Here is a 144179-nt window from a genome sequence, read left to right as displayed (position 1 = left end):
CAGCTGGCAACCAGGAGGCGGAGCGAACAGAAAGCCAGGGTTTGGCTACCGGGTTTTGGTCTGGGCCCAGCACAGGCTTACTTCTATAAAGAGTGAGGCCCGTGGTTGGCTGGCTGAGGGAAGTCAAAGGAAATTTGTTAAGGCTGGTGAAATGAGAGGACAGGACTGTGAAGGCACTCTGGGCTGGGCTGTTACTGACTGCTATACCTGGGAGTTATTTCCAGCCTTTGTCTTTGGACCACACCCACCCACTCAATGGCAGTTGACACCAATCACCCATTGTTTCTTGATTCCAAACAAAGATGGTGTTTCCAAGAGGACCCCTGTCTTAATTTACATTGACTGGTCGCTGGCCTTTTGGGTGTCTTTGGTCTGAGCAGAAGGAAAGGCTTCTGAACTGCATATACCCTGCCTTTTTTGTGTGTGTGTACCTCTTTTATTGTAGCTGGTTCCCGTTACTTTTGTCTCCCACTGTGATGGTTTGACACTGGCCAAATGCCAGGCACCCAAAAGAGTAATTCATTCACCCTCTCTTGCTACAGTTGGGCAGAGGGGAGGGGAAAAGATTAACAAAGGGCTCATGAATTGAGATAAGGATTGGGAGAAAAAAACACTCCAAGGGCAAAACAGGTTCAAATTTAAAACAGGTTCAAATTTACTAATAAAGTAAATTTATTATTAGCAGAGTCAGAGAAGGATAACGAGAAGTGAAAATAAGGCTTAAAAAACACCTTTTGGCCCCTCCCCGCCCTTCCCTCCTTCCCACTCACAGTGCAGGAAGACAGGGCATGGGGGTTTGGTCAGTTCATTACTCAAGATCTTTTTCCATTCCTTCAGGGAAAGAAGTCTTTTTTTCTGCCATGCCATGGGATCCCTCCCACAGCCAAACAGTCCTCCCAAAACTGTTGTGGTATGGGTCACTCATCCATAGGGTGCAGTCTTTTAAGGATAGGCTGCTCTAGTTTGGAAGCAAGGGCTCTCTCTATCTCTGGAAGCAGGGGCTCTCTCGCTATTCGAGTCTCCCACTAGACCAACAGCTTTCTCTGTCATCCACCTGCTCCAGCGTGAGCACTTTTCCCACGGGCTGTGAGTGGATCTCTGCTCCCCCTGCAGACTTCGTGTGTTACAGGGTGACAGTTTGTTTTCTCACAGTCCTCACCACGGCCTCCAGAGGAATCTCAGCTCCAACATTTGAAGCACCTCCTCCCCCTCTTCCTTTCTCACTGACCTTGGTGTCGCCATGTTGTTTTCCTTCACATGTCCTCCCTTCCTCCTCTTTTCTGACTAGGAGAAAAACTGCTGTTTGTAGGTACCATTGCCAACAAGTTCCACTAATTCAAAGATTCTTGCAGGATCCCATGGTACTGAGAGGTTGATCTCATCTGGGTTCCATGTCAGGGAGTTGCTCACCATGTTTGCACTGCTGGACAGGGGGCCCTGCCGCCATCACGTGGGCAGTGGTGGCTGCTGCGGCACTGCTGATATTTAACACCTCTCTTCATGGAGGGCACCGGGAACGGGGAGCCCCTGCCCTTGCCCTCTTCACCCGCGGCGCAGTTGGTTGGGGTGGCCAGGCAGGCAAGGCCTGCTGCGGGCCATGCCGAGATGGTGGCGGCCATGGCAGCACATCACCTAGTGGCACTTTGCTACCTCTGAAAAAAAACTGTGCATGCCCTGTTTTGATTTTCTTCTCAAATATGTCATCAGCGAAGTGTTACTAACCTCTCTAATTGAGCCAGCAGCATGTCCATCTTCAGTGTCATCAGAGATTGGCTCTGTCAGACATGGTAGAAGTTTCTAGCAGCTTCTCACAGAAGCCACCTCTGTGGCACCACCCACTACTAAAAACCGGGCTGTGCAGCAAATGTCAGCTGGCTCCAAGATGGACCTGCCACTGGCCAACACCAAGCCCTTCAGTGACATGGCATCACCTCTATGATAGCATATTTAAGAAGGAAAAAAAAAGATGATTGCACAGGAACAACTGTAGCCAAAGAAGAGTAGAGTGAGAATATGTAAGAGGAACAACTCTGCAGACACCAAGGTCAGTGCCAAAGGAGGGGCAGGAGGTACTCTAGGCACTAGAGCTGAGGTTCCCCTGGAGCCTGTGGTGCAGACTGTGGTGAGGCAGGATGTTCCCCTGCAGCCCAAGGAGGACTGCCGTGGAGCAGCGATCCATTTGCAGCCAGTGGAGGACCCCATGCTGGAAAAGGTGGATGCTGAAAATACACCATTCACAGGCCCGTGGTGCAAAACCTGCACTGAAGGAGGTTCCTGTCAGGGACCTGCAGACCCGTGGAGAGAGGAGCCAATGCTGGAGCAGATTCGCTGGCAGGACTTGTGAATATGTGAGGGAACCACTGGTGGAGCAGTTTATGAAGAACTGCAGCCCGTGGGAAGGTCTCACACCGGAGGAGCTAATGGAGGACTGTTTCCCATGGGAGGGATGCCACTGTGCAGCAGGGGAAGGGATCCTCTCTCTGAGGAGGAAGCAGTGGCATTGAACTGACCATTCCCAGTCTCCCTGCACCAATATGTGGTAGGAGGTAGAGATTCAGGAATAAAGTTAAGTCTGGGAAGGAGGGAGGAGTGTGGGCAAGCTGTTTTTAAGATTTTTTTTTTTTACTTCTGATTCTCCTACTCTGATTTTTATTAGAAATATATTCAACTGATTTCCCTAAGTCAAATTTGTTTTGCCCATGGTAGTAACTGATGAGTAATCTCTTGCTGTCTTTTTCTTGACTGATGAAGCTTTCTGTCCTGTTCATTTGAGGAGGGGAGTAATGGAGTGGCTTTGGTGGGCACCTGGTGTCCAGCCAGGGTCAACCCACCACACTCTGAGTGGGATGCCTCTTGAAGCTTACCACTCTCACATGTGGGACTCTGGGAACTGTTGCCAAAGTTGCCCATGGGACTGGGCTGATACCCCTGGCTCCTTTAGGGTCAGTCCTTTGCCCATTGAGAAATACAAAGGCATTTGACATATTTCACTGAACTTGAGGTTTTTTTTTTAACAGGCAGATATAAATTTGTACATACTTCTATGTGTCTTTGTGTGTGCAGATGTGAATGCAGCCTATAGGAGGTGTACATTGAATGTTGCCATCTCAATTTTTCTGCTAAGCTTACAGTACACCCTGTGGAATAATTTTGTAAGTATTAAATTAGTCAATGACTAAGGGATATTAAATTCTTTAGCTTTAAACTGTTTTGAGACTAAATTTGGGCATGGCCACATCTAGGCTTCATCAAGAGTTTAAAAAGAGGGTCTTCACCAAACCTTGTTACTCAATGGGAGGGTCTCCCTCTTACCGTTTTGTGTCCCCAGCCTCTGTATAATTAATTCTAAAGTGATTCTAACACAATTTTCCTTTGTGCTTCATCTAGGTAGTAAGTGCTAGAGTGGAGCCTGCCATTGAACTTTGTTGTGCTTTTATAAATTTATATTAAACCTGCTTTTGCTGATGGTGATTTGTTAAATGACCTAAACCATTCACTCATGACAGTGTAAACTTTTGAGTTTCTAGTTCCCATTTCACTCAAAATGCACCTGTCCTTTGTCACCATGGCCTGTCTGTGCTGGGGCCTCAGGACTGAAATAGAAGCAAAAGGGCAGTGTTTGAGTTGCATGCAGTTTTCTCCCAAGAGAGCCAGGTCCAGGTGTGGAGAAGTTCAGGCTCCAGTTATTTATTAACACAGATAGAAAGAAGTGGCCATTAAATACAGAGACCAGGAAACATTGCTCTGAAGCATATTTTTGAGAAAACACATCGTCTTCCTGCAGTTCAAGATGCATTTGCATTTTGTCCTACAGAGTCTGCTTCTCCCCTCTCAGGAGCAGATTTGCTTTTTCCTGATTTCTTTTTCCTCATTTTTTTTCTTAAGTATTTGTCACAATTAAGAGATTTGCTCATGATGAGAAACAGCCACCTCTCCAAACTCTGTACCAAGGTGACAATTTGAACAGTGATAAAACGTCAGGGTTTTGAAATAACAAATGTCCAGCTAATCCTTCTTTATCTTCCTGGCAGATGGCCAGAAACCCTCTCCTATTTTCAGCAATAAAACATGATGTTTTATTTGTCTGTATTTGATTTGGATTTGCTCATCCCTCTTTATCAGCTGGCATGGATCTGGTAGCTTGAGTAGAACAGGATTGTTTCCAGAAACTAAGAATCCTTACCAGAAAACCAAATGAAAAGGTGTGTTTGTATATTTGGTATATTAATATTACCTGTTTAATTGCTGTGTACTCGGTTAGCACTAAACAAAATGGACAAAGATTGGCAAAAATATTAGAAATATACATTGGAACTCCCTTTCTTATGCATATCTCTACTGGGGAAGATCTCTACTGAGTAGGACCTAACCTGAAGTGACTTCCATTATGTAAAACTGCATTAGATGCCCAGTATATATTTCCAACAATCCCGAATAAGTGGGTATTTTTGGGTGTTTAGTGCTGGACTCATATTCCAATGTACCTGAGGCTTTGGTTGTGCATGAATCAAATCCAGGAGCCATTTGATTCCTTTCTGATTTTATAGCAAAGCTTAGTTGCTGGAGTACGCACAAGAGACTTTAGGAAGGGGAAGTGCCTGTTTTTTCATGCCTTACATATCCTTTGTACCCAAGCTGTCAAATATTACATGCAAATATTAGTTTACTTACTGGTCGGACCCTTGAAAAGGCAGCCTCTTGCTGTCAACAGGACTGCTTTACTTGTATGAGTTGGTGGTGTTTTAAATTCTTGCAGTCTGGGGAGGGGGTCTTCGTAGTTTGGATTTTGTGGTCAAGACATAATGTTGACAACTGGTCTTTATAAACAGAGGTGACTCAGTCTTTGTTTTACAGCCCTTAACCAATATCAGACTGACTTCAAAATTAGAAAACATCATGTTGCTCATTCTTTTTGGAGTAGGTAGAATAAATGAACTAGACACCATGACAAGTAACAAGTCCAGCACTTTTCAGCACTCTGCAGCACAGAAGCTGTGCTGTTTTACCTGAGCATGCTGTCTTCAGTACATAAAATCATGTACTGAAGAAGAGAAGAACATAGAACATAGAACAGTACATAGAATCATGTACTGAGAAGAGCTGCAGAATGTGCTTGAATGTGGATACATTTGGACAGGCTACTCTTCTGCAATTAAACCACAGCATTTACAAACCACAGCACTTACAAACTTACAGTCACTCCTTTGAAGTGCGTTTTCTTGATTCCTTCGAAGTTGAAAGATGAACCTTATTTCCTCCTCAGAAGAGATATGATTGCAGCAGTTTATTGCTAAAGCAAGCTACTGAGGCAGACTCAGGAAGCGTCTTCAGATTTCCACTGTGTTTGCTAAAGACAGAGGATCCTTGCAGGTCTATGGCACTGCCAGTAAGGGTTTTTTTTATGAACATTACACCTGAATCTATACAAATGCTTCACCTGCCTTTGGGTGGGGGAGGGATAACTGGTGAAGAAGAGAAGGAAGCCAGGGAAAGTATCTTCCCAAGCTGTGGGGAACTTCAGAATTTGCTCATAAATCCAGAGGCCACATTTCACCCTGCAATTCTTTTTATCTGGTCTTGCAGCTCCAGAGATGGCATGGCTCAAGCTGAGTTCTCAGGGTTTAGGGTTTGTTTCAGGATCAGAGTAGCTGCCTGTGTGTGGGACCCACAGGGTACTGAGGGCTGACATGCACTGGGGAGGCTTGCTCAGCTGTTACCATGAAAATAACCCTAGTCACCTCTGCCAGAAGCAAGGACACTACTTCAGGGTACTTCTGCTACTGGGATTAACATTGCAGCACAGTGTTGCTCCTTCCACCTGATCCCAACTTTCATGTGTTGCTTACTGTGCATTAGCATGTCTCTGCCTGATTCTGAAGCAGCACCAGGACACAGTGCAGCACAGCACCCTAGCACCACAAGGTGCTCCCAGAGGTATGGCCCCAAACCTCCCTTAGCTATGGGCATGCTTGAAGGGCAGCCTTCTTCTTCATAGGGATGTTGCACAGCACAACAATTTTCAGAGACAGAGAGACAAGGATGAAGCAGTTTTGTCTGTTTCCAGCCAATTTTAGGTAAGGTCACCTCTCTGGCATGCCATAGTACTGTATTTCCTGAGTTGTCCCTCTTAAGAAGAGTCAGAGGTTATTTTTTGCAAATGTGCATCATCCTCCTTCCCCAAATTTTTGAACCCTCTTCACATCCTTTGAACCTTAAGCATGAGGAAAATTTGCAGCCAAAGCACCCCAGAAGGACTTGGTTCATATGAGATATTTCCACTCTAGGCATTTTCGAATCATTCTGCTGAAAGCCCATCATTGTGCTTTGAAGCAGGGCTGGAAAAATATCCATTAGTGACATTCTCAGCATAACTGATGGTTGTTATACTATTTTGTAGTATTAGTTGTCTTTATTATAGGTGGTCATTAAGTCTCAAGAGCTGGGATTCTGCTTCACTTTCATCCTAAGCAGCAAGAGCGGTGTCTGGCTAATGCCATAAGAACAAAGGGCCAAGGGTCTCTGCTCTCTCAGAGCCCAAGGAGGTACTCTGCTGGATGCCTCCCGACTGCAGGTAAGATGCCTGATCCTAAGGCACAAGCTAGCAGGTCATTCTGACGCAGAAACCTTCTTGTTCACTGGGTAATGAGCACTCCCTGTGGAACAAAAAAAGGATGCTAAAAGCCAGTGTAGCTTTTCAGCTAAAAATGACTGTCAAATTCACACTAGATGAACAAAAGAGTAGTCTGTGACAAAGTGAATAGAACACAGTGACACAGACATCCTCCCTCATCCCTCTCCCTTTCTATACTCAGATCCACAAATCCTGCCGGAGCAGATGCAGTTACCACAGGCAGTGCTTTGCTAATGGCTGCTATTGAGGTGACAATGTCACCTATGTACCTTTGAGGGGCAAAGGAGTCTTTTGTGCATGAGAGCATGCAGGATGGCTCTCCCCAGCCTCTGCCTGCTCTCCCCTCCACTAACCCAAGAGTTTTTCTAGCCTATACCTTGGCTCTTAGGGAACTTGCTGTATTTGTAGGCTGAGTTTGCTCATTCAAGAAGTAGCAGATTCCTAGGGCAATGCCTCAGATCTGAGAAAGGTGCCTCGGTAGAAAATCTTTTCTCCTGTCTGGTCTTTGCAAAATCTGAGGCATCTGGCTTTGTTCATACTCATTTTTATACTAGCTCAGCTTTATTCTCAGTGATGTGGCACTCCTCCTTTGTCAGCGAGTGAAATCAGAAGGAGAGTTTGTGTAAATCCACAGAAACAGAGTGCAGCACACACCCACCCACTAGGCAGTCTGTGTATTCCTGAGAGCTTTCTTGAATTTGGCAATCTGCAAATTCCTGAGTATTTGCCATATAAGTCATTCATATCAGCAGTGCTAAGAGATAGTCAAAGGATGTGATTTTATCAGATGACTCAGAAGTGGGAGCATTTATTCCTCTCAAGCACGTTTACATCATCCTGACTCAGCAAAACAGGTCCAGTTCAACATTTTTTTTCTTATTTAGCAAACTTCCTAGGGATGTTTTCTTTAATGTGAGCTCCATTCTGCACATCCTGATGGTCATGCTCAGGAAAGCTCCTGCTGCAGGCAAGGCACTTTGTTCGGTGTTGACATAAGAAATGGAGTCCCAGTTTGACAAGACCTGGCACAGGGTTTTTGTGAAGCATGGAGCCGCCTTGGCTCAGCAGCACATGCCCTCTGCATAGGTGTACCTCCATACATGTCTGTCTGCACACATGGGTTTTCCAGTGTGTGGTGGTGTGTGCCACAAATACCGATGTACCAGCACTGTAGGAAAACCCCAGAACTGGGACATTGGACTGAACAAGGTTTTTGTCAGTGGTCACAGCTGGCTGTCATTTATCAGCAGAAAGAATTTCTAATCTGCAGTAAAACATTTTTTTCCCTTTACTTCAAAAACTTCTTGATAACAATTTATTCATTATTTGCTTCTTTCCCTGTTAGGTCAATAATAAATTATTCAGATCCTTTTTACATTGTGCCCCACCTGACATGGAAGTCATCATCAATGAAATAAAATGTGATGAGGTACTAGAGAATTCTTCATCAACCACAGGAAAGCATAGAGCTGAAGGGAAGTAAGGTTGATCTTCTTCCCCTTACTCTCATTTTGATTGCTTTAACGACATTGAAATATATTGTGACTGACAGTCTGAGAAGTCAGCTCAGGTATTAAAGAAGCCCTTTTCTGAGGGCTTTAGGGTAAAGTGTTTGTAGTGCTGACACACATGTCCACCAGGGTATGCTTCAATCACTCTGATTTTGGGGATAGGTCTCTCAGACTGGGGAGCAGCCTGTTCTATCTGCTGGGAGCTGGCTGCACCTGGGGTTTGGCAGACAAAACTCTGGGTCTGTTGCATGGACATTTTTCTGTAGAGTCCTTGGAACCACAAGAGGGACATACCCAGACAGCCTCTGGGGTTTTGGTACCAGACTTTCTGGGTCATGTGTTCTCATTTGCACCACAGTAAGATGTACTCTCAAAAAACCCCCCACCAGGTTCTTTTGATAACCCCCAACAGACCTGGGACATGGGGCTGTGATGGCTCCAGGTCTTCCTGCCAAGGTCCAGGCTTAGGAGAACTGAAGGTCCTCAGCTGGGGATCTGTCCCCTTCCTCATATGATCATGCCTACACGATGTGTGCATATACACATATATGTATGTGTGGGTGCATATGTGTAATCAACTTTACATGAGGGGAAATGCAAAACTAAGCATGGTGCTGGCTCAAAGAGGCCATAAAGGGCTTTTTGGACTTACCTCCTTTAGCACTGCATCACAGCAAGGGGCTTCCTCACCTGGAAATCAAATTTGATTGTAAAACAGAAGGAAAATGGCATTCACAAACTGAATCTAGTACAAGTCAAATGGAAAGCTGGGTTCATTAGCAAGCAGTGCAGAGCTCAAGTTAGGCTCAAGTTGCTCTTTGATTAAGGCTCTTGAATGTGCGATCATAATCTCTGGCAAGCAGAATATAATAATAAGAAAAGCTCCTTAAATGCAGAATCACATGGTGTGAGTGGAAAAGAGCTCAAGGATGGAAAATATCTAACTCTGACTTCAGAAGACAGAGGTGATCAGTTAATATTTTTGGTTTTACTTAGGTCTTTGATGTGTTCTTCAGCAGGAAACAGGTATTTTCATGCTGTCATGCACTAAGGGTATTAAACAGGGGAATACTAAATGCAAATAGGGAACAGGCATATTATTTTTACTAGAAAACTGTGTGTAGCTTCTTAACCCCAGGAGTTCTGGGGAGGTTTCAAAGGGAGCCATAGGGAGTCTGCAGCAAAGGGAGACTGCAGCAATCCTTTACATGAGATAGCAGCATAGAATGGGCTGTGGTGAGCCAGACCAGAGGTCCAGCTACCTCAAGGTTTTATTGTTGCCAGTGGTGCCCAGGGGTGGTTGCAGACAGGGCACATGCAGTGATGCCTCAGCAGGTCAGAGCAGGACTGCACTGGTGCTGGAGCCAGGAGTAGGGGGCAGGTGTACCTTTGCAATTACACATATTTCTATGGGTTTCTGTAGAACCTTGGGGCTGCTGTTGCAATGGAGAGGCATCTATGGAAATAATTTTTTCATTACTAGCCAGGTTAGCCCTTGATACTTCAGCTGTTACCCAGGAAAAGGCTGGGTTCCTGGTACTGCCTAGCCAGCTGCAGTGTGGATCACACCCAGGAACCTCTCTCTGCCACTGAGGTGCAGAGGCAGATGAAAAATCAGTCTAAGTTAAGTCTTTCAAGTGCAGCATGAGATGAGTTTCCTGCAGCAGCCATGCACCTGTCCAGCTTTACCCTCACCACATGGCTGCAACACCAAAGATTTTAGGTGAAAGCTAATTTATAACTTCAAGCCCTCATGATACAGCAGATGTGGGTCTGCCTGGGTCTGCAGGAGGAAAACCTGCTGTTGACCACCCAGCTGAAATTCACTTCACTCTGGAGATCTGAAAACTATATAGGAGAGAGGTAAAAATCATAACAAACAAAAGCCCTCAAGAAAACAGGATAAATTAACAACAACAGAGAAGGAATCCATCTGACTAATGGAGAAGCTGAGCCCCTCTGACTTTGGTTGTGAAAGTGAAGGCCCTAATCCTTGTGCTGCTGGAGGTGGCTGCATACCATTCTTATGCTCTGAAAGTTTTAAAAGAAACAAAGCTGCTCCCATTAGTTCTCCCACTGCCTGGGTTGGGGCAAAATAAGTCAACCCAAAGGTGCAGCTCAGACCATGACTTCCTTTTAGGAAAGAAATAGCTGCCCTGCCATGTGGAAAGGAGCTCTGTCTTCTGTAGGAGCTTTTGTGCAAGAGGTTTCAATAGGTGAGTACCCCCTTACTTGGAAGTGGCATCTCAGCAGCTGATGACACCTGAGGGCAACTTCTTTCTCTTTTTTTAAACTATGCTTGACATTTTTGCACCTGCCAAAGCAGATTAAGCCAGTAAAGGACAATTCTTTTCATTGCTTTCAGGCCAGATGCTGAGTCTTAATGGCATTATGCATCAGGGAAGGAGAACAGTGCCAGGCTTGGTCCTTGCAGATGATCCCATCTACTTGTGTCAGTGGAGCAGTGGTCCACCAGGGATGAGTGCTGGAGTGATGCTGGCGTTCCCTGTAGTGCTGGGCCTATTGGTGGGGTCTGGAGGTACCCAGCATCTTTGCCTTTAGTAGAAATTAAATATCCTTCTTAGCATTTTATGTTTAAGGGGGCAGCTGCATTCTTTGTCTTGAATGAGAAGAACATGAGGAGAGGTGCTGGTGCCACCCATGATGAAAATTGGCAATCAAAAAAAGCTTTTTCATGATAGAGCCACAAAACCTGTGCAGTGTACAGAATTTGACATTGGGTAAACAAGGGTAAACTGAAAAGAATTGGTGAAACGCACTGTTTAGGATGCTTTTCATCATCATCCTCTTTTACTCGGTAGAAACTCCTCAAGTTAAAGTCAAGGTGGTGGATATTTCTCATCTCCCTTCTGTGATCCATATTTACCTATATTTGTATTATTTGTATTATTGTATTATTGGTATTATTTGTATTATTGGTATTATTTGTATTATTTTTGTTACAAAAAAAAATTAAAGAAGGCAAATCCCTTTCTCTTCTCTTTTACAAGCCCCATTTCATGTCAATGGTGCAAGAGATGGTTGCCATCCCCCCTGGTTATACCATCCCTATGTTTTCATGTAGTTGTCTGAATATGTCTGCCCAATGTAGCAACAGATCTTTATCCTTCAATGGCGAATTCCTTGTAAACCTTCTTATCCTACTTGTACAGTTGTGAGGTAACAAAGCAGTGCCTTGTATAAGTAAAACCAAGAGAATCTCTGATTGTCTCTATTATTTTACAGCTGAAAGGGTTTTGGACATGTGTTTCTGCTGTGCATGCTTCTAGCAAACCATTTTTCTGGAAGAGTTGTTTACAGAATTGTAAGTCCCAGGGAGAACTTTTCAGGAAAATGGTCAGCTAAGACCACATCCACCTGCATTGAGTAGGTTAAATCCTTGGGTTAAATCCTTGTTGCTGGAGTTAAACAATGCTGTGTAGTTGATCTGGATGGTAGGGAGTGATTGCTGGTTGGCATCTCATAAGAATGTGAGGTGCGCACTGATGAGGGGGTTGGGAGAGAGTCCTGCCTTCCCAGAAGCCACGCAGTACTACAACAGGAGGCAAGTGGCTGGACAGTCTGGAGACAATGCTCTGAATGTTTTAAAATAAACAAAGCTGCTGCTTTCTCAGGTGATGGTCTTGATTGTGCAGCATCTCTCCAAATGCAGGGAGTGTTTTTAGGTAGACTTCAGCAGAGCCCAAGGGTCACAATCAGCCCAAACATCTGGCTTAGAGTGGGGCCCCAGACAGTGCAGAAGGTGAATTTACCTTGTGTTTTAAAACCACTTCCTTTGAAAGATGAGTGGCTCAAAAAAATGAAGTTTCATTGGATAAAGACTTTGTAAATGAGGCATAGAGTTAATTTTTTAAATGCATCACCTCCACTGCTTTGTTACTAGCAGCAGCTCTGGAAGACCAGTTAACAGCTTCAGGAAGAGTTTTTCCAGACAAAACATGGAGCTGTTTTAAAGCCCAAAGCTTTTCTGTTGCTTTAACATACCACTCCTTTTTCAAAGAAGCACTGACAAACTACAAAAATGTGAGGAAGTGCACCAAAGCCCCTTGAAATGTGCAGGTGCCAGGTTCACCCAGATGCATCCCAGCCCTCACCCGCAGACTGAACTTTGAGGATGGGTCTTGCTGCCTGTGGTGGTGGGAAGGCTGGAGGAAAAGCATCCTCTGAAGGGCTTTTGCATGATGGGCATTTATGGTCCCACAACCTTTCCATGCTAGTTCTGCTCTTTGTTAGGGAAAGTAGAAACCAGCTTCCCTCAGGGTCACAGCCTCCTTTTGCCAACCACCTGCTCTGGCATGGGGTCCTCCACAGGCTGCAGGTGGATATGTGCTCCACTGTGGACTTCCATGGACTGCCGGGAACATCCTGCCTTACCATAATCTTCACCATGGGCTGCAGGGGGAATCTCTGCTGTGGTTTCTGGAGCATCTCCTTCCTCTTCTTCTACACTGACCTTGGTTTCTGCAGAATATCCTTTTCATGTATTCTCACTCCTCTCTTCAGCTGCTGTTGTGCAGCAATTTATCCCCTTTCTACAATTTGTTATCCCAGAGGCACTACCACCCTTGCTAATGTGCTCGGGCTTGGCCTGTGGCAGCTCTGTCTTGGAACTGGCTGGCATTGGCTCCATTGGACATAGGGGAAACTTCTGGCATCTCCTCACAGAAGTCACACCTTGCTATGAAAGTCTTGCCATGCAAACCCAATACAACTGGTCAGAAGAGAGAGGGGCATACAAACTTTTCTGTCCACTGGCTAAAGAGAAATCTGCTGAGTGTGATGGTGATGATGACCTGCCAAAAAAAGTGTCCATCCCACTTGAGTGCTTTAGTGGTATGATGCATTTGACGTGCTTCTGCCTGTCTGGCAAATCCCAAAGATATCCATTGAGCCTGGCATTCACATCCTGACCTGCTCCATTAAATGCACATTGCACACAGTGCTTTCCCTGCCAGAAGTGCAGCAGTGTGCTGATTATGCTCTTGCCCTGATTGTGTTGTCAGCTTTTACGAGCACCAGTGCGGGAAAGCTAATGAATGAAGCTCATGCTTCAGTTTGTCTAAAGGAAAATGTAGCAGCAGGACATTCATGCATTAAGTGAGCATTGATAGTTAATGCCTCTTCCCAAACACACCTTTTTGGAAAAGACCAAAATTTGTGTTTCACAGCACCCTGTCCTTGCTGTATTGCCAGTGTAAGTGTAAGGTCCAGCACCCTCATTCTCATAAGCAAAGCCACACAGCTGAACTTCCTGCAAAGTTACCTCATTTGCAGTGGGTTGTTTGAATCAATCAGGAGCCAGCCAGATGAATGGAAATGGGGAGGTAATGACAGCTGAAGCATACCTGGCATTTACAACCTGCACCTTCATGCAAGCAGAGTTTGCAAGTGAAGTGTATGTTCAGAGAAGATGATCAGGTGGGTAGCACTTCTCCTTTGAGGCTGTTCCATTGTGGGCCTTAGGTAGATCCAAAACTTAAATTTGTGCTTTCTGTGCTACTTGGGGGTTCATGGGCATGCCAAGAAAAAAACAGTTTGTTGTTCATCATTAGAAGTATATTTTCAGTAGAGACAGTGAATTTTTAAGAACAGAGTAGAAGCTCTTTCTGTTTATTTTTTGCCCTTTTTCCCCCAGTTTTTACTCCATGCAAGGTTTCAGTGAGACAGCACAAGCAGATACACTGCTAGTCCCAGTAAATACATATAGAGGTAGCTGCCTGTGAGACTCAAAGTGGAAGACCAGGCAGCAACTTTTGGCACTGGAAGGATTAAAATGTTTAATTCTGTATTTGCGTAAGTCTCAGTTTTGAGGTGCAGGCTGCATTTTGTGCTAGTTGTTAAACTGTAATAGCAACCAATAAGATTTTAGCCAAGGGGAGGACAAGAAGAACCCACAGCTCTGAGGCACTGACAGGTTGTCATGACCTGACAAAATTAATCTTCAAACAATGCAAGAGTTGGCTCAGTCAATCCCAGAACTATTTGTAATTACCAGTGAAAATTTGATGAAGACAGGAAATGTAACAGAAGACTCCAAAAGTGCATAATGACACCTGCACAGCAGATAGTACTATAAAAACCTGTTTTCCCCTGAAGGGAGGAAAGAGGTGATGCTGACATGCAGGAGCAGGACACCTGGCACATCTCTTGGCACTGCTGAGGCTTTTTATACCTTCTCCTGTGAGGCTTTCTGGAGCATAGTTTAAATGAGATTACTAGAAGGTGAGTACAGATTTTGCTGGATGAATGCATCTGGTGACAATGACTTTTGGCCACACTGATGAGATACTTTAAGCAAACTTCAGAAGTTCTTGATTTATTGTGATTATTTTTTTTTCCTCAGTCTGGTCCCAATTAGTGTTTTTTATTGTTGACCTGAATGCTGGATTGTGGCATGTGCTTCTGACATCTATAGATGATTATAAAGTGGGATACACTGTCCTGAAGCACTGCAATAATGATAATGATCCTGGCAAACTGGAAAAGTGGTTTGGTCAATAAAAGGAAGTACTCTGAAAAAGGACAGGCGCAAACACTTGTTTGTGCAAACAACTCGTTTGCATCCCTGAAGTATGTGTGGGAAACTTATTCCTCTTCTGATCGCTGGCAAGCTGCTCCTGAATGCACAGAATATAAAAGGAGAAATATAAACCCCTACATCATCAGCACAAGACATGAAAGATGTTATCTCATATGGCTTGTGTGTGCTGATCAGAGATGTCTGGGAAGTGGCTGAGGCAGGGGGTGCCACATGAGGGTGCCTGTTGGGAGTCCTCATCCATGAAGAAGGTAAACACAAGAACACCTTTGGATGCTGAGTCTTTGGGTGCTAGGTGGCCCTGAGGCCATCTGTCCCTGGAGAGATGGTCTTGGGTATGCCTGGACTTGGAAGCAAGCATTGCGGAGGGTAACAGCAGAGATTATTCTCTTCTCCCTGTCTCCTTACTTGTACTTTGTCTCTGTACAAATAAAATTAGGACAAACAGGAACCAAAACACCCTGGGCGACCATGAACAGCTTTTATAAAGGAAGTAGCAAATATAGATTATTTTGGAGGCCATGGGTTTCTGCCATCCTCCTTTCCACAAAGACCAGTACACTGGAGAGGAACATGGGATCAGGGATACCCCCATGTACAGTACTTCCCACTGTACTCTGCAGGGGCTTGAGGCTTTTAAATACCAGCCTCCTGGGTACTGCAGGAAAAAAAAAAAATAAGCAAAAGCAGCAGAAAGTGGAAAAGTATGTTTACAGACACCTTTAAGAACAGGATTTTTGTGCAAACCAGGGTTGGTGGGCTCTGGGCACGTCATCTATGGAGACACACAGCATTGCAGTCAACTCACTGAGTTGATGGGAGGGATGGAGTTGCAGGCTGGGATTGTGAGTTAGACTTCAGCCTGTACCTGGGGCTGGAAAAGGCTTTTCCCTCAGGAAAGTCCCTGTTCCAACTCACACTTGGATGTGGGCTTGTCTATGCCTGCCCAGCAAAGGCAGCTCGTGTCCAAGGTCTGCAAGGCAACTGATGGGGGATGAGTGGTTTGTTCAGGAGCACACCATGACCTTGCAGCAGGGCTGGCAGGAGCCCTGGTCTGGCTTGCTGGGATGCACTGCTGCCTTGATCAGAGATTGCTGAAGCACTTAGTGGGAATGCACAACTGCTGATACCACATGTATGAAGGCAAAAGGCTCTGGCTGGACATGGTTGCTGCATTTCCAAGGGAAAGAAAAACACAAACAGGATAAAGATAGGGAAAAAAAAAAGACAAAAAAGCTGTATGAGATGTTACAGAAATGGAAGAAAGATACAGCTGCAGTTACACAGAGCACAGAGAAGGTAAAACTGTGTCTTGGGCAATCCCTCTATGTCTGCTAGTTCAACTCTGGCAAGGAGAGACTGATGTGGGAAGGTGTGGGGGCAAAAGGGTTTCTGCAGAAAGTGGCAGGACACAGGCAGCTGTTTTGGACTTGCAGGAGAATCACTATCCTATTGTGAGGTTTAAGCTAGAGTTCAGGAATGTGGCCAGCTCATATGAGAATTTTATTTGGACATATCAATCAGACTGCATCAAATCCTGGCTGAAACATCATAAGGCTGGCAGGGAAACAGTCATCTTCATCTGACCTTTTTTTTTTTTTTTTTTTGCCAAACTGGAGCAGTATGTACTTGCTTTGCTCATATGGTAAAAGCAGTACTTCCTCCTAAATATAGTTTGGAGGAAGACCAATGGAAACAGCCTGTTTTAGAACAAAGACAGCAGCTAAATGTTGGTTTTCAGCAACAGCAGAGCAAAATTCCTTCAGAAAAGGACCCACAAGGACTGTTTTACTCATGGTAGTAAAGATTTTCAGGTACCTGGATGCAAGCATAATTTTCAGGGAGAAGGTAGAGGAGCTTCTCATTGTGGTGCAATGTAGACCTCTTCTACACTGGTGTGGGAGCTGTGCATTGTTCAGATGAAGGATCTAATGCCCCAGCAAAAATCCCAGTGTGGGGATTGTCAGGCTGGTTTGAGTCAGGAGCTGTGTCTGCCATCAAAATACAGGCTACTGGGACCCCAGGTAGACAGATTTGCGGTTGTGTGTCTGTGGGAAGTATCAGCAGGGCTAAGAGCCTGTTCTCAGGCCTTCCACTGTTTCTGTCCTGGGTGGGCAGTTGGGGGTCAGGGTGACTGCCTTCTCCCAGAAGCAGGAATACTACAAGTCTGACCTGGATCTTTCCAGATAAGACTGAACACCATGAAACAACATGTCTGGCTTTCTTTGAGTTGCTCTCTTTTTTTGTTCCTCTATTCTAACAGGCACCTTCAGCAGAGAATATGCAGTTGCAGTACTTCACACACATCTGGTTGAGTCAGTCTTGCAAACTGATCTGGTAGGCAGTGCTGCTGATGCAGTGGCTAGAGCCTGAGGGAAACTAAAATCCTGCCATTTTCTAGAGAAACTTTGTGAGGACTAAGCAGCCCAGAGCCCTGCAGAGCTACAGCAGGCAGGGCTCTGCACACTCTTGCAAAAAGGTAATGGTAAGCCTGAAGGCCCAAACCCATTGCATCCTGACTCAGCTTTTTGCCCACTCGGATCTTTTTTTATTTCTCAGTGCTTCCAGTTATTTGCTGGTTTTATGGTCCTGATGATCTACTGTGTGATTGGACATGTGGCTCTCCCAAGGTTTCTTGAATACTCCTCTGTCTGCCTTTGAGGCAGAGGGTATCCTGGCAGTGGTGACATGCGGCACTTTTCCTCCTGCATCCTCAGACACCCCACCACATCTCTGAGAGCCCCAGCAGCCACTGACTACAAGCTCTACTTTGGAGACATGGGCTGGCAGCAGTACAACCTAAGGGAGGAACTGAGAAGTCCCAGCTCCAGTTCAGAATGTATCTCTCCATCTCCAGTGCATGGCTGCCTGTGCTTTAGTTTCTCCATCTTCGTAGATGACATCAATACCTGCAAGTCTTGCTATGGTAATTAATTACATGTGGCTGTGGTCTGAAAACTGGCCAAGCCCACGCCCCTCTGTAGAGGATCTGCCCTGTGACACTCAGAACACCAGCCTGGCATCACACCAAGTGACATCCACACCTCATCTTATCAGAAGAAGAGTGGCAAACCAACCCAGCTGCAGCAACGCATGGGTGCAGGCAGAAACTAAGGGTGGCAGCCACCACCCATCCCATCCCATCCCATCCCATCCCATCCCATCCCATCCCATCCCATCCCATCCCATCCCATCCCATCCCATCCCATCCCATCCCATCCCATCCCATCCCATCCCTTCACCATATCTAGGCAGGGATGGCAGAGGAGCCTGAGCTTCTGGCACCCTTATGTAAAAGCCTGGTCTGCTGCCCTGGAAGCCAGCTCTGCCTTTGAGTGCAGGGGACCAAGGAGTTCTGTAGCCCTGTTACAGTACAGCAGGATGCCCCACAGGACGTAACATTCCTCTTGGAGGCCAAGCCTGGATTTTGACATAACAGCTGCATAGTTTGAGATATAGGGGCCATTGCAGCTTCCTGCCAGAGGGACAACAGCTTTGTTGCCCCGGAGACTGACTTTCCCTCACAAGACCCCCGCAGATGTTGTCTGCTCAGGGTCCCATTTGGCCTGCTCCCCGCTGGATGAAAGCAACCTTGCTTCCTGCAGGAGGTGTGGCACTCACTTTTGACCTTAAAACACCCTGCTGTGGGGCTGATTGCACCCAAGCACTGCAGAGATATACACCCTGTATAAAGTTCCTCCAAGGCAGCTGAGACAATGCACTGGGCATTGCTTCTCCATGTGGCTGCTGTGTGGAGCAGTGCTGCCCATGATAGAGGTCTGACTGTGCCAGGCTGCAGGACACTGGCTGCAGTGCATCTGGCTCACTGTTTTGTAGTCCTGAAGATGCTTGCCTGCCTCACTGTGCCTGCATAGGCAGGGCACAACTAAATCTCCCACCAAAAGGCTTTTGATGTTTTCAAATTGGGGGAAGTCACTTTAACCATGGGTAGCTGATCTGGTTTGTCCTTTGCAGCTCACTCTCCATCCATGCCTAGGGAGATGTGGAGCTGGCACAAGAGTCTGCACTACTTCCCACAAGTGGCAGACAGTGCCTCCCCTGTGCACATGTGTGTGCATGAGGGAGGTGTAGACATAGGTCATCCTTTGGGGAATATTGGCAATGAAGGTTTTCTATAGCAGAGATTGTCTGGATTGAGTGATGTCACTTTATTTCCCAATGGAATTTTTTGGTGTGTTGAACTAAGAGGAAGATCCAATTGTGGTCTTGTCCTTTTGCAGGTAGTTGTCCTAGCTGTTATTTCCTGCGTTAGCCCACTGATGCCTTATACAGATCCTGATCCTTGACTTTATCTGAATTTCATTAAACTACAAGGGCTGTTGCCCAGCTATGAATACTGATTGCTTGGGATATTTACAGCTGCTTTTGGGTCCAAAGGCACCCAGTGGTGATGAGGACAAGACTGAGAGACACAGTGTACCCTATATGTCAAATGTGACAGGGTCCTGAGCCTTTTTGGGTCTGACAGAGAACTTGGCACCAGTGAGAGGCAAGTTCTTGTGCAAGCCTATTTCAAGTGTTCTTTGCTTCAGTCTTTAATACTAAGATTTGTTGTCCTCAGGGTAGTTGAGCTGAAAGGCAGGGATATGGAGTAGAATAAAGCCCCTATAATTCACAGAGAAATGGTCCCTACTGGTACACCCCAGGGTTCAGTGTTGGTGTCAATTCTGTTTAAAATCTTTGTCGATGATCTGGATGAAGGGACTGACTGCAGTTGCAGTCAGTTTGCAAATGACACCAAGCTGGGTGGGAGTGTTGATCTGCTGGAAGGCTTTGCAGAGGGATCTGGACAGTCTGGAATGGTGGGCTGAGGCCATTTGTATGAGATCCATACAAAGGATAAGTGCCAGATGCTGCACTTGGGTCACAAGAACCTCACATGATGAAGGGAGGAGTGGCTGGAAAACTACCCAGCAGAAAAGGACTGTGGGGTGCTGGTCAACATCTGACTAAACATGAGCCATCAGGGAGCTCAGGTGGCCAAGAAGGACAGTTGAATCCTAGCCTGTATCAGCAATAGTTTTGGGCCACGACCATGGGACATGACTGTCCCCTTTGTACTGGACACTGGTGAGGCCTCACCTGGAATGCTGTGCCCAGATTTGTACACCCAACATTGCACACCTGATGTAAGAAAGACATTGATGTGCTGGAGCATGTCCAGAAAAGGGCAATGGAGCTGGGGAAAGTTCTGGAGCATAAGTGTCATAAGGAGTGACTGAGGGAGCTGGGATGTTTAGCCTGGAGAAAAGGAAACTACCTGAAAGGAGGTTGTAGCCAGGTGAAGGTCATTCTCTGATCCCTGATAACAAGTGACAGGACAAGTGGAAACAAGTTGCACCAGGGAGGTTTAGATTGGATATTAGTAAATTTTTTTTTTCACTGAAAGGGTTGACAAGCATTGAAAATGGCTGCCCAGAAGTCACCATCCTTGTAGGCATTTAAAAGGCATGTAAACGTGGCACTTGGTTTAGTGGTGGTCTTGGTAGCGTGAAGTTAATGGCTGGACTCAATGTTATTAAAGCTATTTTCCAACCTTAACAATGCTATGATTCTGTGGTTCACTTTTGCTGTATAGCTTTTGCCTCTATTGCCCTAAGGCTCAATTACAGATCTTCTGGGAAATGTAAGTGGATAGACAGGGCTCCCTTTTCTAATTCTTGGTCCTTAAGTGCTTGATGGTTTTCAGAGTGCTGGTGTCTGTGTACCAAGTCATTTATCCCCAGCCAGACTGCATTCTATACTACTTTTGCATATTTTCATTAATAACCTGAAAGTCTCAAAAAAACCCCAGTAGCTTCCTGAAAGCAAAAACATAAAAAACCTTCTGGATTGAGCTCTCTGACTGTACAGTGTGTTTATAATGCTTTATTATGCCTTGATTTACACAAACTCAACTCATTATGTCCAGTGTTTCCTTAGAGGGAGCCCAGCCCACAGGTAACCCAGAGAACTCATATGCTTTTTGGTGCAATTGGTTATCTGCTCCACTTACATTCAATCCTTTGTTGTATTGAACCCCATAGTGACTCTCCCTGAAGTGTCCTCAAAAGTGATATTTATACATGGCAGCCACTCATGTCTGGTTTATGTAATCTTACTAGGGATGAAATCAGAAGAACCCCATGCTTCTGGAACATTTGGGCTGCAAAATCACACTCTGGACAGGTGCTGTGCAGTGTGATCCTTGGTGGCATGAACAGGGTCTGCTTGCCCCCCTACCCCCAGCTGGCTGTGTTTATCTTTCCTTATTTATCTGCCATTTTAGAGTGTCCTGACTCAAGATTTCATGACACTCCTCCTCCTTCCTCCTGTGTGGATACCAGCTGCCAGCACATATAGGAATGGCAGGAACATTATCTCACTGGTGCTGGCCAGAGAGAAGTCATACTACCAAAACTAAGATGAAATAAAATTCTTACAAGCTCTGTTGCTGCATCTCCTCAGTGCTGTGGGCTGGTATTGGTTTTGCTCTCCTCCCATCTGCCTAGGACTCTGCCAGTGTTGCTTGTTCCCAAGCATGAAATTCAAAGCAAGTTGGGGTGGGAATAGCCAGGTCACCAGCCTGCCTTCACACTTCCCTCCCCAGGGGCACATTATTTTTTAATTTTTTTTTCCTCCTCTCAGGAAGCACTGACTTGTCATTTCTGACTTCAATTTCACATAATTTCCCTTTAATATGATTATCCTTCCTTCATATAATTTATTCTCACAGGTGCTTATAGCACTTCCCTGCAATCAACAAGATTAATTAATGAGTGGTTTATCCCTTACCCTACATTGTTAACCAAGCTATTTAATAAAGTCATACCAGACATCTGGCCTAGCAATATCTGACTGGGCAGCCACCTCTTTTATCAACTTTCTACATTCAGCTGATGGCAGATATTCAGTGCCAGGCACTTAGCAGCCATGTCACCAGTGTCTGCAGGGCTGACACAGTTTTTCATATTTATTATAATCTTGTACTGACTAAGGCTCCAGCCCAGAAGAATGCTTAAACTTGTTTTTAGCTGCATAGGTGCAATTAAGTACCCTTAATGGTTTTATGACATGACCATATACTTAAGTGCTTTCTAAACTGCAGACTTCTTGAGGTTTCCATTCTTGTCGTACCACACAGCCTCCCATTTTGCCACCCCTTCTTTTCCAGCATGGATAAACCTCCCCTCACCTTTGGGAATTCCCCAAATGCCCCATGCTAGGTGAGATGGGTCTGGAGATGTGTCCAGGTTCTCCCTGGGGAGAGCTGTAAGCCAGTCCCTGTTCAGCACGACCACTAACTACTGCAGGCATTTCTGCTCCCATCCTACTTGCCAGGGATGGACTATGGTCCCTCCTGGGCTCCCATGTCTGTTTCCTGGTGTTACTGCCTGGCTCCACCCTCTCCCTGTCCTGAGCCGGGACAAGGTCCAACTCCAAGGCTTTGGTTTTTGCAGAGGGTGTTGTGAACCTACTTTTTCCTTGAAGAATTGTCTGCCTCCCCAGCTGAATCAGGAATGGGCATGCAGCCTGGCTTTGGTGCTGTTGTGGTGCTTGGAGGCTGTCAGTTGATATTGCACTCTCCACAAGCAGCCAAGAGCAGTAATTCCTTAATAACTCTATTGGCACTGAACAATGTTTGGGACCTGCTTACAGTATCTCATGAGGTATGTACACATGAGGTAGATGAGGTCTCTGCATATTTCTGGACTCCTGTGTTCTGTGCACCAGCCTAGGACCCTGCTCACAACCTCGCCTATGAAACTGCAGCTTCCTGGACAGAGCTGCAGAAATCAGTTGTGAGCCACAACAGTGGAGCAGATGTCAGGGAAAAGGGCAACCTTAGGCTGCTGCAGTGCAGTTGGAGAAGGCAACAGCATCTTCTCCCCAACAATTGCAAGGTGCTCTGGATGCGCCTCTGCTCTGTGCCTTTGGTGTCTGCCTGGAAAATACAGACATTCCCCCACAGCTGCAAGCATAACCTGTATTTATAAAATGAAAAGCATGGACAAGGAGTGCAAGAGGAAGGGATAGCAAGGCAAGGTGAGGCAGCAGCAGCTGAAGGAGTGCTCAGCTCTGCAGGGCTGCCACTGTGTATTGCAGAGCTTCATCACCCTTCACACTGTGCCTCCCTCCCAGCCAATGAGGCTGTTGGCTTCACATCCAATGAATCCTGGTGACTTCTGAGTTAGCTGCAAAAAATCACGCCACTCCCACCTGAGAAGGAAGTACTACAGCCAGACTATTGAAAACAAAGTGAAATGAATGGACTGTACTGAGGAAACAGCTAGGAGGAGATAGGAAGGGAAAGCATGACTAAGAGGCAGCCAGGAAAGTCCTGGATTTGTTTGCAGGGTATAGGTGAGTTGGGATTGGTGACTGCTGTGATTGTTCTTTGCCACCTGGTTGCATAATGACAGACTGATGCAGTTGCATAATGACTGATTTCCTGAGGCTGCTGGGATAGAGCATGGCAAAATTGTCATCCAGGAGAGAGAAGCCTTCAGCAGAGATCCAGTGTCAGTCCTCACCCTGCTCTTGGCTTGCTATGTGGTGCAGGCCAGCAGTACCACAGTGACAACCTGTCCCTGCCCAGCAGCCTCCTTTTCTGGCATTTGCCATGCATGCAGGCTCTGGGTCCAAACAGAACTTGTGCCAGTCTGGGCTCGATGACATTGTAATAGCTTCAAAGTTTCTGGAGGCAGAGAAAGAACTTGAGTTTTCAGGACAATCTGTTCAGCCGATGTTGGTTGCAAATGAAAATTTGAAGGAGGAAGATTTACATTCAGCAAGTTACTAGACTGAAAAGATTAAGGTTAGTGCTGGTCCACTGAGCTAGCAATCAGGTGTGCAGATGATATCTGCAGAAGGGCTATCATAAGTAAAGATGATAATAATAATGCTTAAATCTCATCTGTCATTTTAAAACTGCAGCACCCAGGGGGAGAAGGTAGGGCTCATCTGACCCATAAAATGGAAACTCAAGTGTCCTCTTCACCAGGCCATGCATCATACTTCTTACAGCACAAAGTGATCCACTACACACTGATCCATCTACAGGAGGGGCATCTGGCAGGATGGACAAGTCTGCGCTGAAGAACCACATCCATCAGCTTGTGAAGAGCACCAGATTTTGTAGTGCTCCAAGCTCAGCAGGGAGAGATGGCAAGCCTGCAGAGCTTGACATTGGCAGGCACTCGCAACACATCAGGCTAGAAAGCAAGAACAATAGAAGTGCAGCCCTGCTCCTAGGAAAGGAGCTCACTGTAAATGGGATAGATATGTGAAGTGCTCTGCATCATGTGCATGAATGGAAATAACCTTAGAGAAACAGATCAATAATAATACTGCATATTCCTCCTGGCTTGCCTCTGGGTACTGCAGTTCCTGTCTCATGGTGCTGGAAATGTGTGGTCAGGGTATGTTCTCCCAGAAAAGAATCTGCAGTCGGTAAAAGCAGCAGGCATCCTTTCTCCAGTGAGGATCCAAACTGCTCTAAGACATTTCAGAGGTGCACAAACTGTTCCTACTCTGAGATGCAAAAGAGATCTCTGGTCAGACTGTTGAAGTGCAAGGGTGACTCCCCATGTTAACAAGTGCTGGCACTAACCCAGTCCAGTGCATCCCCATGAGATCAGAGTCAACACTCAAACATTTCCCAGTGTACTTCCAAGCAGTGAGACATAGGTGTCAGTAGACTCCTTTCAGAGTTTTAGGTTGTTCAGTGGTCACAACAAAGAGAACAGGGCCAGGGAAGGAGCCTGTTCTTACCACCCGTCCCTTTAAATAAGGCAGTTCTCTCTGTTTCTAGAGCATGCACAAGATCTGAGCCCATCTGCACAGGCATCCCAGCCGTTCCCACTCAGGATTTTTACCCATATTTCAAGTATTGCAAATGTGAGATGCAAATTTATATCTTTTTTATAAGGTACACATTAAATTTCAGGGCTTCATTAACAACACTATCAGTAACCTCATACCACCTCTTGAGTTTCTGGCTTAGGGGAAGGCTTTCAAACATTGACCACATTTTGCACTTTGAAGTCTCCACTTATGCCTGTGTATCCAAACATTGACAGGTTTACAACATTATCTCCAAAAACTTCACATCCTAAATCTTTTGCCTGTTATGTTATACATGCTCCTTGTTTGAAGGAGTGGTGTTTGAGTTACAATTTTCTTCCTGTTACAGTGATTCTTTACCTCATTTGTCCAGGAATATGGGCATTTCCATACCTTTAAAAATTCCAATACTGGTGCAGAATAAAACAAGTTGTATCTCCTTCAGTAGTGAGTGAAGCAGGTTTTAATCTGTTTCTTCATACCAGTGGTATATTTGACCTTTACAGGTTTAAAAATGTGCTCTAGCAGAAGAAAGGTTTTGAAAAATGAGGTGCTAACTGCTTTTTTATCTGCATATCAAACCTGGACTAATCCAGCACAACATTTTAAGTTTGCTGGCAATTATTTTGTCTTTTTGCTTGAGTGGAGGTCTATTTTTGTAGTCTTTGCCAACAGATCCTAAAGATTAATAGATTAATATAATTGTCCTGAGGGTTTACAAAAAGAATACCATGTTGCCTCTATATAGGTACTAAACAGGGTGCAACTTTATTTACAGTGTAAAGTGCATCACATCGAAGTCGTTTAAAACACACAACAAGCAGTGACATAAATGACAATACAGTACTGGGTAGGGAGAGGAAAATATTCCAGCAAGTATCAATACATCATCAATAGCACTAATATGACAGCCTCTAGTTTCAGCTATTCTGTCCTAACACCACATCTCCTTACAAAATGTGTTGACTGGGTTGATCCTGGGACTCCATGTACATGTCACTAGTGTGAAGCTGGGGTGATAAAAGCTATTCTCCAGCCCTAAACTCTCCAGCAATGTCCTGCCAGATCTAAGCACTCTCCTCACTACTGCTGTTCTGCTCTGGAGATGACCAGGAGAGAGTCAGAGGACACACCAGAGAAGCACACTAGAAAAGGGACAAAAACATGAGAATGACATAAAGATCTGCTTTTCTCACCTATGCACTCTTTCCCTTGAGAATTCCTGTGTTGGTCACTGCAGCTTCCCTTCATTTGCTGTTAAGGCAGCAAGGAAGTCAAGGAACAAAGTGCCTACAAGTGGTGGTGACTGTGTTGAAATGTGGACATTACTTACTGAACGCTAAATTCAGTCAAAGCTGTAAACATCAATGGCTGTGGAGCTGGGAGACAGAAAATTTTTGCTATGTACTAGCAGAGTCCATTAGAAAAAGAAGGTTGTGGGAGTTAAAACCACAACTTTTCAGCTGGTTGCAGCTCCCACTGGGAAGGAATCTACATTCACATTAATCTGATCCCCTAATGACTCCTATTCTTTACTATCTGTTTTTATTTTAATTGGCTGAAAGCGCCTAATGGCTAACAACTTTGCTTTTTTTTCCCATTTTTTTCCCATTTCTGGTCTTGGGCTACCAGCCATCAGTGTTTAGTATTTTCTAGAGCTCTGTTACTGTAACTGTGAGCTCCTTTTGGTGTCCTATCACTTTCCTGTATCAGGGTTCATGCATAAAAGGAAGATACATCCATAAAGTGGGGTGGGGCAATTGTGCACACCTTTATCTGGAGGGTAACTAAGCAGGAATAGGAAGCTACAGAAGGTAAAATTTATTTCTGCGTTTTCTTTCCCAATGATTTGCAGTTGCAAATTACACTTTTCTGTTATTATTGGGAAAAAAATGGACCTTCTGATCAATGACTCTCAGGTTCTGACTCTAAGATCTTTTTTCATAGATCAGATTTTTTTGTAAACTGATAGTAATTACCAAACACATGACTTTGGAAAATGCATGTGATTTCTGTCTTGTAATTCCACCACCCTACTTAATCATAAATTTTAACATTTCAGTTCATAAGAGCATTATTTAATGGTGGCAATCGTGTGTGTTTTCCTCAGACACAATGGGATCACCAGTCTGAGAGTGAGAAATCTGATAACGTGTACTCTCAGTATTTCTCAGTCAGTTTAGCATTTCTGCCTGTGTGTGTACTCTCAAGAGAGGTCTTTTCCAGTTTTTTGAGGATTCTGCATAACAAACCCACAACATTTTGGCAAACAGATAGCAAACTTTTACCTGTAAACATAACTGGTGCCTTCTCTCTCCATCTCAGGGGCCAAACTTAAGATTGGGACCCAAACATAAGATACCAAAACCATTCACCTAGCAGATACCCATGAAGATATGTACTTCATTTTTATCGGAAAGGGATGGTAGTTACAGGCAGGTGGAGAGTCCCCTGGCAAATGGAAAGTGCAAGTTTCAGAGATCCATCTGCTTCCTACTGCTGAATCCTGGATTATCCATCTCAGAGCTACACCTGAATGGCCTCTAGGTCAGAAAGCTTCAAAAGCTCTTGTTGGCTAGACTTAAATAATTCTTCTCTGAATGAGATGATGTTTCCTCATCTCTTTTACTAAGAAATCTCAGGTAAAACTCATGCTGATGCCTCCCATTAAGTCACTCTCCAATGAAGTTAATGTCACATAAACTGCACTACAGAATCTTCTTCTTATACTCACCAGAAACTGTGGTTACAACATAGACCTTATCACATGCAGTTATAATTTTTATCAACTGAAGTTCGGAGAGAAGCCCAATGGAGAGTTTAATGGCTCATTCAGCCTTGTGTAACGCTCTTTACTGTTGAGTTGCTGGACAGTAGTATGCTTTGGCAGCTGCTAAGCAGAACTTCTATATTCTGTTTAATCATGGTTGGCAGTATTATTAGAGTTTAATTAGCTCACTTAATGTAAGAAATGGAAGGGACTTCACTTTAAGCAACCACTTCCTCGGTGGTTTACATTTGTATGTGTATATATGTATGACACCTGTGTAGCAGCATATATTTGATAATAGTTTTATAAATGAAAAATACAGAGGATTTCTTTAAAAATTGAAAGATGTATCACAAAATGAAATACAAAACAAGGGAGCTGGGGAGGGGTGGGAAAGGGAAACAATGGATTTGATTTACAATGCATTAGAATCCAAGCTCTGGTGCCTAGGCTGAAGAAAGATATCTGAATGTAGAATTGCTGCTCTGATGTTAAAAGGGATAGAATCCAGCCTTTCGTTTCCTACATCAAAAAACCCAAACAAAATAAAATCAGTGGTGTGCTGAACATACCAAATAATCAACAGTGAGGCACAAGAGGATGGCTTCTCAAAGTATACCAAGGATTCAAAGAGGCGGGGAGAGTGGGCATGGGGAAATAGAAATATCTGACATTTAATTTAAGTCATGGCTTATCACAGAGAAGTTTGGAACTAGTCTTACTCTGCATGCTGATAAAAGCCTTTCAGTTTCCCCTTACAAATCCACACCTTGTTAACCTGCAGCAGGGAATCTCTGCTATCATGTTATTTGCCTGTATTATTTTAGAATTCCCAGAAAGATACCATACCCCATAAAGAGCCACAAGTAACTGAGGCCAAAGCTTAACAAAATATGAAACAGATCTCAGAGCTTGTTTCTGTCTTCACTTCACCCACCCAGTTATGTTTGGGGAATGTCCTCTCAAAACGCTCTGAAACGGACAAGCTGCTAGACTCCAATCCTGCTGGGTTAATGACCCACCTTCTGTCAGACTTCCCATGCTGCACAGAGCTATGGACTTGGACAAAAAAGCCCAACAAAAGAAGCCAAGGATAGTCTGTTTTGGGAATTGCCTGAAACTTTGCTTTGCCTCTCATGAGATAAACTCCACAATTTTTGGCTATTATGTCCACTGGATTTGGGCTTCTCTGCTTCATATCCTAAATGGAAATACTACCAGACTTCAGATGTATACCTTTCAGTCTAAAGCTGAAAGATATTGTTTGTTGGCAATACATTTAAGTTGCTTCACTAAGGCACATATAATCACAGCTGACAAATGAAAACTATTAATTTTGGACAATGTGATTTCTCAGTCAAGCATCTCTTCTATAGCTTTAAGCTAAACTGTATATCAGAGAGATAGGAAGGAATGTTTGTCACTATCTGCCCAGAAAGACGAACAGAAAAAATTACAATGTCACAGGCTTCATCTGTTCCCTGTAGAAAAATATTAATATTCATGTGGTTCTTATTTAGCTTTCCAGCATAATGAGCACTGTGTTCAGCAGGAGCCTGTGTGAGTTGAGGTATATACATATTTTGCTATCATGGCCCTAGAGCTGCCAGGAGATTTGAACGTGGACTTGCCTCAGAGGCACCTTCTTGTACTCTTTAAATTATTACATCACTCAGTGCTGGGTATAAAATGACTTATTATTTATGACAAATGTTGCATGACCCCGGTCTTGAACATGGACCCAGGTGAGGTATATACAGTTCAAAATGAGCACTAGTAAAGAGTAAGCCACCAAAATTTCCTGGAAAACATTCTGTATTACATGTCAAAAACACACTTTCATTTGCATAATGAAAAATCAGTCTAAACATTGTGGGTTTGCCTGTCTGCTTACATGTAAAGATATAATTTTCTGAGTTTTCTACAAGTTTGGCAATCATTTTGCAGAGTACCCTCTAAGGTCTTTACACATTGCCCGTAAATCTTGAGGTATCTAAAGGTTACTGATTTACAGAATATAGAGATACTCAAAATGTTAAAATTATTTGCTCATTCCTCAGATTTAGAGCTCAGTAGGGTGTGATTCAGCCTAGCCCTGGGACAATGCTCAGTGACACTTACCTAGAGCAGTCAGGTCCAGTCCAGGAAGAGGGACAGTAGCACCGATTTGGTCGTATGCACCTCCCACCATTTAAGCAAGGCAACTGGCAAACAGCTGCACACAGACACACAAACTTGCATTAATGAGCACATCCACAACAAACTGTAGCAGGACACTGAAAATCCTTCCTGCCTTATTCTGTTAAGAATGGGAAGGGCAGCCTGAGCAGCATGCATCTGCTAAGTGTCGTTTGACTCCTTCTATTACTTTTGTTGTCTGACACATTGTATGAACTGTATGAAACAGTCAGTGTGTAATTTTACATTGCCTTAAAAATTCTGTTGTTCTTTGATTCCAATTAAGACAACAAAGGAATGCAAACAGAAGTAGGGGCAAGAATTAGAAGAATCATAAGATGAACAGAAGAATGGAATAAAATGTAGATTACTTTTTTTAGAAAGGAATGTGACAGCTTAACCCTAGCCAGAACAAACAGACACCAGACATGGGAAAAATGTATAGAAAGAGGCAGCATAAGCAGAGGAAGGTGAAGGTCAGAAAGCCATGTGCAGATCAATAGCAAGCAAGGAGTAAGACTTCATGGAATGGCACCTGTATGGAGACGAGGAAAGGAAGCCGAGAATGACAGTAAGACCCTGAAAGGCACTGGATAGCCCTAAGAGGTGAGACTAGGTACAATGGGGCCTTAGAGAAAAAACCCTTGTCTGCCTTACAGGTCATGCTGAGCCTGGCTGAACATGCATTAGTGTGACAGTCTAACCCAAGAATATCAAGCCAACAAATCAAACCAACCAAACAAAAGTCAAAGTTTCAAGTCTTCCTGTCAATTTTGAGATTGAAAGGTAAAGAACCACACAATTTATAGAACCAATTTAGATATACACTTAATGAGGTTCTTCAAATACAGACATTTATATTGCAGGAAAGATGTGAATACTTTAAAGCAGATAATGCCATACGTAGAGGACAGACATAAAGATACTAGTCTGGGTAATATTTTTGCAAGGAATATGCATCAGGAAGCGCTGATTATTATGGAATTACAGGAAATGGAAATGAGTAGTCGCAGGAATGCAAAAAACCTACTCCAATTCCTCTGGGCCAAACAAGAACAAACAATAGCAGAAGGCCATATTGATAGGCCATCCATATACAATTAAGTGCACCAAGTACATTATGTTGAAAATTACTTCTGATTTTGGAATGAAGCATATGACCAAAACATCTTTAGCTGTCACTGAAGTATTTCTCTATCGCAGCAAAATGTCAAAATCAGTAGCTGAAACAACAAGTGATTAAAAAACTTCGTAAGCAGTGTTTATGATGCAGATGCAGTTGTTCACTATAATTTTCCCTTTAGCTACTGAAAATCAAGTCAAGCCTGTACAGATTTAAATTGCTGGCCAAAAAGCCAAGAAGCCATCTATCCTCCTAAAGCACCTATTATAGCTGCAAAGCTTGTGAAATATGAGAGGAAATGATGCATTATGTGTTAGGCAAGAGTCCCTTCAAAAGACAATAGTTCAGAGTTAAAATGTTCTCTCTGGTATTTCAATTTTCTGCAGAAGGATTTGGTTTGCAGTGTATTGCACAGCTTGCCCCCCTCCAATTCACTATTCTTATCAGTCAAAAAAATACTATGAACATTCATTAACAGAGGCATGGATTCCTTCCCAGCTCACCCCATCAGCCACTTCAAAGCTTTGCAGGAAGGCCAAAACTGGGCTTTCATGTGAAGCCCCTATTAAAAATCAGTTAAGGTGCACCTGGACAATAAAAATACAGTGAAGAAACTGAAATATATGTTTAAAAATAGATAATATTTGTAAGTGTTTAAGATTTAACACTGATTGAAAGATGTTTCAGTAATCAGTCAGTTGCTGAGTTTTACTGTCTTTTCACAAGGAAAAGTCTTTCAAAACCCAGTATTCATTCAGTCTTCATATGAAAACCCATATTCTAAACTCAGATTCAAATATTTTCCATAACTGCAGCCAACCTCATCTCACACAAATGGACTGGTTAGGCCACAAACCTGGACACTAGAATCACTCCCGTCCTACCCCTCACTATTTTTGCGTGCTCCGTGACCTTCACCTTTGTTTAGGTGCAAGTAAGAGATCTAGTAAAAAGAAGTGCACATTGAATTTGCTCAAAGAACTTAGATGATCCTTAATGTAAGGTACCCATGTACGATGTATCTATTGAACTCAATCACCTTTAAATCCTTGCTTTGGCGTGCTCTCTGTCCTGATTCAGTACCCAGGTAATTAGTGGGCATCCACCAAACCAGACAGCTATGTGGTGAAGAACCTCTATAATACCTGAAGCTTGTTTGTGAATTTAATGGTGACCTGAATTTCCTGAAGATGAAAATGAAAATCAGGCATCTGGAATTGAGAAAAATAGTTTTATTCTTCTTCTTGGATACCCTTTCTCCTTTCCACTGCTTTTTGCAGAGAGTATTTTTGCAGTGAATACTGTCTGTCCTTTTTCAGAGCAAGCTTTTCTGGGAGTTTTAAAGACTCATCAGGGAGGGACTAGTCTGAAGGTAGTTTACAGCTGAAACAGCAAATCCTCCAGGAATATTATTGTAGGCTTGGGTTTTCCTGTGACAAGCTTCGGAGTTCTATGAGTCCCTAGAGAGCTGTGCTAGGTATTGCTAGTAGAGTCCCAAAAAGTGAGAAAAAATGCAGGTGAGAAGTTTTACCCATATGGCAGCGTGATCCAGTCCATCCAAGGGGGCAGTCACATTGGTAAGGGGCCACACAGCGACCTCCGTTGAGACATGGCAGAATGCATATTGCTAAGGAGAAGAGAACCAGAGAAAACAATTATGTCCCATGAAAGCAAAGAATAGAGTGTGCAAGAGATGAACTTATGCTTAACTAGAAACTCCACTGCCCCTTGAAGTGTTTGCATGGAGTATCAGCAGAGCTGAGCAGGATCTACCCACCAGGCATAAGCAGCACATACAGCTGGCACGGCAGACAGAGATGACAAAGTGTAGTGGCAAGTAAATGGATAGGCTGGAGCAATTGCTGGAGTCCTTCAGATGCTTGTAGGCTCTGTGCTCATGGGAAATGAGCCAGGGCTGTCTGTATCTTGCATGTAATATCCACAGATACTGGCCACTTCTGTGATGGTGCTAACAAAACCAGTTCATGCTTTAATCACAAAAAATTGGACAGTTCGTGAATTCTCTGGGCTTGGAGATGTAGCATCCAAAACAAGTTAATCTGTGCCCTCCCCACAGAAAAGCACTTTGTCTAGGCTCGTGAAAACATACTGAGACAGGTGAGACCATAAGCCTCTTGGGGAAAGGCAGCTTGGATACAAGGCATTTTGACTGAAAAAGGCTAGAGGTGAAAGCTCTGGGGAAGAAACAAAGCACATACCAAGCAGCTGATGACCTCTGGACAGAGCAACAATTGAGCTACACTGCTCCTGTGAGCAGATCTGCAAAACTCCCACATGTTCATGCTTTAAGTATCTTTACAAAACTATCAACTCCACTATGCTAAGTGAACAAAGTACTTGAGCATACATGCTCTAAGAAGAGCAAGAGTTGAGCTAGGTCTCAAACTTGGACTCAAGTCCAAATGGACTTGGAAGTGCCACTCAAGTGGCACGTCCAGTAAGAGTTTAATACTGGGAGGGTGGATGGGGGCTGCAGAAAACTGATGTAGGGGCTCTTCTGCTGCACAGCAGAGGTCAAGCTGAGCAGGTGCAATCAGCTTGGATAAGAAAATAATTGTGAACTTCCATGGACCTCACAGGACTAACCTGTATCAGCAGGAAATACTTTTCTATATCATTAAACTTGTAGTACCATGCAAGTTTTTTAGAATGGCCAGGACTCTGTAAAGAAGATGAATCCTATCTTTTTTGTGAAATGTACTGTGAACTACAGTGTGACTGAATTCTCTCAGTGGCCTTACTGTGGTCTGATACTGACAGGTCAGTGCTCAGTGCCAGCACTCAAAAATTCCTTGGGCTTCCAGAACAGGCCCATAACTTCTAAGACTAAACCTGTTCTTCTGTTCACTGGTGCACCTTGTTTGACAAGCAATGCAAAATTGGTATTGCACTGACCAATTGTGGGAATTCTTTTCCCCTTTTCTAACTATCTATACTAAAGTAAAAAAAAAAAAAAAAAAAAGTTAGTGCCTGTACCTGCAAGAAGTGTGGCCTGCCTAGTCAGTTGCCAGTCTGAACTGGATGATTGAAATGGCTGGTTCTGGAGAATGCTTCAAGTGTCATTACTGATGAACTAATAAACTCAATTGTGGGATACCAAACACAATTTTGTTAGACACAGGGTGCAATCCTCTTCTGCTGAGACTGTGAGACTTACAGGACTAAATTGTATGTATGGCTGTGGTGATATTGCTAGGCACAGGGACAGAAAAAGAGGAGCTGTATACTATCACAGCAAAGTATACCACATAGCTGGAGTTTCCATAAACACAAAAAGACAAAACTTGCTGAACCTCTTGTTCTTATTCTGTATCTACCACTAGTTTGTGCCATGGGTAACTGATACTGTCACAGAGAAGACTTGAAAGCTGCAGAGATAGATTCAGAGGACCATTTTAACAAATGATACATCTTAAATACTTGAACCATATTCTTTTCCAAGAACTAGATGAGACTGTCCAAAGTTTTTATAGGTTTCCATGTATACTCAAATTCAAGGGCAGTGACTCAGATCTGGTGACAGTGACACCACCCCTGCTGTAAATCTTGGACACACTAAAGCCTTACATCAGGACCATACTGAATACTAAATACTAAATAAAGGCACTTCCCTTTTCTATCCACATAGGCCTATGCCTTACTATGTGTACAGTAATAAGGTTCCTCATGCAGCAGCTATGCCAGCCTGAAAGGGTTAAATCTCCCAAATTCCTTGTGCTAAGACCACCATGAAGAGAAACACTGATCAAACTGGCATCCCAATGTCACCCAGGGAATCTGATTTGAGAGTCAGATTTGGCTCTTTTCAGTGAGAGCAGGTCCACTTCTCTAATAATCTGGAGATCCATGACAGGAAAGACCAGTCTAGAATTTGTGAAGCACAAGTACACAGGTTAGGAGGGACAGGGTGGGAAAGGTGACACATTACATTATTTGAACATGAACTGATGAGGTTCATAACCACACACTGAGAAAAACGGAAGCCAAGAAATTAATGCAGCCACCAGCAGAACACTCACGCCTCTTCTGTTCTAATCCCTGTTCATTCCCCAAAACTATCAGGTATTGCTATTAGAAACAGACTTTGGAGAAATGAAACAAGGTGTTCTTCAACCACAGTGAAAGAGCACCCAGAAACAAAATTACACCAATTAAAAAAGTGCTTGTTTTGCTTTGTAGATGTAAGGGAATGGTTATTTTTCTAGAAACAAGCCAAGTGTATACCTTTCTGTTCCCTTTCATTTGTCAAGCAGAATATATTAATGATTTTTATGGTTTTATCTCTTATGCCTTTTCTGGTTCACTGCAGTAAATTCATCTGTCTTATCTACAACACCCTTAAGATTACAGTTAGGGGTGGTATACATACGCTCTTCACAGAGACGGCCCATCCAGCCATCCGGACACGAGCAGGCGTTGGGTCGCTCACAGATGCCACCGTTCTGGCACGGGAACCGACAGACAGCTGGAAACACCACGATTTCTTTACAAACTCTGGACAGTGAATTAGAAGCCTAGTAACTCAGCATCTTGCACAGACCTTTGCAGTTATAAAGCTTAGAGCAGAACAAACAAATGCAGTGAAGTTTAGAAACATTGCTTGATTTTGATTTCAAGGGCTATATCATCTTCTGACTCTGTGTGTTTCATTAGGTACTGTAAGCAAGAGTGTGGCAATCATTAAGATAATCAAAAGATTGTCCACAGAAAGAATGAAAATGTAGACATATTTATAGCTGAATAAATTATTTGAATAGTGTTTCAAGACACTATTCTTTATCTGATTTTCCCACTAACTTTTGTAAAACAAAATGAAAATACCGATACAATACACCATAAAAACCTATTACCCTCCTCACCCGTTCACCCAGGCATTCTAAATTGACTCTGGAATAGAATCAAGCTTTCTTCTAACCTTGCTATGAAACACCAAGATAATGCCATCTGGCATAATATACACTGTGTCTAAAGTGAGATTAACTGTGTGATAGAACAGGTAATTTTTACTGCACTATCACCCAGCATAATGAGACTGACCAAAAAGGGTGCAGCAGGGGCACAGTAAGTGTTCATCTCAAGAACTCAAAGTGTGCCTACAAACCTCACCTAGCATTCATGCTTACTGCTGCTCCTCGGCTTCCATTCCTATTAATAAGCACCTGATCATAAAAATGAAGAATTTGGAGTGGAGTCTATCATGCTGGGCCAATATGGTGCCTGGGCTGAACAGACTTTGGACTTCTTTGTCACTTCTATGACACTGTACCATCTCTTGTCACATACATCCAGGGAAACCAGGACTACTTTAGAAAATCAGGTGAAAGCTATGCACAAACATTTTATATTTAAAGATCATTGGAGGAAGTGCAATCTTTCTCATGTTGATGTACATACATACAGAGAAAATGAAAAAATGTGGCTTCAAGACAGTACAACAGAACAAATAAGTAATCAGACTGACAGTAATCTCAGGAAACTTATTCTGAACTCCTAATTGCATCTGAACTGCTATCATTAATTAGTTATTAGGTGAGCAAAATATGCATTTAAGCTTTGAGTGATTTTTAGCAATAAATACAAACAGTGGATTGGCACACTGAAACACTGCTCAGACCTGAAATCATCATTGGAAGGAATGCAAATCTTTCCCTCAGAGAGACAAACTTGAGTCACTCCTGGAGCTAAGCCATACCAAAATGCAAGCTACAGCTTGGAGTCTGTTGAAATGAGGCCAAACTCTGCCATGTTATTTTTCAGTCTCAAGAGCCTTCCCATCAAGTGTCAGCTGATAATGAGAAGGGAAGAGACCTCTGAAAGATTAACATAATTTGCAATATTTTAGCAGTGATTTTGAAAATTTCTGTTGCAAAAACATCTGTTACTACACAGACAGCTTGTCTCTGGGTGTTGACTAAAGCAGAATAATGTGCCAAACAGGTTTTTTTTCTGCAATGGAAGAACCATTTAAAGCTTTGTGTGATCTACACCACTTAAACAATATTCCATGAATGTATAATGAGATGTGAGATAAAAGATTCATGTATAAATGATATCCCATATTAAATTCAAAGCCCATGAAATAAGGTCTCTGAAATGCATTTTTCCCCTCTGTCAATGTAGAAGATGCAGATATTTCATGAGTTACAAAAATTGCTTTGGATGACAACTCCATGCTACTCAGCAATCAGATGTCAGACAGAGATAGGCTTTTCCTGGATTTCTGCCCAGGTCCTAGTTGTGAAACTGAGTGAGAATGTATCATCCCTAGGTGTGCACTTGTTATACACCAATTTAGGAAAGCAAAGACTACTTGTCTGTAGCTATGAGGATTATTCTTATCAATGGACAAGACTAGAAAAATGCTTGGGACTGGAAGTTAAGCTGAGATCTCTCTTTTTTTTTTTTTTTTTTTTTTGTCTATTGTAGAAGCAAGCAAATGCAGTCCTGATGTGCTGGGGAGAGAATAGAAAGGATCAATTCTGACTTTAGTTAATGGTAGCAAATATCACATCCGTTGTATCAATCTTTTGACATCCCCTTGTAAATTTATCTACACAGGACACAAAAGCATCACACTGCTGCAAGTCAAATGTGTCAGAAGGGGAAAAATAAATTCTGTTATCTGTTTTCAGCTTTACAAAATGCTTTCTTGTGGTTACAAGTGAATAATTTCCTCAGGCCCAGTTTCCCTCTCATAATGTTCTTATTTGCTGATAGGGTACAAACTTTCTTGCTGACAGCTCCATATGGACCACTCACAGTCAGCAAGATGTGAAGAGGGCATACAGACAAGAGTTTTAGAGCACTTCAGAAAGAAGAAACTGGAGTCAGGTAAGCTGTGTGCATCTGTGCAGCCTAATGAGTCCTGCAGATATTTACAGTCTAATACTGCAGATCCAGGCTAATACTTCTCACTCCTGAAACTCAGATCAGAATCTGGCCAGCAGCCTCTAACCAGTTGTGATTTAGGCAAGTGCAGCTGTGGTGAGAGCTCTTCCAAAGAAGTCTGCTTTTTAATAATAATATTTACATTAACAAACCTGTTCAGCTGGGACAGAATGTTTCAAGCAGGCTTAGAAAACATTAATAATCAAGTCATACAGCCATAAGCAAGAAATGCAGCATGAGTCATTACAAAGAGTGCTTTCATGTAGTTTCTGATGTAGACCACAAAGGCTTGGGTCCTGTAGGACTTTTGTTAGGAAAATCATTCACATGAATTATAAAGCAGTTTTGAAAGATCACTTTGACATGTGTCATGAAAATGCAGGACAGTCCTTTCACAAACATCTTTAGTTCTTTTAAAGTCCCCTTTTAGAAAAGAAGAGAGAAATTGTTATTCCCCTCCCTTAATATGCAGGTTATTCTGCCTTGTTTTCCACCTTCATCATTTGTCTACCTCTTCACTGCATTTTTTTGAAATAATTTTCCCTAACACTTATTATTCTGAACAGTTCCAGTAGATACTGCAGTGTTACAAACAGAATGTTTGACATTGCTTTGCAGATCAGCCCTTCTTGGTTCCTGGTGGCCAGTGGCATGAACCTTTCTTTGCAGACAATGGCATCCCTTGGCATAAAGGAGTTCTTTGTAACTAATAAATACTAAATAACAATAAAAAGTAAAGCTGGTGATATTAAAAAAATGGTTGAACAATCCAAAGTATTACAATTGGAACAGATAATATTCAAATTCTAGCTTAGTTAAAGTAGCTATTATGCAGAGATCCCTTGAATTCTGTAGCCATCACAGTTTAGAAATACAAACATTTTAGAAACAGCCTGGTGCTTTAGGAGCACAAATTTCTAACAGGACTTTTGGATACATCATGTCAACTGAACTAACTCAGTTGCTTTCCTTCAAATCTTCTCTACTTGGCTGTGTGATGGGTATTTATGCCAGTGGCAAGCCACAGTCACAAACCCAAGACAAACCTGTTTGTCAGGAAAAGCTACTCTATTCCTGAAATATTCAGGAGGTGCAAGCCCTCTTCTTTGGTTCTGGTTCTCCTCAAAATGCTGTAGTGATCCATGATTTTTAGGCAAGACATTATAACTATCAGATACAGGAATTTAGGTGAGTGCCTGCTTTCATAGAGTACAGTAACTCAACTTGTTTAGGTGTCAGCATTCATAATATTTTGCTGTCAGAATTCATATAAAAAAACTGATGAGGGTCCATGATTTGCCAGGCTTATCACAGGACAGAATCCTCTGTCTCCAAATGGCTTCTAACCTAAATAGAATCTCTCTGAGGAAGGAAAAACTGTTGCTTGTATTTTAACATGGGGAGCTGAGACTTGCAGGAGAGGCAGACTTGATAATTCTGATGATGTTCCCAGGTGAGTGTCCTTGAACTTTTCTTCTTCTGTGTGAAGAGGAATGTGGCTGCTTGTGACTGGCCAGTGTTGTGTTGTAAGGTTTTTTGCTTTCTAAACAGAATACCTAAAGCTCAATTTGTCATGGTGGCTGTTCCACAGTCTGAAATAAGACTTCAGGGTGCAGCCAACTCCCTGCTCCACAGCTACTCAGCAGCAGAGGGCAAGCCAAGCTTCTGACATGGACATGGCAGATGGCAAGACCTTTTCTACCAAAGCCCTATGACCCTGAACTCTTTTGCTGTGCCTCATCCATGGCTTTAAGTTAGTATTTGAATATGCTTATATATGTTTTTTATTGTTGAGTTTATTTTCTCTTCAGTTTTTTGTTTCCCCCATTTTCTGTTCAAAACTTTTTATTTATTTAAATCTTCTAAATGGAAGAGTTAACTCTTGGCTTTAAAAAAGTGAATGTTTTAGCTCAACGGACCAAGAAATTACAAATACCTGCTGATATGCCAAGTGTAGAAAGCCTGGTATATTGTTAGATCTATGAATTTTCTAGAGTGCTCAGTGTGTATCATTTAGTAAGCTATATAAATCTACCTCTTATTTATTGCAAATTGAATTTCAGGAGCTGCCACACTTTAAACATAGTGAGGGACTAAGAAACCATTTGTTCTGTTTTGGTTTCTGCAGTGTTCAGTTTTTGACTGTGAACAACTGACTGGCAATGCTTATCTGAGACAGCTCAGCTTGTCAGGAAGATGACTAGTTCTGTCCCTTTCTCACAAAAGATGTCAGGAGAAAAGATCCTAGGTGTGGGATATAATACTGTAGCAAAAGAAACTGTAAGACTAGCTAGGACTATAGAAAAAAATTACAGAAGCTTCTCTTTAACTTGGAAATAAAGCAATAACCTGGAATTAAATGCCCTGAGTGAAACTATGACTGCACTAAAACTAGCAAAAATTTCACTTTCATTTTTATTGTACCTAGGATGACACCTCTGTGTTTATGGCAAGTTAAGCTATCATTCTGTTAATAAAAAATACTTACCTTTGCAGGTAGGTGGTGTTGTCCATGTTCCATTTTCCAAACAAACACTCCGCAGGGCCCCCTCCATCATGTACCCACTGTAGCATGAATAGGTGATCATGTCTCCATACTGATAGACGCTACCACGAATCAGAGCATTCTCTACATGAGCTGGGGGACCGCAAGATATCCCTAAACAAAAAAAAACATCCAGATGTTGGTGAGCTGCAGAGCCTGCATGACACAGGTTTTAATCCTAGACACAATGCTGTCTGGGGGAGGTGCCACAGACACACCTCTGGTGGTAAATCAGCAGTGGAGTCCAAGGATCTGGACAAACTTAAAAAGTGGGCTCATGAAAACGCCATGATGTTCAACAAGTCCAAGTGTGAAGTGCTGTGCTCAGGTCTGTATTCATGCCAAACATGAATACAGACTGGGAGAAGAAGTCACTGAGAACAACCTGAGAAGGGCTTGGGGTTCTTTTTGATGAGAGGCTGGACATGAGCCAACAGTTGCATTTTTGGATGCAGCCCTGAAAGCCAACTGTATCCTGGGCGGCATCAAAAGAAGTGCGACCAGCAAGGTGAGAGAGGGGATTATCTCACTGTACTCTGCCCTTGTGAGACACATCTGTAGTGCTGCATCCATCTCTGGGGCCCTCAGTACAAGAAAGTGTGGGTCCAGAGAAGGGACACAAAAATAATCAGAGGGATGGAACATCTCTCTTACCCAGACAGGTAAAGAGAGCTGGGATTATTCAGCATGGATCAAGGAGAAGGCTTCAGGGAGACCTCAGTGCAATTTTCCAGTTTCTTAAGGGGTCTAATTAAGAGGAGGTAGTATTTATATGGGAAGATAGAGACAGAACAAGAGGTGATGATTTTAAATTGAAAGAAGGCATGTTTAGTTTAGATATTAGAAAGAAATTCTTTACCCAGACAGTGATGAGGTGCTGGAACAGGTTGCCCAAGGAAGCCGTGGATGCCCCATACCTGTAAGTGCTCAAGGCCAGGTTGGATGGGACCCTGAGCAATCTGATTTAATGAATGGCATCCCTACCCATGGTGGCAGAGGGGTTGGAACTAGATGATCTTAAATGTCCTTTCCAACCCAAGCCATTCTGCAATCCCATGAGTCTAAACAGTATTGCTTGCAAGAAGTCAAAAGGTTTTCCAACATGCTTGCAAAAGGATACTGCCTTCTGTCAGTATCAATAAATAAAATACACAGTCTTTCTGCAACTCTTGTCTCATCACCCATAATCTCATGGGAATCATTCTTAGGGTATTTAGGGTATCCAACAACCAACCCAGCTCCAGGGCTTGCAAAAGGTAAATTAAAAATACATTTACAGAAGGGCCTAGTAAATAGTAGGATGAATACTGTTGAAGCACCAACCCACATAGATGTATTCTGAGTCCTTTTAAAGGAAAATCTCTGTTAGGAAGAAAGAAGACACAGCTCTTCTCTAGAGCTTCTTAGAGCCCCCTGGAAAGCACCAATCCCTGTGGAACGATGTGTCTTGTACTTACTTTCACACTTAGCTGTGGCTGGAGTCCAGGTCTCATCAGCATTGCAGGTGATCACAGACTGCCCTTTCAGCTGGTAGCCTTCCCTGCACCTGATGGATACATTCTGGCCAACATGAAAATCCACCTCTGACAGAAGGGCATTCTCTGGGATTATGAAAGGCACAGGACAAGGGTTTGCTGTTCAAAGTAAGGGTGTGAGGGAAAAGAAGAAGGGAAGAAAAAGAGATGGAAGGAAGAGAGACCACTTTAGAATAGTTTCTGCAAATTTCAAACCTAAAACACAAGAGAAGCAATAGAAATGAATGCTGTATGTGAGCCCAGTTTGTAATTTGATTTGAAATGATGCGTCATAAAATAATAATAAAAAGATTTCTAATTCACTGCTGTCACGTGGCTTGCTATCATGCTCTGCTGATGCCAGGAGAGCACATTCTAAGCATATAAGTGAGAAATATCCTACTTGTTAGTGTGAAACCATTCTCTCTTGTCCTTCCTGTTTACCATAACCTTTCTATTTAAAAGAGAACCAGACTTATCCTACTTCATGTTCGGAGGGGCTGGACCAATAAAGAGCACCAAAAATTCAGATGTTTGATTAGAGACTTACTGTGACATTCATTAAAGTTTAGAATCTCTCTAATTTCATTTATTGATAGCTGTAAGCTTGCTGGGCTATTTTTGCATGGTCTATTGATCTCATCCCCAGTGTGGAAAATATTTGCTCTATAAAGAGCAGAGATTTATGTCAGTTTCTTGATACTAAAATGAATAAATACTTTGTAATACAAAAATTAAATGTCTAAATCAACCATCCTAAGATGACGCTAGGTCTTGAAATTATTTACAGACATATACAGCAACAAGGAAGGCTATTATGGGTGTGTGGGTACAGTGCACATGTACATAACACACTATTTCACAGAATTGCAGAAGAATTTATACAGCCATTAAGTCCAACCCGCTTCTCCAAGCAGGGACAACTAGGTCAGAAGTTGCTCTGCAACCCGATCAGAAATTTGAGTTAAATTTGAGTAACTCTGTGGCTGGAGAGCTCTCTGGGTTTCTGCTCCTCTGTTTGACTCTGCTGATAGTAAAAAGTTTCTTCAAAAACTTCACTGGAGGTTCCTTTATTGCAACTAGTGTGCATTGCATTTCACTCTAACACTGTGCAACTCTGAGAAGAATCTGGCACTTTTTCCTTTACACCCTATCAATATGTCACTTGTGGACAAAAATAAAGTCTCCCTTTCGCCTTCTCCTCCAAATGATTCTCTCACCTGCTTCTACTATATATCAAGTGGTTGACTGTAATAACTCCATTTTATGTCATCTTTTCAACTAGAGGGATCTATGCAAAAGACAGCTTATTTTTTTACTGTCACAAAAATACCCTCAGAGAAATCAGTGCTTTAACTTGTATCCATAACTGCCCCTATTGTTTCTCTGCAAAAACTTTTCCATTACAAAGCAAACACACACGTTTACAGAGAGGCAAGGGATTACTCCATCTTCCATCTCTTGTGCACTCTGCTGCTGGTTCTCCTTCCAAGCTGTATCCCCTCTCACAGAGATATGTTACTGTACTGCCAACTGTATTGTTTTCATAAATTGCTTTCCCATTCAGCAAGGAAACTGGAATTTTGCATCTGGTCTCTGCAAAGGAAGGGGTCTTATTAATTCAGCTTGGTATTTAGTCCTGGACTTCAAACATTTCCTGAATTAATAACACAATATGTTTAAAGTCACCACAGACTTATAAATAATGAAGAACATTGATTCAGTAACCCTGGGAAGGAAATGTACCCAGCCTAGAAAAGGAGCTCCTCCTGGAGACAGAGAAAAGCCCCAACAAAATGGGGAAGTGAGGGCACATTTATGACTTCAGACTGGGGCCAGTAGGGCAGAAAGATGGAAATCATTCTTTCTTGCCACTGATAGATTCTCCAGAAACCCCACATTACAAAATCATTTTTCAAAACCAATTCAGTCTCTGGATTATATGATATGCATGCATAAGGGAGGAGCTATTGCTTATCCCAGATTGGAATGTTCCAGGACACAAAACCAAACAGTTACCTTCACACAATGGCAAGGGCTTACTCCAGCTCCCATTGGCAAGACATGTGATATTCTGGGGCCCAACAAGATGGTATCCAGAGCTGCACACAAAGGTTACATTACTTCTGTATGTGCTTCCAGTAGACATGGCCTCTGCTTTTTCAATGGAGGGATGAAGCCCACAAGTAATTTCTAGGAGAGAAGAAAACTTTTGGGTTTTATACACAATGAAGACTAGTCTTTCTATGAGTCACACACCATCTGATAGCTCTGTTCTTACCCTGAATTAATGGAAAGACAGCAAGAAAGAAGCTGTGAACTGTTACATGGAGAAGAGTTACACAGTTCCTTTCCTGCCCTTTCTCCTGGGGTTCACACTGCAGACACCCTGAAAGTGTGTCTAAATGTATTTGGTGGTGTTATAAAATATGATGTATGTTCAAACCAACAGAGGATCCAGAATATTTCTTCTGTGCATGCCTGATGCTGCATTTTCAGTCCCCTTTGTGCTCCTACAGTGGAAGATGATCTCAAAATGTGCTCAAGAACCATGGCAGTAGTTAAGAAGAATCTTGAGCCCTGTCCCACACTGTGGAGACCAAGTAAATTCATCAAAGGTAAGAGAGAACAATGCAAGGCATAGAACTATGACATCAGCAAGAAAAGATGGAAAATTATTTACTGGTAAAGACTATAAATATTTGCATTTTATTTATAAGTTGTATGAAATAAGTAATAAGTCCAGTAATAAGTAATAAATCTTTGTTCCTAAGATCCCTCAATTAGTTATTTTCTTGATAGAGAGCCAAGATTTGATCCTAGGGAGCACAGCTGTGGTATCCAGACATACTGAGTGGCCAGGATATACTTGCTTTGGCATGGCAGGGGTGAACATGTCCAAGGCTCTGCACACCATAATACAAGACAAGTCAGATACAACAGGCCACCCTACTGACCTCAGCACGACTCTCTCTGTGTTTATGCCATTTCAATGTGCCAAAAGGAGATTGCTTCTGATCAGAGAGGTACTGCCAATGAGAACTTCTCTGGCTTTTCCTCTGACTCCTCCTCTTACAGACCCTTTGCTGGAGGGAAAGACAGGGAGGAAGCCAGACAAAACACTCTCCTCCTGCCCTAGCTTTCCTGGACATCACATTGCTCTGCTTGCTACTTACGTGTGCATGTAGGGGCGGAAGGGCTCCACTTTTTGTCAACGTGGCAAATCCTTCTGCTTGGCCCCTGTAGCTCAAAGCCAGGGTCACAGCTGTAAAAAACTTCACTGCCAAACAGGAACTCCTCTCCCTGAACAGATCCATTTTCTATCATGTCTGGAGGTCCACATGATATTCCTGTAATGTAAGCAATACTTCCCAATCAAACAAAATGTATCTGTTCACTACTCGTCCACAGGTTTTACTCTGAGAAACAGGAAAGAACACAGCACTTTTCTGGTCATTGCCAGGAATTTGCCCCCAAATAGCAGAACAGAATCATACTTGGTGCTTCCACTAAATGCTAAAAGTAAAGAATCTGTTGTTACTGTGCTGGCAGGAAACCTCAGGAAACTGTTGCCTCTTTCAGCCAACAGGTGAAGTCAGCGTAAACATTTGTGTAGAAACTCCTATTTCAGCACTGCAAGCAATGACATCTCAGAGAAGTGAAGTGCCTTTGAGGATGATATCCACAGTTACCCTGGAGGATGCTAAATACCAGTAACTCCTGGCAACTAACGTGTTCAGAGGTTCTCAGTAACCGCAGAACCCATGACCTCAAGTGTCAGAACTATTTAAACCTGGAAGCTCTCTGCAGAGAAGCAAGGCAGAATGGTGTAGAGATTTTCTTCATACTGCTACCTGCACACACCAGCAATTCTGTCCTTTCAGGTTGTTACCAGTGGTACTTACCAAAATGTTTAGGTAAATGCAGACAGTGTGGGTTATAAAGCAAAATGAGCATTAGTGATTTCTGTTGTGTGATATCACCCTTGACCAACATTAAGTGACAGATTCAGGTAGAACATACTTCTGCACACTGGCACTGTGCCACTCCAAAGCTTGTCTTCTTGGCAAGTCCGTTTTGCATCACCCTGTGAAACAATAGAAAATGCTCAAAGAACAACTTTGCTTTAGTTAACTCTTTTCTCCCATCATCTTTAGTATCCAGCAAAGTGAGGAAGCTTTTTCTCCATGTGCCACCCATGTAAAGAGAAAATGAAGTGCTACAGCCCAAGTCTACTAGTAGAGTTTATAATAGAACTTTCTGCAAAATGATGGGTGTTTGTAAACAAAAAGTTTGTGGGGCCAGTTAGTTAGTTCTTTTGTCCTTGTATCTCCGGAGTATCATCTTTTTTGTTAGTTTTATCATTCTTGTTCCTAGGAATGTGTTGCGATGACAAATTGTCTCCTTTCAGGACTCACTTATAGGAAATTCAACTAGCAATTTTTTCAACTGTACAAGCTTGTGTTTGATAAACATTATGTGCTGATTTAACCACATCCCGAACACTCATTCTTTATATTTGCCTATAAATTACATTATTTCTTTCTTACATAAAAGTTTTATGGAGAGTCTAATAGCCCAGGATTTAATTCTTATTTTATTCTGAGACATGGAGAACAATATTTAATTATGTCCCTTGCTGTAATGTACTTTTATTACAAAGCAGACCTATCGATAAAGAGCAGCTGTTTGACATGTTGTACAGCATCACACCCAATGGACTTTGCTTCCCAAAGAAAAAAAGCAGGACTTCTACAGCTCCATGAGCCATCAGCAGGACTTCTACAGCGGGGACACAGTTTGGCACTAGGTGGCAAAACTGGATTACAAAGCCTTGGAAGGGCTTATTACTATGTAACGACGCTGGTTTATTGCTTCCTAGAATTATTTGAAACAGCAACTCTATCTTTTTGTCTAAATACCAGCACCTTAATCCCCAGTGATATTGCATATTTGACAACATAATGAAAATTAAAGTCATTGTCACCTAAGCATTCTCCAAACTCTTATTTTAACTTGACTGAGTGAATTAACTTCTGACTGGGTGATTTGACATGCATGAAGTTCTTAATTAGTTACTGGTGTTACAAAAGTACAAAGGCAGTGCAATCCTGCTGTCTGCTTGGCCCTCAGAAAACCAGCATTAAGAGCCAGCCTCTGTTCTGGAGACATCTCACCACCTCATGTCTCACTCATCACCTGGGGATAGTGGAGATCATGCTGTGCCTCAGGCAACCTACTGTCATTTCTGAATTCACTGCACCTTTTGAAAACACCCCTGAGGTAGCTCTGAACTTGCTAGCCTGAATCCTGATACTGAGAAAGCAGTGCTGTTTCAGAGCTCAGGTGGGGATAAAAGCTGTAATAAAAGCAATGGACAGGAAAGAACTTTGATTCCTCCTCCATCAGGGAATAAAGCTGCCATTGAACAAAATGGAATACCTTTGATCTATCACTTTAATACCATCTAGCAATGTCATAGAACTGAGGGCAGAGGAGTTTATGAGGAACTTTAAGTCTGGAAGGCACAACTCTTGGCACGCAGGTATAATGATTGTGACACTACAAAACAGAAAAAAAATGCAATCTAACTATGGCTAAAGAACCAGAGAAATTAACTCTTCTGTGACTTATGGTCAAAAGCATGTGTAATGCTGTATTTGCAGAGGACTTCAGTTAAGAAAACCGAAATACTACAAAATACCTGCTGGACATACACCTCTGAACAGGATTCTTATATTTGCTTCAACTATACCCTTAAGCCATTCAAAGGGTGCCCCAAACATACCATGAACTCTCTACAGACAATAACAAAACCAGCAGACATTCAGCTTCTACGGTGTCAAAATGAATGAGGCAGTTCACAGCAATCACTCAGGAACTGAAAATGAGAACTCAAAGCTTAGAGTGTTGGAGATTTGAGCTTGCTTACTTGTAATTCATAGCCAGAGTCACATTTATAAAGAGACACATCTTTGTAATTGTATTTAGTGCCAACCACAAATCCATGCTCTGGAGACTCTGGAGTTCCACAGGATACAGGACTGCAGATGTCATCAGAAAATGGTGGCACCCAAACACCATTTTCCTGAAAAATAAATGTAATTAGAAATGTAAGAGCACTGCTTTATATGTGCAATTATATATGCCATCATATCCAATTGAAAAAGAAAAATCATAGTAGGAGCATACAGTTGCTGTGGGTGTGCAGATATAATATTATCTGTTCAATCCTTTATAAAACTTGGTAATTTAAGTAACATTTTAAAGAGGTTAACACAGACTGGAGTTATCTTTGGCAGGAACACTTAGCTTGAGATTTAAAAGACAGAAGGAACAAAAAATAAAATGGGGAAAAAAGCTTAGAAAAGCAAGTTCACTAGTGCAAGGTCACCTAATTGCTCAGGGAACACATCAGAAGAATGAAAAGTACATCTGCCTGATTTCATGTTTTGTCTTTCTCTCCTGCTTGAATGTCTAACACCATGACTAAGTGCTTCAGCAGACTTCTCTGAGTCAGTAAGGGAAGTCTGATACCTGAAGAAACACTTGTCAAAGACAACTACTACTACTACTTCTACAGATATTTGAAACAGCAAAATGTGGGGGAAACATTTCATAAGAAAGACTTACTCTGCAAACCCACACATGCTCAGCTTTTCTCATACAAGCATACTTAGTGACTTTAAAAGTCTATTTACAAAGTTAAGATGAGGTTGTCCACAGCTAATGTGACAGGAGATTACCAGCAGAATTGATTAAGATGTTTGTTCTTTAACAGAGGATTCAAGTTTCTACAGGTGTTCAGTGGATTAAAATGTCTGCTGCCTGTTATTCTGGAGATAAAGCTCTGCATGCAACCCTCAAAATACATTAGAAATCTTGGACATAATTTTTAAAAATCTCCCATAATTTAATGCCTGGCATGTGATAAAATGAATGCTTTTCTAAAAGACAGCCTCAGCTTTTGATGGAAGAAGAAATAAAAAATTTCTTGTTCTGAAAGTCTATACATAGAAAACAAATAATTGTTCTTGGGAAACAACTAAACACACTATATTTTGCAGAATACGCTTTGAATTTTTTTGTTGAGTCCAGTTAAGGGCCAAAAGGTAAGGAAGATATAAGAAGCACTCCTGAATTCTAGATGACCAGCAGAATAAAACCGTGCTAATGAAACTATACCTTGCATGTAGATGTGCTTGCTCCCACCAGAGTGTAGCCTTCTACACATGACAAAGTGATGCTTGTGTTCACAGTGAAGTTGTTCCCAAGTGCGATTACATTAGTGATATTTCCTGGAAGGGGACACTTTCTGGGGCAACAGGAAATACTTTGAGGGGACCATTGTCCATCTTCCTGGCAAGTGCATACATCCGCTTCTGTCGCCATAGTGTACCCTTCCAGACATCTGCAACACAGCATGAAGACCTGACCACAGAGACACAGCTAGGAATGACCCAAAAATTAAAAAGTCAGGACAGTAATTTTTCAGCATTAGTTGTTAATAAGTACCTCTTGAGATTTTTCTATTATTTCAAGGTAAGCCTATAAGAAGTATGTCTGGACTGAATTCATTCTGTTGCAAGAGCTGGAGACTTCAGACTTAATTTCCAGTTGTTTCATGCTGCTGTAGCATCACAATGGAAAATGAGTTGGTGGCTTTAGTACTCAGAGGGTACTGGAAGTTTTAGTGCAGTCTCTACACTGCCCATCTCTTTGTTAGGAGGGCCTTTGGTGAGGTAAAGAGTGTGAGAGCACCAAGCAATGCTAAAGATGATCTCACAAGAGAACAAACCAAGCCTTAGCCTGACCACAGACCATTTGCTTAGACACTCAAGGCTCACTCAGTGGTGCTTTACCAAGAACAACTCAACTGGCTTGCACTAGTGGGTTTACTAGTGGGCAGCAAAAGTACTCCCTTCACCTTGTTAAAGATGCATAGGAATGACTGATACTGTTCAATTCACCCACCTGCTATCTCTGTCCCAGTTCTATCCCATACCATTATTTGCTTTTACCATCAAAAATAAATCTCTCCTTTGGCCAAGGCTTTCTTCATCTTGGAGAAAGAGATCTGCAGTGTATACACTTCATAAAATTAACAAAAAAACTCAGTTTCTCGTATCTGACAAAGGAGTAACTTGCTCCAGTGCTCCAGACAGCACAGTGCTGCAGTGCAGAAAATGGGATAAGAGGGATATCGAGCCTTTTGTATTACAAGAGCCGCCTGAAGCAGAAGGAAAACATAAATGCAATGCGAAGAGGAGAGAAGCTGCACACCCTGCTGACTGTTGCTGTCACCCGCTAACAAAACCCGTATGTTGAAACCAGTGCTTCAGAGGAGAAGAATAAGAAAGCAAATGGAAATGGGAAATTAAAGTCAGTGGAGGCATCAGCCCAACAGGCTGAAATGCCTTTCTGGAGTTTTCCTGAGTGGTCCAAATAATATTTTATAAAGCACATGGCAATGTGGGCTTTGTCAATCTGGCTATGTAGAAACTTGCACTAACTGAGGGTACACAAACCTTCCATCTTCATTCCTTCAGAGACTTTTAATGAAAACAGAATAGCAGCATCATACTTACCTGTACTGGACCTTACTTCCATAGGTGTAAGTGCTCCCAAAAACCTCTGCATTTGGAATAGATGGTGGTGGGCCACAGCTTAAGGGCTCACAGCTTGGGTATGGCTTCTTCCACGCACCTGTTTCCACACAAGTCAGTTCTGGACCCTCCTTCATGACAAAACCTGTCAAGCAGGTATAGATGATTGTGTTCTCATCTTCAGAGCTGCTGCCATTGATATATGTGTTGGGGATGATGGGTGGAGCACCACAGGAAATCTGTCCACAGTGAGGAAACCCAGAACTCCATTTGCCAGCTGCCTCACAGGTGACTTCAGGAGGTCCCAGCAGTTTGAAGCCCTCCAGGCATTGAAACTGGACACTTACCCCACAGCTGAAATCTGTACCAAGAACGACCCCATTTTGAATCTGGGGTGTAGGACACAGACAGGGTAGGCAAGATGGAAGACTTCCACTCCAGGAGCCATTGGACAGGCATTGCCGTAAGGGATTGCCATGCAGCTCATAACCAGGGAAGCATATATAGTGGACAAATTCCCCAAAAGTAAAGGCTGAGCCATTCAGAGAGCCATGGGAGATGTCTTCAGGGGGTCCACAAATGACTGGTTCACAGTGTGGTGCTTCTGAGTGCCAGGTACCATCACTCTGACAGGTAAGCGTAGACACTCCTTGCAGGGTATAACCGTCATTGCAGTGATAGTGCACTTCTTTATTAAAGCTGAAATCTGAGCCAGTAGCTCTCCCATTGGGAAGAGGCAGTGGCACAGGGCAGGTCACAGCTTTGCAAACTGGAGTGATTCCGCTCCAACTTCCATTTGCAAGGCAGACTCTACTCCTGTCCCCATTTAACAGAAAACCTTTGTTGCAGCTATACTCTGTATGTCTCTGGAACGTGTAGTCCTCTCCAGTTACCTGACCGTTCTCCAAAACTGGTGGTGGGCTGCAGGAAATAGGAATGCAGATTGGTTCACTGCCATCCCATTTCTGGCTCTCTTGGCATCTCCTCTCTGTGGGGCCGTTTAACTGGTAACCAGGATCGCACTCATAGTAGACAACACTCCCATAAGTGTAGTTTTCCCCTCTTATTTTCCCGTTCAAAAGATGGGTAGGTGAATTGCATGTTATTGCTTTGCAGTAAGGAGCAGTGTGACTCCACTGTCGACTTGGCAAACACAGTCGTGTGTCAGAGCCAACCAGTATGAATCCTGGCCTGCAGGTGTACCTCACTGCACTGCCGAGCCTGTTCTCCGTGATGTGCAAAAAACCGTTCTCCGGGGGGGATGGCAAGGTGCACTCTATTGAAACACAGGCAGGGGCAGTGCCGTTCCAAGCCCCATCTTCTTGGCAAGCTAGAATGGGGTTTCCCAGCAGCTCATAGCCAGAGTAACATGTGTATAAAATGATAGTTCCGAAAAGGAAAGTGGTGAGCTGCATTGCACTGTCCTCCTTCAAGGAACTTTTGAGGTCCTTCATGTTGTCAGCCAGCAACGTATGTGAAAGGGAGGGGTTCTCTGTAACACCCTCTTGGTCAGAACGTCTTTCCCCATGTCTCAACTGCACGTACTCTCCAAAGTCAATGTGAGGAGGCAGGCCACAGTCTGTTGGAAGGCAGGCTGGTGTAGAGCTAGACCACCCCAATTCTTCACAGGTCTGCATGGCAAGGCCTGACAGCTGGAAGCCTGGCACACAGCTGTAAATGACCATGGCCCCATAGCTATAATCTGCACCCTCCACAAAGCCATTCTCAATGGGTTGAGGGGGCTGACAATTTATGGCCTTGCAAGAGGGAACCTCTGTACTCCACTCTCCTGTTTCTAGGCATCTTAGTGTTTCCTCCCCTTGGAGCTGGAAACCTCTGTCACAGAAATACCTAACTGTCTGCCCGTAATGGAAATTTGTGAATGAGTATTTGCCATTGAGAATCTTCTTAGGCCTTGGGCATTGAATAGGTTTGCAAACTGGCTTTCCCCCAAGCCACTGTCCATCTTCTCCACAGAGAACAGTTGTGTTCCCTAGCAGTTCAAAACCTGATTTACATGTGTACAGGGCTGTGCTAAGGAAGGTGAGGCCCTGCACATCAACTATGCCATTCTGAATTTCTTCTGGTTGAGGACACTCCACGGGAATACATTCTGGCAAAGGCAAGCTCCATGAGCCATCAGCCTGGCATCTGATGGTGGACTCACCCTTCAGCAAAAACCCATCCACACAGACATATTTCACAGTGCTGCCAAAATAAAGGGATGAAGTCAAGGGGTCCCCAAAGGGGATATAGGGAGGTGCAGAGCACTGTACAACCTTGCAGAAGGGAAAGGAATCATTCCACTGCTGGGATGGCAAGCATTTCAGTACAGAGGAGCCATGCAAAACATAACCCTCCTTGCAGGAGAACTGTACAACACCGACTTGGTAAGACACTTCTCTCAAGACCAGCTGATTTTCTGCCAGAGGTGGTTCTGGACATTTTGTTGGCACACATTTGGGGCTTTGCTTTTTGCTCCATTTCCCAGACTTTTGACAGGTCCATGAAACATCTCCCATCAGCTCATAGCCTTCATCACAGAAGAACTCAACTTTGGAGCCCATATCAAAAGTTTGTCCCTTGGAGTAGCCATGCTGGATGGATGGTGGTTTTCCACAGCTGAGGGGAGCACAGTAAGGAGGCGATTCACTGTACCATTGTCGATTTGCTTGGCAGATAAACAGTGGACTCCCAACCATCTGGTAACCAGAGTCACACTGATAATTTGCCTGATTTTCAAAGAAGTGTCCAGTGGTGTCCTGGAAAACAGTTTAGACAGAGACATGTCTGAAATGAAGATGCATGATTTGGGCAATAGGAGACTGATTTAATTTCTTGTGTTCTCCTGGTCTAGCTTCTAGTTGAACCCCTGACAGCAGTGAAGGCTGTCTCAGAAGGAATGAAGGCAAGTAACTGGCACAAAATATCTTGCCTCAAATAATGCACTCTGTTTTCAGGAAATCTGAGGCCACTTTCAAAAGAAAACAGAAAATTCAAGGCTTAAAACGTAAAAGCTAGAAAATTATTCCTCTGCTTTTTCCCTTCCTGACCCTTGAGACCAAAATAGGTGTGGAGTGGAAAGGAAGATGGAAAAGAAACGGATCAGGGGAAGCTACCATCAAATGGCCTATTGTTGTCACGATTCTTTAGCTTCTATGTGTATCTAAGGTTGGAGCCCTCAAATCTACTGCTGCTAGGAGACATTTATAAATGCCACATATGCAGCTGCAGGGCCTTGAGCAGGCAGCTGAGGAGCACCTCAAAGTTGCAGTCTGGGCTTTATTGAGGTATTAAAATTTTTCTCTAACTGTAAGGAATATATGAAGGAGTGATCCTACCTAAAGAAGACAAACAGAGTGATATGCATAATTAGAAGATACATCTGTGTGGGAGTCTGAACAGAAATTGTTGCTAGTACTGCTGGAAACCCAGGAAGGAAACCCAGTAGGAACTGAAATGTCAGCCTCCACCCTCCAAATTCATCAAATGCAGATTCTCTGGTATCTGGTATCCCTGGTATCTGGTATCCTGGTATCTTAAATCCCTGGATTTAAGGAAGGAAGAGGGATGCTCAGAAGAAAAATGCTTCAAAAATTCAATGTTAAATTTTTATAATAGTGGTTTTGATCTTCCTTACCACAATATTATCCTTGTGCACCAAAGCAAAGCACATCGTTGCAATTTAATTTGTTAAGGAAAGGGAAGTTCTGACTTCAGTAAAGAAATGTGCTTGCATCAAAGGAAGAAAAATTATCCCAAGGTGATTTATCTATTGTATATCAGATTTTTTCTCATAGCAGTGAAAAGAGCAAGGCTTATGAACTGGCATCAATACTTCAAATATAAGAATGCACTTGAAAGCTACCCAAGAACCAAACAAATGACGAATAAGACATTAAGGAAATCAGTTTAATAATGCATCTTGAGTTTCCTAACTGATAACCCACTTTATGATAGGAAATCCCATGGAAGTATTCATTCTTTTCAGATATGATTTTGCTGCAAATCCACCCACTTTTCCCTTTCCTTTTTCTATCCAATCATGTACTTCCTCAGTTTTGACAGAAAATCAAAACAGAAGAAAGAAAACCCCAACAGCAACAGTTGTGAAGATATATTCAGTTTGCCTTGGTACCAGGCAGATGAGAAAACTAATTTTGTACCTTAATAAAGCCATTCTCAAGCTGTGGTGGTTCTCCACAGGACACTGGGTGGCATGTGGGCAAGCTGCCACTCCAGTTGCCAGTGGCTTCACAGGTCCGCTTCTTCTCTCCCTTGATGTAGAACCCCTTGTTGCAGCTGTAAGCCACCACTGCTCCAAAGCTGTAGTTGGACCCACTGGCATAGCCATTGCTAATGTGGGGAGGCTCTCCACAGCGAACAGGGATGCACTGGATGCTCAGAGGAGAAGGATTCCACTGGCCCCCTCGGAGGCATTCGATCTTGGCTGAAGTGTTCAGAACAAAGCCTTCCATGCACTTGAAGCTCACAACAGAGCCAGCTGCAAACTTGGATTTACTAATGGACTCCAGGATGCTGTATGAGACGGTGGATGGCTTTTCACAGAAATCAGCTATGCAGTGGGGCATGTCCCTGCCCTCTGGAGGCACCCATGTCCCTTCTGCATTGCAAAGCAGCTGAGAGTTATCAGCCAGGCTGTAACCATCCAAGCAGAAGTAATAAGCTATATCACCAAAGAGGCGATGGCCACTCTCTGGTGATGCATTTTCCACATGGGGTGGTTCATCACAGGATACTGCCAGGCACTGCTGGTGGCTCACATTCCACTTGCCGCTGGCTAAGCACTCTATGGTTTCAGGGCCAACTAATGTGTAACTGTGGATAAGGAAACCATATAGGAAGTCAAAAATACAAGCACTGCCAAACTCTACCTAAGGTTTCCTGAAGCCCTTTCAGTATGAGCTTGTTTGCTAGAACCCCAGAAGAATAGGATCCTTTAGAAAAGCTATGATCAACTTCAAAAGGAACATCCTAAAGCCTACATGTCCATGGATATATCACAAAGGTGGATATATCCTAGCACACCTTGTGCATATTGCCTCTCTCATCTGTCTATCCAATGACCATTTCTGAACTTCCATTTTGTCTCAAACTACTACAATAAACGTAGTATTGTGCAGTGATGGTCCATGCAATCCCCAAGGAAATGATCCCACTCAGAAACTATTTCTGTTTAGCAAAACTGATTGGAAAAGAATGAGATGAAAAGCCTAGAAAGGCCTTTCGGGTTTCTGTATTAGCCCTATCAATCTATTTTCACACTTGCAAGCAAAGTGAAACCTCTTAGTGAGTTACCCAGATATACTCTTACCAATAATGCATATAGCAATTTTAAAATATCTTATTCCTAAAAAGACACTGTTAAAAATACTAGAAAGCCAATAAAAAATTAATGCTGACTGGAAAAAACCCAATGAAATGATTTATAATAAAATTTTACCACATTAATACTGTTAGTGTAGCTGTAGTTCTCCAATCTGTCTCTAGGATGCAGGGACAGGCATTAATCTGTGCGGCTCATCATCCCACTTAAACCCCTACTGCTTAAATATGCAACAGGTAGTAGTGTACTCACAGTACCTTTCACTGTTTTCTTTTTTTTTTCCCAGTGGTCTCACAAAAAGCAAAGAAACAATAACTACTGCAAATTCCCCATTGACTTTCCAACTACAGGCTGTTCAGATTTTGAAGCAACATCTGCAAAACTGTTTTGTCTGGTTTGCAGGATTTGTTTTCAAGGCCTCATGATTGGACCCCAGAAAAAGAACCTATCATGTGCCAATGTTTAAAATGATCCGCTGTCACAGGCAAACAGCTGTGACAGTCTTTAAATGCTGCTATCCTACCCCATTTAAAGTGCTTGAATAGGAAAGAAAAGCAGCTTTTAAAATCATAATACAGTCTAGAAAACATAATAAAGATACTTTGCTTCAATTATGTTTCAAATAACATTGCAAAGCCAATTTATAAGAAAAATGCCGGCTTGTCAATTTACCTTTTTACACCAAGAAAAAGCAGAAAATCCTCCAGTCACTTTGGACCTAAACTGGCAAAAGCTTTGTTTATCTGCTCTGCCTTTTAGACAGAACCGTTCCAAGAAATTTTATGGAACTGCTTACAGGCTGTAAAGATTATCATGTGCAAAGGTTCTTGCAGGATCAGAGTCCAGCATTATACTTTCATGCTTAATGTCATCAGAACTGAGCCTCCTCTTTAATGAAAATTTCTCTACACAGAGTAGATAAAAATAAATTTAAAATAATGCATTCAATAAACAAAGAGTGTTTATTTTAAGTAAATAGAATTTAGAACACCACAACAGAGAGTTGTTTAATTGCATCAAAAGCATTCTTACACCCTGATAAGACATAAAGAATTTGCTATGATCAGAGTCTTGAATTTAACACAGAAGTACTGGTTCTATAGTAAATCCAAGGAAAAAGGTTTCCTATTGAATTGTGCTACCATTCCCCCTGATTCCTCTCTGTTCTTTTCTTCCTGAGTGTATTCAGTTTGCTTGAAACTAATTTAAGAAATGTCTGTGTCTCATACTATCCTGACCGCCCACAAAAAAATCTCCATTCCATTAAACTTCCAAAAAGTTAAGACAGAAGTAGTAAAAATGAATTAGTGTGCAGTAATAAAGGACTTGTGAAACAGTGCACCAGTTTTATTCAACCTGAATATTAATCCAGTAGTGCTAATCTACATACCCTTCCTTACACGTGTAAGAGACCGTGTTTCCAAAAGTAAAGTTATCTCCTTTGATGACTGCATCTTTGATGGCAGGAGGGGGTCCACAAGACACAATTTTGCATGCTGGTGGTGTGCTGTTCCAGTTCCCTGAAGATGCACAGACAAGTACAGAAGATCCCTGAAGGCTGAGACACAAAGATCATTATTAAGGCTGCCATTTCATTCCGGGTGAGGGACAGAGAATGGAAGAGCTGCTTTGCTTTCTGTCCCCAGTGAAACTAAGGAGTCTTTCTCACTGACTTCAGTAGGGGCCAGAATCTCATGCTTTGTTCATGGAAAAACACTCTGATGCTATTAAAAAAAGCTGGTCTTCACATCACTTCGAAGAGCAAGCTGGTGGATTTCTTGTGGAGCTTCAATGCTCTGTGCAGATACACACAATTTTGCTGTAGCTTTGCCCATCTTTGAGCACAAAAGAAATAAATACTTGTTTAACCTTAAAAATTTATTTGTATGTCATCAACAACAAGCCAGTCTTGAGATTTGCAACTAAGCCTCTGCCTGAAACCTGATTCACTTAAGGACTTAAAACACTATCTTCACCCAGGACACTGAAGGAAATGCTCCAGTTCAAATTTGTTCACAAAAAGGTATTCATTTCTTTCAGGAAGTAAAGGATATTGTTTGAGTGAATTTGAAATTGACGGTATTTTTTTGATTTCCTTATCTGAGGAAACAGGATTGGTTCAGATGGTGTGACTCAGATGTCTGAACAGAGTGTGAAAGACCTCCCTGAGATGTCTTGGTGAAACCCCTTGTCCCCAGCTGCTATGTCAGCTGTCTGTGGGTTCCCTGTGGGGCCCACATCATATCTGAGAGCCCTCCATGGGAGTGTCTGATTCCCTACAATTTGGTGTCAAATGGTATTAGAACCCCATGTTTAGCTGACTAAAATAAGTTAACGGAAAAGAACACTGACCTGTAATGCCTTTAAAAATTTGGCACAGGCCCTTGTCAGAGAAGTAGAACTTTGCTGACCTGTGGCAATATGTTTAAAAACACCTAAAAGGTGCTTGAAGGAAGAGATTGGGTCCAGAAATAATGCATAAGATGGACACTGTTTGAGAGGGCTTCCTCTGGAGTGGTAACCACAGGAGAGAGGATCTCTCTCACCAAGCTATGGTAGACAGGTAAAGACAAAGAATCAAAATTGACGTGGTATTTGCTGCCTATATGTCCAAAGTCCACTGTCAAAAAACTCATTGTACTGCCTGGTTTAGTGGGGTGCAGATAAATTCACAATGTGAATCTATGACTTAACACTACACTGAACTGCAGCTGAGTTATCTATTTGTACTAATGTAATTAAAACTTTCACCAAATGATCACACCTCACCTACCTGCCTGCATCTGGACAAGGAAATGATTGCAGCAGGAAAATATAGAAAATAATCATCCCTAAACAGGCCCATATGGGACCACTTATGTCTGAGTATCAGGGGAGGCAGAAACCTGCATGTAAAGCCACATCCTTGGATATAGCATTAATGGGTTAATTTTTAATTGCAGCATGTTAAAGATGCATTTGCAGTATAATTGCTTACAAATTAAAAACAGAACAAAACCTTAGAATTAATTACTAGTACAAAGAGTTCAAGGAGTAAATTAGTAACTTCCAGAAAGTTCCTTCACAAAAGGTGTTGTAAATTAATAGCAAAAATAATATGAACTACAGTTGTAGAGGTATGAGACATTTAGAAATAATGAAAACTGTTTCTCTGAATATTCAAAATATTTTTATGAGTTTGATGGTAAAATGAAAGCATTACATAATGCATATAGCAAATCTTGAGTGACTATTCTGAACTGCTCTAGTTCAGGATAAAATACAGAAAGTACCCTCAAGGTATAAAGAAGTTTTTTTTTGCAATTCTGTTTTAGTATTTTATCATTCTGAGCAATGATCTCAGCTTTTTCTCTTTCAGATGTAAGTCAGACATTCTAACAAGCATGCCACCTGCATTTGGCTTAGGAATCTTTGTGCATTTACCTGTATCCATTGTCACAGGTGTATGATACAGAGGAAAGGTAGGCTGTGCCACTGAGTGTGTATTTTCCATTGCTGATGTCCTGTGGGCTAGGGCACATCACCATTTCACAGGAGGGGGGAGCATGATTCCAAATGCCACTAGCAAGGCACAGAATTTCCTTTTCACCCACCAAGTTGTATCCATCATTGCATCTGCATTGGAAGAAGTGCTATCAAACACAGAGCCTTTCATGCACAATATAATCAGCCATCCCTTTTTTCTCATCATCCACACCTGCATAAACCATCTTTCTTTTCAGGAAATAGAGAAGTAATACTGGAATAAACATTCAGCTCTGCTAATGAACAGCCACTCTATAACCAGATGTCTTTCCATTATTTTAATCCCATCTTGCTCCTCTCCTTTATTTCAACCAATCTCTCAATTCAGCCATACTCTTATTTGCTGCCAGACTGTCAATCATACTGATAATAAGTCAATAATACAGCACTTCAAACATACTGAATTCCTACCTGTACACCACCTTATTATGGTATGTAAAATTTGAGCCAAAAATGGCACTGTTCTCTGGAATAACTGGAACACCACAGGATATAGCTTTAAAAAGACAGGAATACAAGACAGGTTGATATAACACAAACAAAAATGAACAGAAAATTAGGATTTTCTTTGTTTTCTCTGAAAAGATTTGAAGAAGTATAAAGCCCTAGGTAACAATGAGTTCTTGACTAATCTGTAAATGACATTTAAGACTATCTGAATTCACCTTACTGAGAAACTGAACTAATTGGAAGTAGGTAGTTATAACTGCTCTACAAACCACATGCTTGGCTATCAAGAGGACTCCATATCTGCCTCTCTCTATGGACAAAGTAATTGGTTTTTTGCTTAGACAGTCTTTGTCAACTATTCACTTTACCTTTTGCTTCATCTCATTTGTTCTGGTTTTCTAAAGAAGCAATTTCTGCTATTATACCATGACTATGTACATGCATCAGCCTGTCCTTTCTGGTTTAATTGCTTGAAAATGGAAGGCTGGGTGGAGAAGAATTAGAAGAACACTTCTAATGCTTGCATTAGACTGAGTCTATACCTCTGACACACTGGAGAATCTGTGTAAGAGAGAACAACTACAAACATGACAACTGTGCTTATGTCTTAAGAAAACAAAGACTTCAACACTGACATCCAGATCTGCTAGGACAGGGTTTCATAAGCTGCCATGGTCTCTAAAGGCTTTTCACTATTACTTTGGCCCTTCCATCTGTCTAATGTTAAAGTCACATTTCATCATGCATTAGCCCTAGGAACCAACCTTTACAATAGGGTGTTGGGTGGCTCCACTCTCCAGACTCCATGCAAGTAAGTTTTGTTGCTCCTGTTAGCTGGAACCCCTCTTGGCAGGAAAATGTTACTTGACTGCCAACACTGTAAGTATCACCATGTAAATGGCCATGCTCTGGATTTCCTGGATTATGGCATTTCACAGGTTCTGAGGAGGAAGAGGGAAACTATGAATAATATATTTATGTGTCAGGTTTTATGAACAAATTACAGGAGATATCCTTGGGAATTTGCTGAAAGCAGGAAGGCAAAGCACATGGAAAACACTAAAGTAATTTACATAAGTAGTTTACAGTCTTTTCTGTTTTATGTGTAAGTGACAGACACTGAAGACTCATGCAAGTAAGCTAATCTTGACATGGAAGAGCCCTCTGTAACAGAGTTTACATTCCTTGTCAGAAGCAAACACATCTTACAGTCATTTCTCCCTCTGTGAGCGAAAGCCCATTCCAGCATGTCCATCCCTGAACAGGAAAACTGCTCAGCTACCTTTTATGACAACCTATGCCACTGTCTAGTTATCTTCATCCAAAGTTACCTTGTTTAATGTTTCCACAGGCAGCTCTAGCCTTACTCAGAAGCCTGTGTTAAAATATTTCTTCGCTGCACAGCTCTGTTCTGAGAAGTGAAACACTGTAGCCTTCCCAGGTCTTGTGCTCTGTGTGCAATAAGGTTTTTGTATGTGTGTATGTCTTGGAGCAGCATCCCAATGACAGCCGTATCCATACGGAGAGGTGAGTTTTTTAGAAACAAAAGGAGACACTTTATCACAGCCCCATCCAGACTAAACTGACCTGGAGATGAAAGCATGCCTGTCCTAGATTCAGTTACTGTCTCGCAACTGGAAGGCAGGATACTGGCCTATACAGAATCTTGGAAAGGCTAGCTGGATGTTTTTCTTTCCCATACCTGCACATTTTTTACCATCTCCTGTGTAAGGAGGGATGCAAGTGCAAACATAGGATCCGTTTGTGTTGAGACAAGATGCGTGCTCATCACAGTCTGATCCAACAGCGCATTCATCAACATCTGCAAAAAACAAAACAAAACAAACCCACAAAACCCACGACTCTAGTGTGTTATTTGTAGCAAGCATTTGCTTTAAATTTCTGTCTTACTGTCAAGAGGAATTACTTGAAGTAGTATAATTAAAAATCACTTACTGCAATAACATTTTTCATCCATTGGTAAAAATGCTAAATATTTAAACAAATATTTATAACTCACTGTGAAGTTTTATTACAATTTTAATTATAATTTACTTGACAATATTGCACAATATGAGAAAATCAGAGATAAATGTTACTAACTTTCAGCCACTACTTCAACATAAAGTATCTGTTTTCCAAACTGCAAAAGAACAGATATTGTAATTATTGTTACTGCATAAATACTCTGAGGAAGGATTTTTGCATTAAACTCTTGCTTGGGAAATCATCTCTATCTCAACCTTCCTACTTATAAGACAGGAAAACTTAGTCAAGAGGGAAGATACTCTGAAAATATTAGAGCCCCATCTTCGATGAAGAGAATTAGACTAGGCCCAAAAAGAGCCTGCAGTTGCCAGAAAAGTTAAAATTAATCCAAAATATGTTAGTTATTGTAATTAACTATTTACATGACATTAGCACCTAAAAATCCCAATTGATAATTTATGATCCATGTACTTTGGTACAATGCAGCAAAATTAAAAACAAAAAATTCCTCACTCCAGAATACTTCATAAAATCTTTTAATCTTGACAGTAAGGAAATGTCCTTCATATGAAAACAATAAGTCAAAATTGCAGAGTCAATTTCAAAGTGTCTAATGGAAAAGTGCTGGCATCAGGGATTAGTCTCAGGGATTACTTTCTGTCTATAAATGTGCTTGTTTCAGAGCATTAGAGAGAGGTAAAACAATTCTTCATCTAAATGCCCTGCTACAGGACAGCTGTTGAACTAGGTATACCTTGCAGACACACAGTTTGTGTGCCTTGTCCATTTCCAGTAAAAAAAGCACTGGTTAAAAAAGCAAGAAAATCTACTGAATTGGAGGGTTTACTCTTCACTGCTGGATGAGTCTGATCAGCATGAAAAGACCACAACACATTGTAAAGAAAAGGAGTTTCTTTCTGCTATGCAGCAGGACAGCTGCACAGTAATACCAAGACAGTTGCCAACTACACAAGTACCAGGAGAATGCAAACTGCTAGCACAGCAGAACTGGAATGACTGCTTCTTCTGTAATGTCTTGTTAGGCAAGAGACTTCCAATGGGGTGGAACTACACTGTGAATCAGACCCTAACAGAACAAAAGGAATGCTTCAGGGCACAGGTGTACCAGGTTTTGTTAGCAACTCCCTGAAGCATGAGTCAGAAAGGTAAATGGTGGGTCAGAGTGCCAAATCCACTCTCATTTTCATTTTCCCATAATGCTGCTTTAAGAGAGGTGAGGCAAGCTGGAAGATGGGGCACAGGCTTTTTCCTTCTGAACATTGTGACTCCTACAGTGTGGAAGCTGAACTATTTAGAAAGCCTCAACACACCTGTGATGCTGTTTGTAGATTTTGAAGGAGTGCTGCTGGATAGGATGCTATGAAACTAGATGGATCCTACTCCAAAGTGAATTTTGGCAGAACTAAAAGACTTTGGGCATTTCTATAGCTTGTCTTAATGAAAAAAAGAAAATGTGCTATACCAATAAAGAATTAGGAGTCAAATCAAACACAAATCTTGCCAGTTTTTTACTGTGCAACTCCTATTTGAGGCATGGCTAAGGTCCAGTACAACCAGATGCAGCAATCCAAGTACAGGTAGCTAGTGGATTCCAGCAGGGGTAGGCTGGAGATGTGGCCCTGCAAGACCAGTGACACCTAGTCCATTGTACACAGTACAATGCCAGCCTGCCACATCTTTCAGTTTGTGCCGCTACACCTGGCACATCATATCTATCTGAGCGGCAAGTAAGTTACCGTGTGGCAACTGTATGAACTGTGTCCCAGCCCTCTCAATGCTACAGCTGCTTGCTGGTAGGCATGTCTGACTCACCAAAAAAAAACCCACAGTGGAAAAAAGGCTCAGAGAACACTGGCAGAGGTGATCTGCCCATTAAGTTAGGGACTAAGGAGACAGCAAGGTGGCCTTTCATTTAGGTAAACATCAATTGACAGTTGAGTTGATCAGCTGGCGGTGTAAATGCTTCTCCTTGATCTCATTAAAGAGTGTGAATGTCTTCCTGAGTTAGCCAGACCAGCATGGAGGAGGGGAAATAGGTACACTGAGGTATAAATGTCAGATAACTCCTAATGGGCTTGAGCTGACCTTAACCCACACATTCATGCCCAGCTACTGGGAATGTGCAAGGTCATGATGGTGAACATATTACAGAGCTTGATAATGGGAAACACACTGGAATTATGCCTAAACTGTGTATTACAATTGCTGTATTTTGTTAAATAACTTGAATTTGTCTCTGTTGTGCTATACAGTACATTTTGTATCACTCGGCTTGATAGGAGATCCTGTGCAGCATCTACTGTCTTCAGGTGAATAAATCTGATATTAAATAGTACAATGTCCATGTGTGAAATATCTAAAAGTACCTGGTCAGAGAGCATGGGACACTGCCTGAAAAACACTGTAGAACAACAAAATGCACAGGTCAGAAGCACAGAATGCAAGGATTTCAGGACACAGAAGGAGAAAGGCTGGGAGTGCAATGCAGGCCTATATAATTTTATATATGTTTGATAAATGCAGGATGTGGGGCATACAAGATGATGGACAGAAAAAGGTGACAGAATGTAGTTTTTGTTTCACATAAGGCTAAGCATAGTATTTCAGAAAAGTGAATATTTTGGATTATGATTCTGAGACTGTGGTTAGCCTCCACAGTTTCAGAATGAATGTCTGCTCAAACCTAAGGGCACAGGAGAAGTGTGAGATTGTCAGTGCATGCATCAAAATGTATGGCACGTCTTACCAAGGCATGATGGTGAAATACTGTTCCAGCTTCCATTGTCCAGGCAGAGCATCCTGGAGTCACCCAACAAATAGTAGCCACTGTTACAGTGATAGGTAATAGTACTGCCAGCAAAAAAGTCCTCAGCTGAATAAAATCCATTTTCTAAAGTCGGAGGCACTCCACAGCTGATTCCTGCAACATGGGTTAAAAGAGGGCACAGGCATTAGTAGAGCAAACACATATCATCTTCAGAATAATTTCACATTAGAGCCCCTATCACATGTTTTTCTCTGCAGCTGTACTATTCCATTAGCAAGAGGGTCCAGTCCTTTTCTGAAGTAGCTAATCAAGTCCAGGTCTAGTGGAGGGTCTTGTTTTCTGGGCATTTCTCAATAAGAGCCTTAGCCGGACTTTCCAGGTCCGTCTAAGAAAATTTTACTAGGTCTGGAGGAGACATCTGTGGCTGAGATCTGAGCAGATGCCCTTCAGTCACAGAACACTTCTGATAAGAAATAATCCTTGATAAACAAAAAGGAAAACTGAGATTGCCTTGTTTTTGTTGTTACTTCCCTTTGCTGAAAATCTAGTTCAGGATTGCTGTGTTTAAACACTGCAAAAGTAGCCAACAGAGACTGCTAACAGTTACAGTCCTGGCCTGAGATGAGGGAGTACATGAATGATGGAGAGATTGGAACTGACTTCACATACAACCCTGGGTATCCCTTAAATTGACTATAGTAAATAATCCCATCTGATCCCAGTTGTGCCAGCAGAAAACATCCCTGTACCTGCCTACCAGAGGCTTTTGTTAATTCTAGCAGAATTGCTTCTGTGCATCTTTATCTCAATCAAAAAGGCTTGAACTTATTCCAACAGCTACACAGCTCATCTTTGTAGCTACATGGGTTATAGCAAGTCCTAGTCCCCTAGCTGTGTGCAAGGATCACACAACAAGAATTTAAAGCCTATAGTTATGGAAGCCAAGTACTTGCTGGGAAGGAATAGACCTGGAGAGCCTGTAACAATGACAAGCTCTCAGGCATCTGTGGTTTTGGGGGTATGTAGCACTAGGAAGAGGGAAAGTATCCTGGTGGGTGAAGACAGTGATTACACTGAGCCTGATTCAGTCAGTACTTTTTCAGGCCTACACCATTAGTATAGACTAAAGTTCATTGTAGCAGGAAATAGGTATCTTCAAGTAACTTTCATTTATCACGTCCTTGTGGAGCAGGTACCTTGAAAGTAAAGGCCAAAGGTCTGTTTGTGGCAGGTCAGCCCTATTCTGTCTCAGTTCTGTGCTCAGCAGGTAAAACTGCTTGGCCCAATGCAGAGAAATCAGAAACACTAATAGGATTCTGGCAGTTGTCACATATTACACACCAAGAAAGTGTAGAGCTGTCTCTGCCAGTGAGCTTTCCTTCTGCTCATCAGGACTTGCTTTTGGGTAAATCCTTACGGGCATGCTGTTATTTACACAGAAGATGAGACTTTTGCTACAAATAACTGAATAAAGAGGAAGACATTAAAATTTAGATCAAACTATTTTAAAGGCATTTTTAACACATTTTCTCCAAACTGCATATAAATTCTAGGATTATGCAATATCTATTTCTGAAGCTAATTTACTATTCTGCTGAAATGAAAAATGTAATCAGCTCCAACACAAGCAACTGCAATCACATATGCAGTCACAACAGAGGAGGACCAAAGGAAAGGAGAAAGCAGGAGCAGGAATCATAGAATCAAAAGAAACTTGGCAGCCTGAATGCATACAGTTCAGTTTCTTTGAAGAAATCCTGTAAATCTTGGTGCACTTCCAAGTCCTAACATAAATATCTGCTGCCTTTAAAGAAATTAGGTCATAACTTACTAAAGTCAAGGCTTCTACTTCAAACCAGACATTCTCAGTGAAATCTAAAAATCACAGAGATATTCTAGCATTTCCTGTGCATCTTCCACATTCCTGATGCCGCAGAGGAGGAAAATACCAGATTGCTGATCCAAATGGACTAATTTCTCTAACAGCCCTGGATGTTAAAAACTGACTGAAAAACATATAAGAACCTGCTTATGATACAGTTTCTGCTCAGCAAAACATGAGTTTAGTTTTAAGCATATATGTCTACGCTGTAACATGGATGGATTCAAGTGTATGATAGCTGCAAAAAAAACCAGGCCATGAATAGTGATAGGATCCAAATAAATATCAGGGTTTCTTAATCCTGCCAGCTCACTGAGACAACTCACTTTCACATCGGGGAAAAGGCCGTGTCCACTGTCCCAGGTTAAGGCAGTGTTGAACAGAGTTTCCCACTATCTGGAACCCTGGGTCACAGGAAAGGCTCACTTTTGACCCTGGCTTCAAATCAGCAGAAGAGGCCCGCAGATGTGGTATGGATCCTTGCAAAGATGGACAATCTGTGAACAGAATATATGCATTCAGTAAGAGGTACAGCTACATGCTGAAATGAATAAATTGGTTATATGATTTATCTTAAGCTTTCCTAAATGTTATGCATGCTACATCCCACTTGGGTCCAAAGGGTTTTTAGAATCATCAACATATAAATTCAGAAAAGGAATCTACAGAAAAAGAAGCAAGGAGGCAGCAGGTATTTTAATACCATACAATGATTATTAGAATAAAACACAGTATTTTTTTTTCCTGATCTACTACCACCTTCAGTCTTTTCCCATCTCAATTCAGGAAGCAATAAGTTTTTGTCAGAGATTTCAATGAACTTTTTTTACAAAACCCTGGAATTTGAAGAATGAAGGACTGCATGTTCTAACTGTCAAATTATCAAAATAATTTATTCAAGGTTAGTAGAGCAAAGGCCGCAAGCTATCTTGTTGACCCCATAAAAGAGTCTTGTAGTATTGCTCATAAAAAAAATGGGTTCTAGGAAGTAAAGTTCTAACCAGCACAAAATATACTCTTGTAATCTATCTTCACTCTTCCAACAACTCCTGGCAGGAAATCTGGCCAGGCTAGTACATTTCCTTTTTGCAGTTCTTCTGGACAGGATGTAGCCAGAGATTCTACCTATGGATTTAAAACAGTTGGTTAGGTGATGTTTAAGGACAGTGTAGGAAAAGAATATTAAAAAAAAATATTCCCTTCATATGTGTATGCAACAGTAGAACATATCCTTGAGGGAGTAATGCTCATCTTTTCTAGTACAAGAGGTTCCTGGCTGAAGTACTTGTTATTCTGTTCTTATAATCTATCTAGATATGGAGAGTTAGTGTTGAGTCACTACCTGAAGGACTACTTGACATACAAACAAGGTATTGAACACAGTTCTTGAGACACAATTGCATTTGTTAGTGTAAAAGAAGAACACATCCATATCATAGGAAAAGACAGTAACGAGGCTGCAACCTGAAGAGAACACTTATCTATTTGCAAAAAATGTCAAATAGGAGCCAAAAGGAACTTAATGTTCAAGATCTGTATTCTGAAAACTGCTAGCACTGCACCACAATAAGAGACAGAAACACAAAAAGGAGAAGCTTAATAAAGTAATTAGCTGTTTCCAGAACACAAATTGTGTGAACTGTATTAACTAGACTCTCTACAACACTGTAGGTGAGGCCCAACAAAAACGGGACAGGGAGTATAGAAACAGGAACTACATAGGCCAGCTAAGTACAGGAGGAACAAAGGAACACACTATTAGACCAACAGCAGATTAGTATCTTGAGGGAAGATCTGGTCATATGTCTCTGATGGAAAAGTGTTCTCAGATGGGTGATTGCCTTCTGTCAAATTTCCAGTAGATAAATTCAACTACCAAGAATAATGTTCTACAGTGCCTATCCTTGTGAGAAGGAAAGGTACATGAACTTTGGAGTGATTTGTTCTCATATTGCCCCTACTCTGAACCCACTGAGGCAGACTGGACTTTATTCTAGAGTCAGGATAGCTGGAGAAGGAACTGATGTTCTCTGTTTATTCTGAGGCCATTTCAAAATTCTCATTTCAGCAATCTGTGCCAATGGAAACTGCTTAGGCCAAAGGCTGCAAACAAATTGCAAGGAATCTGTATGAAAAAATTAATAATGTAGGAAAAACAAGTTTGGGAATCGCCCTTTCAAGCTGTATGATGGTGAATGGAGGGCCAGAAAGGATCTCACAGTTTCCTATAAACGACTCATATTTCTGTTGCTGTCTATTCAACAACAAAGCTACCAAAGTCACAGTTAACCTATACAAAATTAATGTGCAAGTGAATAAGCAGCTAAAGCATGCAATGAAAAATCTTACAGACTAGATTCCACCATCCTTTACTCACTAAGCAACATATTCTGTCGCCTTGCTGTCCTTTATGGCTGAGAATAGAAAGTTAAGACTTAATGAATAGTTCCAGCTGGCCAGAATAAACCTAATGATAACAGATTATTTTACTGTTCCAATCTCTGAAATGAATGAGGTAAAAATTGTATAGGAAGCTTACTTAGCTTAGCTTCCTGTCTGGTGTTACATCTGTCTTTTCAGATTAGTAATATGGATAACTATAAATGAATGGCAGGATTTTCTTCCTTGTCCTAACTCTATTGCATATGAAGCAAGTTGGAATTCAATCAGACGTGTCATTAAAGAGGGGCAACTACTGAGAAAGTTTCAGAAAGTTGCACTTAAAACTCTTCACCAGTGTGCCCTGTAAAATCATATGTATGCTTATCAGCTTCAAAACTGCTAGAGGACAAAAACTTGAAGATCTGATTGGCAATGCAACAGTTGGTGACCCTAAAAGCCAAGGACCGTAGCAGATGGTTGGGTAGTTTTAAACCTGTCAGAGAGGCAAAGTAGTAAAAAACCAGAGAAATAAACAGAGGAGACATCTGGATGCTGGAAGCAAAGATTCTACTTTACTTTTTTATCTATTCATTTTATTATTTCTTATTTGGATCATGGATAACAAACAGCTATAAACCACCAATTAGTGATACAACGTTAAGAAAAATCAGAATAGCAAAACCTTGTAATCCAAAGATTCTTCCCCAGAGAAATGCCTCTAACTTTAAACATTTGTCTTTGTTGTTCAAGTGTTACTGACATTCAGGATAGAAATACTAATGAGCAGGAAGCAGTGATGGAGCACTGTCATCAGGTTTGCAGATAATATCAAGCCAGTGATATCACCAGTCAGTGTGCTCAAGGACAGAGTTGCATGCATAGGCACCTTGACAGGTTGGAGTAAAGGGCAAACCCAGACTTCAAAAATTCAACAAGGAAAAATGGGAAGGAAAAAACTTCTGAACAATATAGGCGAGGAAAGCCAAGAGCAGGAAAAAACTCTGTGGAAAAGAACTTAGGGACTCTGGCAACCAGTGAGCTGAGTACTGGCCAGCTGTGCACTGTGCAAATATTGAGGACCAACAGCATCCTTGGCTGTGTGAATAGGGTTACCATCAGAAAACCAAGGAAGTGGTTATTCTTTCTCAGTGCTTATTAGATCACATTTGAAGTACTGCATTCCATTTCATGTTATTCACAGCAAGAAAGACATTGACAAGTTGGAGCAAGCTCAGGGATGGGATTGCCTCCCATTTGCCCTGGGAGGAGAGCTTGGTTCAGCCTAGAGCAGAAACAGCTATGGGGACACCTCCCAGCTGCCCTGTGTGTAGGGGGGAGATAAACAGGTACATACAGGTCTGTACAGCAGCACATGGTGGAAGACACAACCAGTAGTCATAAATGGAAGTGGGAGGTCCCAACTAGGCATAGAGAAACAGATTCCATTTGAGGATAACTAAGCACTGAAGCTTGGCTCCCAGAAACGTTGAGGGATCACTGTCCTTGCAGGCATCTTTCAGTCTTTATTGATTTTTAACTCAGTGGAATTTGGTGCTGCCAAACTACTTTATTTTAGGTACCTGATTAGGTGTAACTCAGTAGTCAGTTATACTGCCCTTTCAGACTTTTTCTAGAACCATATAGCTCAGATTTTTCAGTGTCTAATGCATTGACTGAAATTGTGATGTCTCCCCTCTGAAATTTTAACAGCAGAATGAGGAAACTGTACATAGTCTGTAAAACAAGCACTTTTTAATTTAATTGGATTTCTCTCTCTTCTAGCAGCACTGTTAATTTTATACATGATTTCCTTCCTGTTTTGAAGCCACATACTACAGAAAGACTCAATCAAAATAGAAGGTGACTCAGTGTTGATTTTACCAGACTTAGTTCTGCTTAAAGCTATTTTACTAACTACACTAAGCTTATTACCCTAAGCCAGAACTCCATCTGGTCCCCACTGACTTCTGTGGGAGTAGAGGTCTAGCCAATATGCTAACCTAGAATGCCTTCTAAAATGTTCATCCTATGTTCAGAGCCCTCTGCTCAAACGCTGCACTAAGGACTTACTTGCTGTGGAGAAAGTACATGGTCCCAAATGTTGAGCTGGCTGATAGAGCCCACAAAAGATTCAGCTGGGTTGAATCCTTCTCCTTTTTGATCTTGCTCTTGACCCAGCACAAGCGCACCACCACCTAAACTCAGAAATTGAAAAGGGGTAGAAAACAAAGCCTTACAGCAGGGATCCCATAAGAAGATTAAAAACTAAGCAAAACAAAAATTTTGCTGCCCTGTGTTACTAGGATTTTGCAGTGAAGACCAGCCACCTTCAACAAACTCTCTCAGCAAAACCTCTGTGAAGCCTTATGTTAGACTGAGATAGGTGAACCTAGCAATTTGGAAGTGACTGTCAAATACATATGGGAGCAGAAATCACCGATGGCTGCTTCAGGAATGATATTGGCTCAAAGAGGTCACTTGTAGGTCAGTATTTGAAGCATAACACACAGCACCGTAAAATGCAGTTTTGAGCAGTTGGGGCACATTTTACAATACCAACTTACACTTCCTGCTTTAAACAAAAGCTTACTAAGTTGTACAGGTCAAATGTGATTCCGTACCCTCAGAAGCACACTGAGAGTAGTTAATGCTCTGAGACATGGCACACAAGTTAAATTTATTCTTCTTGTCCAATAACATATGAACATGCACCTTCTACATCACAGGGTATGTGGACAACGTCAAAAAGTAATGGAGACAGCACACTTCCTTAGGTCTTAGTTCTCTGGAAAGAGCTCCAATTTAAGGGGGAAAGACAGGACAAACATAAGGATCATGGATTAAAATGCTTTAATATTGTATTTTTTATTTTAATAAATAGTATTTTGAAATTTGATGTAAATTTGGATGGTGGCATTATGCAAACAGCACCAAAATAAAACCTCTTTGCAGCCAAATAATAACAGGCTTTTCATAGCTTTTCAGTGCTGAAGATACTTTTTTTTATGCCCTCTGACATTACTCTATAAATAACTGAACACAGGAAACAATGAAATAGCAAACTTCACCTTGTTAGAAAAAAATACAAACATAACTTCAAATATATGACTGAAAAGAACAGGAAAAGGCTAAGTCAATCAACCCTGAATACACATATATAACGGAAATGCCAGATAAACTTTATTTTGTTGAGTGAGACACTCTTACAAAGCCATCCCAGAACCAGCCCTGGACAGGCTCATTTGTGAAGTAAACTGTGTTGTCCATAAAACAAGTTACCTACCAGTATACCTTAGAAATGTGCATTTTGTCTTCAGTGATGCTGAATGAGGAGAACTGTCCTCACAAAAAAAAAGAACAGCAAACACGAGCTTTTCAGAAATGCTGAAAACATGAATATATACCAAAAACACCTAAACGTTTTCTTGCATATTCCGCAATAAAAACAGAATGAAGGCAACAGATGTGGTATAATATAAATAAAACATACCAGGGATTTTTGATCCGACTGAGAGCCCGCTGCCTCCATCTGACAGTTTTCCATCGATGTACACCTTCCATGCCCCATCCCTGCATGTCCATGTCACCGCAATGTGATGCCAGTTACCATCGTTCACTGAAGGACAGTCTGTTATCTTCTCTTTCCCATTCACATAAAGAACCCAGCTGCATGGAAGGAAGACACAGGTATACTCAGCTGCATGCAGCTACTTTAAAAGCATGGTCTGTCCCCCATGACTCAAAGAAATGTTATTTGACTAACAAGATAACTGGTGTGTGATAACTATCATATGAGTCTTTAAAGGTCATCATAGATGATATCTTCCTCCCAGAGGACTTGGAAGTTGGTTATCATATGCAAAGCATGGTGAAATAAGTGACATGCTTTTGTAACAAAGTATTAAGGCTCAAGTCATGGCTGCATAGTGGATTCCTAAATTTTCCTGTTGAGTTTGGAGTCACACTACAAGTCATACTCTGCTTTTGTCAAAGTACAAGTCATACTCTGCTTTTAGAATCATGCCAGAAGTACTCTGACTGCTGAGCTCCATTTGTTTCACTCATTGTTTCAATGGGCCATTAAGAAAAGGTGTGAATACAGTACAGAAAAAAAAATCATGCTGTCTAAATTCACAGCTCTCTTGCCATTACTCTTCTATAGTACAAAAAGTGATGGAAGCAAAGCAAAAAGAAAAATAAAACAAAGAGACAACTCTTTCAAGGAAGTTTGGATGCAGATTTTTCTACCCCAAAGTAGGCAAAACTTACATTCAAACTTCTGTTCTACACTTCCTTTATCAATCCAAGACATCTGTAAGCTATAGAAAAGCAAAACTGTGATTTACCCATTGTAATCAGTCAGAAGAAATGCATTATCACTTCCATTTTCTACTGCATAAGAAATAGGAGTCCCATAGTTTGTGGTGTCAGTGGATTTCATCCAGAATGTACAGGTGATGTCACCAAGAGATGGTAAAACACCATCAAGCATGACATATCCATAGATACCAGAGACTTCAAAATCAAGATTGAAAGCAGAGGACTGTTCTGCAACACAGACAAAGAGTATTCAGTACAATATTCACACAAACATGGAAAGAGAATCTAATGAAATCTAAGCAAATGCAATAAAGTGGAATGCAGTCCTGCTACCAAAATTATTCACTAACTTGAACAGAGGTAGAAAGAACTTCTGGCAGTCTAACATCAGCCAGCATACAGAGTTTTCCAAGGCTAGAATACAGTGCTTGAAGACAAATATCTGGAAAAGACACTGAATATCTAGCAATGAACAGGAGCCTTCCTTCTCTGTTCTCTATCCCTGAAATGACCTATCTGTCTACCATCTACCATCCAACAATATAAAGAGGTATAATCAACTGGTTCCATTTAATCAAGCTTTGAAGAAAAAACCCAAAACAACTCAAGATTTTTCCTGTTCTGTACTTACTGAAATACACTGCCTGGTATGGGACAGCATTTCTGTGCTATTGTTCAATGCACAGTGACATGTTTTACAAGGATGCTACAATGTTATCAATGCTTTAAAAGAAAGCTACAATGTTATCAAGTGAAGCTCTCCTGAAAGGTGGGTGTTAAACTCTAACACAGTATGGCAGGTGTAAATGTCTTCTACTGTCTTTGTGAAATCAACATTGTTTCCGTTTAAAGATTCACTGGCTACTTTATAATTTTCAGGGAGAGGGATTTGAGCCTTGTGGTCTCCAGTATTCCCCAGGAAGTCGTGCTATGGGTGTGACCCATGCCACCTGTCCATAGCAAACTTGATACTCTTCTGCCTGTTAGGATTTCTGAAGCTAATACTACTGTTTACTAATCTCCAGCCCTGTGATACAAAGCCCTAAAAAATACAAGAAACAGAAAGATCCACTTAACTCAGATACATAGAGCAAGTACAAATTGAATTCAATAGACCTACAGGATATTAAAAAGCTAGAACCATGCCTTAGAAAAGAGAAATGACTCAGACACATGCTGTTACTTGTCTGCAATTACAGTTATTAATGCTGCAGTCACACAGGTTTCACTCATCCTCTCACAGTCCCACCATTGTATCTACTTTCTGAGGAAGCTGTATTAAATCAGCCCAGCCAGTGAAAATCTTGCACAGAGACTTAGTCAAGCCACCTTTTTCTGAGACTTAGTCCTGTGTACCTGTTTCACACCTGCTGCCTGTAAAGCCAGGGGGACATTTACAAACATACGAGTTCAAGGCATCCACACAGGTGGCTTGGTTTAAGCAGGGACTGGAGGCACAGTCATTGATGTTTACTTCACAGTTCTGTCCTGTGTACCCTCTCACACACAGACACCTATGGAGGAAGAGAAGCACACTTCAAAGGTGACAGCTGTCATAACAAAGAATTCTGGCTATGAGGCCAGATCTGCCAATGAGAAACAGTATATAACAATACTAAAAAAAAATCAACAGATGATATACTACAGAATTAATGGAGTGTTATTTTGGTCATTCCTCTTAAGCATGCTTGTACTCTATTAGTTGCATAATAACACTTCTAGACAGGGACAATACAATATTTAAACAGCCTGCATTTCTTTATATGAAATTGTGAGACATAACCATTGCACTTCCATGAGTAAAGCATACCTCTTACATATACAGAATTAAAGATGAGAGGTATTCAACTTTTCAGATAGTCACCTTTATATATAAGGAAAACCAAGCCACCCAAGACACCAAAAAAACACCAAAACCTTTGATACTTGGAAAACTGAGATGCTTGAAACTTCTAGGGCTTTTGGGAGGGAAAGACTAAACTAAACATAGACATTAACAGCTGGCCCATCTACCTATACAGTGATCTAGGATATGACACTTCTGATGGCATTTGTAGCATCTGATCTGAGTTCAGATACCTAAAATCATAAAATTAAATAGCTGGAAGTTTCCACTGGGGTTTGTATTTTAACTTCTCTAGGCTCAATATGTACAGCTATCTTTTCAAGCTGTCTTTTCAAGCTACAGAAATATAGTATTGCCAGGTACATAATTGGTCATCCTGTATTATTCCAGTGGAAAGCAAGATAAATCCCTGAAGTTTAGAAAAATTGACACCTTTTCGAAGATCAATATTAAAACCATGCAGTCTTACATTTCAAACTCTGCATATTTTCTTTGCTGTTTTCCTTGGAATTTTTTAAGAGTCAAGACACTAGGATATATTTTCTTGTCTTTTAAGATCTCCTTTAGTCTTCATACAGGGACCACTTATTTTAGATCAGTCTGCCAAAATATGCTTGCTGAAATCTGAGAAGGCTGAGGCACCTCAACATGTCTGACTTTCACATTATATTACATCAATCTGTTTTTCACCTGAAGCTGTTGATACCATCTCTGCATGTAGCTCCATTCCTACACGGTCTGCTGAGACACTCATCAATGTTTCTTTCACACAAGACACCAGTAAAACCTGGGAGACATTTGCAGGAGAAACTTCCAACTCGATCTTCACAAACAGCCCTATTAAGACATGGGTTGGAAAGGCATTCATTCATCTCCCATTCACAGTGATCACCTGAGGGAAAAAAAAAAAAAAAACAAAACAAAACAAAGTAACAGCTCTAGATTGAATTTACCTAAGAAAGAAGATTATTAACCAATCTCCATTTTTTAAAGGATGTAACTGATCTTCTAAGAAAAAGCAAACATCAGGTTTGGAATTTGTTCTATTAACAGAGTTTAAGTAAACTCAGAAGAATTATGGGAACCATCTTAACAGTTACAGAAATAACATGCAGTAAACTGTTGAATTTAAATGTGACTAATTTGGGGTGAACCAGGAAATCACCTGAGAAACTATTTTGAGTAACTAATGAAAACCTACTATAAAAGACTGAAACTCTGACTCTAAGGAAAGATGTGATAGCCAGAAACACATGATTCTGTGATTTATGATGTGCAAGAGACTATGTCACAAGCACTGATACTGCATGTGATTTTATAGTAGAGCTTTTTGGCAGCATGATAATCAACAGATATGTGTATTTGTTATAGAAATCTGTGAAAGCAGACTATGAGACTGGGGAGTAGTTTTAATATAGACCATTTTATCTACTGTTAAAATATTTTTATTTTTAAATAAAATTAAAAACAACGATTTAAACCCATTAGAATGTTGTTATTCATTCTTTAACATCACACAGCAAGTTCATGGCAAAATTATTAATTGAAGATCTAGCACTTAGTAAATCCTTCTGAAGTCACGTTTACACTACGGAAAGTCTGAGAGATTAGATGGACCTACGGAACATCTGTAACTCACATTCATATTAACATGTAATATATTATATATATTGCTATATAGCAGTGAGATGGAAATACTTTGGGTAGGGTAGAAAGACACATTTTTTGGTCAGAAAGAGTAAAAGCGGACTCAAAGAGAACAAGGTGTACCTGTGAACCCTTTTGCACATGTGCAGTGGTAACCGTTCTTGCCATCAACACAGTGGGCTCCATTCAAACATGGACTGGAGCTGCATTCATTTATGTCTTCTTCGCACAAGAGACCTTTGAACACCAAGGATTACAAGGCATGATCAAGACACAGTCACAGACTGTATGCTGCAGTGACTGGATGTGAACAACAGAACAAAACCGTACCGCGAGCATGACAAAGGTTACCAAGAGTGGGTGACAAAATTATGTGATTGAGGGCACTACTGCAACAGCTACAAAGATAATCTGTGTTATCTAGATGCTGGGATCAATGTGCAAAGTCCATTGTGTATCTTTATAACGTTTAAAAACCCATCCAGCTAATGCTGACGTCAATAAATGTATAGTCATAAACAGGAACAGTGAGGGAGACTATTTCTAATGGAAAACACAAACACAAAATTACACAAAATTATCTCCTCAGTGGTTTATTTCCATATTTAGAAATCAGGTGCTGTTTTGGCCAGCTATTCAAGTGTGTTAGTTTCCCCACGAATTTCAATACTTTCAATGTGCATGCTGGTGGCAGTTAAAAACACTGAGAAAAAACATAATCAAAAGCCCACTTACTTATTCATAGGGCTGCAGTAAAGCAACCGCATAAATGCTATGTCTAGCTGAGCAGTCAGTCTCACAAGCACTTTCTCTGTTAGTATTTACTAATTCTCTAAACCTTATTCCTTTTTTCAGACCAGAAATGTCACAAAGGAGAAGGATACATGCACACACACAGATGCACACACTCCCACACCCTGTCCTTGGATGCTTGCCCTTTTATTTCAAAACCTATTCAGATACAGTAGAACCTTACTCTAACATGTAGATCATATTGTCTTCCTGTTATAACTGGATGTGGAATTACAAGCACTTGTGCTTTGTGTTATTTGCTTGGCACAGAAACCAAGCCCATCTGTAGAAAAGCTATGAAGTGAAACAAATTACCTGAATAGCCTGGTTGACAGTGGCAAACAAAGGTTCCAATGCCATCTTTGCATATTCCATTGTTTTGACAAGGAGATGATTTACACTCATCAACTTGTGTTTCGCATTTCAAGCCTAGAATGCAAAATAAAGGATTTAGAATAGGAAGACAAAATTTAAAATTCTTCAGAAAAATGGATGCCACGACTACCTAATGTAGGAACACATGACTAATTGCCTACAATAGCAGACATTCAGGTTTATTATCTTTTCATTAGGTTGTGCTTTAACACAGACCTGAGACAAATTATGTTAGAAAAGTGTGATACACATTGGGCAGCAGACTGATCAGCTTCAGAGAGGGGCAATCAAAAGTAACTTCTTGATAACAGCTGAATTATAAGACATCTCTTTGATTTGAAGCAACTGGGTAGCTAACACTAAGACAAGTACAGGCTCTGTACAGGTGGAACTAGCTGTCAAGACTGCAAATTTCTAGCTTCTGTTAATAATAAATATTGCCAAGTGATAGGATTTTCACATCCACTAATTCCATTAAAAGAAATCCCAATCAAAACCTTTTCTGCAAAAGACAACATAATTCAGCAAGGACATGAAGAAGTATCTATTTTCTTATATATTCTAAACATGTGATGAATATTCCAATTAGTTAGGCTATACTGAAATGCTTTGCTCCTTAAAACTTCCTCATTTTAAGGGCATCATGAAGTAGTAGCTACTTCACCTGCTTCCCAGTTTTTACCTGTATATCCAAGCGGGCATATGCAAATATATCCACTTCCCAATTGCTTGCATGTCCCATTATTGTGGCACGGTTCCAGAAAACACTCATGAAAGACCTGCCAAAGGCACAAATGATACACTTACAGCAAAGCTGGCACACAATACTCTAGTTTTAAACTGTATGCCCCATCAGTTACTTTGGAAAGATGGGACAAAAAAGACACCAGCTTTAGCTTCTATTTCCTCCTCTGTCTTCTCAACATGCTAACCATTTGTGCTTTTTTTTTCCTACTGAAAAATACCACAAATGTGAATATTATTTTAAAATTACATTTTAGTTAGCAAAATCTCCTCAAAACTGTCTGAGCTATGATTCACAGTTTATATTAAACTACATTTATATGCAAGTTCTCCACTTTGCATCCCTCTACATCAGCTACTGGCCATCAGGTGACCTGACAGGGAACTTCACCATGTGGCATTATTTCTCCTATTCCTGCAAACCTGAATTCATCAAAGCCCTTGAGTAAATGGTCAACTAAAACCATAGGAGATAAATTTGTCTCCTGTCCCTGTGTTATATAATGTTTCAGGCCAAATCTGTCACAAATCAACTTTGCTCCTTTTTACACAATATCCCAAATTCCAATTCAGTCAAAGCAGTTTTGTCAAGAGTTACAGACTGGGGGTGAAGGGGTAAGGAGGCATCTCCAGCAAACATTGTCACTTGACTTGTTTCACTTGCCTGTATTTCAGAGAGGGTACTCACAACAGAATGGAGCTCTGCTTGCCTCCTCTCAAGTGTATCTGTGTTACAACATGTAAACTCAAGATTTTACATCTGAGACTTAAATGTCTGGTAGCATTTTCTGGAACTCAGCATATGGAAGTCCTCAGATGACTGAACATAGACAATGTACTTCTGGTAGATTGTCTGAACCTCTTCCATGTATTTTACTTTTCTTTTACAAATGAAATAAGTATTTAATATATCAGGTGAAGACTTCAAAAACAGAATTTAAGATTGTCAACAGCTGATGCCACTTCCTCTGTTCAATGAAAGTTCCTCTATAATGACAAAGAGTTTGAGTGTTCCCCTCTTAACCATTGCTTTCATCTCTTCAGGAAATAAACTCAGCAAAAGAATTACCGTTAAAAAGGTCTTATTTGTTTACTGCTGCATGAAGTGCTTTTTCTTTCATTTGAGATAGCACTGGAAAATAACACTTGTCCTTACCTGACTGCTGACTTTGTACTGCTTGCTGATATTTTCTGGGAAGGCTGGTACCATCATTATACTTTCCTCAGCTGCTGAAAAAGTAGAGCCAAAACCTAAAGTGTAGAGATATGAAAGAACTGTTAATAACACTGTGTAACAAGGTCCCTGTTCCATGGGGGCATTATAATTACACATTAGTAATGTACCTAAATAAATGCTGAAAAAAGTGTATTTGTGGGAATAAAAAGAAACCTTACATTACCCATTACAAAAATATGTATTTGTAAGGATAAACACTTCTAAAACACATACATGTGTTTACACATAAAAATATTTCCTATGTTCTTATATACAGATACATGCATGCATACACTGTATATTTATATATATATTTCTTTCTATAGTATATATGCATAGTACACATAGGCAAGGTACACACACACTACATACGGATACTCTGTTTATTGAGCCTTGGCATGCATCAGAGTTAGTCTTAAAACCAGAGACAACACCAATAGGCAGAACCAGCTGAGAACTTCACTGCTTGAAATCGAAGTCCTACATTTGTCCAGAGAGGAAGTGGGATGTTTTCTGTTAAGACTACTTCTGGCTATCTTTTAGATGTTCCCATTATTCGCTTCATCCAGCAGAGATGATTTGGCTTACTTGAACAATCGGTGATGGATCTGGCACCAATAACGGTTGTTGTTCCGTAAAAGGGACAAGACAAGCAGTAGGACTTTCCTGGGTCTGGTTGATAGTAGTCTCTGGGACAAGGGTAGCAGGGTGTCAAACCTGTACGAGAGAACTCGCCTGCAAGACATGGTACTGCAACAGGAATAAAACCTTTTTGAGTGACCTGATCTTTTGCACATCCACCTTATTTCCCTCCACCTCTTCATTATCACTCTCTCTTCTCCTGTCATAGTGTCTTCTTAGACTTAAAAGGAACAGGATGAAATCTGCCAGGAATGCACAACTCTAGGAAACGTCGATTTAAAATCTTCTCTGAGAAGCCATCTTGTTCTCAAAGGATTATGGAAATATCTGGGAAGTATTTAATTTTACTACTTTAGTTTCTCAGGAGGTAGCTTTTAAATGGAACTTCCCTTTGTTTCTCACACCTGTTTTTTTTTTGTTATTTTTTTGTTTTTTGTTTTTTTTTTTTTTTTTAATTTGTTTTTTTTAAATTTGTTTGTTTTAATTATTGTTGTTGGAGTAAGGAGCTGAAGGAGTGAAAGAGTAAGGACAAAGACAAGACTTTTTTGCACCATGAATCCTTACAGACTATTTCCCCAGCAATTCTTCCAGCAAAGCTTGCCAAAGACAATTGAGGAGAATTTCTTCAAAAAAATTACTGAGCAAACTGTGTTAAAAATCAGAATTTTTATACAGAAAACAAGGGAGAAATAGTAGTGACAATTCACTTTCTCTTCTGTAAGGAAAAATATTCTTTTTTCATTTAGGTACCCATCACATATCTCATTTTATTCCTCCTTATGTGAGAATGAGAAGGAGGAGAATTGGTAACAGGAAATGACCTGTCATTTTATTGGGAAATGTTCCCTGGTCTACACTTAACAAGAAGAGGAATTCAGTCTCAGTCAGATGAATTGGATAACATTAGCTAATGTTTAAACAAGAATTTAGACATTTTTAATATTTAGTCTAAAAAAAATTCATTACCCTTTTTATTACAAACCTCCACAAGCTGAGATATCCACAGCACCTCTTTTTACTGTTAATGTATTTTCTGGACAAGAGATGCAATTCCTGGATCCAAATGATGGCTGATATGTTCCAAGTGGACATGTTTCACATGTCTCAAGGCCATTAGGTGAATAAGTTCCCTGCTTGCACTGAGCTATAAGGCAAAAGAGTTCAGAAAGTTTAAGCTATATCCAACAGGAAACATGACTCCTGATCTCTGAAAATAATGTTGAAATCACAATACACATCACAAGGAATTTTATTGCTGGAGTATACTCTACTCTGAAGGACTTAACAGGTACAAACAGCAAAAAAAAAAAAAAAAAAAAAAAGAAAAAGACAGTTATGGTACTGATAGTGCAATTATGAATTATTAACAAGTGAATTCTGTGCAATCAGCCTCACAGATGATGTACTGCAACTTAGTTACTCATTTTAATCAACAAAACTAATGGCAATAAAGACAATAAAAATTAAATCAAACTATCTATTTCCTTTTCAGAAGAAATCACAAACACATAGTGGTTGTGTGCTGTTCAATGCCTCAGCACTGTAGGGTACGATGGAAAGTGGCTGGCAAGGATGACAATGGAATTATATTAAGTGTATTAGTGTCTGAAAAACGCAATCACAGAACTGAAATACAGAAATGAAAGACAGAAATTAAACAAAGCATCAAAGGCCAACTCTTCTTGGAACCTCTGCCTAGGCACCTCGCATGGTAGAGCAGTGATGAAAAGTTAGATATTTCCCTATACATACGCATTAAGGTGCAATTAGGACTGCTCCTTGTTTCACACACTAGCTTCATTCCAGTACTTCGACCAAGGGGTCCAAAAGGATGTCACCAAGAATGCAGAAGTGTCTGTCCGAATAAGACAAAAGTCCCTACCTTTGCACTCAGAGATGCTTCTAGAATGTAGATACTCAGTATAGCTACCAGATGGACAACTTTTGCATTCCAGCTGCCCTTCCTCATCTTGATAGGATCCAGTCCAGCAGCTTTCACAGGTAAGATGTTCCAGGGAGTAATAGGTACCCAAAGGGCAGTTGACTGTAATGTAACATTGGAAACCTAAGTTTCCTTTTGAATGAAAAGTCATACATACCTCTCTTGCCCCTGGAGTTCTCATTTAATCAAACAATGTTTTTATGAAATGTGGCTCTGTTCCCCAGCAGATAGGGAGATCTGGAACACTGCAAAGATTTAACTATTCACAAGAAATGGAATCCAATACCCATCTTAGCTAAACATCACTGACAGGACTAATAGGGTTAAAAGACTGCATACCAAGCACTTTTTTCTCTGTATGGCTAAGCAAAGATATGTCTGATTTCCCCCTGGGAGTGGAATCCTGGGTACAAAGCATCCCTTTTCCACAGGCCTTGGTTAGGAACATAAACGTCCTCTAGAAGTCAAACTGTGCAAAGCATTTTTGCAGTTTATTATTATGGGAGACCACAAGCACTGGACTGTGTCAAATCATAACCCTCTGCAAACATCCTCTAAAACCTTGTTTTGCAAAAGGATTTTAAATACACATAAGCAACAGGTTATCTGGCTTACCACATATTCTCCCTCTCAGCACAGAACCAGGCCTGCAGAAAAGAAAGGCTTTCTCAGTCTCCAGTGAGTTGGTGTCAGCTACAATGAGTTCAGATGCAAATTGAAAAGAATACATAGGTTCCTTATTGAGAGTTCTATTCAGCCTGTTTGTGATTGTTTCCAGAGTTTTAAGGAGCCGTCTCTGGTTTTCCAATTCCACTGTATCGTTCCTTTCATCAGGCAGTGGCACGCTAGCTGGAATATAAACAGCAAACACAAAAAACACACAAATTTTGCAGTCAGCACTTCCAGCGTACTCTGGAACTTATCAAGGGTGCAACAGTAAAGCTTGTCAATGGAAAGTGAAAAGGAGGCTATGTGCACAAAGCTCTCCATGAAAATGAGGCTGTGATCTTTCCCCCAAGAAGGAAGTCTGTGATGAAATGGGGCTATGAATATGTCCAGAGAACTGCCATCTGCATCTTCACCAGGCTTCTGTGAGCTGAAGAAGTTTTACTGAATGTATTAGAGACACAATTTTTAAAAAGAAGGAAGCAGAGAAGTTCAGTATTTTGTCTTGTCTCACCTGTGATGTTAAATATTAACTTGATTTTTTGGTCAGTCATTGGAACATTCAGCTTATGCCTTTTGACCCGAGCAGGTGCTGCTTTTACAGAGGCAGAGAGATGCTTGGATAAGTCTTCTCCTTGTACTGCATCAACAAAATCACCATAGGAATAATCCAGGTGATTTGCTGTTCCCCAGCCAGCAGGTCCTGTGGGACATTAAGAAAAAAACAAAAGAAAATCAACATCATGTGGAAAAAAAGCACCCTTATTTATTTCTAAAATACAACTCCAATATCATCTGTTTGAAGCTTCGGATGACACATGTTGGCTTTGACTCTGTACAAGTGGTCACTGTACCTGCATTTTTACTAACAAAAAAATCTTACTTCTGACTGATACCCTAGAGGTCCTGAGTCTGGTGAAATTAGACTGGGTCCTGAGTCTGGTTAAATTAGTTCAAAGCTTTAAAGAAGTAGTTATAAAAGTCACATGTTGCAATTATTTTTCTTCCTCTGTCTTGCATGAACCCTTCCCTGCCACCCTCACCTGCCAGCAACTTCTTCAACAATTCCATATTGCCTTTGATTCCACTTCTTGCCTACCTACAGACAGCATAGCCTATGCCATGTCTCCATTGCATCTTCTTCTAAGAACTCTGAATAGTTCTAACATTGTCTGGACTCTCAGAAAAGGCATCACCCTGACTATGTATTACCCCCTGACAGGCATTTCTTGTTACAAACAAATTCACCCCTTTCTAATGTCCTTCATCACTCTAACATGATTTCAATCAAAATATTTTCTGTACATAATCTACTTTTTCATGATTACTAAGTCTAGAGGGATGTGGTCTATTTCATTGATCTAGATTATTTTTTAAAAGACATTTAGATGGAAAAAAAAAATCTGCCAATTACCTGTTAGCATCACCAAGATTATGTTTTGTTTACAGTGGTAACTAGGACAAGTTAACCCCACAGTTTAATATCATCTGTTACACAACTAATTTTCTAAACTGCTGTCTCTTATGCCTTGAGGAGACTTCTCCTCTCCTGCTTCCACACTGTAAAATTATGAGAAATTCCTGAAAAACAGCAACAAGGTTATTCTGGTAAGAGGCTGACATGAACCAGAAGTGAATAGGATGCTATGTTCCATGTCTGTAATTTCTGTGTTTTTTCCACATGCCTTTACAGATTAGTTCCAGCTGTCATCAGCATTCATCCTTACCCTGATGACAACTGCAGGGTGAACATCTAGACCAGCCCCATGTCTGAACACAAAGAAATGCTCTCAGAATGAAGCATTATAAAAGGTGAGTATAAGCAGGAAGTTCTACCAAGTAACTCCACTATAAACCTGTGAAAGAGACACAGTCCTATGACAGATTCTGATATGGATCTGCCAAAATGTCTCCTGCTAAGATAGGTAATGTAAGTTATCCACTTTCAGGTTTTCTGCTCTCAGCACCCCTATGGGACTCAGAAAGGACAAGAATAACAGCAGTACAACACGGACACTAAGCTGTTCAAAAACAGACTGAAAATGACAACTTACTTTGGCATAAACCAAAGTGGGAACAACCACTAGGGTGGTTATGGCTTTCACTCTGATATAGCCACAGTCATGGTGCAAAATTTGCCCTTGCACGCTGGAAGTATTTTCATAGCAAATAGGCCAACTTAAGCGCTTATAGCTTTACACAGTGAGGATTCTCTGGAGATCTGAACTGGCATCACAGATGTTCCTCATTTTCTTAACAACTTCCAAATCTATTGATTGTAGCTTTTCAGTATTTTGGTTTTAAACTGTATGTTTTTAAGAAGATCCTTTTTTCTAGGTTAACCAAGTCCAATTTCTAGGACTCTGCATGTGTGTGCTTTTTTTCCCTCCCCACCATAAGGCATCCCAGGTAATTCTACTCCACGCTACATAGGAAGCAGCATTGATTCAAGACATCAAAGAGTTCCACAATATTTTTATAAAACCTTTATGTAATTGCTTATTATCTTATGAGTACCACAGTTACTTAAAAAAAAATCATCTAACTAAAGACATTGTGGCAGGAATCATGCTGCTTTAAACCTGGATGGCTAAGAACCTATGGAGTCAATAATTACCAATGGCAAATCCATTTTCGTAATCATAATTATATTCCAAGCAGTGTTTCTGTGTCTGATCTTCCAATCTGCAGTCAATATCATCAACATCATTACAGAATGACGGGACCTTTCAACATAAAGAAGAATAACTTTAAAAACATAAACCCACATAGCCCTCTCCCCTGACTTATAAAAGCTTCTAATTACAATGCAAAGTACTGGTTCTGCCAGTGAGACTAGACTTCCCCTTTCATGTCTCTTAAAACCCTAGAGAGGTCTGCTAGAAGACTATGTTTTATTGATACAATTTGGAAATAAGAAAGCAACTTGCATGAGCACAATCTCTTCATTATAGATATTTTTTTTAAGAGAAGATGACAATTCATTACTCTTACAATTAACCACTCTTGCATGCCAAATCTAAGAATACAGAAATAAATTCAGGCATTTTTCTCCCTGCCAAAGAGGAGTAGAGAACTCATATTTATAAAGCACCTGTGTTTTTTTCAGCTATGTTACTTGTAATTTTGTCAGGTTTAAAAACAATGCTGTTACTTTTTTCTAGCTTTCAAACCTTCTTCAAATTCTTTGGAATAGGAATAAGCATATTCAAAACAGCCTTTCTGAATGTTTTTCAAGACGGTTGCATTTTGATGTAAATGCTTGGAAAGGCCACTACTCATTTTTTCTTATTATCTTTTTCTTGCCAATAGGAACAGTCCAAGCACTGGAACCTGGTGGTACCAGGGAAAGCGACAGAAATAAAACCAGTCAATATTTCTCTACTGGAAAGAACAAACCTGAATCAGGGCAAGAGAGTAGCAGACATTTATGTCCAAGTGTTAGACATGTCGCTTAAGTTTTCAGCCATTTGACAAGTGTTACTGACATATGTTCCAAAGTTGCAGGAGTTTGACCATTATTTGTATGTGCTAACAATGTTTTTTAGTTAATAGACAACCTTTTATTAGAATATGGGCTGTGTTCTGCAAAAAACACATGTAGTTGCCCAGTTTTCTCCACTGGAAAAATGATGTTGCACCAGGCTTGGACATCCACTCCTGGGATCAGAACTCAGTGTTCTGCTTGTTCTACTTTTCAGATGAGGAGAGATTTGTGGATTAACAGGGGAGATTGTGATATTGAAGTGGAGAGCAAGAGCCATGGCAGAGAAGAAAGACAGGACCTCTTCAAATTCAGTATTGTGCAGTTCTTAATGATAAGAGTGAGAACTCAGAAACTCATGAAACCTGAGCAGATCACTGCTACTGCATTTAAGTGCCTGGATGTACACACCAAATGTGGAATGAATCCATTTGTACATATGTGTGTTAATTCATACTATTTGGTTATGCATTTATTTTATGCATTTATTTTATGATCACATCTGACTTTGAAAAACAACACTGAGGGGACAATTGATTGGGGGTTTCAAAACTACACAAGTTCTCTTTGGAAGCCTACTGAAAATCTTGGATACTTGCATAAATTCTGTCCTGTTCAAGTCCACATTGAAGACCAAACTGAATTACACTAAAATGTCAGTGAATCATCTTTATTTTTAAAAATAACTTATCACCCTCTGAAAAAGCTCAGATTTAACTTACAGGCTTCTGCTGTCAATTTTCTTGTAGAAAATTAGTTATTTGGAAAAAGTAACAATATTTTTCAAGAAGTGTGCAAAGGGACGGAGTATTTACTAACCTACCATTTTACCAAGTGCACTCTGAAATGCATCAGTAAAGCTGTTTAGAAGATTGTTGTCGTCACATCGTGTTGCTTTGTAGAGCATTTCAAAGGATTTGAATCCATGATTTGCAAAACGATTTACTGAAAAATGTTGGAGAAATAAATTTTTACTTATCAGTGCAAGAGTTTCAGAACTAAAATCAAGACAATTTAGGCTAAAACTGAAATATAAGAATGTAAATACAGTCTTTGAATCAGCAATCCAAATGGATCACTTACTTCTCAGCAAATGATATGACCCTTTGGCAGGCATGAAATTTACTGGAAAAGTTAAAAGAAATTAAAACTCAGGTAACTTTTCTACTTCAGCTTTTTCTTAATGGAAGAAAACTACAAACTGTCAACCAAACTCCATGCTAACTTCTGAGAGGAAAGCAATAAATATGAAAGCCTTATGTCTAATGCTGCTAGACTAAATATAAAAATTCTCATCGAGAAATTAAGCAAAGTTCTGAAGTGTCCAAGTTATGGATTTTGAATTGGCAGCTCTGAAACATAACTCTAGTTTGTTCATAGCTGAAACATTGATCTTTTATTGCTGAAACCAAGAAATTGACTCTGATGGAAGCAGATGCAACATGGTACCAAGACTGGCTTCAAATGTAGTTCTAATACATTTATTATAAAAATGTCACTAAACATGCAAAATTCCACCACTGAAGTTTTGCATATGTCCCTCTCGAAGAGAGCACATAAGCTCTTCTAATCTGGTGGTAATTAGATATGTAAGCAAAGCACACACTGTGCATTTCAATCAGGAAGTTGCAAAGACTGTTGTATTCCTATTAAAAATACACTGATAGTGTTTCTTAGCAAACTGTTTCAATTAACCTGTTTGCTTTGCCATCTTTGCTATTTTTTCACTGCTATTTTTGTGATTTAGACAGCTTCTGAAAAAACATATTTACAGACTTCCAAACATTATTTCACCATCTTTGTAGCAATTCAGAGGCAGAGGACAGAGCATATTTGTTATAAATGAATAGAAGTCAGATATTCTAAAATATTTTCATTTGCTTTCTCATTAAATTTAGTGTTTCATGAGTTGCAGATCCATTCTAGTAACAGTAAGACTTACAAGAGCAGCTAGGCCACTGTGGAGAATAAGGTGGCTTCCAAAGACCATCATCATATGCACAATAGTAGTTTTCACTTGATCCTTCTGAAAAGCTGTAACCCTCTGCACAGCGCAATGTGCAATTAACTCCTGCTTCATCTGATGTGCAGACAAAATCACCATTCACAGGCTCAAACGAAATATCACAGGGAGAACCTGTGAAAAATACAAAGATTTATATATTGGTTAATGTGGTGAAATAAGTGATCCTGCATGAAAACAGCCCTGATAGGATTTTTAGAAGTATTTAGTACTGACTTGATCTTGCCTCTGTTGAAGTTTGTGGAAACATTACTTGCTATATCCATAAGTCAGGATCAGGCTATTGCTAAATAATTCTCAAATTCTGCTATTGCAATCAGAAAACCAGAAACATGAAGACTTAAAAAAAAAGTTATACATATGAAAACCTATTTACTAAAATAATATAAAACATCAATCTAATTCATACAAACTTTATACAATGAATTCTAGTAAACTATAAACTATAAACCATCTTGAACTCTGAAACTAAACATTATCCATTCTGGACCCTCACAACAACATATGAATTCATTTGAATCATCTTAGGATTACCTCATGACCTCAGTTATGATTAATTTTTCAGGCCAGCTGTGAAGGAAATTGTGAACGTCTGTAAATACTATGTCACAAACACCAAACCACAAAACATCTGAGATGGTATAGACATTGATACAATGCCAGTTCTAAGCACTGGCTGGTTCTTGCTGAGATTTAGAGCAAATCAGAGACTAGCATGCTCATTTGCAACTTACCTTTCCTGAAACCTATAACCAAAATATAAAGCTATAAGCAGTCTGTATGATTTTACATTCTCTCTTCACTAACAGATATTTTACATAGGTGTCCAACTGAGACATAGAAACTAGAAAGCAGATATCAAATAGATTTTCCATTCTTAATAATTGATCTGCCAAATTTTTTTTTTTTTGATTTTTAATGCGGAAATGAACTGTGGGGAAGAGATCTCTATGCAATAAACAAAATGCAGTAGTATATCTATAGGTACAAGCATATTCCAAAATCTAAAGAGTGTTTTATTATCTGCTGCAGTATTTCCATGCAATTAGAGAAAAATTCTCAGAAAATTCCTTTTAACTACAGATTTGGAGCAAGATTTGAGTAATACCTATTAATACATTTTACACAGTATTGCAAAAATTGTAAGTTTTACTGCTTAATGAATCATAATTTCGATGCTTTTGTATGTAATTTGAATTTATAATACCAAATTCACTGCTGTGCTGATTCAGTCATAAACAATTTATTTGTTGGTACTAGCAAATATTTTGACTGCCTTCAAGTTACCGCAATATAAAATGGGAATAAGTAAACAAGGAGGTGGAGCAACCTTGAATCCTTTATGATATTCAGTTAAAACAATGCCAGGTCTTGGCCAGAATCTGAAGACAACGCACCTTTGATGACAATGTGTATCTCACATGTCCTGTTGTTGCCAGAAGGATCCACAGCTGTGTACTGGATTGTTGTCTGTCCTCTGGGGAAGAGGTCTCCAGGTGCATGACTCCTAGTGACAGTCAGTGGACCACCTGGAAGAGTCAAAAGATAACCTAAAGCATCGATAAGAAAAAGTGTTACTCATACCCAACTTTGAAAAATGGAAAAGGAAATGGCAGCAAATCTTCCAAATTATTTAAAAATATCTGAGTAAAAGGAACCTCAGCAAATCTCAAACTCCAAGGGATCAAGGGTGAACAGGTGGAGTTCTCTAGCCTTCCACTGTCTCATGTATGTTTTGGAGAGTGCTATCTCACCTGAATTGTCTGAAAATTCTGGTTCTTCCCATGTTGCTGGGTAGCCATTCTCTGCTGCTTGTATGGGTGGTGGAGATCTGCATCTGTCAACTACAGGAGGTTCGGCATCTGTAGAATTTGAAAGGATGGCATGACATTAGCTTGCAGAACTACTGCCACACTCAAATAACATACCCAGAACAGCAACTTTAATTTCATATCGGAAGATACAACAAAGGTGAACACTTGGAAGCTGCTGCAATTGGAAGATGCTCAGTGAATGAATAAGAGTAATTATTCTGCTGAACTCATGGTTTCTTCAGTGTTTGTCTTCTCCAGAGCAAAGCTTGGACTACCTGCAGGACACCTGAATTACACAACTGTCTGACAGAAATACTTGAATAGTGATTTGCATCGGTGCAATGTTTATAAACTTTGGAAACTTGTTGGAGTCTTTCAAGAATTAAATAGAGATTTATGATGGAAGGCAATGACTAACAATGCAATAATGCATTTGATAAACCAGTGTGAGGAGAAATCTTAACAATTAGAAAGAACAGCAGAATAAAATACACCCTGAACTGAACATTGCAAGCAGTGACTGCACATATGCAAAGCTTTTATGGAGATGCAAAGCCTTTATGGAGATGACAATATTCCTTGGCTTATAACTGCACACAGTCTCTTTCTGCACAAATAAAAAGGCTTCAGCCATGACAGACAGCCTTCCCAGTGATTTTTACCAACACTTACCAATAACCTTGATATTGAATGTGCATCTTGCTTCATTGCCTGACTTATCAGTTGCTGTGTAAGTAATGTCAACTTTGCCAATTGGGAGAAGAAATGGTGGTATGAAAGCTGGGGCAACATGAACTGAGACCTGTTATAGGAAAACACTAATTATTTAAAAGCCAAAGTTGGTTACTAATCATAATATTCATGTTTCAAAGAGTGGACAGAATATCAATCCTTCAATGTCAAGCCTGCTCATTCTGAATTCAAATAGCCTCTCAAAGTAATGACGACAGATTTTACAACAGAGTGCTCTATGTCCCTTCTTAAGTCTGCCTTCCTTATGGCAACACAGATTCCCTAAGTCAGGATCATGACCCTGACCTGGTGCAGATTACAGCACTGTGCATTAAGAAAATTCCATACTGACCCTTGTTTGTCAAAGGGGACTGAAGGCACATTATGTCAACTTAGAACCTGTTTTGTCTGCTGACAGTTCTCCAACTGCAAGGGCAGCAGACCTGGGAGAGGAGTGGAGCAGACAGTTGTGGACCATAAGTACTCACATGCCCAGTTTTAATCTATGTATGTGTATGAGTTAATAGCCCACAGATGCTTCAGTATGGCACTTGACTTCTACACTTCAGTGAATGACCCTGTGTCAGCAGAGCTGTAATACCTGACCGTAGCTACGCCAAAGAAAATAATGTGTGAACTTAAATCTCTTTTACTGGGATAGCTCAGGTTCCTAGCACAAAAAACTCGTGCATTAAACGTACATACAGACTCACTGTTCTGCTGACTCCTGATAAAGCATTCAGTTGCTGTAACTTGATCATGCCTGAGCCTGTAGGGAATGTTGCTCTTTATGAAACAACTCTGAAGCAAGTTTTCCTGGTAACTCCTTTTCCAGACACCCTGACATGCATAGTAGCCAATGGCCACATTTCTGAACCCTGCACAAGAAAATCAGATTTCTTTTTCTCACCCAGGAAGCTGAAATTAGTTTTTACTTATCACAGTGTGTACTTGTTAGCCCTTTAGATTAATGAACTGGTTTACTTCCTTCTGAGACGAGTTTATTAAACTTCTTCACATTCTAAGTGATCATTTTTAAAGCAGCTGTCTTCATATTATAAACAAGAGCACATTCTTTCTTTTGACCACATAAATTAACCATATGAGGTTTCATGCACTGACACTCCATGCAGTGTTCTGTGATAGTATAACTCTAGGACAGAAAATGCTGAATTCTCAAGATACAAACTTTCTAGGAGATTTTTCTTCTGCTTATGAGAAGAAAGAAATTCTAGGACAATAAAATTAATTGAAATCAGACAGATTGCCTCCAGTTAAACAGATACAGATTTTGACTTGCCTCTTCACCAGAGTTATCCTTAGCTGTTGGTACCTGCCAGCTGATATTAGCAGAGTTATGATGTTCCAGAGTCACAGTCTCAATATTGTCTGGGCAGTGAATCTGAGGTGCTTCAATATCTGAACCAGAAAAAGACAATCTGGTTTTATATGTGGTACAACAGAAGTAAAACCTTATAATCACTCTTTTTTGTACTCTTTTTAATAGAAATGTAAGATTTTTGTAAACTTCCTGTCTCTACCCCTTCGGAATTCTTTCCTAGAGATTCACACATGAATAGTAAATTTTCCTGTGGAAAGGGCTGATTTTTGCTGTATTTTTGTTTATCACTGAACACAATGATATTCTGGTTTCTACACAGAACCAAATCCCAAGTAATAAATAAGAATAATTTTGTTTCTTTTATTACCCATCCCTTCCTTCTCCATCATTTCCCTGTCCAGACACAGGACACATACAGATGAAAACACTTGTTTCTGATAGTCAGTGACTAAAAAAAACCTGAAAGTAGTTGTGACATGATATAGATACTATAAACAGGACAATAGTGACTCAAATTCTCTGGAGCATGCTGTGGAACTGACTTAAAAGTAACAATGTCAAGAATTCAGGCAGCAGTTGCTTAATAAACTCCTATTACAAGGTATCATGTAGGACAAATGGAGTCTTCTTGTGACATGTGACAATGTCAGATGGTTCCAGAGGACTGGTGGTACAATATGGGTAACACCACCACCACCATCTACACCTCAAGTATCTCTGACAAACTTTAAGTACTTCTTCAGTTCCCTGGCACAGGCCCCCCCAAAACATTTGTGGTCAGGTTATTTTATTGCTGTAGTTCTTGATAAATGGACTCTAGAATCATAAGACAAGGATACATTTGGCTCTGAACTCATCTATGCTCAAGAGGCTTTAAAACAACTCAGAACTTATTTCACTTATATTTTTGTTATGAAATAGTTCCAGTAAAAACATATCTCAGGCAATTAAATTACATAATTAAGAATACAAAGCAATAAATACATGTGATTTTGCCTTCCTTTGAACTCATTCAAATGAAAATTTTATTAGAAATGCACTCTTATAAATAACTACCACTTATGGTTCACACTCCCTTGACCACAGCCTTCAGGCTGGGGCAAATTCCACTTAAAAGTGAAATTCTCTAAAAAGGCTAATAATAAATAAGTCAGAAAGAAAATGGCTCTTTTGAACTGGCCAAATATGTTGGCAGCAAAACAGAGAAAGACAATAACAAGAATGAAAGCAATTGAAATACAACTGTTTATTTTTATTCAAAAAGAATAAGCTTCATAGTTTCTCAGTGCCTCCTACATTAGGGGTTTATGCACTGGTAATTTCTAAAAGCTTGAACCAAAGCCATGCTGTTTTATCGTGATCTAAATACTTCAGCTTGTGCTGGGATCCCATCAAATATTAAAAACTGTGGTTTGGCCCAGGTTTACACAAGATATTCAGAAAAACAATGTGGAACATCACAAAATAGGAATGTTTAAAGAGAGAAACAAAATAGTATGTTTAAAGAGAGAAACAAAATCTTCCTGGGCTGTACAGAGGAAAAAAAAGCCTCAGTTTCTGTAGTGACCTGGCATGATGACTGGTGTAACTGTTTTCTGTACTGTTCCATCACCCAGTGGCTGGCAAGGGCCCCAGTCTGGGGGGAAAGAAATAATTCTCAGAGCACAATAGTTCATGAAGAGGTGAAGAGCATATTCCCAGAGATACTCCTGTTTTTATCCTACTGTAATCCAAAGCCAGACCCTTTCCAGTACAGTTATGCTTGTGTATAAGGGAATAAATAAACAAGCACTTCTAGAAGAGGTGGGTAAATATGGCAGAACTATACTGAAATGCATGTCACTTTCTCCTGCCCAGCTTTACATTCTGTGTCAGCCAATACACTCAATGTTAGTGAATTTTGGCCTTAACTCTCCTGGATTGTTGCTTGAGGCATGTCAACAGCTGTAGCCACTCAAAGACAGCTAAAATGAACATTTCTCTATAGTCTGTCTATCAGCCAGGCCTTACACAGCCTTTACAGTTCTGCTCGGACTACAGGGTTTACATAAACTTGTGCTAAAACAGTAATGATATTATTACCATTATTATTTTATTAGAAGTGTGGGTTCCACTTTGAATATCTTTAAGCTATGAGCTTTCACCTCTACTTTGAAATTTCAAATTTATCTCAGGCAGCTTCCTAACAAAAGAGAGATGGAGCCCAGGAGAGGAAGTTGATGATGTTCTACAAGATCACACTCAAGGGACCTCTGAACTCCACATTTTTATAACAAACTACAAGTAAATCTGAGAGGTAAGCTGTAAAGGTACAGGCAATACTTCTTACACACTATTCAAGTTGTGCTTTCCCCACTCCAAGTGTGTCCTCACTCAGTTATTTGCTATGTACTTGCCTTCAATTCTGCACTCATGTATACACAGACACGATTTTGTGCTGGTCTCTACCTTTACACAGAGCCTCCTGGATGTTTGCACTCCATCTCCCAAATGAAATGCACCTTATTTCTTCTCTAGCTCCAGACAAGATGAATCCTTGGGGACAGCTCAGCTGGCACACAGTCCCAGAAACAGCAGGCTCCAGCCCACAACTGGGAGGGACAACTGTCACACCTGCTGGTTTCTGGAGGATAGGACAACGCTTTTCTACAAGACAGCAGTAGAACATGACTTATAACTGACATACACAAAGTACACATTCAAAAAACCTGCAAATAAAGTCATATGGAAAATTAGTGGGAACACAAAATATACGGTCTTTTCAAGAGTCTGTAAGGGTATGAGTGCACCAAAACATTACAACCTGATGAAACTTTGCTATTTGACTTTCAGTTCTGACTGAAGTAAAAAGCAGCCAGTTTATCAGGTCTTCTGTTTTCTTGCTCATGCTCTTCACTGAAACCAAAACATGGTAATTTTCATGCAGATCCACTATATCTCAATCTACAGATTTGCCTTTTTCTTTTCCTTACAACTTCATCTTTCATGGTTGCTTTTTAGTTGCATTTCCTTGCTTCTATGAAAACTAGACCATAGCAGGAGAGAGGGAATTGAAGAGGTATCTGTAGCTTTCTATATCTTGTATACTCTATCTTGAAATAAGGAGAAGGGAGAAGAAGAAATAAGGGAGAAGAAGAAGGATACTTTGCCATGAACTCTTTATAGGTTAGGGATATGACACATGATTTTGCTTACTGCATTCCAAACCAAATTAAATTGCACTTGATCTTGTCTGTGTTCAAAACAGCTGGAAAGACTCAGGGTGACCACAGGAAGCAGCTGAGCTCCGTAAAATCAGGGAGGGTTGATGGTTGCCTGAAGGTTTTAAAAGAAGTTTTGAACTATTCTATTAATAGGGTTCGCAACAAAACCTGAAGACAATTTGCATCAAAGCAAAAACCATGAAGTGTTTAAACAGGTTCATGAAAGCTCTGTTTCATTCTTAAGCTGTTGTTTTTAGGACTGTTATTTTTACTTCAAATATGGAGACATTAACAAAGGGGCAAAAAGGGGTATCTCATGAATGCAGGTTGCACACTTTCAGTACTGTTTCTTAAAACAGATAATAGGCAAACACACAAACACACTCCCTTATTCAGAGCTAATGAGAAGGCTTGTAATTCTTTATAACTTGTCAGTGTAGCAATCAGACAGGTCTTTACACCAAGAGAACACAAAAACTAACCCAACCCAGCTACACAGAGGGGAAGTTCTACTGAACAATGGTTCAATGACACAAAAGTGATTCACATTCAAAATACTTCACATTCCTTTTCTCTCCCCTCCTTTCCCATAACACACAGCAAGTAACTGAAAATTGGTTTTTATGCATTAAAAAAATTTAAAGATTCTAAACATTCTATGTATTTTCTGAAATTTAAACCCTTAATGCTGAAATGCTTAAAAGCCCAAGCAATTAAAACTGCACTTCATTCCAATAGGATGCACAGGTCACAAACACTTCTAACACATTTTTATAGTTCAGGCAGATACTGTTGGCTCTGCAAGTGGAACAGCTCCATCAGGGGAAAAAACCCCAATCTCTAAGTTTTGTTTGCTCACCACATGAAGGTAACTGACAAATAGCAAAAATATCAAAAATTTTAAAAACTATATTTGTAGAGGGAAGTTAAAAGCATTAAAATGTATATTACTCTGGGAACAAGTAGAGAAACTGAAACATGTAAGCATGAAAAGCAGAGAAAGTTGCAGCTCTCTGGGCAGCAAAACCAGCTGGGCCTCTTGCTTGAGACACATCCAGCTATAGTAGAAAAATCCAACTATAGCACAATCCTGAAATGTCTGACAAAAATCAGAATAAAATTTGGTATATCTAGCAAAAGGGAATTTCTTTTAAGTAAGTTTTACCAGGAAAAGCAACTGTAGTAGTGTTGTTTAGATTTTTTTATCTGTGCTCAACTCCAGAATTTGATCAAGCTGATCCAAAAGTCTGGAATTCATTAAGGGTAGAGGGATATCCATAACATTAGTTATATTGATAGGGAATTAATAGAGGAGTATTTCTATGGAGACACAAGAACCTGCTTTCACCTGCAAGCACCTGTGATGAAACACAACACTGTATTATAATTCTCAACATCAAAAGGAACAAATAAGAAGATTACAAAGCAAATCATGCCTCCTTCCTTCAATCCCTTTGCCAAGATTGCTTCAGGAATAAAACTGGCCAGCTGCAACCAGGAGTGTGAGCTAGTAATTCTTTCAACGCTAGATGGCATTAACGCCCTGGATGTCATTTGTATTTTTACTTCGCTAAACCTTGAACAAAGAGGGAGAAAAGCATCTTCCAAAATTTATTTATTTTAAAGTGATAGATATTAAACTTTTGCCAATGGGTAGGAAACACAAGAATATGACTATGGAGCTTTCATAGTTTTGTTTTTTTTCTCCTCAAACTGGACAAATGACCAAGCTCCCCCTTTTAAGCAGATATCTTGTTTGTCAGACATCTATAAAATACATGTAGCCTCCTCAGAAGTAGCTCATTGTTAACAACATCTTTAATGAAAAAGACAAAAATTTTAAACATATGTAATATCCAAACTTGCATTACCTTCCAGTCTCTTGGAAACAGATGCATGACAAAAGACCCCACAGACGTGACTGTAAACAATCCAGGAAATGTTATGGCACAGTGTCAGTTGGGGTTACACATGGCTGTGGTACAGTCTCAGTGAGCTAACTTGCAAATACGGAAAATTTTGCACTGATGAGCAATCAAACCCAAAAGTATTCAGAAAACCAGCTAGAAGGATACCCTGACGTCCAAGAAATCTGTTTCAAGGTAACAGACTGAAGACAAGTCCATTTCAGTTTTCTAACAGAAGCATATTAAATCAATAAATTATCAATTGCAAATGCCTAAATACAGCAGGATTTCCAGTACCTTTTATACAGCAGACTGTAAATAATAGTTAGGAGCTATTTGGACTAAAATTAACAGACAATACCTCCATGACAATGATGATCATTCAGAAAATGGGTACAAAGGGTAGCTTCAACCTTCAAGAGGAGGATACAATATTAGTGTTCTGATTTACACCTCGCCCTGAACAAAACTCCACACACGTATATTGAACCAGAGTTTCAGCAAGCTTGTTCTAGATACCAGTCACAAGAAGCAGCAGAGATGCTTCCTAGCTAACATTCTTTCCTTTCTGACAATCAAAGGTAACTTTCTCACTAAATTTTTCAGACTCAGCAAAACACAAGATATTGCCATGGGTAATCCAGGAACGGAGGCAATATTGCATGGTGTGAAGAAATCTTCTGATAGAGAGTAAAGCTGGATTTTATTAATCAAAATGCTAAGCTAGGAAGGATGAATTCAACTGATGAATATGGTTAATCTTCTAATTATAATATCCCAACCGGATTTCAGGGTCCCTTCCTTTTGAAGTTAATTGAAGTTTTTCCACTGATTTTAACAGGAGAAAGATTAGTATCTCTTAGCAAACTGTCTTGTTAAATTATTTCTTGTGGATTATTTTCATAATTTCAGAGAATGTACTTACAGCTAGAAATTTACGCTTGTCTCACACAAAGTCCACATTTTAAAGACTGTAATAAAACAGTAAAGAAATAGCCAGACTTTCAAGTGAAGTCACACTACTGGCACTGCATTTACTGGATCCAGGTGACATATACTTCACCCTGACTTTAGTCAGCACTGTTTCAATTTCTGTATTGGCAGACTTTAGACTTTCACTTTTTTCTTTTTCCCCTTCAGTCCATGTTTGGAAGTGTTTCAACTGTATTTCATCATCTTCCTTTCCAAAGTTATTCAGTACCTGCCAGTAGTCCTAAACAGATAATTCTGAAATATACAGTCCTTTATTTTTGGAACAGCAATACATACCTACCTATCCCTGCACAGCTGGCGTGACCTCTGAATCCTGACTTAGAGGTGTTTAGTTCCTAACTTGTGTAAACTCTTATTTCCTTGCTGTGAGTCCAGCAAAAGTGACAACTGCTGCATCTTTAGTTGGCACTCACAGTGCCTGGCTAACATAAGCTATTCCTTGCCTGCAGACCAACTTTAGCTTTATTATGGTAACTCAAACTGCTGGTTGTTCATATTTAATCCCTAGACTTACTGCTTCTATGTTTCTTGTGTGACAGTGTCTGACACTAACGAGATACAGCAGCCTTTCAGTAATCACCAGTCCACGCTGTATTTAAATGATACTCTGTCCACTTTCTCCATTTACAAATTCCTTTGCCCTTCCCCAGCTTCTAAGATGTGTATAAAACATCCATTGACAAATTCTCATTCATGTCTTAGCTTCATTTAGTTATTAAAATATGAACAATTTCTCACTTGTGACAGCATAGACAAAGTTAGATCAGATACCTACCCACACACTTTGGCTCCTTTGAATCCCACTGAGAGGTTCCCTGGCAGGTGAGTTTACTGTTTCCTTCAATTTCATAGCCCTCATTGCAGGTCACAAAACATACTGTCTTGTAGGAAATACCATCTGTTGAACAATTAATGTGTCCGTTTTGAGGAGACTGAAGTCTGGGACATGTTCGCACTGCAAAGGGGAAAAACACCGGTTCACTCTCAGCACTGATTATCATTGGAGTTACACCACTTTGCCCAGTTTTTCAGAGGTAGGAGAGATACTGTCTTGTACATTAGTTACAGTAGTTTGTATGAATTGAGAAAATAGAGCTAGTACAGTGTAGATTTTTTTCAAAGGCTTGACACCTTCCTCTTCGTGAAACACTCCAACATAGAATGTATGAGGTTGGGCACACACTTCCAAGCTCACCTAAGTATTGACATAAGTTCAAACTAGCAAACTAACTGTGTATCTGGTACACAGTGTGCAGCCTGAGCTAGTAATGTCTATCAGCCTTCAAAACAGGACAGCTGAAGGCAAATGGAATCCTGTGAAAAAGTGTGTGTTCTTGGGAGTTTCTAGTCTCCAACAACATCTGAGAATTTTGGGGGGATTTTGAACTGGCAGGCTGGTATGGGCTGAGTACACACCAGGGAACAGGCTAAGAGCTTATGAACAGGTTAGATGACAGTGTCCCAGTACTCAGGAATTTTCTCAGGCACTCTGGACTGTATTCACAGAATATACACACAGGTAAGCTGCAGCAAATCAGAAGAGAAGATGCTCAGCATGCTGGAGGAGACAGAGAGAGGAGGAAGGAATACAAGCTGTTTATATGGCTTGTATATCAGGTCCATGAGAGATGAAAAGGAACAAATCAGGTTGTTGCTGATACAAAAGAGACCCTTTCAGGTGTCAGGCATGGAGACAGTCCTGGCTGCTGCTCAGCACAAAGGCTTTTCTCCTGTAATCTCTTGCAAACACTGAAAGCAGTGGGATTCCAAGGAGAATGCAGTCCTGTGCAGGATGTGTATGCCAAAAGGGAAGCAGGGAAGTGAAGAGTGAGCATCAGATTGTCTTACGGTTTTACTACTGAATGCTGATGCTGCAATCTAGCACAAAGATACTCTACAATTAAGATTGATCCCAAAAGAGATGGATGATCGTAGTAAGAAAAAGTAAGAAAAATGTAGCAATAGTATGACCTGGGTTTATGTTCTTTGTTTCAGTGTCATAACCCAAGATTTTATAGTAGGACCTCTTTCCTTTGTACTGCTTTTTCAGTGCAATTCCTTTTCAGCTAGGATGCAATGCTTCAGCATTTGTGTCCTTGATCCCCTCCAGACAAAACTCTGAACTACATACACACTACCTGGCCTTCGGGTCCTTCAAGTAGCTAAGCTCTATCTACTGTCTGGACATGAGTATGTGATGATGATGATTCACCAATAACCAGCTGCTGGCTTTCCAAAATGAGCGGAAAACTCTGATTTAAAACTGATCTCAGCTGAAGTTGGCAGATACTGTTCAGTATGTTCAAAAGAGGGATAAAATAAGGGCAAATGGTGTGATTGCTCAAAAATACAACCAAAACTGCAGTTCCCTAAACTCACAGAATCACAGAATGGGTACGGTTTGAAGGGGCCACTGGAGCATTTCTAGTGCAACCTCTCTGCTCTACATTGCTCATCCTAGAGCACATTGTGCAGGATTGTGTCCAGACAACTTTGAGTATCTCTACTGAGGGAGACTCCACAGCCTCTCTGGGTGGCCTATTGCAGTGCTTAAGTCACTCTCACTGCAAAGAAGTTCTTTCTTATACTCAGGTGGAACTTGCTGTGCATCAGTTTCTGCCCATTGCCTCTTGTTCTATTGCTTGCCACCACCAAGAAGAGCCTGGCTCCATCCTCTTCAGATATTTATACACATTGGTAGGATCCCCTCTCAGTCTTCTCCAGAATAAACAGGTCCAGCTCTCCCAGCCTCTCATCCCTTCTTCACAAGAGGATCTCTCTTCTCACTTCCATGTTTTCCACAGCTTCTGTTTACCTTGTTGGCAGGAGGGCATCCTCTGGTGATGGGTGGTTTCAGAGAGCTGCTTCTCTGCTGTGATTTGGGAAGCTGATTTTACCAATTAAATTGCTCCTGTCAGGTGGGAGGCAAAACTCGATCTCTACAAATGCACTCAAAGAAAAACCAACTTGGCAACCTCTCCTTTCTCCAGTAATTGTTTACTCTGCACACAAGTGGACACCACTAGACACCTCAGACTAATTAATGGGCATGTAGGCTGAATGCTGCTTCAGATGCAAGCCAGCTCTATAATTATCACTAACTACACAGCCTCTGAAAGCTAAAACCAACACATGTTAAATAATATCTTTTTTTTAAAAAAAATAGCTATGGTGGCACTTAAGTGGGAAAAAAGTAGCAAAACCTATGTATATGGGATAAGAAAGAAGGAAAATTAGCCATCTAGATGTATCTAATCTATCTTTACATTACTACTGTCTCACATTTACTTTCTGAAGGTATTAGTACTCTTGTGCTTGCATATACATAGGCATTCTTTAAGAAGTGCATTTAAAAATGGTCTTGAAATGCTCATTTTGTGAGGCACTCTGAGCTTCAGAGCAGCTTTATAATATGCTGTATCTTATTTCTAGTAGGGGGAGTAGGAAAAACATATTTACAGCTGAATCTCAAGTGCATTATCCACAAGAAAGTAGGCTTGCTCTTTCAAGGTTTCTACAGACATAGAAATACCCAATCTGCAGTAAAAAGAAGCAAATTCTACCAAACTCTACTACTTAGGAAGCCTGAATTAATTAAGAGCACTGAAGAGACTCTTGTCACTGTTAATGTGCCCACAAAGAAGGCAGTCCCTTCACTACCTGCTGTCTAGCCATTTCTTCTGGAAGGACTACACAGCTGTAGTGCTCTTGCCTCCTCAAGTGTTTCAATGTTTGTGCTTATTCAGTGTCTCAGCATGGGTCTGGCAAAAACCTGGACCTGAGCACATGTTACCTCGGACATGGTTCCAGCATTAAACACCAGCCCATCCTCTAATCAGTAACACATTTTCCATGACCAAGAAACATTTCCAAAAAGACAGTGAAAACAGCAACAACAGTATATTCTGCTTGCTCTGGGGTTGCTAATAATAATTTTTTTCTGGATCAAATATGGGGTTTGCAGTTTTTTTTCCCCTGGGTCACTGTTAATTACATGACATATGACTGCATTAATCACTTTCTAATAGCAAAGCAGATTTTAGCTAGCAAAAGAACTAAGGAGTATTTAATGTCAAAATCCAAAGCAGCGGAAAGGGATTTTCCTTCCCTCTCCTCTTCCTAATTTATGTGATAAAATACTCTTGGGATTAACAAGACAGCTATAAACCATGCCTTTGATCTTGCTCCCTTTCATAGTCTGAGTGAATCAAGACTAGCAGATCCAGCACATGTAACAGTGGGATTTTTAGTTTTTTGTGGGGTTTTTTTTTGTGTGTTTTTTTTTTTTATTTTTTTTTTTTTTTAGTATTTTTTTATTTTTATTAGAAGTCTTCAGTATGATGGACAACAGCACAAACAAAGCCAAAAAATATCCTTCCAATGCTTCAAAGGATATTAGCTCAATATCAAGACAGTATTTCAATGCAGACTTTTCCCTCACCTTCCAAATTCCCTGCTAAAGAAAGATCACACCCCAAACAGGCGAATTCCTTTAAATGCTCCAGCAAGATTTTCAAGTACTATAATCTTCCACTTCTCCATGAAAGAAAAGATTAAGGATCCCTTCTTTGTGGCTGACTGTAGCTTTTCCCAGATTTTTTGCACAAAGGGCGTTTGTGTGACAGAAGCTTTAACAGAGGGTGCTCTTTCCCAGTGTCCCAGTCTTCCTGAAGCAGCATGCAGTTTTGACTGCTGGAAAGTCCACAGTTCCAATTCCTGCTACTCAAGATACCCTCATAGTACTTGTCAGCAATTTATTTTCTATTGAAACCTTCTCCTCTTGTCACTGGAAGCTAAAAAGGAAATCTAAGATTTCTGAGATTATTTGAAGAAAGTTCCTGTAAATCTAAGCTGAAGTAAACTGCTGTACAAAGCATGTCCTGAGAGACTAATCTCTAGCTCAGATTCCTCCTTTCAGAACCGTAAGTTGCTGATTCTTTAAGGGCTTAGTGTTTGCTGTACTGTCATAAAGTGCTAATTTCTCCAAAGATCAGTCCTGCCTTTTTCCCTGAACACAAGAGCAGGACAAGAGGTACAGAATAAGCTGATGGCTTTTTATTTACTAGTTTCCAGTGCAGCACACTAATGTCAAGGGCATTCAAGTCAAATTAAACATGCTAAACTACATCTTGTGGCTGTTGAGGAGATAAGGGCTTCTACCTGGTTTATTTTTTTATTGTCTCCTTGGAAGACATACCAGACAGATATACAGGCATGGGATCGCAGTTTTCATTCTAAATTGTCAAAAACCCATTTTCAGTAATACTATTTTCAGTAAGAAGAGATTGTAAGAAAGCAAAATGGAATTCTTCCATGCCTAATGTCTCCCAACACCAACACCCCTCTCTATGCTGAGAATGTGGTGGAGGATCTAAAACAGTCAGGTAAGGTCTTGCTACATATTTAAATACTTGGGAGGTTCACTGTATTTATACAGTGTAGATACAAAAATTCATAGAAATTAGGTAGACAGAGGTGAAGAGAGGTCTAAGGAAGGAGTTTGTATATTCACTTGCAAAATATTTCACACAGGGCTAACAGGATCAGATCTGCACACTATGTAATGAAGAAAGAAAACCACTGCTAAGAATGAGCAACAGAAAAAACTTTTCAAACACATACCTCTGCAAGTAGCCTCTGATCCAGACCACTGCCCATTTGGTTGACAAAGCCGGATGCTGCTTCCAATGAGATCAAATCCTGTTTTGCATCGGATTCCACAGGCAGCATTAAAGTAATTGTTGCAGATATTCTGGACAAAGTGACCATTTTCAGGGGGCTTCAGTTCAGGGCAGTGAACAGCTAAATAATTAGACAACCACAACAAAGTGGTTACTAGCAGCAGTGCAATAGGCCACTGAAGGAAAACAATCTTTTAGAATTTCTAACTCAGCTTGCACCTTGGCATTTTTTTGTGGTTTGGAATGACAGAGAAAATCTTGCATGCAATTTGACATGTCCCTCAAAGCGCAAAACCACATTAAAAATTTGTCCCAGCACTGCATTGTGCATTCCAGGGGTACTCTGTTCCTGGATGGAAACACTTACCTTCACAGGTTTGTTCTACAGCACGATATCCCTCCCGGCATGTGCAATCCTCAAGGGAGGTACTTCCCGGTGGAGAAGTATGATTCTCATCAGGACATGAGATGCAAGTGCTGATTCCACCTGGTGAGCCTTCAGGCTTGTACGTTCCTGGTGGACAAGCTTTCAGCAAAAGAAAACAGAAAGGAATTAATGACATTCACCTTTCACCTAGCATACTTTTTCAGGTGTGTTGCTTTACTCTTTCTACATTATTCATTTATATCTTCAGTATCACTTAGGGCAGGAGCATTCTCCACTTGAACTGCTACAGAGCTCTTAACAGGTTTGAACTAATGCCTACCGGACTCGGTGGAGTTATCTACAGCAACTGTCTGGGAACTGACATTAAGTCCATAATTAATCATCTTGAAAAGAAACACAGTCCCAGGAAATGCACCAGATTTTCACTGACAAAACCTATGCAGCTCTTATGAAGACCTCCGTGATTCAGAAGTGTAAAAAATTAGTTCAGACTTAATCCTTGCCATTCAAAACTACAAGATGTTTAATGCATAGAGATTCATAGTAAAAAGCTAATACAGGCCAGCAAAACCCCCTGCCTTTAATTTACACATTATGGTCATATGATATATGTGATCTAAATACTAGATGTGCTAAAATGTGAGAGGCACAAAGAAGGAATTAATCAAAGCAGCTACTGCTTGAAGCCTTTGCACTCATTTATATTGCATTTCATATTTTTAACTCAGTGCACCTACACACACAAGCTGTAAAAACATTCAGGAGACATTTTCTAAGGCAGGGAAAATGCATAGGGAAAAGGCATCTGTCACCAGTGAACTTCAGATGGGCTTGATAGCTCTGAGTCTTACTGCTCTCTGCCTTGAATTCTAATCTTCAGGAAACCACTGTAATTATTTGTGTTTCTTTCACAAGATGCGTGAATTAAGAGAGTGACTAATCAACAGGACAATGTAGCAACTGCTGCTAAAGTGAAATTTTGATTGACCAGATTACCACTTGAAACAGAACGTAAAGACACTTGTGCTGAAAAGTGTAACTACTAATGAAAAGTTCAGGAAATACTCTGAGAAGGTTATGCAATAGAAACACTGAAACCCGGCCAAAAAACTCTCACTCCTTTAACTTGATTGTCAATAAAATGGCCACATTTTCTCCTTCAGACTGCAGGTCAGGCTCTCTCATTCTCCCTTCAGTCAATTTGTACCATTTGAAGTAGCTCTGAATGGTACAACGATAGCTCGGTACTGTACAACAATAAACACGTTCAAGTGACTTCCTCCTTACACACTTAAGTGTGCCTTGCTTGTCTCTCCTACAGAGCTGTATTTCTGGAGTTCAGACATTCTGGCAGCATCAACCTCCTCTTTGGTAGCTCTAAGACCAACTTGGTCTATTCTGAGACTTAGATGCTAAGATACTCTGCCTCTTGTCTTACTAAAGAAAACCTTATTTCTAGGCAACTGGGAAAAAAATACCAAAAAACAAAGGCAAAAGAAAATCCATTCTCCTTTTTCCTCACCCGTCATGAGAGATTTGACTTTCATAAGCCAAGTTTTATGGAATATACCCCCCAAAAATGAGCCAATATGAACAGGTGGTACTTTCCAGAAGAAGGATGATTTTTTGGATAGCTTCCAGAGAAAATACTTTTGTTGGTTTTTCAAAAAACTTTGTGTGGTTTTTTTGAAGAAGTGGCTTCCAGTTAAGAGGCAATTTTGGGTGCTGAAATTGGATTAATGAATTTGTATTTTAAACACACTTAAAAAGAGACAATAACAATGCCTATTCAGTAAAAGATATAAATACAAAACAAAGCATTTCAGGAAGGAAATAGGGCAGAAAAAATCGAATCATATTTAGAGATGGGATTTTCAGATAAGTACTGGGAAAAAAAGTCCCTTTTATATAATTCACCTGTTCTTCCCATCTAAGACAATCTTCTTGAAATTCTGCTGCTTCTTTCCTTTGTTCTGTGCAGAAATTCCCATCTTCAACATCACATGCCTTCAAAATATTCTCTCCTGCTCTAGATGATCAGAGATCAGAGGCATTGCTCTGAAGTCTCTGAAATATTTCCATCTGGCACTTTGTGAAGGTCTCTGTGCATCCTTTTTTAAAACTGTATCCAGCACAAAATGATGAAGTGCATCCAAGAGGAGACAGGAAAGAGTGAAAATTAAGCATCACAGGGGACCTGCTCTGTGACAGAGGTGCCCACCATATGCCAATTGAAGTAAATTAGCCTCTTCTTTTCCATGTATGGCATATAAAATGACATCTAAACTAGGTATTTAATTCCAAAAAAATGCCCCCCATAAACCAACAAACCCTCAATCTAATTTCTCTCTCCCTTTCAACTTCACCTAAAATAAAAAAAAAACAAACAAAAAAACAGCAGCAATTTTTCCTTTCTGTTTTGAGAACTACGGAATAGAAGCAATTACCTATTCTATGATGTGAGCATTTTTAACAATAAACCCAGTAATTTGCTTAGAGCTTTGAATCAGTCTTGCTTTGAAAAAAATGATTAATTCTGAAATCACACTTACAATTTGCTCTTTCCATGCAAGCAGCAGGAGGTAAATAACACTGTTAAGATGGTTTTTAATGTCTCTACTGAGAAAAACATGTTTTCCCAAATGTCCTCATTCTTTTTGTATGCTTCAAATGCTTATCACTGTCTTTACAGGAACTTGAACTATATCCTAACTTGGTATTTTATGTGGAATTTTTTTCACATATCTGAATCCCTGCTCATTGATCCCACATATGCCCTAGACATATTCAAACTACAAAACTCCACACAAGTTTCATTCAGAACCTTTGCCAGAAAGCACTGGCTTACAGAGATATTTCCAAGTGTGTGAGATCACACAGCCTATCCTGAGATGTCAAAGAGATGATTTAAGAATAGAGCATAAGCACACTGTGCATTTTCATCATTTCCATAAAGTAACAGAAGTTAGTCTGGCCACAGCTCACAATAAAATCATCCAAAATCAGCTGTGGATGAGCAGAGCCCTGGCCATCTGCTCTAGACTGTCCACATTTGGCCCAGCTAGATTGCAGACCCATCCTAGCCAGAACTATAGGATGGCCCAAGTCTACACTCAGTGGTGGATTCAAAACTAAGGCAGAGCTTGAGGGGCAAGCACATCTGAAGAACACATATAGCTCAATCGATGACTGATCATACAGTCAGGAATCTTCTAGGATCAAGCAGTGCCAAATTTCATTCTAGTCACCTGTATGCATTCACCAACTCTGTACCAGCAAAAAATGACCACAAGGAAAGATCATATTCTTTGATCCTAATTTGTAAAAACAATTAAATTTTTTTCAAGGTTTGTTTTCCCTTTCCAGCAACGTCAGGGTGTAAAAAGCCTGAAAACAGTGTGTGAATAAACCCAGTGTAAATAAGCACCAATTTAGCACTGTCAAGAATGACAAAAAGAGGGAAGAATTTAAAAATGGGAAAACAATTTTAACAGTATTAGCCCTTAAAGAGAGAGGAAACTCAGATGCACATTGCATATATGATTTCCTCGACAAAAGATGTGAATTTCTATATATGTGAACCATGTTGTTCTCTGCCCAGAAGTGAGGGGAAGAGCAAGGAAATGCTTTTTGTTTAATGTAATTCTTCTCTTGAGACCAGAATAGTGAACACTGAGCTACACCAGAGGATTTCCTCTTTGTTAAAGGATATCTGGAAGCAGGGATTAGTTTGCAAACTAAAACGAGCACAAGACCCAAATTCCCCAAGCACACAAAGATGGTCCATATTGAAGATGTCATCAACAACCTGCTTTCATAAAATGGTAGATATTCATCAACAATTCACATGCATATTCCATTGTCTATAGTAAGGACAGGCAATAACTTTCTGACCAGAAATGATAATGAAGTAATACATGGTTTTACATTAATTACTTCAGCATTTTCGTCCTCACATATGTTCTCATAGGTATATAACTAATGGAAAAATTGTAAGAGAATTGAGCATGTCTCTTCTGCTTTTGAGCATTACTGGGCTTGATGACATGTTGGGTCACCAATGGAATGCACTTTCTTACTTAAGTTGCAAAAAGAAATCACTAGAAAAGAAATATGACAGGGGTTTGCCAGAAACAAAGACCCACAGGGCAGACATTTCAGTCAACTAGCCATACTGACAGCACAACTATATGCCAAGATGTTGTTTGAAGATAAACAATGAACATGGAATGTTAGAAAAGGCTGCTAAAAAATTAAACAACATTTAAAATTCAGTAGGAATTTTATTCTGCCTTCCTACAACTATTTTGTAATTGACACTTCAATCTTCACAAGAATTTAATATTGTAAAAGTGACAACAAAGATAAAGGTTTATTTCAGAGATTCACCAAACAATTAGTATGTATTATCCAGTTTGGTTTTTTTAAATGGCAAATACTAAAGCCATCAGCAAAGTTAAGCCAACAAGCACTGAACCCCCACAATGGTATAAAGACTCCAGTCTGGACTTAAACAGGTGGAGATCATGGGACAAAAGGTTCTTCTACTCTGTGATACAGGATTACAATTCTTCCTCTAAATGTACAAGTACAAAATTTAAGGATAAACATTTCTGCCTTAAAAATGTAAAACTTTCAAAATCCTGGGAGAGCAGGCAAACTCAATTTCCTCTCCAACTAGTCTAGTGCTCTAAGTCAATGAAATTGAATTACTCTTCAGTTATCCCAGTGTTAAGAGAAAGGAAACTCAAATACCATGTATTTCAAAGATTAATTTGAGGGATTTTGTAATTTTCTTCAATGCATAATTTCTCCCACTAACTACCTTTACTAAGTAATCCATGGCATGAACTATTTTTCCACACTTTATACTAATGAAGGATCTGATTAAGGATTTATGTTTTGTGGGACATGGCAGGAATCAGCTAGGCAATATCCTGCTGTCTTCTGCATCACCCTTAGTTCTATTGATACACAGCTACTCTGAAGACTGTAGGCTATAATTCTCATTTTTCCTCAAAAGTGCAAAGCCTAAATGAAATGACACCCTGATGTAAATCTCCAATAGTCTTTATAACTCAGCCTCCAAACGTCTTCAATGAAGAAAGAAAGCCTAGTTTGCCATTTAACCAAGTCACGTTTATTATACTGTAACTATTTTTATGACATTGATTGCATGGATAGGTACTCAACAGATCTGTCCCAGAATCACAGTACACCATGAATATCTTTTCTTACTTGGTTTCCTGGTGCCCACTAAAAATGATGGAACCCATAGGTTACAGAATCTCCAAATACTGGGCATGGAGATTTTTTGTTGTGTGGATCTTAGACCTGACATATGATTCCTTGTGTTTCTAGCAATTTCTTGGAAGTTATGTGGAAGATCCACAACCGAAACCTCAAATCAACTTACATTTATGTCCTTGGAGAACTGCAGTCTGAAGTTGTGGGTTGTCCTTTCTACTCCTTTATTTCACCTATTATTGCTATGCCTTGGCAATAGTGGAAAAAAAAAAGTTGTCACTGTAACATTCATGTGTGTGAAAAAATTGCACTGGTAGCTGTATTTGCCCTTAGTCATGCATTAAATTTGGCATCATGAATAGATCTGACTATAAACCTTATCTATTTTACTAAATGGGAATTAAAACTTCAACAATTAAGGATACATGGCTAAATTACAGTACAGTATCAGGCTACATCTTTCTACTTTCATATCTTCATCTCTCAAGATGACAAAGTACTGCATGATCAGATTTGTCTAAGGGCCAAGCACATCCTTGCTTAGAAGCAGCAGTAGGAACAAGGGGCTATTATGAATTTCTTTTGACAATAGCCTGCCAAATAAAATGTACTTTACAAAGACAAGCCCATGGTGTTATGTAGGAAATGGAGATCCCATTCCACACCAAGCAAAGACTTCTTGGGAATGTCCTGCAGTACTAGCATACAGTGTTGCTCAAACTGCCTTCTGCCTCCAAAACCCCTTCTGCTGCTGCTGCACACTTAAAGTGTGAGTGACCTCTGCAATGGAAGACTGTGTTATAACACATGGGAGGCCACAGCTGCATGGAATTCCCCAGATTTCTGCCATCCCCATGTATCTCACAGTCACATCTCTTGGCTTTTGCTGCAACCATCTTACGAGCCCTTCTCAGCTTGGGCCAGTAGGATTACAGGCCGTCACGGCCTCTGAAATATATTTTACTGGACCAGCACAAGAAGATCTTTAAGCTTGCTTCTCTAAGACTTTCCACAGGATGGGTCTCTATTGTAGAGATTACTTTGAGGAATTACAGATTTTGTTGTCACCTCTATTATCTAGGAAGATGTTTTTTCTTAAGATCTTCTATATGGTAGGTTGCCCACATTGTGATTATGAAATGCCTTTAGAAAGATCAGGAAAAAAATTCTAAACTTTTGGCAGATGCAGTAATCCACCTTTCTGCAATTTGCAACATGTATGATGCTACAAAAAAACCCAAAACAAAACAACAAACAACAACAGACGAACAAACAAAAATGAAGCAGGAGCATGCTAGGATTACAAAAAAATAGGCAAGGAAGTGGCTTTAGTTAAACATTTGACATGCATGACTTATATAAAGACTGCAAAGGAAAACCCTGAGCTTGCATTTATGTGTAGGGATCAGAGAAGGATTTCTAAGTCTTAGCATATTCTCTAGCTCTTTAATATCTCCTATTATCCCCAGCATGTGCTCTGCATTAATTTCAGATGGCATTGAACTTGCTCATCCATTTGCACTTTGTCAGTATTTTTTAAGCAGTCTTCTCAAAGCAACATGATTAGCAATTTAACAAGCTAGATGTCTCTGTTCTTATTTGATGTGTTTTCCTCCATCTCCTTATTAGTCCCACAAATTTTCTCTCAGGCAAAGGCAGCAGGCTTTCGATTCAGAAATAATTCAGAAGTTTAGCTGTCTCTACATGATACATAGGGGATGGTTCATTCAAACCTTACATTTGAGGTTACAGACAGTAACATTGAAATATTCCACTGCCAAGTAGTCTGTAGAATTCACTATGACACTTTGTGATAATTTAGCTCCAGATTTTTAAGCACTTCAAATAGGCACAGCAAACTTTCAGAAGAAAAAACGTTTTCTTGATAAAAATGAGAATCTTGGATTCCCTCCCATGGGGCAGAAGATGTTGCCTGTAAGGAGATCCAGTTCTTGGGTGAGCATCTCATCCTGGTACTGCAAGCATCCACAATGTGGAGAACCATCTGCCTGCTTGAAGAATATAAGCCCAGGAAGCATCACAGCTTGTAAATGTTAGCATGCCAATGAGAACCTTCTTCACAGGGAGGTCTGGCTGGGCTGAGCACCTCTGGGTATGCTTGGGGCCAGCACATTCACACAGGATTACTGCAAAGCAATGACTCTGAATGACAAACACCCTCCTTGGTCATAGCAGCAGTATTGAGAATATACAGAAAATCCACCTATGCCCACTTTTAAAACCTTTTTTAAGAAGCAGGTCAGCTATCACATGTTAAAAGCAAGGTGAATGCCTTAAACAGATTCATACTTGAACCACACTTGCATTGCAAGGACACAGGGCAGTGAGATGTATTTTAAATGTTTTACAATCATAAAAATAAAGACTACTGATAGAGATTACTATACATACTTTTACAGAAAGTAACTTCTCTTTTTTTGTTTCAAAGCATGTGGCTTACTTAAGAAAAAAAATCCTGATTCCATGCACTGTAACTTTAAAGGAAGTCTACCTATGCTTCATTCAAACTACAAAATCACAAGATAGATCCTGGGAACTTGTGCAATATCTAGTTACAGATGTGACATTCAGGTATTGAAATGAAGCTTTTTGGGTTTAAGTCTCAGTGCATTTTAGACAGTTACAGGTTTGCTGTTTGCATGGACATAAAATCCAGCCTGGGTGATACATTGGAGAAGATGTCCAAACATATACATGCCTATAAGCTACAGATATCAGTTCATACCAGCACTTCTGATTTTTAGAAATTGAATACTTATTTATGTCCTCATGTCCTCATGTGTTTCTAGAAGTTATCATGCCAAAAGTGTAAAACTAACTTCAAAACTACAAAAAAATTCTTTCTGGGAAATTAACTCAGTCAATATTGTTAAGTTTGCTAAGCAAATGCAGATTATTTATGAATTTATTTACATGCAAGTGAAGGGGTTTTTTTTTGTCTAAAACTTCATGCGGAATGAGACCCCTATACAAAAGGGGAAATACAATAAATTCTGAAAATGCTTTGCTCAGAGCAGCATTGCTATACAGAAGGCTTCTCTGGATATGGTCTTTATCATAATCACAGACACACATTCCTCAGCAAACCTTGATCACTGCTGATGTGATAGCACATGCTACTCTAAATAGTACTGCCCTAAGTGCCCTGGATAGCATACTGCTATTTAAATATATAAACACTGAAAAAGAGCTTCGCCATCCTGTACTAGCTGTACTTGTTTGCCATTTTGGTATCATTGCTGTGAAGTTGCACTTTCATTTTTAGAACAGCAAATTTTAAAAACCCCAACAAATGGACTGAGTGATGTAAAGAGAATTCCATTAAAGAGAATCCAAACATTTTGTTTCATTTGTGCTACACATAGATAAGCAAATATCTGCTTGAGAGATCTAGTATCTCTCTTGTCGGAAGGCACTGGCAGCCCAGGGTTCTCTAGGCCTGGTCTAACCATTTTACCATGTATCAAATAGCTCAACTTGTGCTTTTACCCTTTCACAAAAGGTTCTGGGTCAAGAAGGAAAAGGGAAGGACAAGAAAAGAACACATTTGCACCAACCCATCACCTGCCTCCCTAACAGGCAGGACGAATAATCAGCAACTAGGTGCCTAAAGGGCTAAAATTATCCCTAGGCCAGATCCCAAGCGATGGCTGTTACATACAGAAGAGCTGAAAAGCTCCACTGGGCTGCAGTCTGTGCTGCTCAGCTAACTGCTGTGTGAGCTAGAGGTACACACTGAGAAACAAGCAATAGGCTTCCTTTATCCACAGCTTTAACCACAGCTTGGAAGAGGCACAACTTGGCAAGAGAGGAGTCTGAGCTGGAAAAACTCATTCTTTAACAACTAATGTGCTACACCCAGAGGAATCTGGACAGAAGTGAGAATCTCCACTGCCTGTGACCCCCAGGACTCACCGAAATTACCACAATCCAGCCAGCACTTGCTCAGCACAGCCTGCACTTTCTTCCAGAAGCAGATAGCAGGAGTTTCATGTTACAGCTAACTCAACACATCACCTTCTCCTGGGATTGTTCAATTTAACAAAATAAGGGAGAAGGGTTTAGAAGCTGACAAAGCATGCACCCCAATCTTCATACTAATAGGTAACTGCAGTGAAGAATGTGCCTGGTGGTTCAAGATCCATTTCCACTATGTTCACCAACCCAGCAACTTGAACAGTTTTGTTTTCAGTGATTCTTGGGACTTAATAGTAACCAAATAGTAACCAGTGATTCTTGGGACCTAATAGTAACCAAAAATTATTCTCAGCTCAAACTCAGTGAGTAAACTGGCTTTCCTGAGAGAAGCTAGTTGTGTAGGGAATCCAGGAGTAGTCAAGGGACTCTACATTCTCAGATTTTCTCATTCTCATTGATACAAAAATTGTGAATTTTCTCTCTGGCAAATATTAACAGAGCCCTGTATGTTCCTGAATAATTTTGCTAGCCTAACGTGAAATACTCCTTTTCTTCTGTTGCCTCCAACACCCACTCCCAACAGCTTCTGGTGCATTTGATCCTGGAGTTAAAAAAAACAAAAACCGAAACCAAAAAAAAAAAACCAGTCACTTATTTCTGCCTCCTTTCTCTGCAGATCAGAATAGTTCCAGTGCTCAATCACAGATGGGGAATGCAGCAAGTAAAAGTTATTATAAACAGGAAAGAGAAGCTATTTCTGCCAGACGCTCAATAAACTGTCACTACTGCATTAGGTGCCAAACTTGGCCTCTTTTCCACATCCTTTATTTTTATCATTAAATATACTTTTCAACAACAGAGATTATACTCCTATTAAGTAACATTTCTCAGCACTGAAGATATAGCACACGACTATGCAGATGGAGAACATATGTCACTATTTCCATGTTTATTTACTTAGCAACCCAGGGTAGGAAACAGAGTTTTTGGTTAGCTTAAGACGGCTGGAGGACATGCAATGGCTCAGGCCAGTAATCAGGCCATAAAAAGTGTTGGTTTTGCCAATTATTTTTTTACGTATTGTGAAACTAGCCCAACTATCCCTGCATAGAGTTCAGTAAGCTATTATAATCTTGATGTTATAGTTCCTACTTAATTCCTGGAATCACTACTGATACTCCTGATTTACCGTGAAAAATGCCATAAATCCCATACTCCATTCCTCAAGCAAAACTCTTATGGAAACTGACGGGATTCCCTGAATTCTTTTAATATTATCCAAAAATGTATATCAAAACAAAATCTTGTTTATGGAAAGCCAAAGCACTGAGTTAACAACTAAGTCAGTATGTTCACTACTAACTGCTGCTTGCTCAAGAAACATTTGGAAAACTGACTGCTTCTCACTTCATTTTCCCCAATTGTCCTTGTCCCCCATCCCCCCACCCACCTCATTCCTTTGCAAGATATAAAGGATATCCTTAAGAACAGATCTGACCCTTGCTAAAGCAGTAGCTACTGCAGGAAGAGGGTCATTTCAGATCTGAACTGAAGAAAGGATGTTAAATACTAAGACTTGTGGCTGCCAATAAAGTGAACATTACTGCTTCAAAGTAGAAGGGATGAAATAAAAACGATTATGTTGCAGTACCTTAACCAAATACACAGCCTCAGGCCTCAGTCTAACACAGCTGCCATTTAAAACCTTTCTGAACCATGCTTTTCATCCCCCACTAGACAGTCACTCTTCAATGTCCTAATTTTCTGCAATGCAGGAATTTTCCCATAAAGAAGGAATCCCAGGACAGTGAGTCCTACATTTCTAAGGCCCCTATTTTGCTATCAGTATTGATAAAAAGTGCTAAAGCAGCCCCTGTAAGATTCAAGGACTTTACTGAAGGGCGTTGATTAAACTAGAATGAAACACCCCGTGGCAGCTGCCAGAGAGGAAGCAGGAACTGTGAGTGAGCTTGTCTCAGGAACTGTCAGATTCTCAACCTCTCTGCATATTTAAGTGAATCTATGCTCTGGGTCCCACTTTTCCATCCTCTTCTCTGCTTTTTTTCCATCCTCTTCTCTGCTTTTTCCACCTTAAAAAGGCAGAATCACTTGTTCTCTTTCTAAAGGGCAGTGAGATTCTTTGCATGTTTTGGGAGAAAAAAGGTCTGCCACACTTCCAGTCCTACCTTCTCCTTTAAATACATATTCTCTTTCTAAGCTTTTGCCATAAACAAGACCATACACATCTTCAGAGATGGGGAATAAGAAGGAGGGAACACTCTTAACAGCAATCTGAAGCAAAATGGGGAAAAAAAGGTAAGCGGCAAAAATTATTAAATCACTGCTCAATGGACCCAAGACTTAAAATTATCAAACTACAGTTTTAGCTAAAAAATCTATTTCTAAATAGCACTTGATTCCAAATACTTAGCTTCACAATATAATTAATGCTATCTAAAAACATTCCAGTTTTTCCTGAGATAGAGCCAGATTCTCAGCTAGTTTCTTGTACTTTTGCAGACTGTGAACCAGTGAGGGTGTAAGTAACATTTTATGAACTACCTCTCTGATTATGAATGCATGAAGCACTGCACTTTCTATTTCAATGCAGGAGGTCTCCCAAAAATTACCTTAAAATAATGAGAATAAATCAATCTCTAACATCACTGCAAGTGAAATTCAAGCTGTTAAAGACAGCTTTGTGAAACATCACAGTCATAGATCTTGAAGTTACTACCATTAATACTTGCCTGTGCTACGCCTTGAGGCAAAAACCAGACAAGTCACAGCTGTAATCCATCACCTCCATCTGGAGGGATAGGTAGGTAAAAAGAAGCAGGGGAACAAGAAGGCAATAAGGGCCTTCTCACAGGCTCTCAGAGTGCAAAGTTGCCTTTTTGTCTGTGACGGAGGAGAAGGTATCCAGGCAGTTGCTGATAAAATGATGTTAATGGTGAAGCATGACCAGGAGAGTGAAGACAACAGTATCCTGGAGGTGGGCAAAGCAAGACACCTCATTTTTTTAGCTGGAATTGAGGGCCATACAAACTGTGCTCTTGAGGCCACAGTCTAGCTTATTACTGCTTCTAGGCTAAACTCCTCTGGCACTTAGGTTAGGACAGCCATTATCATGGGTGAGTTTTGGGCCCTTCACTACAAGAAAGACACTAAAGCACTGAAGCATGACTGAAGAAGGGTAGCAAAGATGGCAAATGTTCTAGAGCACAAGTAGCTGAGAGAGCTGGGGATGTTTGGCCTAGAGAAAAGGAGGCTCGGGCGGACGGAAACATTATCACTCTCTACAACCCCCTGAAAGGAGGGTGTAGCAAGGTGGGGGTCAGCCTCTTCTAAGTAGGAAGTTATAGGATGAAAGGAAATGGCCTCAAATTGCACCAGGGAAGTTTCAGTTGATACTAGTAAATTTCTACACCAAAATGTCAAGAAAGTCAAACATTGGAAGAGACTGTCCAAAAAAGCGGAGTCATCAAACCTGGAGGTATTACTAGATGTGTAGGAATGGTACTTAGGGACGTGGTTGAGTGGTGGACTTGGCGGTGTTAAGTTAATGGTCAGAATCAATAATTTTAGTGATAATTTCCAACCTCAACAGATATATGATTCTGTGAGTATTGAAAAGGAGTATCACTGCTAAGTAGTGAAAAAGGTAGGCATGAAGGGAACCCTCAGCTGCTGTTACGCTAAAGAGATACCGGCAGAGGGTACCTCAGTGTCTGAGGCAAGTAAGATCCTTCTCAATCCAAATTTTGATCACACAACTTCTGTTCTCAGGGGTTTGGACTGTGAGCACAAGGTGAGCTACTGGTCCACTTAAAAAGCCATGCATGAATGCAGCTTGGCTACTCTCACTGATGAAATCAAGCAATTAATGAAAACTTTGTGCCATGACCTAGCTAGAACCCCTGCCATTACCTGTGCCATGACCAAGGCAGAACTCCTGTGCTGCCACTGGGACAATTTTTTAGTGTTTTTGGCCAACCAGGAAGAATATGGGTGCTCACAGAAGTGCCATGTTTTAAAAAAAGTGCTGCATTTCATAAGGCATTTGGAATTTCCATTCAGAAATAAAAGAGATCAAAATTTATATATGTGATTTACTCCTCTACAGTTCACAATGACATAAAAACTCAAGGGATTTACAAGTGACAGCATATTTTGATACAAAGTTGAGGCAAAAGTTTATTTAGGTCCTAAAATGAGGGGAACATTTGCATTTCATGTGATATTCCTTGCAAGCTGAAAATAGAAATAGGCCTAAAAGATCGGAATATATTTAGGCATTAGTATGTATATACTAATGCCTCTGTGAGACAGAAAATAATGCAAGTCCAAGTTACAGCTTAACATCATGTAACTCTTCTGGTATATGACTATGATGCTTGGCAAGCACTACTTACATCCTGTGCTGATACCATGACTCCTCAGAATAAGGCTACTCGGCCTCCCACTTTTCTCCTTGTATTAGAAAACCTTAGTCCTGTGAACTGAGTTACTTGACTGACTTTTGCAGTATTTCATACTCCTGCAAGAAAGCCCCTCTTCTATACGTTCTTTCTTGAGACTCAAGGCACTACTGTGTCACAGGGATAAGAGATGCAGAAGATTCAGACTAGTTATCTGCTGCATTTAAAGTTTCTAGAGCACCTCCTCACCTGACTGGATTCCCCAAAGTGAGCATACATAGTGTTGCTGATGTCAGATGGACTGGTCTTGACTACTGAGATGCTAAAGTTATTGCAGTAGGATTTAGCAGTCTGGCATTCCCATGCCTGTAGAGGCTTCATGATATGTTCTGAAGTCAGCAGGTGGGCAATGTATGGAATGAGGTATAGAAAGAGAAAACACCGTAACAGGCTAGTGTTTTCTTCCAGAGCTCCAGATTTTTTATACAAGCATAAAACTCAGAAATAGGTCTTTAAATTTATGTGACTTAGGGTATTCCTAGCCCATCATGTGGGTGTTTCTTGTTCCACTAGAATACTGCCTCTATCTCTACACAATTTTTCATACCACCTGTGTGTATTTCCATATATGAGCTGTTCTAGGGGAACACAGTGAGAATGTAGCAAGCACTTTTCTGCATAAAATCAAAAACTGGAGCGGACATAGAGCCTGACAATAGTAAGAGCAATGCTATACTCTCAAATAATCTGTGAAGTACTAACCAACAACAGGTTGGAGTTAATGGTAATAATCTTTGGAGAAAAGGCATGCAGTACTTAGTAGCCTCAATGTAGAAAAGGTCTTGTATTTTATCTTCTGGAATTTTTGTTTGAGAAACAAACCCCATGCCACAAGGAGATGGCAATTTTGCATGGATACTTACCAGCATTTACAAAGGAATGTCCTTTCTTTGAACTTTTTTGGGACAAAAGTTCCACTCTCCCTTTTTTCTTTTTTTTTTTTTTTTTGTTTTTTTTTTTTTTTTTTTGTTTTTTTGTTTGTTTTGTTTTTTTGTTTTTTGTTGTTGTTGTTGTCGGGGGAGAAAACCCCCAGCAGCAAATTTTGCTAATCACCAAGAGAAAGAGCCAGCTCTTAAGCTGTTACAATAAGCGCAGGTCTGTGTCAAATCAGTGCATCTGCCCATACTGACACAGATGGTAGATTTTTGCCTTTTCTCCATGCTTTACACTGATTAAAATCTGTAATTTAGTGCCTAATTTTATTGGGTTTTGTTTCACATCTGTCAGGTCTAAATTGTATCTATAAGACATGGCTATAGACCACATATTAGATGAGACCATATATTTAACTACATATACTCACTTCTGTAACATCACTTTCTCAACTCCCCACCAACCCCAAGGTCCATTCATTCTTCCTACTCTTATTTACTAAAACATTTCCTATTCAATAAATTTCAGACTAGGGAGAAAAAATTCTACTTCTCAAACTATCTTCAGGTGTTAGTTCTACTCAGACATCTGCTTTGCTGTTCTGTCTTTGTTTTCCATGGTTACAAACTAAACCATAGGGTTTTGGCCTGAAGATGTTTCCACGTCTATGCAGAGTCCTGATTCTGTTTTTAACAAATCACCAAGAAAGTGAAAAAAAACCAGTAAAAAACAATTTCCTGTTTGATAAAATTGATCTGTGCTGCTGCCTTCTCATTCCCTAGGGACCTTATCAGACTCCACTATGCACTCAGCATTGTTTCAGGTTGAGAAATTTGGGCTATCTGCAGCAGATTTTAGGCTGATAGAAGAAAATATGGCTACTTGTAAGACCAAACTTGTAAGTCAACCAAACAGTCTGGCTGCTGAGTACTTTGCAGATATAACAAGCTTATAATAGAATATCTTATACTCCGCAACCTACGTGCTGTAATTATTCTCCAAGTTGAGTGGGCTTTTGAACCCTTTTCATCACAGTGATTTTTCCACCATATCTTTCTCACTGTCCATGGTCTTTGCTTGAGTGGTACCAGAATCTGAAGTGCTTCTGGACCCCGGTGAGGCTGAAAAAACAGAGAATGTGGGAGGGAGTGAGACCACAACTGCAGAGGGCAGAGAGGGCTCTCCCCTGAAGTAATTGTGAAATGATCTGAGGAACTTGATTTTCCACAGAGAGCACATAGAAGTCAGATGGACAGGACTGAGCCAAAGAGGGAGCGGAAAAACAATCTTAGCCCTTCTCACTACAATGTTTACGCTCTTTTGACAGTGGTAGACGAGTGAACAGACAGAAGTGGAAGAAGCCTCTATATTGCCTTTTTGGTACATCCCTTGAAAGGCTTTGCTTAGGTCAAAATCTGCAAACAAAAGACTTATTTAGATGTGGGTTATGACCTGATGAGCTTTGTGCACTTTTGCTTCTATGTTTTCTTCTCCATCTCAGCAAAACCAAGGCAAGTAACAGGTCACCACATCTCAACATTTGCAATTGCTGCAAATTGCACTTTATACACAATATTATCATATTGGGAGAGAAGTAGATAATTTTGTTTAAAATATTGAAAGTACTCTTTCTAACAGGGAAAGCACTTTGCAATGTACACTGGCTTGGGTAGAATGAATTTCACAGCATAAGTCAATCAAGAGAAGGATTAAAAAAAAAGAGAAAATACTCCATCTCAATTTGAAACAGATTCCAGGAACTAAGAGTCAAATTTGTTTGACACATGACAAATACAGTATGTACAATCCATTAAAATCCAAATGTAGACACACAGGAGACACCTGATTTTGTCACAATAAGAGTGCTGTGCTCTATTCCATTTAAAGTAATCAGCTTTGACAAGACGTCCTGTGCAATTTATGATGCTAGAAATCCTGATACTTACGCACTGCCTCACAGGCACTAAGACTAAAACTTGCAAGTTAATTGTAGCAGAAAGTACTTTCTAGGAATGACTTAAGTAGTTAAATGTGAAGCTTCAGAGCCCTGGAGAACCACCAGGAACAAAGTAGGTAGCTAAAACAAATTTTTCAAATTTTTAACCTCTCCTTACGTCAAAAATTAACACTTTGCTGTATACTGCTATCTAATTTTGTCCTTGATGCACTGTTTCATGAATTTAAATATTTTCTTCTCTAAGAGAAAAGCTAGTAAAAATCTTATAGAATGCTAAGTTGTCTGCTTTTAATTTGTGAGATGGCACAAGTTCAGGAACAATATGTCTACAAAAACATCCTGACTATGTGTTTCTGAAAAGGTAGAGAAAGTGAGATGACACTATGGGATCCACAGAGGTAAACAAAGAATGTTGCACTAGATAACTTTTCATTAAGGATTTCAGGGGACAACTATTCCAATAAGTGCTTGCTATGATGCCAGTCCCAACCCTAAAATAGATTTTCAAATGTACAGGACCAGTTAAAGTCTTATCAAAGGCCCTTGTCAAATGGTTTGAGCCCAAACTGATTAAAAATTAGTGACAGCTGGCTGACGAACATTTTAAGCAGTTAAACAAGGCACGTCCAGGGCAAACTTTTAAACTACCACTTCTACCAGGACTGCACTACTGAAAACGATGTTTTCAAACCATACACAATCTCAGTGAAGGTAAGACAGACTGCTTTTCCTCCTGTCTAGAACCTCAGGCAAATCCCAGCCTTAACACTAAAGATTTTACAGTCATTTAACTAAATGTACTTACACTTTTGTTAACCTTTTTTAATAGAATTACTGCCTGCAATGTTTACCTTGTGGCCAAAGGACACATAGAGACAGGATCTGTAGAGAGCCTAAGTTTGATTGACACAGAAAGCGGAAGAATATTTCTATGTCATGTTTATTTCTCATCAGAGTATGGTTTCTGCATCTCTCAAGTCCTCCAAATGGTTGGTCTTTTTCTCCTCAAATTGCACATATATTCTGGGGGCATTATTTTCCTGACATTCTGAGGTGACCAAGACATGTCACTTTGAAGATAAGGAAAAAAGAGTAAGTTGTACATCACTTTCTAATATTCCAACAAATGTATTGCAGAAGCAGTTCTGGACTTAATAGGAAAGAGCCTTATTTAGCATAGAGACTTATTTTCTAAAGCCTCAGATAACATCTAGATGGAAAGGATGGATGTTTTTGTACAGGTGTAAAATTACACTTCTGTTTTTCTGGTCTGCATATGTCAAAATTGAATCTGGATTTTTATCTTCAACTTCATTTGTTACAGTAATTCCTCAGGAATGGTGCAGAAATGCAGAGAAAAATTTTCGTTGATTTTGTTTTGGTTTTTTTTAGCTTCTGAGTTTTCTTTTTCTGCCACAATTGAGTTTAAAATACACGGGAGACAAGCTACATGGTACAGAGTTAGAAAAAAGAATATACCATAGAAACAATTTTACCCATATTAGCTATCATGTTAATTACAAGTTTTACTTTTCGGACAGAAGATTTATATAGTTGATACACAAGGCAAAGAATCACCCGCTTTCAAAGACTTGATCCAGATCTCATTGATACTAGTGGAGATACACTTATCCACTTCAACCAGCTTGTTGAAACTATGGATATGGTGAAAACCCACCAGCAGCTCCATGTGCCATTTATTTATATGAAAAATGTGTACCAAACTGATTAAGAAAACCTCCTTTTTTTTTTTTTTTTTTTTTTACAATTTTGCAGGCAAAGCCCCTGGGGTTAGATGTTAAAACTCACATTTTGGTGGTGTTTTTTTTTTTTTTTAATTGAGAGCTCAATGTCTGACTTTATTGTTTGTTAAAGAGTTTATCTGATGGACTAAATCTGGATTTAAATTCAATGCCAGAAATGCCTCATCTTCATAAAGCAGGTTGTACAGGTGGGCAACAAACTGCTTTGGTCAAAAGTCATGTAAAATAACAGCAAAGCTACCTTAAGATCATGCAGCAATCTTCATCTCTATCAATCATTCATACAAAACAAAAAAACCAAAAACCCAAACAAAAGCCTCTCCTGAGATGAAGAATATGCTGACAATATACTTTGAAATTTTCAAACCAAAGGGATTTATCTCTACTGTCTGCTACATTTCAAAAACTCTTGCAGCATCCAATTAAGTTCTTCCATCAGCTTTGCTTTGCTTTCTATAGCAATAGGTAGGAGGACCTCTACCTAATTTCCAGAAGCAAAGCACCCAATACTGGGCTTCATGGGCCTATTTTTTAAGAAAGCAGATTTTTTTTAAGAAAGCAGATTTAAATGTAAAAAATCTGGAGTAGCATGTCTGCATGCTTCTGGATGTATTTATTTTGCACACAAATCACTTGTAAAAGCCATTTTCTTCAGTTTTCACAAAAACAACAATTATTAATTCTTTACATTATTGTTTTAAGACTTAAAAAGACTTTTTAAAAGATAATTAACCTGCTAAACTTCCATAGCCATGTCCATAGCATTTGTTTTTTATATCCACCTTTCTCATCCACCTGTCTTCCAGTACTCTCAGTGGAAAACTGCTGGAAAACTGGTTTATATTTCTCCTGTACTCATCCATCATGATGTTATGCTACCCTCAGTAGAAAAACACATTTACATTTCTTTTGTATTTAACCATCACGATGTTTCCTGAAACTCTTACCCATAAACAGTCACAAGACTTATAAGAAACAGGAAAAAAAAATACACAGAATGGCAGCAAGGAATATTTTTGCCAGTATTAATTAGGCATCAATTCAGCATTACTTAGTTACAGGCATTTTGCATCCTTCCTCTTGGTTTAGCTCCCTCCTCATGACAGCCAGGCATTTTGACACAGCATATTCAGAATAGAACATCTGTGTATTATGCCAGATTGAAAGTCACTGTGTAACAAAAGAAAACTAAATTACAAATAATGACGTAAACAAATGTATCTCATCCCCCATAGTGTTACAGAAATGGGATCATGATTAAAGAGCTGTTCAGTAAAAGGAGTGAATCACAGGTTTACAGATGTTGTTTACAGAGAAAGGTCTCTCCAGTAAGGCTTTTCTGTCTCTACAGCAGGTGAGTCTAACTCCTAAGTCTTTCCAAACTGTTCAGGTTTTGAAAGTATTTCATTCTTGCTTTATTAAGCACATACATTCCAAATTCCTTGCACAGCTGTAATCCAAGCTATTTGAAATCATCTGATGTAAAATTTTTATTAGCTTTCTTGTTTTGGTATATCAAGATCTGCAGGGTTATGTGACACAAAATACCACACTAGCAGCGATTTGACACTTTCTTCCAAGCAATGTCCCTTTTTCAATTTGTCAGTTTTCAATGGCTGCATTGAAAGGAGACCTTTTTTAGTGACAGTTGAGTTAGAAATCTAGAGTACTTTTCTGATTTAGAAATTAAAAGCAAAGAAGGAGAGAGGAATCAAAACAAACTCCCACTCAGTTTTAAGATGCAGAATCAATGAACAAAAGCATAAAATAGCACTGCTTTGTGAGACAGCAAGAAAATTAGTTCTAAGGGCTTGAAAATCTGCAGTTCCATGAACTAATTCAAACCTTCAGATTAATCAGGAAAATTTAGCTCAAGATCTTACTATGCTTGAAGACATTTTCTACCTTCTTTTTCCACACTTCCTTTCTTGCTTTCTTTTCCCTCTCTGTATGTCAGAATCTCAGAGTGGTGGCTCTCCTCCACATCCATGGTAGGCACCCACTGAAGAGTACAGCATATGTTGTTTTATGTGTTGTTAACTCTGGAAACCTTGGGACTTGGAGGAACCTTGAAAACTTACTGAAGATTTCCAAGTACCATCTGTCAAGTCCCAGGATGGTTGGCAAAGCTTCATTTAGTCAGTAAGTCCTCCAGGGTGGCTGAAGATATACCTCCCATAGAGAAATAATGAGAAAGGGTGATTCAGCTTCTGCGGAGTGGAAGCTCCTATCAAAAGGAAGGGAGGAAGGAGACAGCATGGCAAGAGAAATATTTACTTTGACTAGATGATTGGACTCACCACTGGAATTAATGTTCTTCCTGTGTGACTAAGGAAAGAAGAAAATTAATGTTCTTCCTGTGTGACTAAGGAAAGAACTGCTAGTGGTATATAAAACTCAAAAGTTTTTTTTCTAACTAGAAAGCTATCTCATTTATGAACATCAGGTTTGGTTTTGCATTCTCAACAGGAACAATCCAGAAAATCTCATGGAAAAAATGCTGGGATGAAAATTAGGTCCACAGTCCAAGAAATCACAAAATGCAAATCCTCCCTCCCTTGCTGGACTGATATACCCTCAGTTTAAAGTCTTTTCAGTAATGTGTTCTGAATTTATATTTGTAAAAAAAAAAAAAAAAAAAAAAAGTGAAGTTTTCACATGTTTTCATGTTTCATTGAAAAGGCTCTTTACAAATCTAATCCATGTGGTGTTTTGAAGCCAAGACTGCTGCCCTAGTAGCTGTGCATATGATTATTGATATGCTGCATTCCTAAATAAAAGCCTAGGCAAGCTATTAAATATTCATGCAGATGGTGGAATTCAATAATTATACCCAAACAGTGAGCTAAATATAAACAAAAGAATGAATAACCAGCCTAGAGAACAAGGAATTAAGTTATTTATTCTGCCCTGTGAGCTGCACATCATCTTTATGGATACCTTGGTCTGCAAAAAATGGGGTCTACATGTTAGACAAAAGAAACTAGTGGTTGTAAGACAACAGTGTCCTAACCTCCCCAATAACTGTGGCTGTGCTTAGGAGTAACTGATGAGGTGAATATGATGGGTACTATCTTCAGTTGCATCATCTTGAACCTAGAATGTTATCCAACCCAAGAGACCACCTAAAACAGAACTTTCCAAGGAGAGTCTTACTCAAAAAAATTGTGAAAATGGCACGTCAAAGACATATATTCTAATCCTGTAAGAGAGAGAAGAAGATACCAGCGGAGATCTGAATCTTTTTCTTACTCTCCTATGAAAGGTGCAGTTGATTTAAAGAACTCATCATTTATTGATTAAATGGAAGAAAGAGTCCCAATGAAAAATCACAAGATTTATTTTTGCTGCCCTCTGTGTTTTTTTTTTTTTTTTTTGTTTTGTTATCTCTAGTTTGAACCTCAATATTTGTAATAAAGGAAAAGAAGGAGAAGAAAAAGTAAAGAGTTACTGAAGAGGAGGTGCTCATGTACTCTGCAATACTCGGGTACTGGTTACAGTCCTGCCTCTGTTTTAACTCTCACTCCCTTCCTTTGCCAGTTATCATAGATATCACAGATATCTGGCCACATGAAGTTCCCAAGTGTGGGCCAGTGTTTGGTTTGCTTTTTAAAGCAGAGAACAGTCAGTCTGTACTTCCTTTAGTGGCACACCATCAACAATACTACAAAGAACAGGAGTGGGACACTGAATTTCTGCTTTTCAGCACAAAGCACGTGGCTCCTGTTTTATTTTACAGAAGATTTCTAGGGTGTTTCCTGGTAATTATGAAAGTAAAAAACTGTAAGGATTTTTACGAGTTATTCTGATGCTTCACATTTAAAACCATAAACAACAGTAAGGTTGTATAATGAAAAGCAGAGAATACAGAAAATAATCACAGAAAATAAACACAATAGCAAAACTAACAGATGCTACACAGAAAAGCAATTTCCCTCTTAATTAAAATTCTTTTAAAAAAACCTTACTGTATTAGGGAAACATAGGCTAGTGGAGTATCTTCCAAGTTTTGCCAAAAAATTCCTAAAAATAGTCCAACTGAAATTGAAGTTCTGTCACTGTAAACTTGCCACAAATCCTCCTGCACATTATAGAGTAAGGAAAAGTTAAGATGCATTCTTAAGATTCCTTATGCTTTACAAATCCACAGCTATGCTCAAATGTGAAATGTTAAAAAAAGGCTAGAATCCTTTTTCAGAATAAAAGATTTTAAAATACGCTCTTATTCCTTTAAAGAACACATATTGTCTTTCATTTTTCTGTCCTTCTTGAAAAATACAAGAGTTGAACAGAGCATACACAAAGAAAACGTTTGAGTTACTTAGGTCAAATTCTCCCTAAAATACATGTATGCAACTTCAACTATCATCACATACACAGCAGATGGCTGCAATCATCAGCTTACTTGCAGCGTATCTAATACCAGACCCTTCCACAAATTTATTTCAGAAGCACCTACCAAGGAAGCAAAAATGAAACTTTAATCTGCAGCTGCAAAGTTCCCATTTTAAGAAATCTGACTTTCACCATTTTTCGTGGCACTTGAAAGGTATGCTTACCCTGAAAAAAGACCCTTTCATGAAGAAAGGGCAACTCTAAAATGATAGTCCTGTTCTCTTTAGGAATAGCTCAAAACAATATTTAATGACATAAACTACTGATAAAGCAGAAATGTTGTATGTATTTTGTTCAATATCTTACTATGGCACTCAAGGTGAAGGAAAAAATTAATTTATGACAAAAGGAAAAATATGATGAAAATGTGGTTTTGTCTTAAATACATTAGTATTAGAACTGAAAATAAGTGAAATGGAATAGCATATTTGTTTAGAGTTAATCGAGCACAAAAGGGAGCTGCAACCACTTACATAAAATACAATTGTGATCCATTGTGCCAGTGCTGATATAGATTCCTAACTGCATACTCATGGTGCTTTCAAAACTCAATGAATTCCTGGTTACATACTGAAAAAAGGAAAGGTATTCCAGAGGCACAAAGGAGAATTGCAATGTGATAATTGGCAGGGAGTGTAATACAACTTTACAGATCAACTTCTGTAAAGAAGTGTAAACCGTTGTTTTTTAACCATACTTTGAATACATACAAGTAAAAGGGCTTGTCCAAAAAGTAGTAACAAAACCAGTATTAGCAAAATGTCACAATGACGAGCCTCTGTTTAGCGATTCAAATGTTTTCTTCCTCTATGGTAATTGGAAGTCATCATGGGAGAATTAAAACACATTTCCATGATTGTAAGTTTCACCCAGAATTTATCCTGCAAAGATTCACATATATAGCCCCTCTCCAAACAGGAGTGTTTATCGAAGCTCAAAATGTGATCAGCAAAACTCATGAGGGAAAAATGTACTATGAGCACTTGAGAATAAAAGGAATTACGTCAGACTTGGTAAACTCATAGTCACAAATTTCCAGTGAGCTGTGTTTTAGGAAAGTTTTACTTTGTCAGAACATTTGCCCTATTCTTACCTCTTTTCTGTGCATCTCTTTGAGCTATTGCTGAAAACAAGGTATGAGCTGAATTTTACTGCTAGAGCTATTCTATGTCTTCAGCCAGAGAGTTTTCCAGCAGCCTTGGATGCATTCTGATCCAGGTTCATAGCCATAATCCCAAAAAGATCTTTTCAGCTCTCAGATAGATTAGCCATGCATTCAGAGCATGCAGAGAAACCCAAATACTGAGACATGAGACTCACCTGTACACTCATGTTGTAGTCCTTTCCCATAGTATCCTTTTTCACAGATACATTCAAACTGGCCAGTGTGAGTGCCACATTTACAGCTTGCCATGATGTCACAGCAGTTTTCATTTGCTTCGCAGAGATATGAACAATACGATATATCTTCTTCGATATAGCTGCCAGAGGGCAGATCTGAAATAGTATCAATTTATTAACAACGAATTAAAAAACCCCTCAAAAAACCAAAAGTAATGCCACAGTCTCACATTATACCATCAGTGAAACATTTGTTAAAAACCCTGGGCTCCAGTTCTAAGTAAGAGAGATGGCAGAATGAAGCAGAGCCTTGCTATGCTCAACATGCAAAAAATTGGTGTCCTTATTTCAGAAAAGGGCTCCCTGAAATCCATTGTGCACTCAGGTTTTCTCCTCATTTGAGTCTAACACTGCCAGAATGCAGTCTCACTCCCAACAGAAGCTGTTGAGACAGCTTTTCCCAGCTTTGGTGGATGCCATATTTGGCATCAGAAGAACATTTGGTCATGGCACATAAAACCATTTGGTCATATTATAAACTAAAAAACTTCATCACATTCACATAGACCAATCCAACTTTACCAGGAACAAACAGGTTGGCAACAAAGCAGCAGAAAACCATATTTTACATTGTTATTTAAAGTAGCATGTTTTTAAAAATTATAGCAAATAAATTCAGATGGCTAGTCTGATGCCTGTTCTAAGCCTCAATCAAGCAGCATTGTCAAACAAATGTTTAGTTGTGTGTTCTCACTTGCTTGTCTAAACTGACCCTATATTTCAGAAAGAACTTTCATTTTAGGATATAGCAGATTAAAAGAGGAATCACAGACCAAACTCTCTTTCCACCTCTTCCTCTTTTACTGTGTGTATAAGGTCATAAACACAAACTGTACTTACTCTTACACAGAGGGATCTAGATTGGTTCTGAACAGGCTGTTGTTGCTGTGTGAGACATCTTAAAAGGCATAAAGTCTAGTTCTAAAGTGTACACTAGGTGCCTCTTGTACCCAACTACAACGTTCACTCATTCAAGCACAAGTTACATTAGGCCAAGATCACAGTCTGCTCTTCAGATAAATGAAGAGCTGAATGTATGTAAATATGTATACACATCAGTGAGGAGAATTTTTCTCACATCCTCTTGGTGATGAGTTAAGCCAAATAAAGTTCATCCTTTTAATTGAGGGAGAAACACCTCTGCTAGAAAGTATAAGAAAAATAAAAAGGAATCAACACTACATGAAGTGTAAATGCAAGACAGTACTGGAGAGCTTTCTATTCAGACCTCTCTTCTCCCTATAGATTTTTGAGGTTAGGACTGGAATACCTTCATGAAGAGCTCTGCGTGCCAGAGCTTCAAACTCAGTAAAACTGTGAAGAAGATAACAGTGATTTTCTTTTGGGTAGGATGCCATATCATTCAGTTCTCGGATATTCCCCTGCCATATGCCAAAGGTGAAGATCTCCACTCCAAGTTCACGCAAGGATGCTGCAATGGGTCTTGGGTCTCCCCCATTGGAATAGCCATCAGTAATGAGAAATATCACTTTTGTAGCATTTCCACGGGCATGCCGTAATATTTGCTGGAAGAGAAAATTAAATTGCACACCTCAGTGAAAGGTTAACAGTGGTTGATCAGTACACTACCTCCTCCATTATGTAACTCCTTTCATTTGAATTATACAGCTAATAAGGCCTTTGCAAGATCACCCACTATAACGAAAGTCAAATATCAGCGTGTAGAGCCTGTGGTTGAACAAGGCCAACCACCGAGTCACACTTTAGGCAGTCACAGTTTACAGAAGCACAGAAATCATGACAGGATAAGAAATAAGACACTTGTCATGCTGATTGATTAAGTCACCCATGCATCAGATTCACAATGATTCTGACCAGAGCTTAAGTGACTTTGTTTAGACTGAAGTTTAAATAGGTACTACAAACACTGAAAATCTAGTGTGAGACCCAAAATACAATCTAACATATTTTAATGTGATATTATGTTTTGATCCACTAAACTATATACCCTACTGCTGATTTACTGTAAGGCTTCTCCTAACAAGTACTTGGACTGTTGGTTATTTTAAACCTTGCATAAACTTCTCTATTTGTCCCTGTTGAATGATGCTTTCCTCCCTTACAACAGTTTGCCAAGATCACTTTAGATTGTTCATCGTGGCCTCAAAAATGCCTGTAGTTCCTTCTACTCTGCTGCTCACTCTTCCTAGTACTTCACACAAAGCATGTATGATACTGCTCAGAACTGCCTGAATGAGAATATGCCCCAGAGATTCCTGCCCATTTTAGTCTTCCAGTCTGACAATGCACTAGTCTTCCTAATCATGGCCAGGTGCTGTCCACAACCCTAAAGCAGGGGATTGTGAAGATGTATTTTCTCCATCTTCTGGGAACTTACATAGAAAGAATTAAATGCAGACTTCCAATTTGGAAGCAGGCATATTATGACCATGTTTATTTCAATAATAGATTGTACCATGCTACAATTAACGCAAAAGACCACATTTAGTAGACCTTTGAATGATACTCCAAAAGACATACCATTGTACGACAAGTAGGTAAATGTGATTAAGACACTCTTCACAAGCACAAATTCCAAAACCAGAGATCAACCAAGCTGAGCTGTTTTATTACAAAATCTTTATGTAAGTCTTACGAAGTAAAATCATCTGCCTTTCAGCTCATCCAAAAGCTTATTAGCTAGGCCAGCCTAAATAACCTGCAGAGTTTTTAAACCCCTTCTCAGTAAGCCAGGCCACATTTTAGGACAATTGTATTTTGATTTGTTAGTTCTCTGATTTCAGGTAGATGCTATGAAAAAATAAGCACACACACCATAAATCAAAGCACATACCATTGGCACTGTGGTCTGAGAGACTGCCAAGCAATATTTTGCTGTTTGGCTTGATTTTATTACTACTTGTTTGCAAAACCCAAAGGGAGTGAAACCAGATTCTCTTGCAGTCAAAAATACCCTTCACAAATCAAACTTATTGTTCCTCATATTGCTTAAATTACAAGTGGAAAATCAGAATGAAGTGGGAAAACAGAATGAAGTGGGAAACTAGAATGAAAAGAATCAGGAAGAAAAAGACAAGACAACATGTAGGCAAACAGTAGGAAAAATGTACAAATGCCTAATTTCAAAATGCATTCTGAAACTGACACTCTAATACAAGTGACTGCAAGCAGAGATGGTAATGTTATCTATAATTAACATCTATAATTAACATATTTACCTTTAACTGTGCTATTTTAAAGCAGACTATAAACAACTTAAACTTCTATCCAACTTCTTAAGTATTCAGGCTGATATTCTCAACCCAGGATGTTTGTCTAAAGCTATTTCAATTAAAATGGCCCTTTCTTGAAAAACAAGACAAGGAAAACATATGTTCCATCCATACTCACTTGGTTTTGGCAACTGTAGCATCTCTGAGCCTTGAGAAAAGAACTTTCAATCTGCAAATCAGATAATAAAGGTGGAAAAATATGCCCCAAATACATGCAAGTTGTGGAATGTGTGTAACTGAGGAAGAAATCACAACTTACACAGGGTTAGGAGACATAATGGAGCTTGCCAGTGCAGTTCTCTGAAGGTATCACCTACAGGCAGATTGCTCTAGCAGAATATTATTTCAACTTGTGATTGTGGTATAATATGTACAGAAGGGGAAACAAAGCTTAATTTTGGAAAGATGGCAAAACACACTTTGCGGATGAAGGTAGTGGACAGCATTCCACATTGTCCTGATTCTCCAGCAATTAATGATCATAATCAGCAGCAACCAAACTTCCGTGTTTTCCTTAAACACAGAGACATAGTCTGTCTGCATGGCCAGTGAACTTGAGCTTGAGCCCCAGTAGTCTAGACAGGACTACAGATATCTTAGGACTATTTAATTCTGACTAACAAATAAGCAGGAATTTTTGTTTTACAAAATTAGACTGCTACAAATGCCCTCTGAAAGCTCTGAAACACAAACCCTCCATGACTTTTCATGTAATCAAGAAAGTTCCTGGTCCCATGAAAAATTGCTTAGCAAAACCTTTTAAAGGATGTGTGTTTGAGTAAGAGGAAAGCATCAGTAAAAGACCATCTTTGAGGAGCAAATTACTATTTTTGAGGGAAAAATGTGCCTTAGCTACACAACCCTCAGATAAGGCAAGAGCCAGTATCTTTTCTGTCCTCTGCATTTCAAAGGGCAACTGCCTCTTAAAGACAGCACTTCAGTCACACAGACATGAATTGAGCCAACAGGTAAGAGAGCATGAAGATATCTTCCTGCTACCCAGAAGATTTGAATATTCAGGCACTAGGGAATCTGAGTAGAGAAACAGACAGATAAACAGACAAGATTGCTACATATTGCCCCTAGAAATCAAAACAAAACAAAGCAACTGGCCAGCTTGGCCCTCATGTCTTGCAGCTGTAACTCTAGACGCAGAATCCCTGCTGTATAAAAACAGGAAAACAACAAGGGAGGGAAAGAAACATTCAACATGGAGGGGGGCAAGGAAGAGGTGGGAGAGAAGACAAAAGTCTATTTTGAAATAATTTGTGTATGTCCATTGTTCCACTTAGTATTTTGTTTCTTTTAGTGAGGACAAGAGGACAGGCCACCATCCTGTCAGAGCTGCTGACAATCCAGGTATCAGTACCCATTCCTCCACTCTGCAATATTTGTGCAGCATTTCACAAAATTTTTGTTTTCGCTAACCCTGACTTACATCCCTCTATTCTGAGAAACCTCTCTCTCCTTCCCTCTCCAGAAAGCTGTTTTGAAAGCTGTTTTTTTCCCCGAACAGAAAGTTCATATATTTCAAAATGTTTGTTCAACCCCTAAACCTGTTTAACCCCTAAACTTGTACATACACACAAAGATTGTTCATCAGTCCCTGTCAACTTCATGGACTGTATCTACATAAAGTTGACTTTTTTTTCATGACAAGGCTTCGAAGTCCCTTCATAAATTCTTAGGTCTTCAATAAATACAGTTTAAATGCCCACTAAATAGTACTAGTAAGTTTAAAGGATCCTGAGGACCTGTTTCTTTGACACGAATATCCACATCTGCTTCTGATTTTACCATCAAATGAAACTAAGCACCAGCCATAACTCAAATTACAGGGCTGAGTGGCCTGTTAAATTGAGAATTTAGTCAATTCAGTCACTACTATAAATTAATAGCGGATAAGTACAAACAAAACAACTAGTGCTATTGATGATTGAATAGAAATTCATGGGGCCACTAGAAATACCTAGTCTTTTACCATTTCAAACTAGTTTCTTGTCTACACTTCCTTCAGAGGAGTAGTAGATCAGTCAGTTTCAGTAATCTTTCCAGATTTTAAATAAAACATTCTTTTCACATTAGCAAAAAGTTATTACCATCTGTATTGTGTTCAGTGACTGTTTGGTGTGTACAAATATCTGGCAATCTAACCAATGTTTTGTGCCAATAAAAGTCCTTAGAATTAAAAAATGAAGTCTTGTGCAACGAAAGAGTTATCATACAAAATCCTCCTCTAGAAAGTCACTACTGTAATGGAAAACTAAATCCTATCAGTACAGTCACAAAACCAGTTAAATTCTAACTTCTGCATTTTTAACATTAACAAGGAGTTTGTAATACAAAATTAGGAGATGAGCAGTATTGAAGGGCAAAGACTTCTTCAGCCACTTGACAGCCACAGCAATGATGTTGTCAAAGGTTCCTTGTTACTGTCTCAACTACATCTTTTGCATGTAATCCATAAACATATTATCTTGGGCCTGATTCCCGTCCTTACTCTCTCTTTTGATTTTAAAGAAGATTCTGATCATACAGAATTGAATATTAATATATCTATCTAGAGGGGAAACAAGTTGAAATGGGCTACTCTCTCTCACTTTACAGACCAAGCCTCCAAAAACATCATAGAGCCTCAGGAGAAGCTTGCCCTAAAATGCTTAAGTTGGAACCTAACCCTCAAAATAACATTATCCAACATTCACTTTGCAGAAAAACCACTACAAAGCAAAAGTTATTTCTTACAGATCAGGAAGAACCACTACTGCATCTCAGAAGCAAACCAGAAAGCTTTCCACCAGAGAGCCATTCAGCTCTGCTACCCCAAAAGACCACTTACATTGGATTACTTTTCACCTTAGGAATGACATAAAACATACACACTAGGCCGTGAGTTCTGAATAGAATGAAATGATTCTTTTTCCTAGATGATCACTTATTCAATATAAAAGAAATAATTTCCATTTTATAATATTGTAGAATTAATTTAACTATCTATAATATATTTGTTGTTAAGCTTATATTAAAATGAGTAAATGTTAATTTATTACAAAAAACACTGCATAGATTTGGTCCATATATTCATAAGAATATTAAAACAGTACATCCTAATTTATCATAGGTGGCCCCAGAAGCAGATCGGTATTTCATTCACAAAGGGAAATTGCCAAGCTCAGCTTCTGTTCCAAGGTTTCTTTGCTTTCACCTTTCCCACAGATAAAAATGTCCGAATCTGACAGGAGATTTTACGTAAATAAATATTCTATAAAGAAAAAAAAACCAAAAAACAAAACAGTACTATGATCAAACATAGTTTTGGTGAATCTGAGACATCTTATCACTGAATCCAGAGCAATCCTGAGGAATCTGGTCATCTCCCAAGAATAATGCAAAGCTGGAGGGTAACAAATACAGTTCCCCTTCATCATGAAACTGTTGCCAGGTGAAGAATTGTTTGCACCCGGTAAGTGCATATTCTTCAAAAACCACTGACCTATGGAACCACACAATGATGATTCTATAGGAAGAAGATCTGGAAAGCAACCAGCCCAATTGTGCAAGCTTTTACCAGTTCACCAGGCAATCAGGTATGACTTTGGGGTTGCCCACCACCAGGGATCACCAGTCTCCCAGGACAGAAAGCATGCACAGAGGGAAGGAAATGTAAGGTAATGACTTTGCTAAAATTATTATCATATGCATAGTTTTTTCCTGGGAAAATCTATTAATATGTATGCAAAATATAGTATATAAGTATATTCTTCTAATAATAAAAATAGGGACTCAAAAATATTTTACTAAATACGTAACCGATTTTTGTGTATTTTCAGACCAAGCAATTGCATCACTATTGACTAGTACATCTGCCAAATATTTGTTTCTTTTGTGTTTACTTTAAACATTTATTACTTTAAATATGCAGGGGAAAAGAATAAAAGCTGAACTGAATAATTAATTCCAAAAGGACTAACACAATTCATGACCTGGCCCATCTACTGCCAGCTGTCACTGCTCAATTACCATTTGAATACTTTTTTTTTTTTTTTTTTTCTCTCCAGAGCTGTTAGAATTGAGCAACACTAACCCAAAGTTATCACTGATTAGAGATGTCCCAGACCAACTGGGTGTGGGGGAGTGTACGGGAGACAAACCCATCTCTGCTTAACTGTTCATACCACCCATGCTTAGCAGAGCACCACGGCTCTGAACGTTAAAGCTCTTTATAGACTGCTGCTTACATTCAAGGAGGCTCTTCAACTTCCTGGTTGAGGCTGCCAGCAAGACCTTGAACCAGAGGGAGTATTATAATTTTAACAAGAGCTTTTGTTTTGGATTGTGCTAATGTCATAGAGAAGGAAGCAGTTCCAAAATTTAAGGAGGGTGCGGGTCCTACAAAGAACCTGTTGCTAAAAGCAATAGTGCTTTAATTTCTGCACCTAGAAAAGTCAGAAAATTCTTAGCATCACAAACATGTGGCCTCACCTGCAAAATCTGACTCACAGATTCCACTACCACATGGAACTGGGGGACAAAGTGTAAAATATGTATCACAGAACACGCAAAATAAACATTCAGAAGTTTAATGCTGAGGCTTATGTCAGGAACTACTGCTAAATATGATGTATTTTGCTGTAAAGGTCTCTCGTAAGCTTAGGAAATTAATTAAAAATGAACCAATTTAATTTGTCCTGACTTCCTCAAAATTTTAATGCTGTGGATTTATTCCTTCTCTCAGAACAAATCACTTAGCAGCTTTTCTGGTTTGTCTTTGTATCTCTGAAGTAAAGCATATGATAAGATTGATTTGTCTATGAGGGTCATAACTTTTAAGGACTGGGGATCAGAAGGGTCTTATTGTCAGATCCTTCCAAAAAAGGCTCTGAGATGACAACAAGAAATTGTTTCCTCATGAAAAGGAATCCCTACTCCTGAAACATTTAGGATGATTTCATCCAGATACCATAGTGGTGAAATATTCCATTCATTGTATTGTTGGTTCAGATATTACATTCCCAAGATTTGTTTTATTTTGTGCAGCAATATCTACACCAGGCTTCCAAATGACATGCTTCTGATTAGACCAAAAGGCAAGACACAATTTTGTGAACATAAGCAGAAGAATTCCAAAGAACAGGTTTTCAGCTAAAGAAAGCATTAATCCTGATTAGGCAGCCACAGATATTATGCTAAGCAGAGCACCTTTTGCTGGTCCCAACCAAAAGGTCAGAGAAAAATTAACTACTTACTAACTTCTAAAGATAGGTATATTTCAGGCTTGGTCTAAGGGCAATGAACAATGTGCAGATGTGTATCTTGCCTCTGACCCTACCTTATTAATCTTGTGAACAATCCCCATGCAAAGTTGGAGTATGCAGGACCAGTACTCTTCACAACACCACACTGATTAAAACTGCTGATTTAGAGCTGACACCAGTGATGGTTGACAGGAATGCTACTTTGGTAATCCCTAACTACCAGCTCTGCAATTGCAAAGGTGACCACAGAGGTAAACCAAGTCCACTTTGATTTTTTTACCACCATATCTCCAACACAGACTTCCAAAGCCATGTCAAAACTCAGAAAGGCCCAACACTGTCAACCAGTCAGTTAGCTCTAGTTGACCTAAGCCATCATCAAATATTTAGAGCATGATGCCAATGATAACTTAGAATCTCTACTCTCTCATTATTAGCTGCAGATTTTGCAGAGAACATAGGAATAAAAATCCACAAACAAATGCTTGATAACCAGATAATATACTTGATTCTGTATGTTCATCTTCTCAGTGAGAGAGCACTACTTTTTTTCAAATTAAAAAAATGTAACCAAGTACATGGTAAGAAAAGATTCTTAGTTCTTTAGCTTCATTAATTTGAAAATGAGATTCTGACTCTGAAAATGCATTGAAAATAAAAGCTAATTTTCCTAGTGGGTAACAATGCTGCATCTTGTACTTTTGTGCTTTTGTCATTCAGAAGAAACAAAGCCATCGCTACCACTACTTATTTAAACAAGCATTAAATAAGCATTAGAACTGTATATCCTAAACTGATATGTGCTTACATTCTTTTGGGGGACTTTTTTTTAATATTTATTAACTATAACACAGTGCATGGGATTTGACATTCTGGTTGGACATTTGTCATGCTCCCCCAAAATCACATTAGATACAAACACCAGATTTCAAAGACCAGATTCTCAGAAAATGTGTAACCTTACTCTGTAGGTGACAAACCTTCCACTTGCATATACTGACTATATATATATATATATATATAATCTATACTGACTTCAATGGAGTGAAGATGAATTACAAAACCAAAAAAGATCACCTTTTTAATGCAACAATTATTTTTATAACACAGAAGTCCCAAAGGCTCCCTCAGCTACTGCTTTGCCAGATTTTTTACAATTGACTTGTCTGAGCCTGTCTGAGTACTATCTCTGACTTCTGCTTAATAGTAGTGCACACCTACAACTTCCACTTCAATTACGAAGATAAATTGTTCCCATTTTACTTCCACTGAAAGACAGAAATAAGACTATCTTCTTTTTAGAAGATATAATTTTATCAACACATTGCCACATGGAATAGTTTAAATAATTTTTATTTTTGTCTTTTTTTTTTTAGACCACCAAAAACAATGCAGGTTCAGGATGTTTAAACTGTCCATCAATAAAAACAGCACACCAATGCTGGCATATATGCAACTGTGACACTCAGCTGCTAAAACAAGAGCCTATTAAACTTCCATCATTGCCTGATGACCCCTCAGTTCTATTTCAAAATCCATCTGTTAACAAATGCACATCCCTCCTACAAAACATAATGGGTGCTGTTAGCAGTGGTTATTTCTCAGGATCAGAAGCTTCAATACAGTTGCCAACAGGTGTTTTAACACTTTTCACATTTGAGATCTTTTGGCTTTAGTTGCATTCTTTAAGCATCAGGAGCAACACTTGCTTTAACCTGTTTGTATTTTCAATTCTGCTTTGGTTCTTTCTTGCTGTCACAACAGCTCTGTAGCTTTCCATAATGCAATAAGCAATCTGCTTAACATAAGCTGCATGTAGTTTGTGCCGTCCCACCAACTTATGCTGTGAAAAACTGAAGCCAAAGAGTTTTGAATTAATGAGCTCAGTTTCTTCCCCTTTCTAAGACTGTTTGCATGTGCCTTAAAAGAAAGACTCCAAAAATGAGCACTTGCTAGCTCAAGCATGGCACGAAATCACAAACAGGATGGCAAACCCAAACATGAATAGAAGTTCAGCCATTCTCATCAGGATTCTGACTCTTGCCACTGTCTCTTGTGGTATATTCAGCATACTTCCATGAATCACATCGAATTTATCTTTAATAGGTGGGATAGGAATGCCAAAGTGTGGTCTACATGGCAAAAGTTAGTAAGGACAGCTTTGACAAAACACAGAAACTCTGCAATAAACTTGTCTGCAAAGTACTTTTGGAGAGGATGCAAAGCTGCAGAGTTAAGGAGAACTCTCTTATGTTTTCAAAGAAGATGGACGTTGTGTGGTTGTTGCAACAGCTTGTCAAACTGCACAGCTCTGCTTTTAGGATCATGTTTTGCTCCACAGGTTCTGAGACAGCTACTGATGTGTAAATCTTGCTCCTGTTCACTCATATTCCCAGGTCAGACACTAACTGGCCTGATGACCTTGCAGAATTCACTTATCTCTCTGCCTCTGTGGTTTCAGTGGAACTGTCAGAGATGTGAATTAATGACTTTGGGACCTACCAAAGAACAGTGTTACATGACGATTCAAGCGCTGGGTTTATTCTAACAGTGCACTTTCCTTTATTTTCTATTACTATAACACGTAAGTGATACAATCCCAGAGACTTTGTAATCCTTTGCAGATACTTTTGAGTTTGGAAAAGTAGCAGAGAATTCTGGTCAGAAGTACACGGAATGCCAAGTTAAAGTGTAAAAGAAAAAGAACAAATCAAAAAGAGATATTTTAGAAAAGTGAAAGAATAAATAATCACGGTTGTACCAAAAGACAGTTAAAAACATAAGGCAGCAGTCTAAGAGTCCAGAGGGAATAGCAGTTTTATTATACTTAAAAAACTTTCTAGATATATTCCAACAGTAGTATTTTAAACTTAGAACAGTCATTTTCTGAAGAGTGTCTAGAAAGGAGAGTATTCTCTGAAGATGTTAATTTGTCTGACATGAAGAAATCAAACAGAAGAAAACCACAGTACAGTATCTTTAACCAAGAACTAGTAAACAGACTGGAATTTAATCTTGTCATTCTATCTTAATTTTCCCTGTCACCATGCGAATATTTTTCTTCCCACATTCTTATAAGAACACAGTGTAAAATGACAGTCATGCTGTTGCAGCCACAAACTTTAGCTGGGCTCAAGGAACTAAATTGTAGGTTTCTGAAGGGATTTTTTGTTTATTCCACTTTAAAGATATCATTAGTCAAGATTTCGTATCAAGACGACAGATGGTATTTCTTAAGCTTATATTTTGTTTTTAATGGTTATTTTTAACTTGTATCATTAACTTTTTCACACAACACCCCTGGGATGGATATATATTGAAACATGGCTTCACAGTGGAAGATCTAATACAGGGATGTGTTTTCCTGAAGCAGGTTTGGCATGTGCAGCTCTGAGCACATTTTAAGTGAACTTGCTTTCTCCTGCCAAAAGTGAAGAGACTAATCTCCACCAATTTCATATGCCCAGCAGTGATGCACCTCTTGCAATTTCACTCCTCAGCTCCAAATGAGAATGTGTAAGTGTTTCAAGACAAGTGCACCCAAATGCTCTCCTACAGGACACTACCAGAAATTAGATTTAAAAAAAAAATTAAAAAAACACAAATGAGACTTGGATTGGTGATTGTTTCTGAACACAGATGCCAAATGACAAGGAAGAACCAGGCCTAGCCTCATGAAAAAAGCTTTCTGAGTAGACTGGCTGTCCCTTAACCATCAACCGGGAAGTCTCCCCAAGTATGACCAAGTGTCAATACATGTCCAGGGGCTGCCTAGACCAAATTTCTGCGATGGGTCTGTATGACAGCACAAAAAGTGATTATGTTACGGTATCTGGAAATGTTTCTGGGACATGCCCCTACTTATTGGTATACTGCACGCAGCTTAAGGGGACCTTTGTAAGTCATCAGCAATTAAAACAGACACCTGGCAACGGTTCGTAGGTAGGTCTGACAGCTAGCAGGCACTCAAGTCCAGCTGCCATGAAACGAGGCAGGCATTTCAGATGCCAGACTTGACTCATACATATCACTTCTGAAATTGAGACACGGGCTCCATGTCCCTACAAAGAACGAATTTCACACATTTGTTTGCAAGGGCAGCAGCAAACGTGGGAGTCGCAGGTGCAGACAGGACGGGAAGATAGTGACTAATTGCTCTGACCAGACTATTCTGCATGCCACACCACACCATTCCACACCCCACCATACAGCCCTACACCCCTTGTCACGGAACACCCTCGAACAACGCAGAGAACCACATTCCCACACCACACACTGCACAGCACAGCACCGTACGCCGAGCCATCGCACCCTAGCACCCCACGCACTACCGCGACTCGCATCGCCGCGCCTTCCCTCGATGCCGAGACCTCGCCCTGCTACTGCGCACCCCGCACCGCACCGGTGCTGCACTTCACGGTGCACCACCGCTCGCTCCTCTCACCGCAACCCTGACCGCGCATTCCCCCACACCGCGGAGCCGCGCACTCCGCGCAGCCCCCGCCCGCCGCCCCGTCTCACCGCCGCCTGCTGAAAGGCCCCCTTGGTGTAGGTGCCGCCGCCGCGGTAGGCGATGGCGGGGATCTCGCGTCCCAGCAGGGCGCACTTGTGCTGCTGCGGCCGCCGCCGCGAGATGTAGTCCACGCGTGGCACCACGTTGCTGCGCGAGGAGAAGGTGACGATGGCGACGCGCGTGGCCGCGGGCACCACGGGGAAGTCGGAGAGCAGCTTCTTGACGAAGCGCAGCTCGCTGAGGAAGTTGGCCGGACCCACGCTCGACGACTCGTCCACCAGGAACACCAGCTCCAGTCGCCCGCTGCGCGCCCGCAGACGCCGCACCTGGCGCTTGAAGGCGCGCCCCAGCTTCTCCACTTTGCTCTCCGTCGTGTCGGGCAGCGGCGGCGCCTCCAAGGATGGCGACGCGAAAGTTGGGGCGCGGAGGAGGGCGCCCGGCTGGCTGCCCGCCCGGCCCTGCGGCGCCGACGGCGACAGGGACAGCGACAGTCCCCACCAGCAGCAGAGAGCCACCAGGGGCCACATGGCGTGGTGGCGGGCGCAGGGAGACGCCGGCAGCCGCGGGAAAAGAGCTGCTGACGCCCCACCTCTTCTCTACTCGGAGACGCGTCCGGCCTGCCTCTCTGTCTCCCTACCGGCCTCCACGCCGGCCCCCGTAGGTATCCGCGCCCTTTAATTCCCCGCGGCTGAAGCGCTGCCCCTCGCACGCCCCTCTCTCCGTTTTCCCCTCCTCGCCTTTCGGTAACGTTCTCCCCTCCGTCCCTCCCCGCCTCCCGCCGCCCCGTCCCGCCCCGATGGGTCCCACAGGGCTGGCGGGGCCAGCCCGACAGCGGGGTGGGTGGGGGTTGCCGGAAAAGCGCCGAGCAGAAGCGAAGGGGGTCGGAAATGCAGGAGCCCCTGAAAAGTGAGGAGCGCCTTCTCCGCTCCCTCGCCGCACGGGTTGGAGCTGCTACTCGCGGGGACGGAGTGAGGGCTTACACTGACACTGGTGAATTAATCGTGGTTAATTTAGCCCTTTGTTTTGCGGGGAGGATGTGCCTGCGGCTGGGAGGTTTGAAGGGTCCATATGCTCTGGTCTCGCTTCTGGCTCTGTCACAGTCTCCCTCTCTTGTTTCAATGGCACACTTCAGCAGCCTGAGGATTCGGTTTTTCAACTTTCAAGATGTAGCAATATTTATTTATGTACATCTCCCAGCAATGACAGCGAGGTGTCCAGATACGTGGGGTGAGTGTCCACGAGGGTGTGTGCATAAAACACAGGGACAGCACTTGCATATGTGTTTGCAACATCAACATGTGTTTGCAAACATATACACTGATGTAGCAACAGTGATGATAAACTGTGCATGTTATGAAAAATTCCTGGTTGCCAACTGTGACATTAGAAGCCATTTCTCCGAAGAGGTCCTGTGCTGTCTTGCTGTCTGTGAATCACTTTAGAAGAGAGATACACTCATAAAGAGACCTCCTGCCAAATTCAGAACCCACTACCCTTCAACCAATCTCAGTACAGATTTAATTCTCAAGAATATTATGAGTCAAGAACTGGGGTTTATTTTAGCCATTGGTTTCAAATTAAACAGTTTTCTCCTTAATCAACTCCATTTCCAAGAGTAACTTTCTCTCAGAAAAATTTCCCTGGGACAGATGAGCCATGTAAACCTGTTGATTGCAACTTTTGGCCTTTTGTTGATATTTTCCTTCTTTTACACATTTTCTACTCCTCCTCTTGAGTTTGCTTCTGTTGACATATCACAGTGCAATGGAATACACAATATATTGGTGCAATTGCAAGTTCAGCCCCACATTTACATTTGGTTGAATTATACATTCCTTACACATTGAGGCTTTTAGCTGGTAGAAAATTGATCCAGTACTGTCCTTTTGACTTCCCAGCAATACTCAAATTTCACTGCAAATGACAAGAGACTAAGTAACAGAAAACATTATTTAATTAGGGAAATAATGCATCTGATAAACACATCCAACATGTTTTTACATATTTTATGTTTATGGAATAGTGCAAGTGCTTCACAAAAATCTATTTCTTAAGTATACTTCTGCAACTCAGTGTTTGAAGAGAAAATAGAAATCAGACACTCTTACAGAGGCATATGGGAAGAAGAGTTCTGGTACTGAAGGATGTGCTATGTGATGGACTGATCAGTTTCTGTTCATGTTACAGTGAAATGAAAGAGGCAACATCATACTTGGGCTACTATGAGACTTTTTTGTCTTGAGATGGTAGGTGGAAATTGCTACAACCTCTGAAGTCCTCAGCAAGTTGATTTGCACGATTGGTCTTTGGAAGATTAAAGAAATGATGCTCTAATTACATCACTGTGGTCACACCACACCACTAGTATACCTAGTCTTCTCATCTATATTGCACTAGGCTGTAAGACTGTGTTGGTCTTTGCACAAACCAGAATGAAAGAATGGAAAAGTATAGGAAAGACGAGTCTGGTGTCTCAAGGTGCTTCTAACCAAAGAGGATCATTGCAGTTATGATGTTCTGCTATTACTCCTGAGTTTTCAGATCATAAAAAGTACTTTAGTCTGGGTTAGTTTGTCGGAAAGCTAACTGTCAGTTAGTTTCACCCATATTTACATAATCCCAGATTTATATTTATAAATGCCACACATTTTAGGACTCAGAAGCAGAGGAAAAGAAGATGTACTGAAAATACTTTTAGCAAAGGAAGAACAATTCATGTCAACGGCCAGTTGCCAGTGTGCAATCAGGCATGACTAATGGTGAAAACACAGTAGTTAATTTCAGTCTTG

The 144179-nt window shown here is 40.3% G+C and overlaps 1 protein-coding gene across 1 annotated transcript; it reads right to left on the bottom strand.

Annotated features, from left to right (window-relative positions):
• Positions 1-25292: 25292 nt before the first annotated feature.
• SVEP1 (sushi, von Willebrand factor type A, EGF and pentraxin domain containing 1) lies at positions 25293-141917 on the bottom strand. Its single transcript, XM_053932392.1, has 50 exons — positions 141399-141917; positions 129639-129894; positions 128288-128464; positions 104292-104450; positions 103866-104045; positions 99019-99198; positions 94589-94786; positions 92099-92217; positions 90739-90868; positions 90007-90114; positions 89650-89781; positions 88172-88366; positions 87053-87174; positions 85363-85471; positions 83260-83448; positions 82695-82928; positions 82020-82181; positions 81120-81281; positions 80084-80245; positions 79436-79530; positions 78218-78314; positions 77476-77589; positions 76492-76605; positions 75412-75613; positions 74232-74389; positions 72902-73103; positions 72046-72221; positions 70626-70750; positions 67175-67298; positions 66500-66670; positions 64271-64444; positions 61217-61336; positions 60279-60455; positions 59476-59560; positions 58963-59154; positions 56930-57097; positions 54359-55031; positions 50175-52954; positions 48772-48997; positions 47519-47674; positions 45610-45673; positions 44763-44936; positions 43606-43779; positions 43009-43182; positions 41530-41706; positions 40016-40186; positions 35009-35104; positions 32150-32245; positions 29439-29532; positions 25293-27839 (listed from the first exon to the last, which is right to left on the bottom strand). Exons 1-50 carry the CDS (start codon positions 141915-141917, stop codon positions 27809-27811), a joined length of 11073 nt encoding a protein of 3690 aa, XP_053788367.1. The 3' UTR covers positions 25293-27808.
• Positions 141918-144179: the final 2262 nt, after the last annotated feature.

The sequence above is a fragment of the Vidua chalybeata genome, chromosome Z (genome assembly GCF_026979565.1).
Source record: "Vidua chalybeata isolate OUT-0048 chromosome Z, bVidCha1 merged haplotype, whole genome shotgun sequence".
Classification (NCBI taxonomy): domain Eukaryota; kingdom Metazoa; phylum Chordata; class Aves; order Passeriformes; family Viduidae; genus Vidua; species Vidua chalybeata.
The sequence above is the reverse complement of the archived record's forward strand: the minus strand, read 5'-3'. Positions and strand labels throughout refer to the sequence as shown.

Excerpts from the sequence above, each read along its gene's own strand:
- SVEP1 (XM_053932392.1), bottom strand. The coding sequence starts at position 141,917 with ATGTGGCCCCTGGTGGCTCTCTGCTGCTGGTGGGGACTGTCGCTGTCC. Across the intron at positions 85,472-87,052 it reads AGAGTGCACTTGGTAAAATG|GTCCCGTCATTCTGTAATGA; the intron begins GTAGGTTAGTAA and ends TTATGTTGAAAG. Across the intron at positions 43,780-44,762 it reads TTCCGCCCCTACATGCACAC|AAATTACTTGTGGGCTTCAT; the intron begins GTAAGTAGCAAG and ends CTTCTCTCCTAG.